Source organism: Mytilus edulis, chromosome 9 (genome assembly GCF_963676685.1).
Source record: "Mytilus edulis chromosome 9, xbMytEdul2.2, whole genome shotgun sequence".
NCBI lineage: Eukaryota > Metazoa > Mollusca > Bivalvia > Mytilida > Mytilidae > Mytilus > Mytilus edulis.
This window is the reverse complement of record NC_092352.1, coordinates 71988582-72103262: the sequence shown is the minus strand read 5'-3', so window position 1 is coordinate 72103262 and position 114681 is coordinate 71988582. Positions and strand designations below refer to the sequence as shown.

The 114681-nt window shown below is 31.5% G+C and overlaps 4 protein-coding genes and 1 long non-coding RNA gene across 6 annotated transcripts; all 5 read left to right on the top strand.

Moving 5' to 3' along the window:
* Positions 1–2633: 2633 nt before the first annotated feature.
* Positions 2634–12717, top strand: LOC139488976 (uncharacterized). The gene is made up of 11 exons (XM_071274973.1): positions 2634–2701; positions 2865–2999; positions 3911–4020; positions 4496–4616; positions 6170–6310; positions 7578–7775; positions 8321–8476; positions 9127–9231; positions 9748–9798; positions 11118–11196; positions 12502–12717. The coding sequence occupies exons 1-11, from the start codon at positions 2635–2637 to the stop codon at positions 12680–12682; spliced, it is 1344 nt and encodes a 447-aa protein (XP_071131074.1). The 5' UTR covers position 2634; the 3' UTR covers positions 12683–12717.
* An 18979-nt stretch (positions 12718–31696) lies between these two features.
* On the top strand, positions 31697–50873 carry LOC139488974 (uncharacterized). Of its 2 annotated transcripts, XM_071274969.1 has the most exons (11): positions 31723–31870; positions 33548–33604; positions 34131–34346; positions 35746–35888; positions 40136–40310; positions 40699–40809; positions 46454–46639; positions 47198–47332; positions 48524–48574; positions 49192–49270; positions 50542–50873. In XM_071274969.1, the coding sequence occupies exons 1-11, from the start codon at positions 31741–31743 to the stop codon at positions 50720–50722; spliced, it is 1464 nt and encodes a 487-aa protein (XP_071131070.1). In that variant the 5' UTR covers positions 31723–31740; the 3' UTR covers positions 50723–50873. The 2 variants fall into 2 exon arrangements, with proteins under 2 accessions (XP_071131071.1, XP_071131070.1); XM_071274970.1 differs by lacking the exon at positions 33548–33604 and having other exon boundaries at positions 31697–31870.
* A 10396-nt stretch (positions 50874–61269) lies between these two features.
* LOC139488982 (uncharacterized) lies at positions 61270–63251 on the top strand. Its single transcript, XR_011656127.1, has 3 exons — positions 61270–61393; positions 62293–62420; positions 63131–63251. It is a non-coding gene; the product is annotated as an uncharacterized lncRNA (long non-coding RNA).
* Positions 63252–69697: 6446 nt separating this feature from the next.
* Positions 69698–90757, top strand: LOC139488971 (uncharacterized). Its single transcript, XM_071274962.1, has 11 exons — positions 69698–69851; positions 72273–72341; positions 72916–73131; positions 74387–74529; positions 76089–76266; positions 80227–80337; positions 83644–83835; positions 85023–85157; positions 88226–88279; positions 89183–89261; positions 90105–90757. Exons 1-11 carry the CDS (start codon positions 69722–69724, stop codon positions 90592–90594), a joined length of 1797 nt encoding a protein of 598 aa, XP_071131063.1. The 5' UTR covers positions 69698–69721; the 3' UTR covers positions 90595–90757.
* Positions 90758–94156: 3399 nt separating this feature from the next.
* LOC139488970 (uncharacterized) lies at positions 94157–108335 on the top strand. The gene is made up of 10 exons (XM_071274961.1): positions 94157–94257; positions 94396–94530; positions 95136–95245; positions 95641–95761; positions 99073–99207; positions 99805–100002; positions 100140–100295; positions 105187–105351; positions 106231–106303; positions 107175–108335. The coding sequence occupies exons 1-10, from the start codon at positions 94194–94196 to the stop codon at positions 108226–108228; spliced, it is 2211 nt and encodes a 736-aa protein (XP_071131062.1). The 5' UTR covers positions 94157–94193; the 3' UTR covers positions 108229–108335.
* Positions 108336–114681: the final 6346 nt, after the last annotated feature.

The window sequence follows — 114681 nt, the reverse complement described above, 5'->3', positions numbered from 1 at the left end:
TCACAGGTTATTTATTTTTACCCATCTATTAATCGATTGACATTTAAAAATAGTTTGAACTTCAACTTTGTTACCAATCTGCTTACGCTGACCTCTGCATTGTTTTGTTGTTTTTGCTGTTATGTTGTCATATACTAATAGTTTTTTTCTCAGTAGAATTAGTTCTTATAAAAATCATCCACATGTTATACACAAACTAATTGAGTATATAAGGTCACAGTACCCAAATTTAATTGAGTACCAAAGTTGCTCCTATTTAGAAAATGGAGCTGCAGAAATCTGCCAAGTTTCCTGAGAGAAAAAAAACTTTTTTTTATTTGACGTTTAATATTTTTATATGTATTTCTTACAGCATAACATATTTTGATATACACAAAACGTTCACAGTACGATCTGCTAAACTTAGGAAGCGACGAAAAAACAATATACGGAATTGTAGGTAGTGACTTTAAAACTCTAAAAATGAGCAAATACAAAAAATATGCTACATTTTTTAACAACAACAAAGCATTTACTATTTTCAAGTGGTCTGATTTATTTTAGATAAATCAAACAGAGCATCAGTTTTTCGTAATTTTGTACATGAATATAAGCTTGTACACAAATTGAATACTGTCTAACACAGAGTCATGGATCGTTAAGAATTCGATTTTACCCCATTTTTAGCTCACCTGGCCCGAAGGGCCAAGTGAGCTTTTCTCACCACTTGGCGTCCGTCGTCCGGCGTCGTCGTCCGGCGTCGTCCGTCGTCGTCCGTCGTCGTCGTCGTTAACAATTTACATTTTGAACTTCTTCTAGAGAACCACTGAATGGAATGGAACCAAACATGGCATGAATGTTCCTTATGTGGTGCTGACCGAGTGTTGTTACTTTGTAGCCGATCCATCATCAAAGATGGCCCCCAGCAGGGGACTTAGTTTAACATAGGACCCTATGGGAAATGCATACAAATGACTTCTTTTAGAGAACCACTGAATGGAATAAAACCAAACATAGCATGAATGTTCCTTATGGGGTGCTGACCAAGTGTTGTTACTTTGTAGCCGATCCATCATCCAAGATGGCCGTCAGCGGGGGACTTAGTTTAACATAGGACCCTATGGGAAATGCATACAAATGACTTCTTTTTGAGAACCACTGAATGGAATGAAACCAAACATGGCATGAATGTTCCTTATGAGGTGCTGACCAAGTGTTGTTACTTTGTTGCTGATCCATCATCCAAGATGGCCACCAGCCGGGGACTTAGTTTAACATAGGACCCTATGGGAAATTCATACAAATGACTTCTTTTAGAGAACCACTGAATGGAATAAAACCAAACATAGCATGAATGTTCCTTATGGGGTGCTGACCAAGTGTTGTTACTTTGTAGCTGATCCATCATCCAAGATGGCCGCCAGCGGGGGACTTAGTTTAACATAGGACCCTATGGGAAATGCATACAAATGACTTCTTCTAGAGAACCACTAAATGGAATTAAACCAAACATAGCATGAATGTTCCTTATGGAGTGCTGACCAAGTGTTGTTACTTTGTAGCTGATCCATTATCCAAGATGGCCGCCAGCGGGGGACTTAGTTTAACATAGGACCCTATTGGAAATGCATAAAAATCACTTCTTCTAGTGAACCACTGAATGGAATGAAACCAAACATGGCATGAATGTTCCTTATGTGGTGCTGACCAAGTGTTGTTACTTTGTAGCCGATCCATCATCCAAGATGGCCGCCAGCGTGGGACTTAGTTTAACATAGGACCCTATGGGAAATGCATACAAATGACTTCTTTTAGAGAACCACTGAATGGAATGAAATCAAACATGGCATTAATGTTCCTAATGTGGTGCTGACCACGTGTTGTTACTTTGTAGCCGATCCATTATCCAAGATTGCCGCCAGCGGGGGACTTAGTTTAACATAGGACCCTATGGGAAATGCATACAAATGACTTCTTTAAGAGAACCACTGAATGGAATAAAAACCAAACATTGCATGAATGTTCCTTATGAGGTGCTGACCAAGTGTTGTTACTTTGTAGCCGATCCATCATCCAAGATGGCCGCCAGCAGGGGACTTAGTTTAACATAGGACCCTATGGGAAATGCATACAAATGATATTCTAGGTTTAGATAGATATACAGCAAGGTTTAATCCTCATTTTTTCTACAATGGTTGTACAAAGTCAGGAATTTGACAGTTGTTTTCAATTCGCGTGATGTGTTTGAGCTTTTGATATTTCCATTTGATTAGGAACTTTCCTTTTTCAATTTTCCTCAGGATTAAGTATTTTTGTGATTTTACTTTCTTCATTATTGGGTCTGCTTGTTTTTAATGACGCTCAAATACATCAATCACCCCAAAAAGTGGAGAGAAAACAAGGTGTATCATATGTTCACCGCAAAAAAACACTATAAAATAACAAAAGAATACAAACAAAAACACACAAAAAATAAACAACACATGCTCCATATAGCTAGAACTTGCACATGCTTACAATGTTTTATCAGTAGAGTATTTTTCATTTCGCTAAGAATTATATGTCTATTGTATGAATGCAAATCAATTTAAACGTATAAAATTCAAATTATTGTTTCCGCATTCAAATTGATCATTTATAAATACAGATATCAAAATGGTGGGAAATATAGTGTTAGTCTTCATCAATTATTCGTTTTTGGCTGCTTGTTTGATTTCTGGAGGTATGCGTATAGTTCAGCATCATTTTCAGTGTATTCTAATGCTGCATTTTGTAAATCAGATCATTGAGAACCACTTCCTTTTTTTGAAATTACTGTTAATCATACAAAATTGAGAACTAGAATGGATGTTTTTAAACAGGTTTTTTTAACATTTATATTGTAGATTACCTTACATGGATCGAGAGCGCCTCCAGATGCATTCTTGCAGATCAACAGGAGATTCTAACAGAGAATGTTTCATACGATACATCATGGATAGGAGGCTATCATTTAACAACTCCGTGGGTGTCGTATCTAGGTATTTAATATCAAAATCATTAGATATACCAATATCGTTATCATGTATTATTGTTCTTATGTTCCAACTTTAACACAATGCATAAATTGTATCCCGATGTACTATTACTCATTCTGTGATCATCTGAAATATATTTTAACATGTTCAATGAATAATGAGAGTAGAGGATTCTCTTATGATCTTTACCAAATATACCCTTAATAACACAGTATTTACAAACAATAAATTCAAAGAAGTGGGTCCGGTAAGGGCCGGTTTTGGCCTCAAATTTCAAGTTCATCTGACGAAAGATTTTGGACACTTTTTAAACACTTAAATGTCTATTTCAATGGATTCAATTTTTTTTTGTGAAAGATTTTAACTGATTCACTCATTACAAACGCTCTGATTCAAGCTTAAATATGAAAAATCTATCAAATATGCCAAAAACTGTCACTTTTCATATGGTTTTTGTCAAAAATGAAAGTGGCCGCATCCGTGTTCATCTTTGACCTTTATATATGTTATGTATTATCATAAAACACAACTTACATTCCAATATCAAGAATGAACACGATTGCGTCTACTTTCATTTACGACGGAAACCGTCTAAAAATTAACTAAAATGCTGAAATTGTGAAGATTTCAGTAATTTAGCCTGACTTAATGATGCAAGGACCCGATAAATGTGCATTGTAATGCCAAAATAAGCCCATATTTATGTAGCAAGGGCATAATACCTTCCAAAAAATAACTAAAAAGTTACATTTAAACAATTTTGTAAAACTACCATATTTTGGGGCCAAAAAGGAATCTTACTGAACCTACTCCTTTAAATTAGACGGACGGGAACACATCAATACAAGTATATAGTACGTTGTATATTTGTTTTTTTGAAACGTCTATGCATTAAAAAAGTTCTTGAATTATAGGTTGTTTCTTCAAAATCAAGAAATTAAATGACGTTTCTGAGCTTCATCCAAAGAGTTCTCCGGCAGAATGTCGTTTCGACTGTCAAGCATACAATTATTTCGCATTAGAGGTAATCAGCATGTTTTTATATCGACTAGTTCTATCACAATATTTATTCAATAATATCGAATAAAAAAAAAAGATGAAACAAAGTCATGTGTGTTTTCAAATGACAAATTGGGAATGATTTTATAAATATTACCGATGTCTTGGCTTAAGAAGGAACAGTTAAAACCCTTCTGGGCATGAACTGTTCCCAAGTATATATTTGTGTTAGTGTTGCCCGGTAAGAAGTAAATGTTGTTCTATACAATGTAAATAACTCATGTATTTAAAGTCTAGATACAAAATCCTGAATACAGTTGATAAACTCAAACCAAATGTAAATCGTAAAATATCATTTGTCTCCATCTCCACTTATTTGCAAGACCTTGAACACAGAGTACAATTTGTTATGGTATTTAAACCATCACCTTTTGTCAATTAAAGATAAATTCTAATGACTTATTTATTACAACAAAATGATAAAAATGCAGATTTTGTAGGATGAGCATTGCCGATGCCTTAACTCAAGAAATAGTCTACAAACGACTGATCCACAAAATTGCAGATCTGGAAAAACTAAAAAATACTTTCAAGTCTATAAATCTACAAAAATAAAGAAAGGTAAATTATGCTTATAATCATATTAATTGAGAGCGTTTGTATCACACAGCAATGGCACATTATTAAGATGTTGCTAACCCTATTTTCTCAATATAACAAGTTTCTGCGCAATATTGCAAGTAGCAAATAGAATAAAACAAATCTTATTAGTATAATACAAATTTTTATTGGGAATATCCTGTATAGATTTATACTGAGCAGAGGAGCAGCGAATTTAAAACATTTAAATTTGTCAATCACACGGCGTACTGCATATAAAAAAAGCAAAATCACAAAAATACTAAACTCCGAGGAAAATATAAAACGGACACTCCCTACTCAAATGACAAAATCAAAAGTTCAAACACATCGAACGAATGGACAACAACTGTTCTATTCGTGAGTTTGGTATAGGCTTTTTCTTGAGTAGAACATGGTGGAATTTTATAGCTAGATAAACCTCTAACTTGTTTGAAAGTCGCACAAAATTCAACCAAACTGCCGACAATGTGTGAACAAACCAAAAACGACCCAACCGGTCACTAACGTTTTCAAAACATTTTAAATCAAAAAGTTAAAAAGATGATTATAAATTGACAACTCCAAGTCTTTTATGCTAAAAGCAATGCACTATTGAAAAAGTGAAATAACAAAAATTCCAAAATCCATGTAACACTTATAACGGAAAGTACCTTATCAAATACTAAAATCGAAAGTTCAAACACATAAAAAAAAACTGTCAGTGTCTTATGTTTGGTACAGACATTTCCTTATGTAGATCATTATGGTTCAATCCTAGTTTTATTGCTAGCTAAATTTCCCACTTGTATAACATCGCACTACAATATGAAGTACAATAAAAATGCTTATTAATTGAAAGCTAAGTATCAGTATATGTTTAAATATCATTTCACTTGTTTAAAAATTGAAAGAAAAGATTAATGTAATCTGCCAAAAAAGAAACACAACCTTACAACATGTACAACAAACAAAAACTATTTGTGTACTTTGTTTTCAAACTACCCAAGTGAAAATAAGTAATACATGCCTGGAGCTGGCATGTCAGTTAACTGCTAGTAGTCTGTTGTTATTTATGTATTATTGTCATTTTATTTATTTTCTTTTGTTACATCTTTTGATATCAGACTCGGACTTCTCTTGAACTGAATTTTAATGTGCGTATTGTTATTCTTTTACTTTTCTACATTGGCTAGAGGTATAGGGGGAGGGTTGAGATCTCATAAACATGTTTAACCCCGCCGCAATTTTGCGCCTGTCCCAAGTCAGGAGCCTCTGGCCTTTGTTAGTCTTGTATGATTTTAAATTTTAGTTTCTTGTGTATAATTCGGAGTTTAGTATGACGTCCATTATCACTGTACTATTATGCATATTTTAGGGGCCAGCTGAAGGACACCTACGGGTGCGGGAATTCTCGCTACATTGAAGACCCATTGGTTGCCTTCGGCTGTTGTTTGCTCTATGGTCGGGTGGTTGTCGCTTTGACATATTCACCATTTCCTTTCTCAATTTTACTTCAACACAACCTATATCAATGATATTTTTTAAACTTTCAGATTTACAGAAACCAAGACATTTCAATGATCAAAGATTCCTATGTTCCATTATAAAATTTAACGCAAAGGCGAATAAAATATTTCTCAAAGCTGAGCAATGTGACAATAAGTACTTCGTCGTATGTCAAACATCAGAAAAAGGTATGCTAAAGTTTCTGTTATAATTAAGCTATTCTGGTTATTAAATATAACTCCAGTATGTCGTGATGTTATTCTTGCTAAGATACTACAAAGAGATTGTTGCTGCAAGATATACATTGTTGAACAAACATTCAGAACAGATGCGTTCACTATGTGAATATTTCACATTTGTAACGATATTTCACAGAGTAAATAGTGTTGCCTACACAGAAGCTATGTTAAATCTAAATCCTAAACGGTAAAATATCTTGAGCGAAATTGTACTGCTACTAGTCCATGTGACACTACTTCTCAACTTTGTTTACATTACCGACAATAAATAACTTTGCTTTTCTGTATCGATTGTTTGCACATTGACGAATAAATCCCATAATGTTTAAGAAAGTATGGATACTTTTGATATATATGGTGTTTTTAACAAAAGAGGATAAGGATACCAAATTAAAGTTGATTGATTGTTGTTTGCTTAAGTATAGTTATCTATTATGTCTGTTTATTTGTTCACGCATCGTTGTCAATTTATGGAAATTTGATGCGACTGTCATACAAGTAAGAGGTTTAGCTAGTTTTAAAACCAGGTTAAATTCACCATTTCCTACATAAGAACATGTCTGTATCAAGTTATGAATATGACAGTTGTTATCCATTCGTGTAATGTGTTTGAACTTTGGATTTAGCAATTTGATTAGGGACTTTCCGTTTTATATTTTCCTCGGAGTTTAGTATGTTTGTGATTTTCCTTTTTTCTTAAGATTGGTCAATGGGCTGAATTTTGAAATTTTTTACTGTCCTTACCAGCATATGTTCGACAGAATTATACATCTTTTATGTTAACAGGTCACCTATAAATCACACAGATAGTTGGTGTAAAGATTTTTAATGTGTTTACATCGTGGCCCTGAACCTACAAAATAATCAAGTTTATGACATCATTCCGAAGTGACCTTGTTATATATTTATAAATTCGATACTGGAAAAAGGATCCACGTTTCAAATTCATCCTTAAGTTCAGAGATGATCATATTTCTACTTCAAATTAAACACTTATTTTTACTGATTCAGAGTAAAAAACTTTAAGTTTACTGATATATATTTTTAACAAATGAACTTATGCCTTCTTTAACATTTTGAATTCTTGTTTGACGTTCTATATCGCAAACCTTTGGATTTCAACAAACGCCATTTCCCTAAATAAGAGGAGATTCTGAAATTTTATAATTGTACTGTAATTTGAGGCTTTTAAAAAAGATGATATTTTTCTTTTCAGAATTCAGTGTGATAGACGACAGAAACTATACATTTGCAGAGGCACAGCAAAAATGTAAAATGATTGACTATTACTCTGTAAAAGATGACCCAAGTCTTAAAAATTTTACTATTGAAGAAAAAACATTTTGGACAAATATTCGCAGATTTTCTACGCAAAGATGGGTTGATAACACCACCGACATTGATGCGCTGAAAGGTATAGAGAATATATCACTTTAATCGTGTTTAATCTGATTTAGAAAGAAGTGCCACTAGCTTTCTATTGTTTTGTTAAAACATATCCTCATTATCAATAATTGTTTATATCGAAAATATTCGATTTAAGCAACGTATTATTAACGCAGTAGTACGCGAAAGAAATCAAACGACACATATACTGAAATAAATTGACACAACACTAGTAGAATTAAAACATCAAAACATTTAATGACTATTCCAAAAATAAAATTGACAAGACAAATTTTTAAAGGGGTATTTCAAAATTGATTTACCATAAAATTATTTGCGAATGCTGAGAGAATGCTTAGAAAGTTTACTGTATTTGCCAAGGTTTTATGTAAAAATATCTTTTTCCAAATAAAAAATTTCCATTCAGGGAAACACTTTTTTTCAATTCTAGTTATATAATTTTAAACAAATAAGTATCGGTTATATAAATATAGCTTTCTTTAAGATATTGTCCGTATGTATCAATCAATGATGACTACATGCAAATATATTATCCTGTTATTTCTACATCAGATACTATGAAAAGCCTTAGATATCAGAGATGTTTATCCGCATCACAGAAGATTGGATACCCACCTGCTGTAAGACCAATACCTTGTAACAACATTATACCGTTCCGATGTTCTCCTGAGGATAGACGTGTAAACACAGCTGACTCATTGAATTCGGGTAAGAATACAACTACTTGCGATCTCGCAACATGCAATAGTCCCATTTTCGTGTGTTTGTGGTTATACAATAAGAGTTGATATTATATATCACTATCGTTTTTGATGGAATCACTTGCCCACTATAAACGCATTTGAATTGTTATAATTGGTATGTCATACTCGTATGTATGTGCCTTCATTGAATTGAATGTAACTGTGCTCTGTCGGAAAACATACCTTGTGTCATGCGAGTATGATCAATTTCCAGTTTCAAGTAATAAGATAAAATCGTAAACAAGATGTCGCCCAGATATAAACTGTTGCTTTTTCTATATTAGCATAGGCAACATTTTTGCGAAAGTCAAAAGTATTTTGTTTTTATTTCAAATTAGGTCTGCTCTAGAGGGACCATTAAAACAAAACATGATAAATAATGTTCATAACACAGTTTGTTTCTCCATATCCAGCAAAACATGATAAATAATGTTCATAACACAGTTTGTTTCTCCATATCCAGAAAAAATATAACTTTTAAAAATTTGTAGCTGATCGATGCATACCATGACGATATCAATGCACCCAGTCTGATTATATTTATAGTAAAAATAATTTCTCGTATATATTCTTTTATTTTTCAATTGATGTATGATATCTGAACATCGAATGCAGCATCAAATAGTTCTAATACTACAGACATCAACACAAATTGGCATAAATGGGATAATGAGTATATTGATAGAACAAGGATAACTGACGTTTTCGTCACCATCATTGGTAAGACTATATGAGCAACAAATATTACCGCTATTGTACTGTAGGGGATCCCTTATGAACGAACGCGCATGAAAGCCATTCACTTGGGAATTTTACCAGAAGCATTAACATCATACTGTTTGCGATTTGAATTTTACACTAATACATTTCAATTGTATTGTGTTTATGATATCTATTGGATATTTCAAAGGCAAAAAGATATCTTGGTGAAATATTTCAAAATTCTTCTTTTTTCTTCTTCTTAAAATTAAGTTTTATTAACGTATTTACATTTTTTAATAGAAACATCAAATACCGGTACCTTATCCCGGCCACGTTAACATTAGAATAAACATTTAATATGGTTAATTTTGTTAGTACACAGACCTTCATTAATCCGGATATAATTCATGTCTTCGCCTGAATGATTTATAAATAAACATAACCATCTTCTTATTATGATTATAAGAAACGAGTTCAACTTCCATTGTCGCATCTGTGGTAAAAACAATTCTAGATATAAATCTTTATTTGTAGGTAGAGATAATATCTCAAAAAACACAGAGCAGACAACAGAGGATTCAAAAGGTATTTTAAATATAGGTGTAAAACCACCATTGATTTTCCTCTATTAGTCTTTGTTAAATTTGCACTTTTCAAAAAAATGTGCAGAATTTATCTTTGTTTCAAATAAAGAAATACTTGGCATGAGTAAAGTTTTATCCTGTCCAGGGGTTGAAGTCATAAAACTTTACTCAGTGCTCGGAGCACAAAAATCATGCTCGAAACACAAAATCCAGTATTTTGATTGGTTGATTCTTGAGTCTGAGTACAAAAATCGTGCTCGAAAGTTTTATGACCGCAAGGCCAGTACAATAGAAAAAAATTCACATAACATTTCATTGCATATAAGAAAATAAGCATCATTGGAAGTTAACCAATCAAATGTCTCCCCTTAATTTATCTGTATGCAAGGTTTAGTCACCATGTAACCTCAAGATTACAAAATTTTCTATAGAAATCCCAAATAAAAAATAATGGTGTTTTGAAATACCCAAGACATATGTTTATGACACAGAAATAGTTTTACTGAAAATGTAGGATTAATTACCTACAACTGTCAAATTCATGGGAATATTTTTTTAGACCTACTTTCGTATACAACCGGATGTGACGTACCATGATTTGGTGGTATTACACCTATAAATTAATTCTGATAGTTGTGTCAATTCAATATATTTGAATCATAGATAACAGAACTATCGTCTTATTGTGATCATAAGAGACGAGTACAACTTACATTTTACTGATTCATTCTATAATTATCGCATCTGTGGTAAAAGAATTTCTAGATATACATCTTTATTTGAAAGTACAGATAATGTCTCAAAAAATACAGAGCAGACAACAGAGGATTCAAAAGGTATACATCAATATATATCCATATATATCTTCTTATTATGATTATAAGAGACGAGTACAATCGGATCCATACGATTATATCTATAACAGTATGTAAGTACATTATATATATTTGAACTAATGACATCTCATTTACACGTTTTGGCAACTTAATTTAATCAAATTTCCCAAATTCGTCTTTTTTCTATTTTAATTCGACGATTTTCGGTTTTGGTTGATTGATTAATTCATTTTGTGGTGGCTTGACGTCCAGTGTGTCTGTTTTGAAACTGCAAACTATATAAACAAACCATCTGAGACGTAGCGTATTGAATATACATTAATTCTGGTAGTTGTGTCGATTCAATATATTTGTATCATATTGATCCAATTATAAATTTGAAAGAAAACCCCTTCATCTTTTTTATTGTTAAATACCTACAGATATAGCTATTCAATGTATATGATAAATCAACGACATAGAGAATACTTTCTATCTCATTCAGATAGTATGTATGCTGGAACAGCAGTGGCACTGACAATATTGCCGATATCAGTGATAGTTATAGTTGTGTATATCAGAAGGTAAGAACGCCGTTGTTGCTTTCAATGTTTTAAAAATAAGTTGGCTGTTTTGTTCAGTTGTATTGTTTGTTAATAGTTCATTTTGGTTATGCATCTAACTTAGTTTTTTTTAAAAAGGCGATGATAAATGTAGATTAAAAAAAAATTACACTAGTTAGATACATTTGTATTTCAATGTTTTTTTCGTTGCAAATATAGAAAAACGTGCACTTTACATCATTATGTTGAGTTTTTTTTTACTTCAGTTAATTACATTTTACGATGTGGCAATATAATTCAATTGAACCAGATAAAGGGCAATGGCTACAAAATGTTCGAGATATAAAAAAAAACCAATGGAAAGATTTTTTTTTTTACATTAATCATTAATAAAAGTGTTATAATGAAATAATAATTCGCTTGTAGCAGCTAACTTGGTTAAATTTTGTCAAAATAAGGTTAACAAAAATGATGACGATTAATCACTTGCAAGTTTGAATAATTCGATTACCGAATGTTCTTGGAATATACATGTAAGTTAAAAGTTTGTAATAACATACACAAATATACTATGCAGTTCAATATAACTTATCTTGCGACAAAGAAAAGTGCACGTATTTGAACTTCATGTTAAACTTGCTAACTTATTGAAATGCATGACCACTTAATCTGTTCCAAGGATAATTTCTAATTTCAAATTAGATTTTAATACAGTTTGAATGTACGTACTTTCAAAATCTGAAACTAGATGAACCAGTTATAAACAGCATGAAGCATTGTATACATTGATCAATATAAACTTTTAAAATGAATAAAAAGAGAGGCGAAAGATGCATACGAGACATTCAAAAACATTAAACCGGAATAAAAACTGACAACGTCATGGATAAAAGGAAAAACGACCAACAAACAAGGAACAGGACACAAAACACAACATAGAAAACTAAAGATCAAACAACACAAATCCCAAGAAAACTCGGAGGATCTCAATTGATATGGGTGGGTGAGCAGACCCTGTTACAACCATGGAGCCCGTGGTGTTGCTAATGTAGTACGTATACACTCCCGCTGATAAGTTAATTAGGTATATGTTATTGGAGAAAAGAACGTGATTGAAACATATCCGTCGCCATCTGTAACATGTGTAAAAGGGATATTTAATAATAGTCAACCAACTCGTGGTGACAATTTATGAAAGGATGAATAATAAACAATTGAAAATATAAAACATCTGTTTAAAATATTGGAAGCGAACTTTTGAAGTTGCAGTTTTTTCTTTTATATTTTTTATGACTCTATACATCAAATAAAAAGTTTAAATTGTAGACACAGAATTAAAGTTGTAGTCACGGAACCTGCAGCTATTGGCAACTCTGATAATGAATATGAAAATGTGCTAGAAAATGTCAATACAGACTATCATACGTTAAATCTGGACCTTGTTGGAGAGACAAATGATTATTCTACCCTTCAACCAAATGTTCCAGATTATATTGAAATTCGCTGACAATCGATAAAGAAGAAATAACATCTTATAAAAAAGAATAGTCAATAAATTGTGTTTTTTGTTGTTGTTTTTTTTTAATTCAGTACAATCAACAATGTGAAAAAATCTCTCAACAAGTGATGTCGATATTTTAAAGCCGGCATAATTTCATCCATGTCCATGTCACCAGATTAAATCCATTAGTTTGATTTTATTTACTTCTTTCATTATCTAAAATATTTAGTTTTCATTTACTAGTAGCAGTTTGATTTGATGATGTCCCATACAAGGATAAAAAGACAGGATTGAGGTAACATAACCGTGGTCATACAATGCAAATATTGCCTATAAATAAGGCAACAGTAGTATACCGTTGTTCAAAACTCGCAAATCAATGGAAAAAAACAAAATCGGGGTAACAAACTAAAACTGAGGGAAACGCATTAAATATAAGAAGAGAACAACGACACAACATTAAAATGTAACACAGAAACAGACTAAGCATTAGACAAAATCCGAAAAGAAAAACAAATATAACATCAAAACCAAATACATGAATTTGGGATAGAAAAGTAACGGTCTACTTTTGGTGTTTTCTGCCCTTTGGTCTAATTGTTGCCCCTTTGATACAAATGTACCTTCCCCATTTCAGTTATCAGTTTTATCTACTGGTGATATTCCATGCCAATTGCTACTTGTGTATGTGATTCTAAAAATTGTTATAGTTTGACTTTTTTATGTTTTCAAATATAAATGATTTTCTCATCAAGGCAGCATCTGATTAATTCTTTTTTTAAATATACTGTTAGTACGACACAGGTATGAAAACCACATTTCAGAGATATGGGGCGAAACACAAATGTGATAACTATTTGTTTTCTGTACATTATGTATATATTTTGAATTCAAACATTTTTATTGGATTACATTATACATGAGAGAAAGCGAAAGATACTAAAGGGACAGTCAAACTCATAACTCGAGAATAAACTGACAATGCCAAAACTAAAACTGAAAACATAATAAAAAACATCGGTAATATGTGTCATTTATATTCAACTGAACTTGAAATTAAAGATACTACCGACACAGAGAAATCTGCTTCATATTTAGAACTTTTTCTCAAAATGACTACTTCTGGTAGGTTAAATACCAAAATTTATGACAAACGCGATGATTATAATTTCCTTTAGTCAATTTTCCATTTCTGCGTAGCAACATCCCAGCGGCGACAGCATATGAAGTATATGTGTCTCAATTGATACGTTACTCTAGAGCTAGCTCAAAGGACGTTGATTTTTTTTAACGAGGAATACTCATTTCTCAAAAGTTGCTAAGACAGGGCTATGAATCAATCAAATTAAGATCATCACTCAAGAAATTTTACGGTCGCCGTCATGAGCTGATTGGTCATTATGACAAAAGAGTGTCAGAAATCATATCTGATATTCTTCCTCAGTCATAATTACCTTCCATCACTACCGAACTGAACAAAGAAATAACACGACGGGTGCCGTATACGGTGCAGGAAATGCTTACCCTTCCGGAGCACCTGATTTCACTCCCGGTTTTTAGTGGAGTTCGTGTTGTTTCTTATATTATTTATAACTGTTGATGTAAATGTCCTTTGGTTTTATGAGTCTTTGTTTACTCCTGTTGTTTTGATTTGTGTGATAGTTTTGTTTTGTATCGAATTGTGAGGACCTGCATTGTCTAGGTTTTAAAATTATATATGGTTTCCCATGGTTAATGGAAACGTCACAGATTGCAATTAAAAACGTTTTGATTTATATAAACACACACCTGAAATCATGATATTCTAAGAGGAAACTACAAAAGTCTCTTGTAGAGAGTTGACTCATTGGCAATCATACCACATCTTCTTTTTATTAAAAGTTGTGGATCATGGATTCTCTATATGACCACAATAAAAAAAGATAATATGTAATAACATGTTTTTAACGAGAAAAACTTATGTACATAACAACTTTCAGCTATTTGTCATTTCCTCAGATAACAATTATATTAAAATAAAAAATGGCACAGTAAGAATAAAACAAGGAATGTTAATTTCGTATGAGAAATTTTCAAGATCCGTGTATATTTTACAACATGATGACACTTTGATAACTGTCGGTGAAATCTGGATAACTTTAGGTAATTTAACAATCTAATAATAAAATTGAGAATGGAAATGGGGAATGTGTCAAAGAGACAACAACCCGACCAAATAAAAAAACAACAGCAGAGGGTCACCAATAGGTCTTCAATGTAGCGAGAAATTCCCGCACCCGGCGGCGTCCCTCAGCTGGCCCCTAAACAAATATATACTAGTCCAGTGATAATGAACGACATACTAATTTCCAAATTGTACACAAGAAACTAAAATTAAAATAATACAAGACTAACAAAGGCCATCCTGACTTGGGACAGGCGCAAAAATGCGGCGGGGTTAAACATGTTTGTGATATCTCAACCCTCCCCCTATACCTCTAACCAATGTAGAAAAGTAAGTCTATCAAATCTGAATACTCATGTTCCTGTTCATAGAGGGAAATTCGTAAGTTTATCATGGTACAATTGTATTTCTCTAATTTTTGTGCTTTTTTACGTTTCTTGGGCGGTTTGAGAAAACTATTTCTCTTCACTAGTGAAATATTGGTCTCGGCAAATGATTAGTTGAAAATTGATTATGACGTCTACGTTTCTTGATTTCTTCTCAAATTTCATATTTTGACTGCATGAAAAAAGCGATTATGATGTCGCATATAAAGAACACAACTTTCTGAAAAACTTTTAAAAGAAGGGAAAAATCATTACAGAAACAGATTCTTATACTATAACTCGTGTATAACGTTATTACTGTACTCTCAAAGTTAAATTTAAATGATATAAAAAGCTCGGCAAGCCTTGCGCTTGAAATAATAAGATTTACCTGTCTCGAGTGGAGAAATATCGAAACATACTTGTTGCAGTGTAGGAATCTATACATCTGAAGTACGCCTCCAAGTGCGAGATTTTCTCGCTGTATTGAAGACCCATTGGTGGCCTTCAGCTGTTGTTATAATGTCTCTTTGACATATTTCCCATTTCCATTTTCAGTTTTATTTCTATATTAAAAAAAATTGAATACATTTATGAATAAAAAAAAGTTATTACATTATGATGCAATCCGACAGGGGAAATAGAACAATTCTTTTCCATACTTCTATTACCTTAAACGTTTCTTTGACAGAACCATAGCGTGTTTTCTTACAAAAACAAACAAAACACACATTTTTTGGTGATTTAATACTTGAAAATATAACATACAATTAAAGTATACATGCAGTTTAAACGAAAACAATGAAATTGAAGGATCATGCAAGAGGTAAACACAATTAACATGTGAAGTACAAAAAAAGTATTCAGATGACTACTACATTTAGTAGTACATATCTTATGAACTATTTAGAGGAAAATTCCTATAGAAAATATACACTATAATTTAACACAGAAAACACAAACTTAAGACGTTTTTTTATTAGGTTTCAACTGAATATTATTGCTTTCTAAGTGGATAATTCCCTCTCAATTTTCTTTTTAATTAAGTACCTTAAGATATTAAAAAACGAAAAGGTCACGTATAGTCACAAATGCTTTGTCTTAGAATTGAAAAGAGCATGGAACTATCTCTACTCAGGCATTGAATTAAAAGTTTCCATTCAGACCAAACGTATCTGAGAAATTTATGTTATTAACTTCCGTAAAGCAACACAAACGCCATCGATTTTTATAAATTGGAAACTTAAAAAGAAATTGTTTGACATAGAAAAGCATAATAAAATCTTACTATTCTTTGTGAGCAAAAAATATACAAATGTTAGTCTATACAAATTAGTGCGTTTAGTGTGCTGATTGTTAAATTGTAAATTTAAAGTTTTTCTACAAATAGTTACCTTTAGTACTTGAATAATTGTTGTTTTGCTCGGTAGCCTTAAGTCTTCACGAACTTTAAGAGCGGATGTTAAATTAAAAAAAAACACATTGAGTATATATTTCCGTGTATTTTTTTTCAATTTTTAAATCCATATCGAATGCAAAATATTTTGAAACTATGTTTTTTTCACGTATTTTTTTCTGTTTTAAATATGTATTCAGTAACAGGTTAAGAAGATTACTAAAAACCCTCACATATGTTGTCATCAGCTAGATACGAAAATGACATAAATATGTCTCAATGCAATAACAAATGAAGTAGAAATTGGTTGCCGAAAAGTATATGTGTATGCAGGCACATTGGCAATAATCAAACATTGGAATTGTTTGTTTGTTGGCGTTAAACGCGTTAAACGTAATCAATGCACAGCACCCTTTGCGATATCATGACGTCTATTTTGGTCTGATGTATTCCTAGAAAATATACAATCGAACTCCCGTAGACATGATTGTTATCGTTTTAAGAGATGAATTGAGTCAAAGATACCCTTCTTATTAGTATCACTCAGTATGTAAGTGAATACCAATCATAGGATTTAGGATAATGTCCTCTTAGACATATCATTACCTTGAGAGACTTAAAATCATAATCAGAGTGTCATCCATAAATATTATTGATGTTATATCATACAACATGTATATAATATAGAAAGATGTGGTATGAGTGCCAGTGAGACAACTCACCATCCAAGTCATAATTTATAAAAGTAAACCATTATAATTCAAGGTTCGGTCTTCAACACGGAGTCCTCGCTCACAACGAACAGCAAGCTATAAAGGACCCAAAAAGGACTAGTGTAATAAAGAAAAGGTTAAAAAGATTAAAAAAAGTACAAAATTGAGGACCAAAATTCCTAATACGTACAGCTAGGGTAATCTATTCCTGAGGTAGAAAAACCTTAGTATTCAAAATATTCGAAGTCAATTCATAATTCGGAACATATCAATGATATTTCTTGTCAACACCGCGGAATAAAACTCCACACGCATACAGTGTAACTATCATATCAGGAACCATGCGAATACGTATGGACACCGTGTGATATTTCTTGTGTAAACAATAATACATAGTTACAGTCGTATCAACTAGTATGGGTGTCTATCATCTGTCGCGATTGAATCAATCATTGAGGTACCAACTGTCATCCATTTATCCATGACACCGTATCTACTGGCATTTACAGAACTACAGTGGTTGTAATAACTGTCACAGATATACTCATGACCGCTGTATTAAGCATGGTAAGAATCAAATACTGTGAAAGTACTATAATTCGTGGGTATCAATTTTCGTGGTTTGAGCAAAATTTATATGTTCGTGTTTTTTTTTTTTAATTCGTGGATTTTTGTTTTCTACAATAAATATATTGAAAAATTGAAGCCATTATAAATGAAGATATTTAAAATTGTCTGGATTGACGGAAACTTAAAAGTAAACCTTTATATTGTTGACCACTGTAAATCGTAGTGATCACAATAATTAACCTGAGATAGAGTAATCAACAGATTAAAGACTATCTAAAGTGTTAATAAGGCCATAAACATGTCACCTAAAGAAAACAGTTACTTAAACAAATGCTATAAACTTCCTTTGAATTGTAAAATTAATTCTTATAAAAAGCAAGCCCAGCATGAAATTATTATTTCCCATACATACGAGAATTATTAGGATATAGATGAACACTTTACCATAGTGTATCATTACCGGAAATCAAACATTCATGGATCAAAATTAATTTTTTATGAAAATTAAAAGATCAAAAGTTGTACAGTTTAGGTTTTTAAAGATTTAAAAATTATGTATAATCTTGCCTGCAGTTGAAGTTCATAGTGCATTTGCCCTGTGACTACTCTTACAGTTGTCTCAGATTTTGAATATTCTATATATTCTCTGAATCAAATCGCCAGGTAGTCAAACCTTAATATGACGATCTTCCCATGACTTGATTCGAACAATGACTAATTTTTTTTCGTTGGACACTTAAATTCGTGGATAAAGTCATCCACGAAAACCACGAAAATTAGTTCCCCACAGTAATAAGCCGTAACTTTTTTATCAAACGTCGGTTAAATCAATGTATGTTCCCATGAACGTAACATCCGTTTCTATGCACATATCAATACTGTCGTATCAACTGTTGCATGTATGCACAACCTTCTCACGTGTTATCCATGCATTAATAATTGGTATACCATTTTTTCATGCATTTACCCATAACTGCCTTTAAAACTGTTATGCATATATCGGTAACTGTCTCATTAATTGTCAACACGTACACTCTTACTCTCCACAAACTCCTGAATATCCTCCATTACCGCATACCATCTGTTTTGTATATAATAAAATTAACGGTACCAATTTTCCAGCACCAGATGTGCATTTCGACAATACATGTCTCTTCAGTGATGCTCGTGGCCAAAATATTTGAAATCCAAAGCTGATATAAAAGATAAAGAGCTATAATCCAAAAGGTTCAAAAAGTATAGCCAAATCCTTGACAGGAATCAGAACTTTGCATGAGGGGATACATTCCTTCATTTTAAATAATTTCTAACATTTTGTAACAGCAAATTTTAATAGCACAAAAAAATTCGTATTTTCATGCCAGTACCGAGGTACTGGCTACTAGGCTAGTGATACCCTCGGGGACTAACAGTCCACCAGCAGAGGCATCGACCCAGTGATATTAATAAAATTAATGGTACCAATTTTCCTGCACCAGATGCGTATTTCGACAATACATGTCTCTTCAGTGATGCTCGTGGCCAAAATATTTGAAATCCAAAGCTTATATAAAAGATGAAGAGCTATAATCCAAAAGGTTAAAAAAGTATAGCCAAATCCTTTACAGGAATCAGAGCTTTGCATGAGGGAGATACATTCCTTCATTTTTAATAATTTATAACATTTTGTAACAGCAAATTTTAATAACACAAAAAAATCCGTATTTTCATGCCAGTACCGAGGTTTGTAGTAGTTGTAGTAATAAAATTAACGGTACAATATAATCAATGCGCCAAAAAATAGAGATATTATACAAATATAGCCTTTGTATGAGGTCGATACAAGGATATATTGACCTGAAAGAAGTATATTGACTGAGGACGAAGTCCGAGGTCGATATACTTCTTTGGGTCGATATATCCTGTATTGACCTCATACAAAGGCTATATTTGTTATATTATTAATTTCCGACCATGTTTGTATCAAAATCATCATTTAGGTTTGTTGAAAATTTATATATATTACATTGTCTCTTGACAATAACAACATATTAGTTGTTATTTCATTTACTTTTTTTTGGACATCTTGTGTATTTGAAGATTTTTTTTCGTCAAATAATCGATCACAGATATCATTTGTTTCAAAACGTTAAACAATATCCTGAAATTCATTATATGACGTCACAAAGTATATCGGTTATTAGATATTCTAAAAATAACCGTGCAATATGCTTTTTGCCGGTCAATATGCCTTTTGCTATCCGCCGTTTTCTCTCTACCTTCGAAAATATAGTTTAACATGTGACTATCCGTAAACGAATCAAATTTGTTAAAATATACGAATTAATAATATTCAAGTATAATATGTCATTAAACGATATATGTTTACTGATATCGGACAATTTCAAGCAAGTGGCTGAGATGAACCGTGTACTGATTTAAAGAGAAAGAAACCATAAACAATAAAGTTGTTAAAACTGTAGAGCTATGAAACAATGGTCAACTAAAGTTGTAACGTAATCCGTGAAATTTCCATATGGATGATTTCATCTTCACCACTTGGAATTCTGGGTTCAATATATAGTTTCCTTGTGAACAACAACATTCCATCATATAAATCACAGTAGGAATCGCCAGCCTTTGAATTTTGCACCAACTGGTAGATACAAATGTATATTCACCGTGTGTACATGATGCAGACGCTGCAGGAGTGTTGCTACATAAAACTGTAAAGATGGAAATCTCACAATGAGAATCTTAAATTATATCTTTTTTTTTTTACTTTCAAATGACGCTCAATTTATGGTGTCCATATTATAATTTACTCGATACAATGTGCTTAAGATGTAATATGTAACGCTGTATCATCTTTCTAAGTGTAGCATACTTGAAACTTGGTGTTCTGACAACATGAATAATATGATAATATAAAAGGTTTGGTACCAGTTTTAAGTAAAAAATGATTTCGTTATAAAAATTTACGCCACTTCTTAGAATACTAATATAATCTGTCAGATATAACTAACAACCAATTACTCAGTATGTTGTAGCTGCTGGCGACATATCAAACACGAAAACGAATCATGAGTAATAGGACAATACAACATAATAATAATAATAATCAACAGTATTACTATGTTAATGTCGTGATTGAGTTATTGAAACTTAATACATGTATGTGTTTACAAAAAGGAACAGACAAAATAAGTGTGTTTGTATAATTGATGACAATTGTTTCCCTTTATTTGCTATTGTTTAATTTTCACTTCAATTCCTATGATAAGAATACATATTATAGTTATACTGCCTTTCGAATAAAGTAAGGTTGTAATTAGTTATCAAAGGTACCAGGATTATAGTTTAGTACGCCAGACGCGCGTTTCGTATACATAAAACTAATCAGTGACGCGTGTATCAAAATATTTATAAAGCCAAACAAGTACAAGGTTGAAGAGCATTCAGGATCCAAAAGTCCTGTAAACCTGTGTAAAAATTGTTTATTAAGAATAACACATGATAAATTGAAATTGTTCTAGCTGTAAAAAAGAAGATGTGATACAATTGCTGATGTGAAAACTCTTCTCAAGAGAAATATGACACGGAAGTTGCTATAGGTTGCCGTAAATCATTCGGTTATGAGCGATTTTGTGTTTTCGGCCTAAATGTTTTTTCTTTCCGATTTCGCGTTTCGGTTTTGCTTTTTTGCGTGTTTGCCCTATAGAAACAGTTGAAGTCCCTCGAAAGAGGAAAAGAAGACTAACGCGATAAATATCATTTTGATTTCGTGGTTGCAAGATGTTGTACACCTATCGTCGTGCGAGTCTTTAAGTGTTTCAGAAACATATGCCAAACTAGGATTTTGTAGCATTTGCATTGCATTCTAAAAAATAACAATAAAGAACAAATCGGTAATTAATAAGAGTTTCTCTGTTGGCTTCAAGGGCAAGGGTGAACTTATTATTCAAATTAGATTTGAGTTAACAGACAGTACGCTGTTTGTCTTACAGGACCATATCTTCATGTATTTCTATATCACAAAAAACGAATACATTTATGAATAAATAAGTGCATATAATGATACAGTACTACTGGAAAAATAAAACAATTAGCTTCAAGACTTATATACTTCAGACGTTTATTTAATAGTCCCATTACGTATTTCCTTCCAAAATAATTGGCAGTTCAAAATGCTCCTAAATCCACAAGGAATATTTTCAACTTTTTTGCTGTTTTTTTTTTTAAACTTTTTCTGATTGAAAGCATTCAAGTGTCACATACACATGGAACATTAATATTTTTTAAAAGAAAGCAATGAAATGGTGAGACAGGAATACTTAATAAATTTTTTTCTGTAGTGTTAACTCATCTCATACAAGGTGTAAATACAATTCGAACAATACGAAAGATATCATGTACTCAGATGTCTACTATCTCAATTAGTGTATCTTTGGGGCCTATAAAAGCTTTGAGGAAAATCCCTATAAAAATTTAAAAGTACATTATTACTGGATGCACAATGCACATGTTTCAACCAGTTCTGTTCTGTTTTTGTTTAATTGATTAATTGTCGAGTGATTGAATAAACTTTTTTTAATAAAAAAACGTTAAGGTTTTTTTAGTAGATAATTTCTATCAATTGCTTTTTATTAAGTGCCTTCAAAGCACTAAAGATGGTCGCGAAACGATAGGAACACAAAAATATTACAAAATCTTACTATTCTCTGAAATGAAAAGTATTTCTATTTAAGTGCTTGAATAATTGTTGTTTTGTTCTTTATCTCACATCTTGGTGAACACCCTTCCCAATCTCTTTCAGAGAGGATGTTACACTGAAAATGACACATTTTGTTTATATATTTCCGTGTAATTATTTTATCATTCTAGCATCCATATTGCATTCATGATATTATACAAATATGTATCTTGATGTATATGTTCTTTTTGGATTTATATATTCAATAAAAGGTATGGTAGGTTCCTAAGATAATATGCTAGTAAACATAATAGCTCAAACTGCTAGATTTCAGGCACAAAGGCTAATATGTTTACATATATCAATACCATAAAATATTGAGTGACAATAGGATGCCGGAAAGTATGTGTGCAAACATGTACAAACACAAACAAATAGAATTTGAAATTGTATTACTATGAATAATCATACATTTATCTTATATAAAATGGATGTTTTATGATTAAAGTTTTTCATGGAAAGTGCAACCTGTTGATCTAAATTTGTTGTACCTTAGTCTTGTATATTTGACCTTATATGATTTGAAACAAACAATCTTATTCCATTTGATAGATATGTCACCGATCGATTTGTTTATCATAAGTTCCCAGCTGTTAATCCCGTAGCACTTCATTTATTAGGTGCTTATGCTACTGATGTACGTTCGGATATTCATTTTACAATCCTATTTTAACTTTCAGTAGTGAATGAATAGCAATTTTATAGTCCAAGTGTTACCAGCGTCAATTTTCTGATTGACGGTTCAATAATGATGTTAATCTCATGTGTTTGACATTCAAATTCTAAATTAACGGCGGTCACTTTGAGTTCTGTTCTACATATTTTGTTGAAAAAAAAAGAAACAAATCAAGTTAAGCGTAGAAGAGGGTATATAGAAAACTAAAATAGACAAAAATTCCATGTTTACAATTTTGTCTGATAACTTTTTGTCCTGATATCAAACATATGGAACCTTCCGCGATTTGTATTTTAATATGGCAGCTGTGGACAAGTGAATTGTAGATTTGAAAAGAAAAAAAATGTATGAAGATTGCAGTATAATTCATGTAATTACTTTTTATTGCATTATTGCGAAACTGAATAAATTACATAACTTTTTATCCTACAGACGTAGCTGATATTGTTACAATACATTCTTTTTCAAAAACAGGGACTACATTCAAGGTCACAAATGAGCAGAGCGTTTGGAATCCGCAGTTTGATTGTGGAACAGGTTACGAAATTGCTGGTAAAAATGCCTTTAGCAACTGTCAACCGGAAACGTGCAAGAAGATAAATCTAGATATAGATGATAAAAGAATTAAGATCAACGACACATATTGGTTAAATGGATATATGTTGACGTCACCAATCATGGACTATCTTGGTAATGTTCGATACATTCGTTAAAATTAGCATACATAATATTTCAAAACGTATATGACCTATAGATGTTAAACATGTTTTTAACTTCAAATCATTTTCCATTGACGTTACTTTTTTAATGCCCTCACAATAGGAAATTGTAACCAATGAATAACTGAGATCAAACGAACCACACATTGATTAATTTTTTTTTATACAATGGGTGCAGAAAGGGACAAATTGACGAAAAGTTAGAGAAACATATATAATGGTGTTGATTTGACAGTGCATGTAGATTGTTGCATGGAAAATGCAATCATTTTAAAAAAATTACAATATTAGATATAGAATTTGAAAAGTTCCGAGTGATTTGGACTTGGTTATTCTTGAGAGAATTAAGATCGTGTGACGACCTTTAGACTTATATTTTTTATATGCTGCTGTGCTGTTGTGCTGTAGAATTTTATCATACAATTTTCATTTATTAAGTTGTATACAAATGTTAAACAGTACATTATATCATTTATAGTTATGATATTCCATAACATTGTGTATGTAATTGGCAGTTTTTGTCATCTTCCTTTTTGTGTTATGTTCTGTGATGTAATAATGATCATTTACTTTCAATATAATATTCACTTTCTTCTTATTAAAACTTAAATATACATTATCTTTAATTCATTTCGTCTATTTCGTGTAATTATCTATTTTGCTAAAAAATATATCACAAAAATACTGATCTCTGAGGAAAATTCAAAACGGAAAATCCCTAATCAAATGTCAAAATCAAAAGCTAAAACACATCAAACGAAAGGGTAAGAACTGTCATATTCCCGACTTTGAACAGGGTTTTTCTAAAATAGAATATGGGGGAAATTAAATGGTTTTAACTTTACATACAAACTATTTTACAGGTTGTTTCGAAATGAGGTCAACTGATATTGCAACAAACAGAACTACAATTCCTAATAATGACGTTCTTATGTGTTCTCGCTTCTGTAAAGGACGTGGATTCAACACGGACACTGTTATTCTATTAAAGGTATGCATAGTTTTTAACCATTATAGGGTAGTACTATAATTATTGTTATAAAAACCTGATTACTATTTCTATGACTAAAGTTACCAAGTAAATAGAAGTATACCAGCATGCTCTGAACATGATTATTGTGACAAACAGTATGCATTTGGAAATCATGATTAGCAAGGCATGAACCCTTAACCCAAAGGCATAAATCATAGAACCAGAAATATCTTTCACACAAAAAACAGATTTATTATTTGATTGATATAACAAAACTGCTCCAAGATAGACGATGTAAATACATTTTAAAACTTTTCGTTGGGGGACATTCACCTTAATATAACCATGAACGACAATATACGCCAACTCATAGCAAATCCTTAGTTAGAAGTTGACATTAACATTATGTAGCGACGCAACGCCAAACGTTTTACCTTATTACCTATTTGAAAACCTTAGTTGAAATTTGTTTATTCACATGATACACATCAAAAGATTAAGACTACTTGAAAAAAATATTCGGATCCCGTTGTCACAAACAAATATTAGACAGAGTATGAAATGTTTGTCTGTTTGGTCCCCATAGAAACAGAAACAAATGGAGTATTAAAATAATAAATAGCAGGACATTCACACAAAGGTTGTTCGGAAATAAAAGCCTATCTGCTATAAAGACATATCCTGCGACATAAATGGATCTACCATGTGATTTTTACGTGATGGTTAGACTAGAATGATAAATGTTGTTCTGCTTTTTTAAGTTGTAAACTCTGTCCTACCTTTTTCAAACGTTATCCTATCTCCCAAATGTTATTGTTCATTAAGAAAGACGCATGCTATTGCTTGCCATATAGGACCTTGATTGCACAGACAAAACGGAGTGACAGCAGTATGAATGAGAACCTGAATCTCAGATGTTCAGAGCAATGTCAAGGAGACAAAGCAGATCAATGTGGTGGCAGCAATTACTTGTCTGTGTATAACATTATAGAAAACAAAATCAAAGGTAATATGTTCAATCCCTATTCAATCTGACAGTACTTGTAACATTAAATGTTATGTGTAATAGGAACCTGACTGATCGGTGAATGATTGCTGATCGAGTATCGATGACCCACCTCATTGCTTAACGATACAAATATTTCTTCTTTTATATCAGAAATAATGAATGTCTGTTTGGTCTTCATAGAAACAGAAACAAAATGAAGTAATAAAATCATTAATAGCAGGACATTCAAACAATGTTGTTCGGAAATAAAAGTGTATCTGCTATACAGACATATCCTGTGACATATTTCTCTTTTCTGTTAATTCTTAAAAAGTGTTGAATGCTTCATATCAAAAAGTCGAGCTTCTGTACTTGAAAGATTGATATTTTACAGTTAAGAGAACATCTGGTTCTAAAATGTTTTCATCATTCCTTGTACTATTACTTATAGTACTATCATTCCAATCGTTATTATTTTTTAAAACATTCAAAAGGAGTCTGAATGCATATTTGTTAAATAAAGTGTAAAGAGATATAGAACATCTAAACTATATATTTTTTTTCACAAAGGTCAAGAGCTTTCATGTGTATGTGAAAATCTACAAAATCTAACTCATTCGATTGAGTTGTGTCAAACTTGTCCAGTTGATCTACTGTTCCTGTGTCATAACTCGTCGTTAAGCAAAGGTAGGTTTTACTGTACAATTTATAAGTAGCATTCAAAGCATGGATCTTACATTTAGATAGATATATATATATATATATATTGTAACATGTGAAATAAGAACGATCAAAGTAATTGTATTTCCTATGCTATTTAATAGACATATTACGAAAATGTATATACTCGACGCTGAAATTGACAAATTAAAATTATCGATTAAAACAGGTAAAATTCAATTTGAGTGGTGTTAATCAGGTATCCTACACCATTATTGGTTCCTTTAAAAATATACAAAATTTTAAGTAACCATTTCCTGATATCATTGCTTGAAATTATATAATGGAAAAATATAAGTGTTTGTTGGGGATGGGGACGATGTTTTTATTTTAGTATTAGCTTCTAGATTTGAACAAAAGCAATTAATTAGCAAATTTGATTTTTTACTTTATTGATTACGATATCCATCTGTTACTACATTACTCTACCTCGTCCTGAAATAATATGAAACATTTGTCACTAGAGCTAAACAAACAACATTCAATCAAATTCTGCAAAACTCGAACAAAGCTCTTAAGTCTAGTATTTGTATGCCCCCAGAGAAGAGGGGCATTATGTCTGTCTGTCTGTCTGTTTGTCTGTCTGTCCCGATTCAGGTTTAAGTTTTTAGACAAGGTAGTTTTTGATGAAATTGAAGTCCAATCAACATGAAACTTAGTTCAAATATTCCCTATGATAAGATATTTCTAATTTGAATGTCATGTTAGATTTTTTCAACTCCATTTTCACGGTCCACTGAACATAGAACAATGATAGTGTGAGTGGGGCTACCATGCACTATGTAGACATTCTTGTTTTACGGATGTCTCCATGATGGGCTTCCACTGACTTGGAAAGTTTTGAAGCGCCCTATAGCATGTTCCACATATATCTGACACCCGAACGATAATTGCCTTATTCAATTTTTTACATTATTCCCTCGATCTTGTTCTACACGTAACTACAAGAAATGGCGCCAATAGAGGAAACGAACAGAGATCGACACGCGGTATTTTTTTTTTTTTTTTGCCTTAATTGCCAATGTCAAGGCATTTCTTTTCTCTAAATCAAACTGTAGAGCATCATCCTGTTGTCATAGGAAACTACTGTGTGTTAACCTGATATGATTCATTTTGTAATCAATGACCTGCATAGGGATTATCAGATAATGCACGTACATATTAAACCATTTCTAACATCTAGTGATGCACTAAAGTAATGAGTTTATTATTCAAAACGGTCATACATTTCTCCTTGCCTGTATGTCTACCAGCCCACAAGTTGACTTTTATAATATAGTATGATAAGTCGATTCTACATTGAGTACACAACCCGGTATACCCTCGCCTCCTATGAGTGTTCCAAAATATAAAAAGGAAGAACTATTATGGATTGCATTATTTTTATTCTTCACGGAATAATAATTATGAAATATTTGTTCAAAAAGGAATATTTATAATGAAATTATCTATCATGATAAAGATTTCGAAGGGACGTTTCTTATAAGAATTAATAAATATACGCAAACATCAGTACTATGTAGTTTAAACACACGATTTAATTGATACCGGTTATCAACGTCGAGTATATACCTTTTCGTAACATGTCTGATAACTATGTTACAATAATGAATGGTATAGGCACGTTACATTTGTATATGAATCAAAAACTAAAGCAAGTTATATTTGTCTTACTCGACGTATTTATGATAAATTATAATTAGGTCTTCCGAGGAAGCTACTAGTATGTAAAAACAGAAACCGGCTGTGTCGATAGATTAAACGTCGTTTGCTGTGCATGCATCGCAAAAATGTTAATCCGTATTCAGTCAAAACGTCAAAACATATTATGAACGTAGACTATTGGTTATACTACTAATTAAACGCCTTAAATGGTCTCTAAAGTTTTAAACTGGCGTATCATGTCAGTGGTATGTAGTATCAATTGCAGTAGTTTTTCATCATACAAATATAAATTAGAGTATTCGGTGTAATCCTGAAATTGAAAAGAAGACCACAGCTGATGAGTTACGCCTTTTTTAACTGCTTTTTATAGTTCGTTATTATGTTGTACTGTTACACCACTGTCCAGGCTAAGTGGGATCCGCTAACATGTTTAACCCTGCCACAATATGTATGTATGTGTCTGTCCCAAGTCAGGAGCCTGTAATTCAGTGGTTGTCATTTATTCATCTGTTACATATTTGTTTTTCGTTCATTTCCTGTACATTGTTGTACATAAATAAAACCGTTATTTTTCTCGTTTGAACTGTTTTACATTGTCATTTCGGAGCCTCTTAAAGCTGACTATGTGGTATCGGTTACTCATTGTTGAAGGCCGTACGGTGACCTATAGTTGTTAGTTTCTGTCATTTGGTCTCTTGTGGAGAGCTGTCTCATTGGCAACCATACCACATCTTCTTTTTTATATTGACAACACCATGGCTTAAAAGAAAGAGGCAAGCAGACAAACAACAGTTCAGAAGACACAATATAAAGACATCTTATTACTTAGCAACTCGAACCCCATCAAAAACGGGGGATACCAGGTGATTCGGAAGGGTACGCAGATCATACTCCACATGTGGCACCTGTCGTGTTACTTGTGTTATTACAAACCCGATAAATACTCTTATTCAACAGGTCACAATTTTGAGAAAAGGGAACGGGATTGTATTTTGAATCTCTTTTACTTTACTATCAAAAATAAAAGTGCATACTTTACTGGTGAATGTTATATTTTACAGAAGATGGCAAACGAATAGGAACGAATTGTTCTCAGATCCCTATCACATGGCGTCAGGAACTACGAACCTGCTTAAAATCGGGTGCCTCCTTCAAAATATTAAAAAGGTCTGGCGAAAGTTGTTATATACATCCGGTAGCAGTCAACATAAGTGACTTTCGATACAGCTTTGTTAAGTTGTCTTTTGTCTGGAACACAAGTAAGTAGTATTAAAAGTAAATATCAATAGATTAATGCAAGTTATACAACACTGTTTGAAGCATCGTGTATTTAATTATTATAAATAATATCACGGATTCCATCAAAGACATCAACTAAGTTATAATTACAATGCAAATAAATAATTGTTTAGAAAAATATATATAAATAACCTTTAAAACATAAATGGGTAAACGCATAACTACCAATAAATCTCCATTTTTTCATTTATTTCAAACTCTTAATGAATTCAATCAAAGCCAACAAGTTATTTTTACAATATCATATTTCATAAATATGAATACCTTACTGAGCGAAAATTCTATACAAATTGATTACATGTATTATTATTACGAGTCGTTATTAATCCAAATAGTATGTAACTATTCTGTAGTTTATAGATGAACCTTTTCAGATTAGATATAACCATGAGATTGAACACTTGACATGTTCGATACGTCTTTATTTTTAATTTAAAAAAGAATGATGTTGTTCCCGTTCATTTTCTTTATGCAAAAAAAAAATCACTATGCAAGTCATGTTTATATTTTAACCCTGTTTCAATAGTCGCAGTAGTTTAAAGTTAGTATAGTGTAGTTACCGTTTCATATTTGCAATGAGATTGTTTAACGTCAAGTGGCAAATATTTCATGAATTTTCAGGAAAGAACAAATTAACAATAGACACAATAGGTACTTTATTTTTTGTTGTTATTTCATTACGACTAATTTGTATAGGTTATCATCTTCACCAGAGCAGTTAATAATTTTGCTTATGCGGCTCACTGTATGGTGATTTTTATTCATATTGATTTATAATTTGTGTTTGAAATTTCATCAGCGGATGTAAAGAATACTAATATGCCTGGAATAATAACTTTCACTTAATATCATTAACATCAATATAAAAATGTGTGTCGTCTTAATCGCTTTATTCAGGACCTGAATCAAAATATGACTACAAATGTCTGGGACTGCGTTTAGAAGAGAAAAAGAAGTTTAAGCTTCTTCCTATTAACTGCACCGAAAAGCGAAAGGCCCTATGTCACAAAGTGTCAGATGAAGGTAAGTGTCTCATATGCAGTCTCTTTATTGTTCAAACTGAATCATACGACCCTCTGTTTAAAGGGAATTAATACATATAGATTATAACATGGCATTTTTCATATCAGACCCCTTATCAGCCCTAGGTCATGATATCAGCCCGAGAGCTGACATGCTCGAGGAATAATTTTAACCATGGGCTGATATCATCGATATTTCTTAGCTTATTTTGACAAAATTTATCTATACTGGCTGCTTATAGCGAATTAATATTTTACTATATTTCTTACATGAATGGTTGAACATAAAAAGCATAATCTAATTTGTGTCTGTATCTCTAAGCTAGTGACCCTTTATGTTTATGGGACCTTCCGGTTTTGGAACTTTCTTCTGAATTTGTAATTTTACTTTTTCGTAGGCAAACAAGAAGGAAGATATTTAATGCACATTGTGACTACAGGAAAAAAGTTGGATTTCAGTATTAGTAGATCTTATTTTGTTGAACATGTTTATTGTTTAAAATTGCTTTTATTTTGAAATTAATAACCAGATACTATGGAGTTCCATATATGTTATTTTGGGGGTAGTAACTTTAAATCATATGGTCGGATTTGTCTTATAGATTTTGACCTGCTTATTAGTTTTTGCCTTTACTGTTTTGTATTTGAAATATGAGCCAGCAGTGGTATTTAACTCGTATGTTCCATGTTAATGCACTTACCAAAATTAAAATAAAAACAAAAATTTCATACTAGATGCAAAAAGGATCATTCACCAAATATTGAGTCTAGCTCAGAAGTTTCATCTTTAAACAAATTTACGTCGAAGTAATGGCAATAGCTGATCTAACCCTGTGTGCCAGGTGATCTCAAAAAGGAAATCCATAATTTATCAATGAATTATTGACTATGAAGGAATAAATGTAAAACAATAATAAGGCGGGGACAGTTGAATCCGGATATCATGTGGGGCTTTTACAAGAAACGACATGATGCACTTTAATTTTACAATTAAGTGAAAACCAAGTCTGGTTCATATACATATATAGTAATTTCCTGTCTGATCAGATGTCGTAAAAGTACATGTTTATAAATCTTTCATTTAATCACTACTTAAACATGTGTACAAGTGTAAATAAAATTAGATTGTTGAATTGTGTCATACACATGTATATATTAGGAAATTTGTTTTCTCAAACATATCCGTCTGCATGTAAGTTTTTAAAGTTTTTTTAATGTGTATTTCTTAAACGTCGTGCGGTGTCAATTTCACTGTAAAAGAAAACAAAATAAACATGGCAACATGTTAGCATGTTAACTGATGAATTGTGGTAAAACAACTGTTTTAATGCATTCACAACATGTGTAAAACTATTTTTCCATTCATAAGGCTACTGCATTTTCTTAGCTTGAAAGAAATAATTTAACAAAAATACCGAATACTAAAATCAAAAGCTGAAACAAATCAAACGAATAGAATGAACTGTCATATTCCTGAATTGGTATATACATGTCCTTATGTCAAAATGGGGAATAAAACCTGGTTTTATAGCTAGCTAAACTTGTATGACGGTCATATACAATTGCATTTTATTGACAACAATGTGTGAACTAAATGAAAGTATGAAAATCTAATGCGAAAGTATGATCAGGCCATGCCTTTTAAATTGTTTGTTTGTTGGTGCCTTACGCGACTTTCATCATTCTTACCTATATATTTCCGTCGGATTTTTACTGAAACTGGAATCCGGTTGTATCCGGAGAAATATATCGACCGTCATCAACAAAAAACTGGCATTCCTTGTAAACAGATTTCCGGTTTTTAGAATTCTAAAATCAAAATATATCATATTTTCCAAATATCATCCTTCATATACTGAAAACTCTGAAATTATTTAGTGCATTTCTTATTGTCATTTTGTCATGGACTTTTTATAATGGTCTTCGCCAAAACCTTTGACAAAATCCCTCAGAAAAGATTACTCTACAAATTAAATCATAACGGTATCCAAAATGAAACTTTAAACTGGGTATCTGCCTTCTCAAGTGACTGAACACAAACAGTTGTCCTGGATGGAGTCATCTGACCTGCCTCCAGTCACCTCATGTGTCCCTCAAGGCACAGTTCTGGGCTTAGTTTTATTCATGGTATACATTAATGACCTACAAAGATACCTATCATACAGTAAACTCAGATTGTTTGCCGAAGACAGGATCGTTTACAATACCATCAAATCTCAAATTAAAGGGAATGTGATGCACTACAGTTAGATTTAAATGCAGCTGCTAGGTGGGAGCAAGACTGGTTGATGGCTTTGCATCCAGACAAATGCACAGTCCTTACAGTCTCACAAAAGAAAAACCCATTTAAACATGACTATATCTTCCATAATCACAAACTTGAACTAGTCTCTTCATTTACATATCTTGGCATACCACTACAAGCAAACCAAAAATAGTCAAAACTTTCAGACAACATCATAGCTAATGTCAACAAATATTTGGGCATCTTTAAAAGAAACGTAAAAGCATCATGTCAGAATTACTAAACTCAGTCATATCTGACACTAGTCCGTCATAAACTGAAATATTCATGTTCAATATGGGACCCTTACACAGTTGAACAAACCTCTAAAATCAAGATGGTACTGACTACTGAGCTGATGATACATTCGGGGACTGATAGTCCACCAGCAGAGATATCGACCCAGTGATGTAAAATGTTGAAAACAACACGTTTAATAATTACATGCGTCCGAAGCGCTTTTAACCTGTTAGCTTTATCAATAACGGTAACGTTAGTTTGACAGTCTTGACTATTTGTTTTTACGGGAGTCATATTTTGTTATCCCACCATACATAACAAAATGTATTTTTTTTGTTTATCTAGATTCAACAGAAGATCTAAACGGTCTATGGACTCAACATTCAAATCCTTATACAACAGGTATTCCTACTGATGCATGTTATGTAATTTGGTCTTTATTTTGTGTAGCTGTAGTATACGAATTTTACCCTTTTATTGATATTTTAATGATAAGGTGATTCATAATGTACAAATCAAAAAGTGCAATAAATTGTTGAAAGGACCAGTTCTGTTACAGATTACCTCCCGTCATCGTAGGCTAAAAGAAATCAGTGACTCTTGATTAAATAGTAATAGGGAACGCAATAATACACATGATACATAAGTCGCATTTCGCGTAATCATGAACAAGGAAAAGAGTAAGAATCTGTTGCTTCTGGTTTGATACATAACCGTCAACATTGGTCATACAAAAACTTATAACATGTACACTACTCCTAGCAAAACACATACTAGTGTTAGGAACAAACTTGAAGTTGAATTTGCATGTGCAAAATTGCTGCTGGACGATTGCCTTCGTGTGAATTTGTGTTAAAGATTATACAGAAGATGACAATATTTGATGATAGTTACATATATGTATTATCATTTGTTATTTACCTTTCAGTTTTTAATGTGAGTGAATTCCATCATACATGGGATAGGGCTTCCGATAACTGTGTAGATGGCTGGACATTGTCTGGAAAGAGGATGTTCAATTCCTGTCGTTCAGATTCATGTCAGACTATCAATGCTAATAAAATGCTGCCTAATATAAAAATGAAACATCCTTTTCTTTGGATAGATGGCTATGTTGTACGATCACCTGTCATGGAATATTACGGTAAAATATATTTATCAATAGTTTGATTTTCTTACTTATTTTTATTTCTTGTCAATTATTATATTTGATATGGGCATATCTATAATATGAACGGTACGGATTATTCCTCCAGATGCGCATTTCGTTAGTGACAGCCAATGTTTTTTCTTATTAAATACCCTAATGTATTAAACAATTTGACCTTAATTGTTTGAAAAGATAATAACACCAAACCGTACCAGTAGTCATGTATTGAATTTAACTCAGTAATAATGAAATACATTATATGTTTACATGTTTTATCATTCAAAATCACAGCCGTATCAACTCTGCTAGAAGAATGAAATTCACAAATATGTTAATAGTTAATGCAGAAAGGGATACATGTACGCGATATCGGAAACGCAATTCCCCCCAAAACTTGATTATATAATTAATTATCACAGGTGCATGTTCCTGTTTGCGATTTGATATCGAAAAACCATAAATGGATGATATAGAAGAAAGCCAATGATTGTATTCTATATATAATGTACTCTTGTTTACCACTTGGTTAAATGTTTGATTGATCATCGACAAGAGTCAAGGCCAGTCAAGACACCCTTCCCAAAACAAAGAGAGAGGGAGCAAAACACAACATCAATCAAAATTCAAAGATTTATTGATTTGATTGATTGCGGTTAAAAATAGTATGACAATTTGTACATTACAAATAATTTTCCCCAGGATTATCAATAACAAGTTTGTTATCTGCATAATAATAGGACTTGAACATATATACATGCAAAGGAATATGGTCACTTAGACCTCTCATGTGCAGCAGTAATGTATATGCCTGGAAAGGGAATTGGTTTGGCAATAAAGATTTTACCGCTACGTTTGTTTTACAGTACTCAATCTATCATATACTGTGGATTCATTTATTTTCGTGGATACCAATTTTCGTGGATTGCTAAAAACTTGTCTTTTCGTGGATATTTGATTTCATGGTTTTGCCAAAGTCTGCACACATCCTAATACAAAATTAGTTATTCGTTGAACATTTAAATTCGTGGTTCATCTGTATCCACGGAAACCACGAAAATTGGTATCCAACGAATAATAATGAATTCACAGTAGTCATGGAATCTTCACTATGCACCTTTGTAAATAATGAAAGCCGGTTAACGACAAAATCATCCACTCTTTATCTATTTCACCATCTTAGGATAAAATGAAAAGACCGTGCTTCCAAAGAATAAGGATCCATATGTTCACTACTATTACATCGGTTTAATAACATTTCGTTTGCAAGTAAGTTTAAATAGAACTAATTGTACATAGAATATCTCAACTATTATTCATTTTATTATTTACATATCTTTTTTTTTTCATTTTTTTTTCTTTTTTTTTCTGAATTGTGTTAGTTTGTTTTTCATAGAGTGTTTGGATTTAACCGACTTGCAAAATACAGTGGATGCATTACAAAAAATGAAGACTCTGAATCATAACGATGTTGAAAAATGTTCCCTATTTTGTAAACAAGATGAATACCTACAAGACAGAGACTACATTTTACTACAGGTATTTTTTTTAATAATTACGGTGTTTAATTGAAACATATGTTTGCAAAACTTATCTAAAGTTATCAATTGCATAAAATTATGCCAATATGTTTAAATAAATAGGAATTGTTCATAATGTTGCCATTAACAAAGAAATTTTGCCTTAATTACATTTATAAATTTATAGTCAGTAATAGGCTTTAAACATTGTCTTCTCTCTTTCTGTTTGTTAAAAGAGAAAAAAGATACTATAGGGATGTACATGTATAAACTCATTAGTTAAAAACAAATTCTAATGCAATTTGGATGTAACAATGTTTTTCATTGGCTAAAAGTTGCCGTCAAATCCACAGTTGACCAGGCGTAGCTAAGGAGGGACCCGCCTTTTTGAATTGATTGAATCAACAAATGTTCGATTACTACTACATTATCGAAAATAAAACAACACCAACCTCGAATTCGCCGTTTTTATGTAATTTTATCCCAATTTGAAGCGTACAGGTAACGTAATAACCTCCAGTTAGTAAGTTTTCATTTGTATGACGTCAAATTTACCCATGACGTCTTTGTGCCAAAATCGTTCATGAAGTTTCGCGGATTTTTTTCTATTTGTCAAATTTAGACATTTTTTCAAGTTTTATCGTATTTTTTTCTTTTTGTAATGCATTAGAATCGGAATTACAGTACTGTAGTTGAAGAGTTGCCACCGTCAATTTTGATTTGACGGTCGCAAATCTCAGTTTTACTGTCTCCGCTACAATTGACGGTGGCAACTCTTCAACTACAGTACTGTTATTCCTTAAATGACAAGCTACGACAAAAAAGGAAAAACTTATACTTACATTACAGTACACAAAACATAATAACTATGCAATGAAACAATCAAGATGAATGATGTTGGAATAAATATAATAAACCAAATCTTAGGATTATCACCTGCATAAATTATAGGTATATTGATCCAATATTCAGCCGTTTATAGTATGGATCACATAGACTTAGAAACGTATAAAGGACAGAGATTTCAAAAAGAAAATATCTTAGATATTTAATGATTCACAAAACCAACTGAAAAATTCCAATATTTACACCCAAATTCCAATATTTACACCACAATTCTAACCACACTAAAAGCTGTTTTAAATCCTTTATTAAAGGTGAAGGAATAGGAATTCTTAGAAATACCTCTGATCCTGACAATTTAAATGAAAGAATAAACTTATTTACAGAAAAATTATTACAAAGAGGTTACAAAATCGCTTTTGTAAATTAAATATTAAGAAATATTTCCCATACAGAAAGATTAAACAAAGAAACAAACAAAGAAACAAGCATAAACAAAAACACAGATAACTATAATCTATCTTTCATAACACAATACCACGCTAATGCGGAAAATTTACAAACCGTTATAAGAAAACATTGGTATTTAATTCAAGACAACCCACAGTTCAAAGATCTCTTTCATAAAAAAACCTACAATAGCATTCAAAAGAAACAGGAACATTGGGGAAATCGTCAAGAAACACTTGAAATAAATCAATGTCTCCCAATAGAAATTAATTAGACAGTTACACTAAAATCAAAGGACGATGCGCTGACAATGAAAAATGCATATTGAAACGTATCTAAAGCTAAATCTAATAACCTAAACCAGTGATCCATACGTTGATAAAACGAACAATAATAAATAAAAGGTACAATAATAAATAAAATGTACAAAATAATAAACAAATAAACATTTAGAGAATAAAAAACAAAACGGACGACCTCTGAAGAGAGTTACCTGGAATATAATTCCGAAAGAACTCGAAACATTGTACACGTAGCACGTAATCAATGTAAGGTCGGAAATGTGATCCATACTATAAACGGGTGGATATTGGATTAATATACCTACATGTATAATTTATGCAGGTATAACGTCAATGAAATTGAAAAATAAGAATAAATCAGGCCGAATTACCTGTCAATTTCATAAACATGTTGCAAAGTTGTTTTGAAAATAGAAACGTTGCATTTGGTTTCAGTTACAAATGTTACAAATTAAACTAAATTAAAGCATAAACTAGAAAACGACTAGACCAATAATAAATACATTGAACTGTATTCAATTTAAAACGTCATTGAAAGTAAACTCATGCACAAACGGCATTTGTAACTTAACGTGTTGTTTGGTCACTTGTTGAATATTTTCCTTTATTCTTATACCTGGTATAACAACCATAAAAAAAGCTTTTTGTCTAAAACATTATACAAATTCTAAAGAGGTCAATTGAAAATCATCTCTCGAAAAAAAAAAATGCATGGTCAATTGTATATACATGATATACTCTACAATAGAACTGTGCAAAAACGATATAGACTATTGGAATGACAGTTAACTGATCGTGATAAAATGTTGTTTGTCGTTTCGTTTATATCCTTTATAGAATTGTATGGTCAAGTAAGTGTCTTGAACAAATGCTTTTTGATTTCGTTGTCATGTTTTTATTACGGAACGACTGAGTTGAATATCATCAATTATAACGAGTATAAACTGCATTTATAAAATGTAAAAATATAAAAAGAGAGCATAATTTCCCTTTATGGAAATTAATCATTACGGTCGTTTTGTCCAATATCAGTAAAACGTATTATTATCTTGAATAAAATATTTTGTTGCGATTACGTTAATTGACTGTTCTATTGTTTAATAGCGTACTTGTTCGCAGGTTAGTTTGTGTGATGGAAGGATCTTTCGTTTCTAAAAGATATTTGAATTCATGAACGGAAAATTTAGATATGTTATGTTATAAATCATGTCTTTAACGAAGCACTGAGTACTTGTCTGGAGTTACCTGATGGAAAAATCCAGTAACATCTGTGCTAGTAAATGAAATTAAAAACTTAAACTATCTGACAATTCCAAAAAACCGAAAAACCACCAGCAGTATACAAAGCACAACAACAACAAAAACACTTGAGACTCTGTAACACAAATCCCACCTAAAATACAGAGATGGTCTTATGTGCTCTCGAAATGTAATCATACATCCTGCTTCACAAGCGACACCAGCTATGGTACTTAAATAATAGATGATGATAAGTTATATCATGTGTTAAGCCTTCGCACAATTATTCTAACGGATTGGAAACTTATTTGTGTCGAACTCATAAGTCATCTCCAAATTTATCAACCATCTGAACATGCTGAAGTAAACATTTTCGAACCCTGAAACTTGATCAAATGCGAAATTTTGAAACTGAAACATGTTTTAACTATAAAGTATAGACATGACTGTAAAAATAACCCAGGCAATTAAAAAGTACAAAAAAATATCTAAAAAGCACGTAATCCTGCAGCAAGTACAACGTGAACCCCTTTGAAACAAAACTAATGGTGATCGCATGTGATCGATAAGAGTGTGTGTTGTTTCTCTTATTAACTTATCGGTCATTTGACATTTTTTTTTAAGTTTTCGATAAGTATATCCTTTAACTCCTGCGAGTACCGAAGCTACAAAGATGATGATTCTTGCGAGGTATACAAGCAGCGAAACTCACAATTGTAAGGAGTAAATCTGTTCATACAGTTTGCCATTTGTATATATGCACAAGTATTGCTTACATTAAGATATAATGTAAATGCTTTACGATTTGTCAGAGGGTATGTTGATGCATCTCTTTTTGTCTTTGACAAGGTTCTGTGTTAATCAATCGGCTTTATATAAGTACAAATCAATATCTGCAAGTTGTATCAATTAGAAAGTCCAGAACGTGATTGTATAGGTTGATATCAGAATATTTAATCACTCACACCAACAGTAGATAAATATAGATTCCCCAACTGCAACAAGTGAGACAGTTATCTTGAGAGTTGAGAAATATCGTAATACACGAGTTGCAAAGGTGAGATCTGTTTCTCTTATGATTTTTATCCTTCCTTTTCAAAGATTTGAGAAAAGTTGTGTACTTTTGATGTGACGTCATCAGACATGGTCGCCTTTTTTCATGACGTCACACTAAGAAAATTCAAAAAAAAATATAGCACTGTTTCACACGTCTTGTTGCCGATGCAATGTGAAAATTTATAGTGAGTGATGTTACAACAGTGGAAATCTGTGAAACAGATATTTTATTACGGTCATCCAAATTATAATTGAATATCGTTTTGATTTGGAGTACAGTGTTATATGACTCGTGAGTGTTTGATATGTATGTCAAAACATGGAAATATATCTCTTGTTTATATATTAACTGTGTTCTTAATTTGTTATTAAATAGAATGACACTTGCTATTGCGTGCGGTATACAACACTAGCGCAAATGAATACACAAGTCAAAACACAACAGGTTTCTACCAAACGCTGCGATACACGTTGTGATGGAGACAAATTTGACAGATGTGGTGGCAGAAAAAACCGGTTTTCAGCGTATAAACTGATAGGACTACCGATCAGTAAGGTTTTTTGAATATATAAACTATCTTCATTAATCATGTTAATAGCATTGTTATTCTTCATATTGAAATTCGTTGACTTTATATGAAAATGTTTCAATTACAGTTGATTTCTTTTTTATACAACAGTACAATCAACATGATCAAATTAAAGCGTTTAATTTGAAAAGCCAACGTAGTCTTAAGTTGTAATATATTTGTGTGTTTGCATAGTTAAGCGGGACATGATATTGCATATTGCAAAAAATAAAATTCATGCTGAGGTTGTGTATCCAGGCATCCAAATGTTTGCGACTTCAATTTGACGGTTCTATTAATGCTAATGCTGCACGAACATTAAAAAAAAATGAAAAAAAATAACATGAAGTAACAAACATTAATTTTATAGGTGATGAAATTGGAGGAAACTGTTTCTTTACAGTCGGCACTGGTCGAAACAGAAACCGTATTAGTTGTAAAGAACGATTATCGTTAAAGTGTGAAGCGGTCATGACATCAGGTAAAAATTGTATAGCATTTGTTTTTACTTGACAAGATTTAACAATATTAAGGTGTCTAAATTAAAAATGATAGAATGTGTTCATACTTTGAGAAAACGTAGTATTTATTGATGTATGTTCGAAAATATAATAAAAATGATAGGTCACCGCGCATTTTTTTCAAGCTACAGGTTGTGACAAAATGACACATTTTGTATGGATTATACAGGAAAAAACATCATTCTGTGATAAGAAGCTAAACTAAATGATAGAATTGTAAAATAAAACACGAGAAGATAGCTTTTAGTAAATGCTTTCATAATATCAAAAGAAAGAAGAGGGTCACCTTGCGTTTTTTCCGGCTGAAATACAAAATAGCAAAATTCCATGAAGATTCCTTCAGAAAATGCACTAATTCAGAGTTACCTCCCCTCAAAATACCAATTTAAAAACATTTGATAATCAAGCCAAAATAATTTACACTTGTAAAAATATTAATATTTAAACAATGTAAGTTATAATGTTATAAATTCGTTCTATTAAATGCAAATTGATATTAGTTATCTGCGTTCCTGCCTCAGATTTTGCTACAGTAATTGATAATCTGGACCTTAGATTCTCTGTTTTTTACAATCCAAGATGGCGAAAGACACCCATACCACCTTAAGTAAGATTGTGAGAATACATATATACATTATTTCGATTATTTTGGGTACAACTTACATCACAACACCTTTGTTCTACCATTGGTGATCTGAGCCGAATCATCCCTACCAGATCACCCCAGCTAGAGTTTCTTTGTTTTGCATGCTTTCCTTCGTGTTGAAACATTTTACGGGAATACCTTGTCCACAATAAAACTGACAATTATTTATTGAGTATAAACACACCTTCACAATTTGTGTAGAAAAACTCCATTGTCTATGCTTGGATTCGAACCCTTGACATTAGAAATCAACCCACGACACATACCCCTACACCAGGACCAATGGATACCAACTCTCAGTCATTTTACATATTTAAAGGGAGCACGATACTTTCATAGGTGGGGCGAGTTAGCAGATCTTTATTCAGTCGGATTTTCACCCTTTTATAAATAAGGCGATTTATCAGACTGATTGTTCAATCGGATTTTACCCTTTTTTATAGTGGGGCGAGTTGGTAAACAAGAATGGGTCTATCTTTTAGAAAGAGGCGATTTAGTGTTCCCGGGTAATAAATGGTATATATTTTATAGTAATACATAAAGAATATTAAAATGGTTGTGAGGGTTTTTAAACTCGATATTATTAATTGTAAATGTGTTTTCGTCTAATTGTAAACAGCTGGGATGTAAAACAGTTATCCCATTCGGACCGGTCATCAGGGTGATCTTACACTGACACAACGCGTCCTCATGGAATAACTATTACATATTATCGCTGCAAATCAGCATTGTTTACGTATCATCATTATATATAATTAATTTGTTTTCTATATAGTTCATTCTTAAAACTGCTTGTGTCAAGAATTAACTGTTTGCTCTAGTGATATACATTTAAATATATGTACCTCCGTTTTCACGTTCAAAACAGGGCTAGGTCTTAATATAACAGAAAATTACATATTTTAGTTGAAATTCTTTTTAGTTCATGAATGAAGTTTGATGAACCGAGAATAATTAGACCACAAAAAGTGAGGTTATAAGTTTTAATTGTCATATATTTTGGGGACAATACACATTAACGTGTAGTGTTTTTATTAACTATGCAGTGAAATATTCCTGTAAGTGAAACACTTATTTCGATCTTTTAGAAATAAACCTATACCTTCGCCATTATTATCACTTAAATTTTGTTACTGGTACCTTTTTTGTTACCAAGTACCAAATCAGGAATAAGACAAAATTCTTGCAATGTGTTCTGGGTTTTGATTTTGCCATTTGAAAAGGGACATTCAATTTTAAATTTTCCTAGGATTTTTGTGGTTTTACTTTTTGATTGTTGTAAAGCAAAACCTGTCCTTTCACCACGAAAGTTATCTACTGTATGCTAATTTGACTCGTGATGATGAAAATATGAAGTGCCCCTATCTATCTTACCATGTACGTATTAAGTAACAGTCTTTATTGTTCTGAAAGCCTCTGAATTATCGGAGTTAGTTTAGTACAGTTCCGTATTCAGGACTTTGTATTCAACTTCATTGACTCTATATTTACGTTTGCTCTCATTCCTGTTGATTAAAAAAAATATCGATTCGAAAGTTTTGATGCCGCGTTTCACTACATAAGACACATCGGGGACGAGACTGTATCAGTTGTTTTTCGTTTTTTGTTTTGCTATGTCAAAATGAGTCTGTTTTAATGGCCTCCTTGGTATGTTTAGTATGAAAAAGGAATACATTTTTGTTCTTTTTCATTGCAATCGGACACGAATGAACTGTACTTTAACAATATATATTTACAAAATCTTTGTTTCCTTGGTGTATAAACAATCATACACAATCATGGTACTGTATCTACAATATGAATTAACTCATTGATATAATATTCCGAAGTTTGATTTCGCAAAATGCTACATTGTACTTTAATATACAGAACACCAGTGTTTCTGTATGAGACTTACAAAATTTTGATTGAGTTTATTTGTACTATACCTTTTAAACTCATATGAACGACATTGCCAAAAATGACACAGTTTTAAATGCAAGTTTTGTCTATTATAAAAAAAAAAACCCGCTATGAATAAAGAAATTCTTACTCCAGCAGAAATGTTCAGAATAATGATATTTACCTACTGTCTAAAGGTATCAATAAAGGCAACGTTGGTATATTGGTGTTAAAATGTCATAAATAGATTGAGAGAAAACAAATCTGGGTTACAAACTAAAACCGAGAGAAACACATCAACTATAACATATATAAGAGGAAACAAAGAAACAAGAGGAAAACTAAAGAGCAACAAAAACAAACGTCATCATACCTCACTTGGTACACGTCAGTTAATTTTAAATAAAATGGTGGGTTGATTCGGGTGGAATGGCTTTTCAAACCTGCCGCTTAATGAATATGCCAAAACAAATATCGCTGAAATGACAACACTACGTGACAGAAACACAGCACAAGCTCACACAAGAACATTCATCACAGAGAGACGCACTCACACATAACATAAAAGTCGACACAACATAAAAACTGCAGAACAAGAACTGAATGTGAAAAATGGGACGCGCTTCCGTTACTAACATGCAATCTAGAACTTTAAAAAATCATTTTAAATCTACTGGCCCAAAGCATTTTTATATAATTGATGTTATGGGAAAGCAATTTTATATAATACAGAGTTTCCGCTGGCGGTCGCCATTTTCGCCATTTGCGAAAAAATAATAATTGTGGCGATAAAAATTCGTCATTTGCGAAAGAATTTGGCGAAAGAAATATATAGAACGATTTATTTTCCTCCATCTTGTTTATTTACTTTTTTCGAATTTCTCGGACTTAACCTTATCAGACAATACTCGGATTTCACCTTGACCTCATTAAGATTTGGACAGAAAATCAATAATCAGCTGATTGCATTTTATAGCTATCGACAACAAAGGACTAATTAATAAAGGTGTTGATTGAATTGATTGACAAAATGATATGGTTAAATGGCTTCCGCTAAATGTCACATACAGAATTTATTTACCACTTTGCAACGCACGTGTTTGAAGAACTCTTTTGACGTCTCCTCTCCTTTTAAAGATAGTTTATAAAAGAAAGCAGTTGTTGTGACGAAAAATGTTCAAAAGCAAGAAAAATTTAAAACTTTAATTATCCTTTGACTTTAATATAGGTAATTGATCATGGAGACCACTTTAAAGTCGTTTGAGTGACACACGTGTTTCAAGCATAGTTTTAGGTCTCAATTTTTTCATTTACGATGGTCAAGAAAAGAAAACTGTGGTTATGAAGAAATCTAGGTAAAAGGTTGGGAACAACCCCTCGAATGAGAGTAGCTCTTAAATTTTATGACCACATAAAATGAGGGATCAATTTCATGTGATAAAAGCTTTTCTTTTGTTGTAAAAACCACTTCTTAGTACAAAAAGCCACATCAGTATTTTTCTTTTAAAGAAACTTTCCCTACGAACTATACTGGTATTATATATTCAAAACATGGCCAGTAATTTTGTTATATTCCAGGACTTATATCTTCTTTATTATTAAAAGTAAAGTGGCCCCCTCATTTAGAAAAGTTGTTTAAAATACTTGCAATGAATATAGTTATGTTACGTGGCAAAAAAAAATTAATAAAGTGGCGAAAAATATATTGTTTTGGCGAAAGAGGTGGCGAAAAAAAATAATTGACCCAGGGGAAACCCTGATAATATATAATTATTTGGACTACAAACAATAAGACATGACACATTATCCAACCGATACCATAACATGCATAACATAACATAAAAACTTAATACATGAATGTTGGATGTACAAAATACCGAGACAAATAGCAGAACTGCCAGACCACTTCTTATAGGATTTCTTAAAAGTCAAATATTTCTTTTTTGTTTTTTAATTTTAAAAACTCTAACATGTCTAATAAAAAGAAAAAAGCTTCAATGCGGAAAAATTAAGACAAGAGCCACACATACGTTATGCTAGCTTAAATAGTTATCAAAGGTATCAGGCTTATAATTTAATACGCCAGGCATGCGTTTCGTCTACATAAGACACATCAGTGACGCTTACATTAAAACAGAATCTTAAACATAAAAACATTCAATCTGATGTACAAAAGTTGTCGTTTGTTTATGTAATTTAGACGTGTTTCTCGTTTCTCGTTTTTTATATAGATTAGACCGTTGGTTTTCCCGTTTGAATGGTTTTACACTAGTAATTTTGGTGCCCTTTATAGTTTGTTGTTCGGTGTGAGCTAAGGCTCCGTGTTGAAGGCCGTACATTGACCTCTAATGGTTACTTTTTTTTAAATTGTTATTTGGATGGAGATTTGTCTCATTTGCACTCACACCACATCTTCCTATATCTATATAAAGCCAAACAAGTACAAAGTTGAGGAGCATTGATGACCCAAAATTCAAAAAAACTTATGCCAAATACGGCTAAGTGGCAGATGAGTCCTTGTTTGCATAATGTTTTTTACCAATTATGTTGGTCTTTTCTTCTTCTCTCCTAACAACTATAATAGATACATAGAAAAATCAACTTGCAAAAACAATCAGCAAGACCGAATTTTCAAAAACAGGATAAAAGTAGTAAATTTTCGAACTTTAAGGAAAAAACAAACAAAGTATCTTATCAAATACAATGACATAGGAAAATTAAATTCTAAAGAACATAAAGAAATGGATGGATTTAACCTGGTTTCTTTACAAACATATTTCGTAAACTCATGACTGATGTGATTGAAGTAATTGGCCTTTAAAGAAGATTTTGTTGTTTTGAATATAGTTCATTTGTACAGACTATATTATATGGTGTCCATAGAAAATGTAGAATATATATCATAGTTGTTTGAAAAACCTGAATCATTTACATTATCTACTTTGCTTCAAAATAATAACTTTAAATGTTCATCAAAACAAGGTTTGCGTCCATGGTATTGACTTACAGAAATATTTTGCTTAAGTAAACGTGTACTTGCATTTTCATTCTTATGATGTTATTGTTACTTACAACAGACGGAAACAGGAAAATTGATGTTAAATGTGTCGAGATTAAGATGAATTGGTACGATGCAAGAAAAACATGCAACATGTTTAAAAAATATATTCAACTTTTGAACAGCAAGTGTGATAATAACAAAGAAATTGCAGATAAACTATGGCACAATAGATTCGTTAAGGAGAGGATCGTTTGGAACGCAGGTGCGTTTTTTTTTCTTTCTTCATACTTCAAATAGATGTGTTATACGATAATACTATTATAAGCGTTCCTTCTTTTTTTTTAAGCACCCTGATAGATGATGTAAAAACGTGTTCTTGTAATCATTCACGCAAAGAATATGGATACGAATGGCATTTTTGATCTTAAGATGTTTCAAAGAATGTCTTTAGCTGCATTAAATTTTAATTTGTAACTAGTTTTTATTGATGTGCAGATAGATGGTTTTACAGTCATTTTAATATTGTTAGATTACCTTATGGAATATTCTGAGTGTTTTGCTTATCATGTCTAAAAAGTAAAATCCCCAAAAAACTGAACTCCCAGGCAAATTCCAAACGGAAAGTGAAAAGGCAAAATCAAATGATAAAATACATCCAACGAATGGACAACAACTATCATATTTATATATATAAAGTATAGTCTAATGATATATACATGCATGATATCAGATCGGAAGAAATTCATTGAACAATGGCTACTTGATATTGTTTTCTTTCTTTTATGTCCCAATATGAACTCGCATTGTTCGTCTCATTAAGATATTCCAACTGATAGATTTAAGACAAATGGATACAGTTGTCTAGCAATAAAGCTCACAGAAGATTCTAATTACATTCTAACAGCTCAGAAATGTGACAAAGAGTATCATTCTTTATGTCAGAAAGACGTCTGGGGTAAGTAACTCGACTTAATCTTGATTTTTCTCTTTTTTTCCCGTAATAAAAGAAAACGCGTTTTGTTAGGAAAATAGAGATTATTTCAACAAAATACAAGTGAATCTAAGGTTATAATATTTTGACCTTCGCGACATATGATGCATGTGTATCATGAGTCGCCAATGTTCGTTTGGGAAGTAATGCAGAATCAACATTTCCGACTTAACAATTTATCGGTATTTGAAAGAATATACATCCAGCGACGTAGATACCATTGACAACAGAAATATTAGCGTCCACAAAGGAAAATTTAATAATGCCTCACAAGAAATCGTATATTATGTAAAGTCTTACTGTGTGAAAATGAAATAATATTTACTTTTTTATTAACATTATTTTTGTTCTTTTTAGTATTTCTTTGATTGCAACTGATAATGTAATTTGTCCAACAATTTTTTTTAATGTTTTTGTTTAGAATGCATGAAGAATAATCATGATAATTGTTTATGTAAACACATGTGTTCCATTTGTTCCGTTAAATATTTTGAATCCTCAACTTTAATGTATGTAGTAATAATACAATATTGACCGTTAATCCTCACTTTTGTTTACATCATTTGATTACATATTGTTTTAAAAGCTGTTTTTGACAGTCTGATGCAATCCTTGTTATTTTTTTGTACTTATCTTTAATAAAAAAAAGTACAAATGTTAAATTTTGGGTAAAACTAGATATATATTTTCCTTTAAAATTGTCATTAGAATGTATCATTTTAAACAGTCACAGACCTGTTATCATTGTCAACTGATTAACCTCTGTTATTTATTTACTCTTAACTTTAAACAGTCTTTTAAAAGGTTACTTTATAAAAACAGAAAGCCAAAAAGAAACAGTCAAAACCCAGACTAACAGACTCTGAATCTTAAGTTCAAACTATTTATTTAAAAAAGCATAGATATTTTTGTTGCAAAACACAATTTGCTTTTTAAAATCATGGTGAATAAAAAGAGCAGTACCGTGGTCAATTTAACACATTTGTTTGACGATGCACATGCTTTATGTTAATTAAGCCATTAAAGAATATGGCACACTATAAGGACGTTTTCAATAAAGTTATCTTCGAGGTTTGGATATTACTCATATTTGAAAAAAAATAAAATATTGGCGGATAATCATGATAAAATACATATAAAAACAACTATTTGTAGATACAGTTGTTATACCAAAGACCAACGAACAAGAAACAGAGGAATTGAAAGGTAAATAGCTATTTATATAAATTTTAAATATTATTTGATGAGTAATACTGCTGCCTACAATCGGTGTTTTACGATTATAGTCATAATGATTATATATTCAAATGAAATTTTCACATTTAAAACATAAAACAATGCTTCTATAAATATTTCAAGGCTAAACAGTGCATGTTAAAAGAGGCCCCATACAAGCTTGTGCATATTATATCTAGGTAAATGATAAATTCTTAGCTTAAATAATCTAAGGTCTTAGATCTTAGGTGCTCCGGTAGGGTAAGCAGATCCTGCTCCACATGTGGCACCCGTCGCGTTGATCTTGTTATAACCTAGGTCTGCTTATAAGATAGACGATATTAATTGAAAGTTAATTTGCTAGTAGTGTCGGTTGAACCACATTGATACCATGTATTGTATCTGTATCATACTGAACTAATTAGAAATTTAAAAAACAACACTGACCATTTTATGTTGAATATCTATTTAAAAAATACTAAATTCCGAAAACAAGTACAGCTTATAGGATATAAACAATTGTATCAATTTATAAGTAGAGGATGTCTCCAATAATAATGTTTGATAATTAATGTATAAAGCAATAATCTGTGTAATACCTTATTTAGTTAGTATGTTTGTTGGAATAGCAGTGGCATTGACAGTTTTTCTTATACTATTGATAGTTCTAGTTGTCTGTATCAGAAGGTAAGACTGTTATTCCTGCTTCTAGCATTCTTAAAATATTTTGACTGTTTAGCTCCGTTCGATAATTTTTTGCCACAAAGAAAAGTGCACGTATTTTCAATTTGTTAACAATATTGGAGATATCGAAGTAGAAGATGTATTTAACCCGATTTGATAGCTGGAACCAATTTCTGAGAACAAGGATCTACATATTCATACAAGAGATAAAAAAAGTTGTGCATTAACGCAATCGCAGTGAACGTATATTGTAGTAAACTAACGAAACGTATCAGATGCTGTTAACGTGCGGTTTAATTGATAGTTTATTGCTTTGTATGCTTCCAACTGTCAAAAATTTAAATAGAATAAATAATTTATCATGAAACAAATACAATAAGATCAAAATGCTCATCATTTGCTCTTTACGAGGCGTTCGATAATATAATATTTTAATTTATATACGCTAAGTATACTAAAAATTATCAATGAAATTTGTATGGATGTGAATTAATCCTTTTAACTTATTCATGCGTAGAGTTTACAACACATTGGGTGAAACGATTGCAACAAGTTATAAAATTGCTTCCGTTTAGAAAAAAAGTGAAATTTCATAAAAGTATATTTTCCATTGCATGGTTGATAAATAAAGATACAAAGGTTACTCTTTAAAAAGCTAAACTATTACTATTAATGATTATTCGTCAAAGTTTAAAAGACAGAATTTTAAATATGAGATAGAAAAGTTACCCAATAAGAATTAGAATTATAATGATTTTTACTAACAAACACTGTTGAATCTACACAACCAAGAATTCACTCACGGTTGTTTTTTTGTACATTTCTACCCTCGTATTTATCAGTACTGTTTGACAAGACAGCAAACTTGTAATGATATACTTTATGTTTCCTCAGTACTGTTTATTATTATACAAAAACGGTATATTTACTATTTCTATAAATTCAGTACTGATTTTGATAGTACTGTTTCAGTAAAGGATTTGTCTTCTAAACAATTACTACAGGGACTTAAACCTTCTTTAATCTACCATACATTTTCGGGTCAGTGTCCACAATAAGTAAATGCTTACTAAAATTTACATTTAATCATTTTAGAGTAAAAGTATACTTTTCATAATGATGAAATGTCTGTGATTTATAGATTCGGAAATTTGCATTTTTGATTTCAATGTTGGTCTAAAAAAACAAGGACATTTTCATGTTTACGGTACGAAAACTCTCACATCTTCTTTATTAAAAGACTGTTTGATATTCTTAGTGTTTATTTTTTGTAGACACAGATTTAAAGTTGTAGTCACGGAACCTCCAGCGATTAGCAACTCTGATGATGAATATGAAAATGTGCAAGAAAATGTCAATACAGACTATCATACGTTAAATCTGGAACTTGTTGGAGAGACAAATGATTATTCTACTCTTCAACCAAATGTTCCAGATTATATTGAAATACGTTGACAACGAGAAAGAAGAAATAACATCTGATAAAAAAGAATAGACAATAAAGAGGGATGTTTAACTCAAACTTAATATGTTGTCTATATACAGATTATAATATAAAAATTAAACATGCAAAGACAAGTCAGAAAATAGAATGACACATATTCAAGAAGTTTGATATTTTGAATTGTTTTCTTTATTTTTGTTTGTTTCAATACAGTCAACAATAGGAAAAAATCTCTTAAAAAGTGATGTCGATATTTTGATATGATGATGTCCAATACGAGGATAAAAAGACAGGATTGAGGTTACATAAACTCATACAATGCAAATATTGCCTATAAATAAAGGCAACAGTAGTATACCGCTGTTCAAAACTCGTAAATCTATGGACAAAAAACAAAATTGGGGTAACAAACTAAAACTAAGGGAAACGCATTAAATATAAGAAAAGAACACCGACACAACATTAAAATGTAACACAGAAACGGACTAAGCATTAGAAAAAATCCTATGAGAATAACAAATATAACATCAAAACCAAATACATGAATTTGGGATAGAAAAGTAACGGTCTACTTTTGGTGGCCTTCGGCTGTTTTCTGCCCTTTGGTCAAGTTGTTGCCTCGTTGATACCTTTCCCATTTTAGTTTTCAGTTTTATCTACTGGTCATATTCCATGTCAATTGCTACTTGTGTATGTGATTCTAAAAATAGTTATAGTTTGACATTTTTATGTTTTCAAATATAAATGATTTTCTCATCAAGGCAGCATCTGATTAATTCTTTTTTAAATGGACTGTAGTACGACACCGGTATGAAAACCACGTTTCAGAGATATAGGACGAAACACAAATGTGATAACTATTTTTCTTTTGTACATTATTTATATATTTTGAATTAAAACATTTGTATTGGGTTACATTATATATTATATAAAGCGAAAGATACTAAAGGGACAGTCAAAATCATAAGTCGAGAATAAACTTACAACGCCAAAACAAAACCCGAAAAACAAAACGAAAAAAACATCGGTAATATGCATGTGTCATTTATATCCAAGTGAACTTGAAATTAAAGATACTACCGACACAGATAAACTGCTTCATATTTAGACTTAATACCAAAATTTATGACAAACGCGATGATTTTAATTTTCCTATAGTCAACTTTCGATTTCTGTGTAGCAACATCCCAACGGCACTAGTGGAGTTTGTGTTGTTTCTTAATTAATATTTATAACTGTTGATGTAAATGTCCTTTGGTTTTATGAGTCTTTGTTTACTGCTTGGTTTTGATTGTTATTGTTTTATCTTTAATTTGTGTGATAGTTTTGATTCGTATCGAATTGTGAGGACCTGCATTGTCTAGGTTTTAAAATTATATATGGTTTCCCATGGTTAATGGAAACGTCACAATTTGCAATTAAAAACATTTTGATTTATATTAACACACACCTGAAATCATAACATTCTAAGAGGAAACTAAAAAAGTCTCTTGTAGAGAGTTGACTCATTGGCAATCATACCACATCTTCTTTTAATTAAAAGTTGTGGATCATGGATTCTCTATATGACCACAGTAAAAAAATTAAACATGTAATAACATGTTTTTAACGAGAAAAAATTATGTACACAACAACTTTCAGCTATTTGTCATTTCCTCAGATAACAATTATATTATAATAGAAAACGGCACAGTAAGAATAAAACAAAGAATGTTAATATCGTATGAGAAATTTTCAAGATCAGTGTATATTTTACAAAATGATGACACTTATATAACTGTCAGTGAAATCTGGATAACTTTAGGTAATTTAACAATCTAAGTCTATCAAATCTGAATACCGATGTTCCTGTTCATAGGGGGAATTTCGTAAGTTTATCATGCTTTTTAGCTCACCTTTCCTAAAAGGAAATGTGAGCTTTTGCCATCACTTGGCGTCCGTCGTCGTCCGTCCGTTGTCGTCGTCCGTCCGTTCGTCCGTCGTCGTCGTCCGTCCGTCCGTCCGTCCGTCGTCGTCGTCGTCGTAAACTATTTCAAAGATCTTCTTCTCTGAAACTACTTAACCAATTCAAACGAAACTTCATCTGATTGATTCCTAGGGTATCTATAATAAAGTTTGTGTTTTAATTCCCATTTCATCAAAAAACATGGCCGCCATGGCTAAAATAGATTATAGGGGTAAAATGCAGTTGTTAGCTTATAACTCAAAAACCAAAGCATTTAGAGCAAATCTGACATGGGGGTAAAATTGTTTATCAGGTCAAGATCTATCTGCCCTGAAATTTTCAAATGAATCGGACAACCTGTTGTTAGGTTGCTGCCCCTGAATTGGTAATTTTAAGGAAATTTTGCTGTTTTTGGTTATTATCTTGAATATTATTATAGATAGAGATAAACTGTAAACAACAAAAATGTTCAGCAAAGTAAGATTTACAAATAATTTTTGCATGACCGAAATGGTCAGTTGACCCCTTTAGAAGTTATGGCCCTTTATAGTCAATTTTTAACCATTTTCCGTAAATCTTAGTTATCTTTTACAAAAATCTTCTCCTCTTGAAGCACTGGGCTAAATTGAACCAAACTTAGCAACAATCATCATTGGGGTATCTAGTTTAAAAATTGTGTTCGGTGACCCGGCAAACCAACCAAGATGGACACCATGGCTAAAAATAGAACATAGGGGTAAAATCAGTTTTTTGGCTTATAACTCAAAAACCAAAACATTTAGAGCAAATCTGACATGGGGGTAAAATTGTTAATCAGGTCAAGATCTATCTGCCCTGAAATTTTCAGATGAATCGGACAACCCGTTGTTGGGTTGCCGCCCCTGAATTGGTAATTTTAAGGAAATTTTGTTGTTTTTGGTTATTATCTTGAATATTATTATAGATGTAGATAAACTGTAAACAGCAATAATGTAATGCTTGGGGTATACAATGTTTTTTATACTTTCATCATAAATTATATTATGAACATGAGACAAACGAGACATTTCAGTGTGTCCACTCTTGTTTTTTGCTTTTGAAGAAGATATGACAGAATCGAAGAACCATTTATATTAATTGAAAACCCAAAATAATCATTGATGGAAGATTTAAGCAAAAAAAAAAATTAAGGTGAGCGATTCAGGCTCTTGAGAGCCTCTTGTTTACGTTTCTTGAGCGGTGTGAGAAAAATATTTCTCCTCACTAGTGAAATATTTGTTCTCGGCAAATGATTAGTTGAAATTTGATTATGACGTCTAAGTTCTTTTGATTTCTTCTCAAATTTCATATTTTGACTGCACGAAAAAAGCGATCATGACGTCGCATATAAAGAACACAACTTTCTGAAAAACTTTTAAAAGAAGGGAAAAAATCATTACAGAAACAGATTCTTATACTATAACTCAAGTATAACGATATTACTCTACTCTCAATAGTTAAATTCAAATGATATAGAAAGCTCGACAAGCCTGGCGCTTGAAATAATAAGATTTAACTGCCTCGAGTGGAGAAATATCGTAACACACTTGTTGCAGTGTAGGAATCTATACATCTGAAGTACGCCTCCAGGTGCGGGATTTTCTCGCTGTATTGAAGACCCTTTGGTGGTCTTCGGCTGTTGTTGTGCATATCTCTTTGACATATTTCCCATTTTCAGTTTTATTTCTATATTAAAAAAAAAACTTGATTACATTTTTTAATAAAAAAAAGTTATTTCATTATGATGCAATCCGACAGGGAAAAATACAACAATTCTCTTCCACACATCTATTACCTTTAACCTTTTTTTGACAGAACCATAGCGTGTTTTCTTACAAAAGCATTAGGAATAACACATGCTCCTGAATTCACAAGGAAGATTCTAAACTGTTGTTTAAAACAAACACACACTTTTAGTGATTTAATACTTGTAAATATCACATACAATTAAAGTATACATGCAGTTTAAACGAAAACAATGAAATTGAAGGCTCATGCAAGAGGTAAACACAATTAACATGTGAAGTACAAAAAAAGTATTCAGATGACCACTACATTCATTAGTATATAACTTATGAACTATTTAGAGGAAAATTTCTATAGAAAAATACACTATAATTTAACACAGAAAACACAAACTTAAGACAATTTTTTTATTAGGTTTAAACTGAATATTTTTGTTTTCTAAGTGGATAATTCCCTCTCAATTTTCTTTTTAATTAAGTACCTTAAGATATTAAAAAAAAGAATAGGTCACGTATAGTCACAAATGGTTTGTCTTAGAATTGAAAAGAGCATGGAACTATCTCTACTCGAGGCATCGAATTAAATGTTTCCATTCAGACCAAATGTACATGTAGCTGCGAAATTTATGTTATAAACTTCCGTAAAGCCACACAAACGCCATCGATTTTTATAAATAGGAAACTGAAAAAGAAATTGTTTGACATATAAAAGCATTATAAAATCTTACTATTCTTTGGGAGTAAAAAATATACAAACGTTAGTCTATACAAATTAGTGCGTTTGGTGTGCTGATTGTTAAATTGTAAATTTAAAGTTTTTCTACAAATAGTTATCTTTAAGTACTTGAATAATTGTTGTTCTGCTCGGTAGCCTCAAGTCTTCACGAACTTTAAGAGCGGATGTTAAATTAAAAAAAAACACATTGTGTATATATTTCCGTGTATTTTTTTTTTCTTTTAATTTTTAAATCCATATCGAATGCAAAATATTTTGAAACTATGTTTTTTCACGTATTTTTTCTGTTTTAAATATGTATTCAGTAACAGGTTAAGAAGATTACTAAAAACCCTCACATATGTTGTCATCAGCTAGATACGAAAATGACATAAATATGTCTCATTGCAATGACACATGAAGTAGAAATTGGTGGCCGAAAAGTATATGTGCATGCAGGCACATTGGCAATAACCAAACATTGGAATTGTTTGTTTGTTGGCGTTAAACGCGTTAAACGTAATCAGTGCACAGCACCCTTTGAGATATCAGGACGTCTATTTTGGTCTGATGTTAGTAACTACATTTCCAAGAAAATATACAATCGAACTCCCGTAGACATGATTGTTATCGTTTTAAGAGATGAATGGAGTCAAAGATATCCTTCTTATTACTATCACTCAGTATGTAAGTGAATACCAATCATAGGATTTAGGATAATGTCCTCTTAGACATATAAATACCTTGAGAGACTTAAAATCATAATCAGAGTTTCATCCATAAATATTATTGATGTTATATCATACAAAATGTATATAGATATAGAAAGATGTGGTATGAGTGCCAATGAGACAACTCACCATCCAAGTCATAATTTATAAAAGTAAACCATTATAATTCAAGGTTCGGTCTTCAACACGGAGTCTTCGCTCACAACGAACAGCAAGCTATAAAGGACCACAAAAGGACTAGTGTAATAAAGAAAAGGTTAAAAAGGTCAAATAAAGTACAAAATTGAGGACCAAAATTCCTAATACGTACAGCTAGGGTAATCTATTCCTGAGGTAGAAAAACCTTAGTATTCAAAATATTGGAAGTCAAATCATTATTCGGAACATATCAATGATATTTCTTGTCAACACCGCGGAATAAAAACTCCACACGCATACAGTGTAACTATGATATCAGGAACCATGCGAATACGTATTGACACCATGTGATATTTCATGTGTATTATTAGTTACATAGTGTGTCAGTGACCTAACATGATATTTACTGACCACGTATATATCATATGAGGTCACTAACACACAGTGACTATTTAACGAGTTTATCTTACCGACTATCTTTATTTGTTGAATTAAGACTAGAGTTGTCTCATTGGCTATCATAACACATCTCCTTATTCTATATTAAAGTGTTCAAGTGTTTAATTTTAAGAACCTTCTTCAATTGGTCTGCATTTTTGTTTGTTTTTTTGTTTTTTTGTCACAGAACTGGTTTTTTTTCTTTCTTATAATGCAAACAATAACTATTTATTATCAACAACCTTGATATAACAATATTAAACAGAACATTAATACTCTTAAATAGTCAAACAGTGCCAAAGTAGTAAATCCACTACTAACCGTGTATTAAATTAAGTCCCGCCTCCCTACTAACCTAATATTGAAAATTTACGGTCTTCACGAGGTCCCTTTTAACGAATCATATTCCAAGAAATGTATAGGAGGTAAGATAAATAGACAATAATAGTGCATTGACTTGATATATCAACGATATAAGGATGAGGCTTAGAAACGGGGAAATGCGAGGCTGTGCCGAGCATTTTCCCCGTTTCGGGCCGAATCCTTATATCGTTGATATGTCAAGTCAATGCACTATTATTGTCTTTATACTGCAATCTAAAAAAACATTTTCAATTGTTGTTTATTGTGTTAATGTTATTTATTTGATTTAAATATTGGGAAAAATCCCCCTTTAAAAAGGCCTCATATCACACAGACGGAGAAATATAACACGATGAAATGTACATCATTACCGCTATCAATGATGAACGAATTCGTTGCAGACTAAAATATCAACAATAAGCATAAAACATAATGATTTATAGGTTGCAAACAAAAAAATATTAATAAGTGAAATATTTTTTCCCAAAAATTGCAAAAGAAACAAGTTTGAGTCGTTAAACGCATCGTTGTTTACATTGGAAACAAGAACAGGTTGAAGAGGTGGTATGAATAATTAAATATAATTTCGACAATTTCTATTTAAATATTCATGAGGAAAAGTGATATCAGGTCAGTGACTATATATGGCATAGAAAAATACAGTCAACGCATTTTGACTGCTCAAATAGAACGAGTGCAGTATAAACAATAATACATAGTTACAGTCGTATCAACTAGTACGGTTGTCTATCATCTGTCGCAATTGAATCAATCATTGAGGTACCAACCGTCATCCATTTATCCATGAAACCGTATCTTCTGGCATTTACAGTACTACAGCGGTTGTAATAACTGTCACAGATATACTCATGACCGCGTAACGTAATCTGTGAAATTTTCATATGGATGATTTCATCTTCACCACTTGGAATTCTGGGTTCAATATATACATGATATAGTTTCCTTGTGAACAACAACATTCCATCAAAGAAATCACGGTAAGAATCGACAGCCTTTGAATTTTGCACCAACTGGTAGATATAAATGTATATTCACCGTGTGCACATGATGCAGACGCTGCAAGAATGTTGCTACATAAAACTGTAAAGATGGAAATTTTACAATGAAAATTTCAAATTGTATCTCTTTTGGCGGAAAGTTTTACTTTCAAATGACTCTCAATTTATGGTGTCCATATTATAATTTACTCGATACAATGCTTAAGATGTAATATGGAACGCTGTATCATCTTTCTAAATGTACATGTAGCATACTTGAAACTTGGTGTTTTGACAACATGAATAATATAATAATATAAAAGTTTTGGTACCAGTTTTAAGTAAAAAATGATTGCGTTATAAAAATTTACGCCACTTCCTAGAATACTAATATAATCTGTCAGATATAACTAACATTCAATTACACAGATTGTTGTAGCTGCTGGGGACATATCAAACACGAAAACGAATCATGGGTAGCAGTACAATACAACATAATAATAATAATAATCAGCAGTATTACTATGTTAAATTCGTGATTGAGGTATTGAAACTTAATACATGTATGTGTTTACAAAAAGGAACAGACAAAATAAGTGTGTTTGTTTAATTGCTGACAATTGTTTCCCTTTATTTGCTATTGTTTACTTTTCACTTCAATTCCTATGATAAGAATACATATTATAGTTATACTGCCTTTCGAATAAAGTAAGGTTGTAATTAGTTATCAAAAGTACCAGGATTATAGTTTAGTACGCCAGATGCGCGTTTCGTATACATAAAACTGATCAGTGACGCGTGAAATTACTCCGAGATAGACGCTGTAAATAAATTTTCCAAGTTTTTGTTTGGAGACTGCCACCTAAATATAATCGTGAACGACAATATACGCCAACACATAGCAAATTCTTATTTAGAAGTTGACCTTAACATTATGAAACGACGCAACACCAAACATTTTTCCTTATTGTCCATTTGGAAAACTTAATTGCAATGATACACTTCAATAGATTAAGACTTCTTGAAAAAATATTTGAATTCCGTTGACACAAAAAATATAAAACAGAGTATAAAATTATGTCTGTTTGGTCCTCATAAAAACAGAAACAAAATGAAGTAATACAATCATAAACAGCAAGACATTCAAACAATAGTCGAAAGAGGAAAAGATGCTAACGAGTCATATCATTTCATGTAGCAAAAAGAAGACATACGAGATGTATATCATTTTGATTTCGTGGTTGCAAGATGTTGTACACCTAAAGTCATGCGATTCTTTAAGTGTTTCAGAAACATATGCCAAACTAGCATTTTGTAGCATTTGCCGTGTATTCTAAAGAATAACAATAAAGAACAAATCGGAAATTAATAAGAGTTGCTCTGTTGGCTTCAAGGGCAAGGGTGAACTTATTATTTAAATTAGATTTGAGTTAACAGACAGTACACTGTTTGTCTTACAGGACCATATCTTCATGTATTTCTATATCACAAAAAACGAATACATTTATGAATAAATAAGAGCATATAGTGATACAGTACTACTGGAACAATAGAACAATTAGCTTCCAGACTTATATACTTCAGACGTTTATTTAATAGTTCCATTACGTATTTCCTTCCCAAATAATTGGCAGTTCAAAATGCTCCTAAATCCACAAGGAATAATTTCAACTTTTTTGTTGGTTTTTTTTTTTTAAACTTTTTCTGATTGAAAACATTCAAGTGTCACATACACATGGAACATTAATATTTTTTAAAAGAAAGCAATGAAATAGTGAGACAGAATACTTAATAATTTTTTTTTTTGTAGTGTTAACTAATCTCATACAAGGTGTAAATACAATTCGAACAATACGAAAGATATCATGTACTCAGATGTCTACTATCTCAATTAGTGTATCTTTGGGGCCTATAAAAGCTTTGAGGAAAATCCCTATAAAAATTTAAAGGTACATTATTACTGGATGCACAATGCACATGTTTCAACCAGTTTTGTTCTGTTTTTGTTTAATTGATTAATTGAGTGATTGAATAAACTTTTTTAATAAAAAAACGTTAGGTTTTTTTTAGTAGATAATTTCTATCAATTGCTTTTTATTAAGTGCCTTCAAAGCACTAAAGATGGTCGCGAAACGATAGGAACACAAAAATATTACAAAATCTTACTATTCTCTGAAATGAAAAGTATTTCTATTTAAGTGCTTGAATAATTGTTTTGTTCTTTATCTCACATCTTGGTGAACACCCTTCCCAATCTCTTTCAGAGAGGATGTTACACTGAAAATGACACATTTTGTTTATATATTTCCGTGTAATTATTTTATCATTCTAGCATCCATATTGCATTCGTGATATTATACAAATATGTATCTTGATGTATATGTTCTTTTTGGATTTATATATTCAATAAAAGGTATGGTAGGTTCCTAAGATAATATGCTAGTAAACATAATAGCTCAAACTGCTAGATTTCAGGCACAAAGGCTAATATGTTTACATATATCAATACCATAAAATATTGAGTGACAATAGGATGCCGGAAAGTATGTGTGGAAACATGTACAAACACAAACAAATAGAATTTGAAATTGTATTACTATGAATAATCATACATTTATCTTATATAAAATGGATGTTTTATGATTAAAGTTTTTCATGGAAAGTGCAACCTGTTGATCTAAATTTGTTGTACCTTAGTCTTGTATATTTGACCTTATATGATTTGAAACAAACAATCTTATTTCATTTGATAGATATGTCACCGATCGATTTGTTTATCATAAGTTCCCAGCTGTTAATCCCGTAGCACTTCATTTATTAGGTACTTATGCTACTGATGTACGTTCGGATATTCATTTTACAATCCTATTTTAACTTTCAGTAGTGAATGAATAGCAATTGTATAGTCCAAGTGTTATCAGAGTCAATTTTCTGATTGACAGTTCAATAATGATGTTAATCTCATATGTTTGACATTCGAATTCTAAATTAACGGCGGTCACTTTTCAGGTAGAGTTCTGTTCTACATATTTTGTTGCAAAAAAGAAACAAATCAAGTTAAGCGTAGAAGAGGGTATATAAAAAACTAAAATAATAAAAATTACATGTATACAGTTTTGTCTGATAACATTTTGTCCTAATATCAAACATATGAAACCTTCCAACAGGAGGATATTCCGCTACCTGTATTTCAATATGGCAGCTGTGGACAAGTGAATTGTAGATTTGAAATGAAAAAAAATTGTATAAAGATTGCAGTATAATTCATGTAGTTACTTATCAACAGTCGTTGTTATTGCGAAAATGAATAAATTACATAACTTTTTATCCTACATACGTAGGTGATATTGTCACAATACATAATTTTTCAAACAGGGACTACATTCAAGGTCACAAATGAGCAGAGCGTTTGGAATCCGCAGTTTGATTGTGGAACAGGTTACGAAATGGCTGGTAAAAATGCCTTTAGCAACTGTCAACCGGAAACGTGCAAGAAGATAAATCTAGATATAGATGACCAAAGAATTAAGATCAACTACACATATTGGTTAAATGGATATATGTTGACGTCACCAATCATGGAATATCTTGGTAATGTTCGATACATTCGTTAAGATTAGCATACATAATGTTTCAAAACGTATATGACCTAAAGATGTTAAACATGTTTTTAACTTCAAATCATTTTCCATTGACGTTACTTTTTCAATGCCCTCACAATAGGAAATTGTAACCAATGAATAACTGAGATCAAACGAACCACACATTGATTAATTTTTTTTTATACAATGGGTGCAGAAAGGGACAAATTGACGAAAAATTAGAGAAACATATACATATTATATATATATAATAGTGTTGATTTGACAGTGCATGTAGATTGTTGCATGGAAAATGCAATCATTTTAGAAATACAATATTAGATATAAAATTTGAAAAGTTCCGAGTGATTTGGACTTGGTTATTCTTAAGAGAATTAAGATCGTGTGACTACCTTTAGACTTATGCTTTTTATATGCTGCTGTGCTGTTGTGCTGTAGAGTCGTATCATACAATTTTCATTTATTAAATTGTATACAAATGTTAAACAGTACATTGTATCATTTATAGTTATGATATTACATAACATTGTGTATGTAATTGGCAGTTTTTTCATCTTCCCTTTTGTGTTATGTTCTGTGATTTAATAATGATCAGTTCAATATGATATTCAACTTTCTTCTTATTAAAACTTAAATCTACATTATCTTAAATTCATTTCGTCTATTTCGTGTAATTATCTATTTTGCTAAATTATATATCACAAAAATACTGATCTCTGAGGAAAATTTAAAACGGAAAGTCCCTGATCAAATGGCAAAATCAAAAGCTAAAACACATCAACCGAAAGGGTAACAACTGTCATATTCCCGATTTCGAACAGCGTTTTTCTAATGCAGAATATGGGGGAAATTAAATAATTTTAACTTTACATACAAACTGTTTTACAGGTTGTTTCAAAATGAGGTCAACTGAAATTGGAGCATACAGGACTACTATTCCTAATAATGACGTTCTCATGTGTTCTCTCTTCTGTAAAGGACATGGATTCAACACGGACTCTGTTATTATATTAAAGGTGTGCACAGTTTTTATCCATTATAGTGTAGTACTATAATTTTTGTTAATAAAACATGGTTACTATTTATATGATACCAGTAACCAAGTGAATATAAGTTAGTATATCGTCATGCACTGAACATGATAATTTTGCTGAGAATAACAAACAGTAATAATTTGGTAATCATGAATAGCAATAGATGAACCCTAAACCCACAGGCCTAAATCATAGAAATTCATAAAAATTCTTCCATGAAAAAAAAGAGTTAATATTTGTTTGATATAACAAAATTACTCCGAGATAGAAGGTGTTGGTATGTTTTCAAAATTTTTGTAAAGAGACTGCCACCTATATATCATCATGCATGACAATATACGTCAACACAAGTCCTTTTTCAGTAGTTGACATTAACATTATGCAACGAAGCAAGGCCATAAAATCAAATGTTAGATCCCTTAATAATTCCGACGTGCAATTTAGTAGCAAGCTTCATAGGGTACGATACATTTAATGTAACTAATAAGTAGAAATTGTTATACAAAGTCCATACAGGCATATAACGAATCTAGAATTATACAATATTGTAACTTCATTACTACCAGTTCATGAAAGCCGTAGCACACGTTTGACTAGAAATCCTTTGTTAATGCCGACCACACTTGATCCTTTGATATATATGTTCCGCTTTATACGTAATAAAAATTTATCAAATGTCAATGTTTATTAAGGAAGACGCATGCTCTTGCTTGCCAAGTAGTAACTTGATTGAAATGACAAAACGGATTGACAGCAGAATGCATCAAAATCACAATGTCGGATGTTTAGTACAATGTCCCGGAGACAACACAGATCAATGTGGTGACAGCAATTACTTTTCTGTGTATAACATAACAGAGAACGAAACTAAAGGTAAAACGTGCATTTCACATAAAAGCAACATTAGTTTGGTCTTGACATGATCTAGGGAATTCATTTCTATTAGTAATTGTATTTTCACAGATGTGATTTGATTTAGAGTTTTTATGTTTTAACGCCTCTTTTAACCACCGCTTTTGGGCCATTTCGTGGGGCCAGTTTTTATTGGTGGAGGAAGCTGGAGTACACATAGAAAATCACCGACCTTGGATAGGAAAACTGACAACTAGTCAATTAAGATTGAAGTCGAGTGCACCCGCATGAGCGGCGTTGGAACTCACACACTCAGTGTTGACAGGCAAATGAATACAGTAGTAACTACATAGACCACTCGGCCACCGACATCCATTTGTAACAGATGTGTAATTGTGCTTTAAAGATTAGAATCCGCCAGCGATGACTGGGCCTGATTAGACCGCGCGCGCACTCTACTTATGTTTGAAAGTTTGCTATTGTAATTATTCTCATGGCTATGAAGGTAGAGTCATGTTATACCTCCATCTTTAATTGCAGGATTCCAGTACAAAATCGGTCAATTTATTTGTCCAAATCGGCAAATATGGAGACATATTTGTATTTATTGGTGATACTGCTTATTTATATAAAGAAAACCTAGTGATTTATCGCATTACCAAAAGGTTTAAAAAGATACCAAATATTAGTGTTTTTCAGAATTTTCTTTTCAACTTACCCTTTAAGGTAATATAATTCTTTAGTACAAATATACCGGACTCATTTTTTTTTACATGTAGCAAGAAAACAAGTTTGGTAAAACCATTTTTATTTTCATTTTACTGAAACATATTATTTCAAAATTCTATCTCATAGATTTATGTTTATCAAAAAATGTGTTTCATCATGGACAATCTAAGCAATTTTGGCATTTTTTTAAGGCTCGTAGCTTGAAAATAGCAAGGGGATCCATACTTTTAATTATAGTTAAAAAAAAAAGCGTAGTAAAATCTTTATTTTGACAAAGTATAAGAAAATTCTATCTGAGGAAATACATACCGATGAACTATCTTAATCGTGATATTCTTGCTACTGGAAAAACTTTGTGACAGAGACATTGGCTTTTCTTATGTGAGTTCATTGAATTCAAAAATGAAAATGAGTTCAAGGACACAACCAATTTTATGATCTTGGACTTCTGCCCATCACCAAATCCGTTAAGAAACAGCTTAAGGTATCAAATAAAAAAAGTACTAAGTGTTTTAATTACTTGCGATGTGTCGATAAAATGTCAATCGAAGGTGATATTAAAACAATGTTGTCCCCTACAGTATGCATAATGTCTAACAATATCTACATGATAATATAAGGTAATTACAATCATATAACTCGCCTAGGGGCTTATGACTTCAAGTTTTTTATGACCTCAACATTGATATCATAATCAAAAGTCCCCGTTTTACATTTTAATCTTTGTCTGTACTTTATTTTTGAACATAGGGGTCTGAAGGTAAGGAGACATATGAAAAGTGAGCATGCAATACTTAAAGGAGCCATGTTTGAACTTATTAAATTTAAAAGTGTATAGAACCATATATTATTCAAGTCACTGAGAAGTAATATATTTTATCTATCATATCAAACTATCTGCATAGTACTTAAAATGTTCTGTACCAAATAAGGAATATGGCAGTTGTTACATGTATCTGATAGTTCGTCTTTCTGTATGATGCATTGTCTTTTGTTTTTTGTTGCACTTCAATGTTAAATTGTTTGCCTCCTATAATTGATGTGTTTCCCTCGATTTTAGATTGTAGCCCAGATTTGGTTTCTCTCAATCGATTTATGACTTTTGAACAGCGGTATAATACTGCAAACACCCCGACAGTTCCACCTCCGATCTGCATACTACTCTACACAATCGATGGAGTAAAAAAAATAGTTCCGGAACGGAAACGATCCCTGTACGGAGTTTGATAATACTGTTGCACTTATTATCGAACTATGAAACCGAAAGTAACATTATCTTTTGTATTTACACATAAAAAATACATTCAAACTAGGTAATTTATGAATTTCTTGATTTAGCTACTTTTTGACACCGGGAGTGATGTTTTATATTACCATTATTGGTTTATATTCTCCTCATTCTTTTTTCAAAGTTCAGAAAAAGGGAGGTGTTTAAAAAGACATTTTGACACTGAGGCCAATACTTGAATTCTAAGTTTAATAGATGTATTATATTTGAATAGAGAGACCCTCATTTGTTCTTACATTTATCTAATGAGATATTGGAGATATTGGAGATCTGAATTATGATTTATTCTACAAAAAGGTCGAGAGCATTCATGTTTTTGTGAAAATCTACAAAATAAAGCAATTGAGGAGTGTAAAACTTGTCCAGAGGATCTACAGTTCCTATGTCATAACATATCAGACAAAGGTAATGTATACTGTGCAATTTAATAGATGTATCTTACTTTCCGATATGTTCCTATTCCTTATATGTGAAATATGAACGATACAAATTATTTTTTCCCGATGATTTCAAATAATTATGTTATGTTAGAGAATAAAAGAGTAACGTAAAACAACAGCGAAGTATTTATTTTCTATAGGCTTCTGTTTGTACTGTTAGAAGCCCAGGAAATCCAATATCGACCAAAAAAAATTTTCAACAATCCATGAACTATGATACCCATGAAATACATTAATCCAAAGTACAAGTTGGGTTTGCAATACATCAATTCTTGTTCCAATGTCTCATGTCAAAAGCAGGCGATCAAAAACGCACTATACCTTCGTTACGTCCAGCCACTTCAAAAGTGCATGTTGATAAATGTCTGTTTTACAAGTCATTTCAATTGCCATTTAATAGTAGTCTATGCAATACCATGTGCTGAAAATCCATAAGATTAACTGTCTGAATTAGTTGATACAGTTTGGTTTTGTCAATATTTACATAAAGTTTTTTTTAAGTATGTTCGTTAATGATTCTTGAACAATAAAATACAGTTTTGAAATTGTTATGACAAATTACTTTTAGAATTTCCTATGAAAAATAGGTTTGCGTCATGGTAGGAAAAGTTTGTTACTAAACGGTACTTGTTGTTTGATTTTCTTTTGTACTATACTTTAGAAAATAAGCATGCACAACCTACTGTTGAATGTTATATTTTATAGGGAAAGACAAACGAATAGAAATCAATTGTTCTCAGATCCTTTTAACATTGCGTCAGGAACTAACGACCTGATTAAAATCAGGTGCCTCCTTTAAAATATCAGCACGGTCTGGTAGTAGTTGTGATATAGACACGTTAGCAGTCAACCATAATGATTTTCAATACAGCTTTGTTAAGTTATTGTTTGTGTGGCACACAAGTAAGTAGTATTAAAAAGTAACTGTTAATAATGCAAGTTAAAAACACTCTTTCAATCATCGTTTATTCGTATTACGTAATTAATATTATTGATATCACGGGTCTCATCAAATCTTCAATTAAGTTATGATAACCACGCAAATAAATAAATTGTTTTGGAAAACTAATTGAATATTCTTGTATCATACAAGTGCGTAAACGCATTCATACTATAACATCAAATGATCATCTCTATTTTGCCATTGATCCCAAAATTCATTATGAAATTCAATCAAAGCCAACAAGTTATTATACAATACTGCATTTCATAAATATAAATATCTTACTGAGCGTACATTTTATATCAGATGTGTACATATATTACAACGAATCTTTAATAATCCAAAAACTATTCAGTCGTTTTTAGGTGGAGCTTTAAATTTTGTGCTTAAATATAATTATGATATTGAATAATTGACATGTTCGTTACATATGTTATATCTTACACGTTATTTTAAAAATGATGTTGTTCCCGTTCATTTTTTTAATTCATAATTCAAATAAAATATAATTATGTCAATCATGCTAATATTATAACCCTGTCGCAATAGTCTCAGTAGTTTAACGTTGGTCAGATGTAGTTATCGTTTCTAATTTGTAATGAGATTGATAATTACTTGACGTCTGGTGGCAAATATTTTAATAATTTTCAGAAAAGAACAAATTAATAATAGACACAATAGGTAGGTTAGGTTTTTTTTTTTTATTTCATTACGACTAATTTTGTATAGGTTATCATTTTCGCCCGAGCAGTTAATAATTTTGCTTATGCGGCTCACTGCATGCTGATTTTTATACATATTGTTTTATAAATTTGTGTTTGAAATTTCATCAGCGGATGTAAAGAATACTAATATGCATTGAATAATAACTTTCACTTATCATTAACATCAATATAAGTATTGTCGTCTTTATCGCTTTATTAAGGACGTGCATCAAAATATGACTACAAATGCCTGAGACTTCGTTTAGAAGAGAACAAGAATTTTAAGCTTCTTCCTATTAACTGTACCGAAAAGCGAAAGACCTTATGTCAAAAGATGTCTGGGGAAGGTTAGTATCACATATGTAGTATCTATATTGAGAAAACTGAAGCATACGACCCTCTGTCAAAAGGGAATTAATACATATAGATTATATGGCATTTTTCATATCAGACTCCTTATCAGGCCTAGGCTCGAGAGCTGACATGCTCGAGGGATAATCTTGACCATGGGCTCATATCATCGATATTTCTTAGTTTATTTTGACAAAATTGATCCGTACTGGTTGCTTATAGCGAATTATTATTTTACTACCTCTCTTACATGAATGATTGAACATAAAAAAAAATCTTAATTTAATTCGTGTCTGTATCTCTAAGCTAGTGACCCTTTATGGGACCTTCCGTTTTGGAATTTTCTTTTGAATTTGTAATTTTACTTTTTGCGTAGGCAAACAAGAAGGAAGAAATTCGACAGGTTTTTCTTTCATAATCGTTTAACTATAATTGTCAATCATACTAGGCTTATTAACAAATACGGCATATGCGCATTGTCACTACAGGAAAAAGGTTGGATTTCAGTATTAGTAGATCTTACTTTTTTTAACAGTTTTATTGTTTAAAATTGCTTTTATTTTGAAATTAATAAATTATTAACCAGATACTATGGAATTCCATACATGTTATTATGGTGGTAGTAACTTTAAATCTTATGGTCTGATTTGTCTTAAAGATTTTGACCTGCTTACTAATTTTTAACTTTTACTGTTTTTAATTGGAAATGTTAGCTAGAAATGGTATTTAACTAGTATGTTTCATTTTTAGCCATGGCGCCCATGTAAATTCACTTTCCAAAATAAAAATAAAAACACAAATTGCATACTAGATGCAAAAAGGATCATTCATCAAAATTTGAGTCTAGTTCAGTAGTTTCATATTTAATAAAATTGAGAATGGAAATGGGGAATGTGTCAAAGAGACAACAACCTGACCATAGAACAGACTAACAGCAGAAGGTCACCAACAGGTCTTCAATGCAGCGAGAAAATTCCGCACCCGGAGGCGTCCTTCAGCTGGGCCCTTAACAAATATATATATATTAGTTCAGTGATAATGAACTCCATTCTAAACTCCAAATTTTACACAAGAGACTGAAATTTAAAATAATACAAGACTAAAAAAGGCCAGAGGCTCCTGTTTTGAACACATTTACGTCGAACGGGGGCGCCAAGTTGATCTAACCCTGTGTGCCAGGTGATCTTAAAAGAGAAATCCATAATTTATCAATGAATTTTTTACTATGAAAGAATAAATGTACCTGCTTACTAATTTTTAACTTTTACTGTTTTTAATTGGAAATGTTAGCTAGAAATGGTATTTAACTAGTATGTTTCATTTTTAGCCATGGCGCCCATGTAAATTCACTTTCCAAAATAAAAATAAAAACACAAATTGCATACTAGATGCAAAAAGGATCATTCATCAAAATTTGAGTCTAGTTCAGTAGTTTCATATTTAATAAAATTGAGAATGGAAATGGGGAATGTGTCAAAGAGACAACAACCTGACCATAGAACAGACTAACAGCAGAAGGTCACCAACAGGTCTTCAATGCAGCGAGAAAATTCCGCACCCGGAGGCGTCCTTCAGCTGGGCCCTTAACAAATATATATATATTAGTTCAGTGATAATGAACTCCATTCTAAACTCCAAATTTTACACAAGAGACTGAAATTTAAAATAATACAAGACTAAAAAAGGCCAGAGGCTCCTGTTTTGAACACATTTACGTCGAACACGGGCGCCAAGTTGATCTAACCCTGTGTGCCAGGTGATCTTAAAAGAGAAATCCATAATTTATCAATGAATTTTTTACTATGAAAGAATAAATGTAAAACAATAATAGGGCGGGGACAGTTCAATCCGGATATCATGTAGGGCTTTTACAAGAAACGACATGATGCACTTTAATTTTACAATTAAGAGAAAACCAAGTCTGGTTCATATACATATATAGTTATTTCCTTCCTGATCAGATGTCGTAAAAGTACATGTTTATAAATCTTTCATTTAATCACTACTCAAACATGTGTATAAGTCTAAATGAAATTAGATTGATGAATTGTGTCATACACATATATGTATTAGGAAATTTGTGTTCTCAAACATATCCGTCTGCATGTAAGTTTTTTAAGTTTTAATGTGTATTTCTTAAATGTGTGGTGTCAGTTTCACTGTAAAAGAAAATAGAATAAACACAAGTCATGTCTTCTTTGACTATTAATGACGTTAAAATACTAAATCCCTGTGATGTGTTTTAGTCGATTTTAGTCTCTGATGCATGATTTTTTATTATTAATTGGTTTTGGCTTTTAACTAACTGTCAGTAACTGCGAGTACTCTCAAATCGTATTTTCTTGTTAATTCGACCTGTTGATACTGTTCATAATGCTTTTTGTTATTTTTTATTTATATGGATCTTGTCTGTACACCAGCTTTGATTATTTGTAATATCTTCAATTTTTCACTTATTCTTACAACATTTGTATAAACTTCAAGATTATAAAAAAACCGGTTTTTTTCTAAAGTGAACATTGATTGGTTAAATATTTCTCAGTCATGTTCTGTGTTAGGATTTGTTTGTTAGCTTTTTGGTCATGAATGTTTGTCTCTAATATTTAATTAACTGTGCATTTGTATTCAGATATCGCAGATCAAATTTATTCGTTCATTGTTTAATCATACGTTTTTTTATTGAGTTAAGTCTGCCAATTGATATTTTATCGTATGTTTTTCTTTGTTGTGATGTTATGCTATTGTTTCAGAAAAAGGGAGAAGGTTTGGATCCATTAAAACGTTTAATCCCGCTGCAAATGTTTGCACCTGTCCTAAGTCAGGAATCTGATGTACAGTAGTTGTCGTTTGTTTATGTAATATATACGTGTTTCTCGTTTCTCGTTTTGTTTATATAGATTAGACCGTTGGTTTTCCAGTTTGAATGGTTTTACACTAGTAATTTTGGGGCCCTTTATAGCTTGTTGTTCGGTGTGAGCCAAGGCTCCGTGTTGAAGGCTGTACTTTAACCTATAATGGTTTACTTTTTAAATTGTTATTTGTATGGAGAGTTGTCTCATTGGCACTCACACCACATCTTCCTATATCTATGACAACATGTTAGCATGTTAACTGATGCATTGTGGTAAAACAACTGTTATTTTAGATAAAGCATTCACAACATGTGTATAACTATTTTTTTCATACATAATGCTACTGCATTGTCTTATAGCTTAAAAACATATGAAACTTCAAAAAATTATACATATTTTTTTTATAACTAAAGGGCTAGTTTTTATCATGAAACTTATGTATATATGAAAATTCAACAATTTGTCCAAATTAAGGAGATGTTTACTTTTTCAAATTGTTTGCTTCCAGCAAACAATTCGCCGACATGATTTCCGTATGCAGCGTGACCTTTCTCATAAAAATCCTGTGTCCGCGATACGCAAGTGCGAATTGAAAACCAAACGTAAACATCACTCAAACATGAAGATAAACTATATCTTATTGTACCTGTTATACACGTACTTACCTGAATATTCATGATTCTTTGTTGATTGTTTACGAACGGGTGACAATCGTTAAACTTCTGCTTCAAAACACGACCCTTAATTAGCTACCATATTTTCACAACAACACTGACCAATTGAAATATTTGTTGACGATTATACAAAATTTATGCAAAAAAAATATGTTAAAATCGCGACTAAGTTTATGATATATGTATGCATAAGTTCAAGAATTGGATTAATATTATTTCCACCAGCCAATCGTTTCAAATGACTTTAAAATAAATAAAACAAAATACCGAATACTAAAATCAAAAGCTCAAACAAAGCAAACAAAACCAACGAATAAAATAGAACTGTCATTTTCCTGATTTGGTACATACATGTCCTTCTGTCGAAAATTGTGGATTTAACCTGGTTTTATAGCTAGCTAAAATTATCACTTGTATGACTGTCAAATGAAATTGCATTCTATTGACAACAATGTGTGAACTAAATAACTCTTAACTAAATGAAAGTATGAACATATAATGAGAAAGTATGATAAGGCCATGCTTTTTAGTTTGTTTGTTTGCTTCATGGTGCCTTACGCGACTTTCATCATCTTTAACTTTATATTTCCATACTATTCCTAGCACTTACAAAAAATAGTTAGGACAACAAACCTTGAAACTGAAGTTGCATGTGCAAAATTGCTGGACGATTTCTTACGTGTGAATTTGAGATGGACATTATGTTATACTGAAAATGGAAATATATGCTGAATATTTCATGTATTTTTTTCTAATCTTCCGGTTGATGATGCTAGTGAAGCCACATATACATGGGACATAGCTGCCAATACATGTTTATAAAATCATAGTTACATTATATGTGAGCGTTAGCGCACTGGTATCCAAATTATATTAACCTGTTAGCTTTATCAATAACAGTAACATTAGTTTAATAGTCTTGACTATTTGTTTTTTGCAAGTTATATTTGTTAAAATTTTATCCCACCATACATAACAACAAGATTGTTTTGTTTATCTAGATTCAACAGAAGATCTAAACGGTATTTGGACTGAACATACTACATTACAATCAACTCCTTATATAACAGGTATTCCTACCTACTTGTGCATTTTATTTAATTATAATATAGGTCTTTACTTTGTGTAACTGCTGCTGTAACTGAATTGTATCTTTTTATTGTTATTTTAATCAGTATGCGATTCATAATGTATTTTATACATTAAACTATATGAAATTAGTTTATATCATGCAATTAAAAAATGCAATTAATTATCCTTAAATTGTTAACTCTCGTCATCTTTGGCTAATAGATATCAGTAACTCTTGATGAAATAGTAACAGCCATAGGGAACGCAACAATTCACTTGATACATAAGTCACACTTCGCGTAATCATGAACCTGGATAAGTTTAAGGAATTGTGGCTACTATTTTGATACACAACAGTCAACATTGGTCATATAAAAAATTATAACAAGCACACTGCTCATAGCAAAACAAGTACTTTCTGTATGGCAAAAAAAGTTGAATTTGAATGTGCAAAATTGATGCTGGACGATTGCTTTCGTGTTAGTTTGTGATGACGATTATACAGGAGATGAAAATATATGATGAAATTTCCATATGTTTTTTTTTTATTTGTTACATGTACTTGTCTTTCAGTTTTTAATGTGAGTGAAGTCAATCATACATGGGATAGAGCTTCGGATAACTGTGTAGATGGCTGGACATTGTCTGGAAAGGACATATTCAATTCGTGTCGTTCAGAGACATGTCAGACTATCAATGCAAATACAATGCTGCCTAATGTAAAAGAGAAACCTCCTTTTCTTTGGGTTGATGGTTATGCAGTACGGTCCCCTGTCATGGAATACTACGGTAAAATAATTGATTTTTAATAGTTTGACTATTAACACTCATTGTTTTTGTTTCGAAATTATAATTATTAAAAAGAACATATGTAGAGTTAGTATAATACAAATTGTACTGCACCAGATACGCATTTTCACCTTAATATTTCTTACGCAATGCGCAGGGATAAAGTATTTTAATGTCCTAAAACTGAAACAAACGTAGAAGGCTAATGAAAAAAATCCAACAAAAGTGAAGCAAAACCCGGATGAAGAACTGATCTTTATGATGAAATACAATATGTTATTCAGCATGATTTCAAAATTGTATGCTAGTAACAGCAATATTTTTCTTGTCAATTACGAAATTTGCGTTTTCGATTACACTGTTTGCGATTAAAGTATATAATCTAAATGTGTTATAATAAGAGATACCTATACTGATCATGACTGTATTGACATGATTGGTTGACTTGAATTTATTTTAGCTCGTAAGTTTAATTAGGCATCTATTCCTACAGACATGTTTACACATAGATATATATGTTAACCTATATGGTTAATGCACGAGTGTGAGTCGGTAAGTTGTCGTTTATTTTTACCTTATAAAATGTAAAATGAATATATATTGCTTTGCGTTGCGCAGATCAATTGTAATACAATACCTCACTATTAGCTCAGTCGTATGTTCTTGCGTTTTATCTAAAAATAGATATATATGATCAAATAATTATTCTTTTGCAATGCAATTAAATAAAGCTACGATGAAACAATATTATTCGTTGGACAAAGTCAGGGTACGAAACTGTTAAGTCAATTACAATTGTCAAGAAAATATTATGGAATAACCGTTAAACAAATGATATCAACTATGTTCATTATGTCGTAAATTCATTTCCTTCCCTTTTCATGAATGTAACCTTCTGAATTAGACTATTTACCGGGTTTGTAAAAATATGACCAACACAACAGGAGCATGTGGAGCAGAATCTGCTCAGATTTCGTTGCACCTGAGACTTCCGTTTTTGGAGTCTTTAGTTTTCTATGTTGTGTCTTGTGTACTATTATTTTTCTGCTTAACTTTTTCTTTTTTTAGCAACGTCGTTGTCAATTTTTTTCCTCTCTTCCCCTCTGGTATCTTTCGCCCCTCTTTTATCAAATACATTTTTATCCAGAATTTTTACAAACATTCATTTTGCAATCAGTCATTCATTTAACGGTTAATCTGTTAGTAGTTTATTTTTTATTGACTTTTTAATTATGTTATATTTTTCTTCTTCTAGAGTGTTTGAATTTTACGAACGTCAACAGTACAGCAAATGTATTAACACATAGAAAAAAGATGATGCATAATGGAGTCGAAAAGTGTTCTCTCTTTTGTCAACAAGATGGAAACTTAGAAAACAAAGACTTTATTTTACTGCAGGTATAAAGAACACTTTAACTTGTTTAAATATATTTGGTGAAATGAAATGATGCATATACTCATGTATCTTAAACACATATAAAAAAGAAGATGTGGTATGATTGTAACTATGATAACACTTCTTTAGATCCAAATGAAACAAACATTTAAAACTATAGGCTATCTAACTGTCATTAATAATGAATAATGAATACACCCATAGCACATATTCAGCTATAAAATTAACCGAAACGAAAAATGTAAAACAATTCAAACGAGAAAGATAAGATCATGACTTATGAACAAAACAATAACTAAAAAACAAATATGATATCGAGCAACAAACAACAATTACTGAATTTCAAGATCCTTCGGACATGCATTTATAGTTTTTTTTTAATATCTGTGTCATTTCGTCTGATGTGGAAAGCTGTGTCATTGACAATCATACCACACCTTCTTTTTATATACATCCACATCACTGAATATTATGGTGATAAACATGTGTAAGGCATGCAATGTATTTTTGTCCATCTGAAGAGTTAAGCCTTTTTCATCTGATTTTTATGTTTCGTTCTTTTGTGGTACTGTTATGCTACAGTCCAATGTTTGGGGAGGAATGGTTTCCCGCTTACATGTTTAACCCCGCCCCATTATGTATTGATGTGCCTGTCCCAAGTCAGGAGCCTGTACATCAGTGGTTATCGTTTGTTTATGTGTTACATATTTGTTTTTCGTTCATTCTTAATACATAAATAAGGCCGTTAGTTTTCTCTTTTGAATTGATTTACATTGTGATTTCGAGGCCGTTTATAGCTGACTATGCAGTATGGGCTTTTCATATTGTTAAAGGCCGTAAGGTGACCTATAATTGTTAATTTCTGTGTCATTTTGGTGTCTTGTTGACAGTTGTCTCATTAGATATTCATACCACATCTTCTTTTATTTTATAAACCCTATCCTAACATGGGACAGTGGAGTAACAAAACATAAATGGAACAAACTATAAAAATCAGTTGAAAGGGCTAGAATCATCAGATCGATACAAAGCAAAAAGACATTTAACATCTGAGGTCTTCTTATGAATCAAAATTACAAACTTAAAGTAGCTTTTATATAACCTGTAAATGAATTATTTATTTTTTTAGGTTCGAACAAGTACGTTGTTAAGTTCACATATAATATTTTGTACAAAAGGTAAACTAGGAGTAGACTTCTTTCGCGTCTAAATGTTTGCTAAGCACAAAAGCTTCTTTCAAACGAGGATTTTAAAAACCAAAGTGGGCAAAAGATACCAGATAGACAGTCAAATCCATAGATCGAAAACAACATTCAAAACTATATAAAGTTAACATTTTGATACACGTAGTGTAGCTGGTGTCATGCTTATATATGTATTCGATAATATGGGCGCAGAAGCCATCTGTGACAAAGATAATTTATATCGCTAATCAAATTTATGATGAATTAAAATTGCAACCGGATACCAATCAAAATTTTAATGGCTTAAAACGACTTAAAAGTAAGTAAAATATCTCTTCTCTTGTTTTCTTAACTATAGTTATATTTAATATAAATAGAATGAAACCTGCTATTGCTTACCAAAGGAAACGGAAAAATCTTGGAGCAGCAAATTAGACGTTTTACAAAAAATATCTACCAAAGACTGCGATATACGATGTGATGATGACAAATTGGACAGATGTGGTGGCAAAACATATTTGTTTTCGGCTTATAAACTGATAGGAATGCAGATGAGTAAGTTTGAATCATTTTAAGGAAAAATATGTAAACAAAAACATATCAATTGCAAATCTTGAATTCATTAATTAGTATGGCGTTCATTATCACTGGACTAGTATATATTTGTTTAGGGGCCAGCTGAAGGACGCCTTCGGGTGCGGGAATTTCTCGCTACATTGAAGACCTGTTGGTGACCCTCTGCTGTTGTTTTTTATTTGGTCGGGTTGTTGTCTCTTTGACACATTCCCCATTTCCATTCTCAATTTTGTTGATTGTCTTTAAACGGGTTTCGTTAGATGTATTTCTCTCTCATGATAAGTTAAGCCTTTTGCAACTGAATTTTATAGTTCGTTCTGATGTTAAACTGTCGCACCACTGTTCTAGGTTAGGGGAAGTGTTGGGATCCCGATGACATGTTGAATCCCAACGCATTCTGTATATATGTGCCTAGTCAAATGCAGGAACCTGCAATTCAGTGGTTGTCGTTTGTTGATGTGTTTCGTATATGCTTTTTGGTTGTTTTTTAGCTAACCTGGCCCAAAGGGCCAAGTGAGCTTTTCTCATCACTTTGCGTCCGTCGTCCGTCGTCGTTCGTCGCCGTCGTCGTTAACTTTTTACATTTTGAACTTTTTCTAAAGAACCACTGAATGGAATGAAACCAAACATGACATCAATGTTCCTCATGAGGTGTTGTTACTTTGTACCGATCCTATGAGAAATGCATACAAATGACTTCTTTTAGAGAAACACTGAATTGAATGAAACCAAAAATGGCATGAATGTTTCTTATAAGGTGCTGACAAAGTGTTGTTACTTTGTAGCCGATCTATCATTCAAGATGGCCGCCAGCGGGGGACTTAGTTTAACATAGGACCCTATGGGAAATGCATACAAATAACTTCCTTTAGAGAATCACTGAAAGGAAATAAACCAAACATATCATGAATGTTCCTTATGAGGTGCTGACCAAGTGTTGTTACTTTGTAGCCGATCCATCTTCCAAGATGGCCGCCAGCGGGGAACTTAGTTTACCATAGGACCCTAAGGGAAATATACAAATGTCTTCTTTTAGAGAACCACTGAATGGAATGAAACCAAAACTGGCATGAATGTTCCTTATGAGGTGCTGACCAAGTGTTGTTACTTTATAGCCGATCCATCATCCAAGATGGCCGCCATCTGGGGACTTAGTTTAACATAGGGCCCTATGGGAAATATATACATATGTCTTCTTTTAGAGAACCACTGAATGGAATGAAACCAAACATGACATGAATGTTCCTTATGAGGTGCTGACCTAATGTTGTTACTTTGTAGCCTATTAACATCCAAGATGGCCGCCATCAGGGGGACTTAGTTTAAACTAGGACCATATGGGAAATGCATACAAATGTCTTCTTTTAGTGAACCACTGAATGGAATGAAACCAAACATGACAGGAATGGATGCTGACCAAGTGTTGTTACTTTGTTGTCATTGCAACATCCAAGATGGCTGCCAGTGGGAGAACTTAGTTTTACATAGGACCCTATGGGAAATGCATACAAAAGTCTTCTTCTAAAGAACCACTGAATTGAATGAAATCAAACATAGCATGAATGTTCCTTTCCTTATGAGGTGCTGGCCAAATGTTGTTACTTTTAGCAAAATTTTATATTTTTATATGATTTCAAAAACCGAAGTAGAATCAGTTGAGCGATACAGGCTCTTGAGAGCCTCTAGTTTTGTGTACTTAAAGTAGGCCGTTGGTTTCTCGTATGATTGTTTTACATTTGTCATGTTGGGCCTTTATAGCTGACTTTGTGGTATTGGTTTTACTAATTGATGAATGCAGTTCGGTGAGTTGTAGTTGTTACTGTTTGAGTCATTTGGTCTCTTGTGGAAAGTTGTCTCATTGACAATCATACCACACCATCAGAATAAATGAACTTCGCATGTTACAATTTGACAAGCCAACTCAATCAAATTAATTTTGTAATATATTTTTCATCTTCATATTAACACGCTCTTCGATTTTTGTTAAGTACATGTTTTTTGGATTCATTATGTTTATAGTACAGTGTGAGTTTGTAGAAACCAGAGATATATTGTAAAAAAAACATTAAGATACACTCGATGGGGTTTTTTTTTGTATTGATTTTTATAATAGTAATTTTGGCAAACATCCTGTTTCTTTTAAAAAATGAAAAGATTCATCTTCTTCCGTAATTCCATGTCATTACCAATACCAACGAAAATGTCTCGCTTAGAAAGTAAAATTATGCTTATTTTAAAACCGAAGTAATCAAAGACATTTATACATTGTAGTAGGCAACATGAGTTGTAAAAAATGAAACATTCAATCGATTTGTAGAGTTCTATATATAGGCGAGATAATTCAACGAAATGGTATAGTCTAAGTGTATTCTTTCTTTTTCTTTTAAATGTGGAAAGTCTTTTCCTATACATGTATGAACAAGCTGACAATACGACGCAGAATTAATTCACAAAAAGGTCATATTAAAGGTTGCATGAATACGGATTTGATAATGCATAGATATATAAATGAGAAGAATTGTTGACCAGTAAATAATTCAATCATTTTCAGATTTTGTTCATGTTTTTTAAACTTATTTTTGACAAAATTGAACCAAAATTACCGAATCATTATTTTCTATTTCTTTTTTTTTACTTTGGATTCATTATAATTTATGGGGTATCAATTTTTGTTGGATTTATGGACAATTGATTCAACAGTAAATATAACAACACAATTTTTTTTCTAGATCATAGCTAATGCCCGTTTATTTGTCTTAAACAAAGGATAGTGGTTATACATATATATATATATTTTTTTTAATTTGGGGATGAACATTTGAATACCTCTTTATAAATTTTGTGTTCAACAACAAGGTTCCTAAAACCGACAGCTCGCATTTATCTAGCATTCTATTCTTTTGTTTGTTTATTTGTTTATTTGTTTTTGATTTTGTATTTTCTAGGGGGTGAATTCTTACGTTTTAAAGGTATGGTTAATAGGAGTCGTGTTAGAACTAAACTTCATTACACATTAGACTTTCCTGCTGTGCCGTAAATGATATATATTAAATGGTTCATTCAAATAGTACTCAATATATACCGTTCCATGTCATGATTTTCTTTAAAGATGGTAGTAAAAAAAATCAAGGGTTAGAACAATGAAGTTGTTGCCGTGTCTTCAAAGTTTTAATGTGAGCATTGTAATATAATCGACTGCATCTTAATGTATCATAGATAAACATGAAAGTATCTCAGTGAGGACCGTCTTGTCCAAATCGTGCGTGTTCTTTGCATATTGATCGTCACTTGTCAATTGAGTTTTCTTTATTTTACGATTGATAGTTACACCTCTCATTTTTTGTAATTGTGTTGTGTTTATCGTAAATTATATTTCATCATGCTTGGTATACCGATGAAAGAGTGAACTGTAAATCTGCACCATTTACTGAAATTGTTTGAGTTAAAATTGATAACAAAAATACAATCCTGCCTTTATAAATCCTATGATTACCAAATTTCAAAATTTCAAACTAGGTGGTTATAAATCGTCTTTTTTGTAGCGATTTGTTCCAATAGTATTTGTCAAGCATTCATTACTAATAAAAAGATGAAATAATTAAATACCTTCCCTCATGTGTTTTCCACAGACATTGCTACTTAATAAAATGGATTCAAGTTGTAAATGTGTTCATTGAATGTCAATGATAGCACTTTTAATGATTTATCCAGAAGGTTCACACACATTTTTTGTTATACAAAAGGTGACTGGTAATGTTGGGCCCGTTTCCCAAATGTTTGTTAGAAAGTGATCACAAAAAAAGCAATCTACAATATAATAAAAATGTAACAATTGCATTATCAAGTTATTTCATTCTAAAATGTGTTTCCAAAAGAAGAGAAAAACGTTTGAACAAAAATATAAATATAAAACTAATTGTGACAAACTACAAATTACAGGTACAGAAATCGGAAGAAATTGTTTCTCTACGTCTGGCAGAAATACACAAGTTGAACCCACTAATTGTAAAGAAGCATTAAAGTTTAAGTGTGAAGAAGTGAAAAAAACAGGTATGTTTATGATCATATTGCTTTTTTTCTTAATTGAAATCTTGAAAGTCGAATTATGATCTTATCAAAACAAAATAGATTAAAAAATGCAGATTCTATGCCTCTCTTTGTCTCTATCTTTAACAGAAAAAAAAACACGAGGAGCATGCAAACCATCTGTACTATTGACATCTTCGTGATAGTCTGGCTTGACAAGGAAATTGGTTATATTATTTCGATTCAACAATAAACTGGAATAATGTTATAGACTTCAGATTGTAGAGACACGAAACACAATATACCAAACGACATTTAAGTTAGTTTTCGTGTTAATTCGAAGAATGTGATATTTGAACATCTTTCAAAACGGTTAGTATTTCATTACAATATTTTACCTTACTCGTTGAAGGGAACATATAAGATAATGACAACATTATGCAAATGCTATGATATACATAATAAAATCCTGTCCTAAGTCAGGAATATTCGTTTAAATGTCTTTGAGCTTAAGATTTGTTTCCACGGAGTTTGGTTTATGTGTTATTTTACTTTTTGTACATTTATACATTTAATCGATTTATTTGACTTATTGATTTGTTCTATCCGTATTCGATTTGCATATTTTAATGACTTTTTTGTCGAATTATATGCATCACATCAGGCAGTTTCAAAATTCTTTACTTGACAATTCATACACAAAAAAATGAGAAATGACACATGAAAACATTAAAATACGGATATCTGACTTATATATATATATATATATATATTTTATTATTTATAATTTAAAATTGTATCCCATATTTTAATTATGGGATAATCCTTTTTTTTTTTGGCTATATATGTTATAACTACGCTGATGTTACAGTTTTAAATAATTATCCATAATAAATGATTCCTCTCTTTTGTCAAGTAATACAGTATTTTACTTAAATTATATTACAAATTTAGAATAAGAATCAAATATTAATTCATCCAAATCTTTTTTAATTTCGTACTGTTCACATGTAGGAGTTGGTACTGTTTTATAATTTGATATCATCAAAGAAATGCAAAATATAGAGATATATTCACAATGTGTATGTAAAGACTGTATTGGCATGCAACAAATATTCGAAATGTGCCTATAACACCAAGACGATTTTATACTTTTTGTCCAAACACAATTGTAACTAACTGTATTGCTATTATCGGGATTTTGAAATATATATTATAGTATTTATTGCTTGTGTTTTTAGTTGTGTGTTTAAATTGTAAAAATGGGGGTTCGGAACTATTCTACTGCGCATAACTTCACGCATCAATTACCATGCACACGGCAAGTTTGTGTCGTAAATTCACTATTATTTTTTTTAATATATTGATTGATTAAAAATGTTATTTTTTTGTATTTTTGTCACTAAGCGTTGTCGTTATTATGTGTATCTGTGAAAAACTAAAAATGACATTCCATCCAATTTAAACCATTTTCCCGCCGACATTTTCGGTTTTAATTTCAAACTATCTGTTCTCCTTTTCGGTGACCTATATTTTTTATTAGCTATTTCTTTGGGGCTATATTTCAACTTTTTATATTACAGTTTTGGACGAAGTGTCACTTTTTTTTATATATATTCCGATAAAAATATGCCAACACCTCTCTTTCCCCTATCATTTCATTGAAAAATGGTCCCTTTTACATATCTGTTTAAAAGTAATGTTTTGAGCTTGAATGGTCCGGGACCCCTATCTATGTTTGACCAATTTGATTCACTCTCTTTTAGGATTAAAATGACAAAAAATATGGCAGTTCTGACAAAACTTTGAATAGGTCCGAGCCACCTTAAGTGTGGACTTTATTATATTACTGTTGACATATCACGGCTGTACATTGAATCGGCATTCGATTTAATAGAAAACAGAGAACTGTAGTATTATAAATTGGCAACATTAAAACAAAGAATTAAAAGAAAACGAATATTAAACCTTACCTAAAATTATTTAAAAGCATTCGTTCGGGGTCTGGGTTGTACCAACTTTCGACTTTCAACATTTGTTTAACAATAACTTGTTACGATGACGGCTATAACACAATCGTTTTAAACTTAGTTGAATAAACATTGATATATATCACGCCAGCCATTTAAAATGCACACAAGTTTTACAGTCAAAATACAGTAGAAGTTGAAGAGCATTTATATTTATACATTGTTTCAGTTTGATGATATATTTCATTTATCAGTAATTTTGTGTTGTGACTTGTTATACGTTGTTCAATATTTTATCATATCAAATTGAAGTTTTAGGTTCTTAGTACTCTTTGTTTATCTATCAAGTTTGATCGTCAATGATAAGTCTATTGTTGACGAACGCGACTTTCAATCCTGTGATCTATGTTAAGATTATTTGGTATACTAGTATATGATGAAATAGAAAATAAAAAAATAATATACGTTACAAGAGACATCTGACTTATTTCTATAGAGTTGAGATAAAACAAAACAATATTAAATGAAGTTAAACAATTAGCCACAACTGTAAAAGAACCGATATGATGGCCAAAAAAGAGTACTGCATGAGGTCTATTCTTTAATTCAGAATTGCTTCCACCTTGAACCAAATATCAATATGTGGTACTCTCGGGGACAAACAGTCTGAATAAGTAGTAGCGACTCTCTGGTAGCAAACACGTTAAATGTCATAAGTTGACTGCACTCAATTGGCATTTCGACAATTGTTATTTTTTCAGTGATACCCCTGGACAATATTCTTTTCAATCGAAAACCTTATGAAAGATTTTTAAAGCTCTTAAGGATGTTCGCTGCTCAGTTTCAAAATAAATAACTTTTCATAAAACTAGTATGTATTGATAGGGAATAAATTGAGGAATCAAAAAAGCCAAAAAAATATAGGGGTCAATGTGGTTGTTTTGGAGATATTAGCCATTGGAATTTTGGCGGGAAAATGTTCTCTCTTGATTTTTCATAGCTTTATCATTGACCAGTTAAAGTTCTCAAATACTATTAAAAAATAAATAAAATTTTATAAGACTTTTACAAAGGATTAATAATTATACATGTAAAAGATTTATAAAAAGAAAAATGGGGGTTCATGGGGAAATTTTTTAAGGCATTCAAATGGATAAAATCAGAGGATTCCGAAAATCTGACAAAAATTCCAAAACATGACAAGCAGACATCCTTAAAACCAAAAAGGACTTAAAGTAAATTAAAACCTGCAACTTTAAATATACGGTCGTTTGAAACGAAATAGTTTCGATTGATAGTCGATCATTGATGATCATATATTTTCATTATAATAACTAATTTTTATTTGTTTAACTTGCAGATGGAAACAGGAGTATTAAGATCAAATGTTACGACTTCATGTTTAATTGGTATGATGCAAGACGAACGTGTAATCAATCTGGAAGATATATTAAACGTTTGAACAACAAGTGTGATGATACTAACAAAGATTTTAAGGCTGGTAAACTGTGGCACAATACGTTTATTAAAGAGAGAATTATTTGGAATACAAGTATGATATAATATTTTCATATTAATATTTTGACGACGAAAAGTATATGCGCCTATTGAATTGTAAAATTAAAATGATTAATCAAACATGCATTCCATACAAAATTTGAAAGAAATTAAATATGCTTAAATGTAAATAACAAGCTGCAGTGCGTACTTATTTACACTTGTTGTAAATAATAGCTCGATTTTAACATGTTTAAGCAACCATAAACTATAGTTGGCAGATACCCATTATTATTTGTAAATGCCTAAGATTCATTTGAATACTTTTAACTCGTTATCAACAATAAAAATGCTTGCATTCTTGTTGGCATTCAAAAAATTTACAATCATTATATTTTTCAATAAAGATTATACGAAGTCTTTCAAATAGTTTGAGTTATTTTGCTTATTTTGTTATAATTCTGCTATGCTGATAGTTTGCTGAAAGTCCATCCTGTAACCTTATCTAAGATGCATTAAATTATGCTTTATAAAAGTACCTACCATGTACCTAAAATGTATTTAACAGTGGTTGATGTTCTAAAAATAGACACAAAGACATCAAGCGAAGTGTCAAAGCAGAACTATATTATAACAAATTTATCTCATATCGGCCTGGAAGACGTAACATGTCTTACTATTATATCTTAAAAATCGCCTCTTATCACTAACTTCACTTTATTTACATTAAAAAAAAGGAAACATGGTACGATTGCAAATGAGACAATTGTCCATTTAATATCGTATTCATTGGATTTGATTAAAAGCCACCACATGAAACTTCAACATTGAGGAGAAAAACATACCATATAGTCGTCTAGAAAAGCCTCGACAGAAACAGTATGAATAATTAAATTGAAAAAAATAACGTCGTAACGTGTAACAAAAATATTTTGCGAACAAACAAATATGACAGACAGATAGTAGTTTCGTGATTGTGCATAATAATTTTAGTAGGGATAGTGTATCAAATTTGGAAGTAAAAAAATAAGGTTACTTGCATATGACAACAGTATCATGAGTATAGACATACATTTTTTTTCTTCTTTTTTCTTAATTAAAGCATATAGTTTACATAGTTTTTATCATGATTTTAAACTGCATGAATTCAATATGAATCCTGCTACCGGATTGTTTTCATTCCTTAACCAATGTTTAGTGCTTACATGTATGTGTTTTCAAACATATTGTGTTTGCATTTAGGATTTGTAAATGACATGGAAAGGAACCAGGGATTCAGTTGTTTAGCAATGAAGCTAGCTAAAAATTCCGAGTACATTCTAACAGCTCAAAGTTGTAACAATAAATACTATTCTCTTTGTCAAAAAGATGTTTCAGGTATGTTACTCATATATCAGTATATATATATACTATATCATCGTATTATACTATATGTTTTTTTTTAGCTCACCTGGCCAAAAGGGGAAAGTGAGCTTTTCTAATCACTTGGCGTCCGTCGTAGTCAGTCGTCCGTCGTAGTCCGTCGTCCGTTGTCGTCCGTCGTCGTTAACTTTTACAAAAATCTTTTTCCTCTGAAACTACTGGGCCAAGTTTAACCAACTGGGCTAAAATCATCATTGGGGTATCTTGTTTCAAAATTATGTCCGGTGACCCGCTAAACCAACCAAAATGGCCGCCCTGGCTTAAAATAGAACATAGGGGTAAAATGTATATTTTGGCTTATAACTCTAAAACCAAAGTATTTAGAGCTAATCTGACATTAGTTAAATTGTTAATCAAGTCAACATCTATCGGCCCTGAAATTTTCAGATGAATCGGATAATCGTTTGTTGGGTTGCTGCCCCTGAATTGGTAATTTTAAGGATTTTTTTCCGTTTTCAGTTATTATCTTGAATATAATAATAGATAGAGATAAACTGTAAACAGCAATAATATTCAGCAAAGTAAGATCTACAAATAAGTCAAGTGATTAAAATAGTCAGCTAACCCCTTAAGGAGTATTTGCTCTTTATAGTAATTTTTTACCAATTGTTCGTAAATTTTTTTAATCTATTAAAAAAATCTTCCCCTCTAAAACTACTTGACCAAATTTAAGCAAACTTATCCACAACCATTATTAGGGTATTTAGTTTTAAAAATATGTGCGGTAGCCCAGCCAACCAACCAAGATGGGCGCCATAGCTTTAAGTAGAACATAGGGGTAAAATCTAGATTTTGGCTTCTAACTCTGAAACCAAAGCATTTAAAGCAAATCTTTCCAGGAATTAAATTGTTTATCAAGTAAATATCTATCTGCCTTGAAATTTTCAGATGAATTGGACAACTGGTTGTTGGGTTGCTGCCCCCCAATTGGTAATTTTTAGGGAAATTTTGCCGTTTTTGGTTATTATCTTGAATACTGTAATTATAGATAGAGATAAACTGTAAACAGCAATAATGTTCAGCACAGTAAGATCTACAATTAAGTCAACATGACCAAAATGGTCAGTTGACCCCTTAAGGCGTTATTTCCCTTTATTGTCAATTTGTAACACTTTTCATTAATTTGTTAATTTGGTAAATTTTGGTAAGTTTTTACAAAATATTTTCCTCTGTAACTAAAGGGCCAAGTTCATTACAGATAGAGAAAATTGTAAGTAGCAAGACGGATTAGTAAAGTATTATCTACAAACACATCACCATCTCCAAAACACAATTTTGTCATGAATCCATCTGTTTCCTTTGTTTAATATGCACATAGACCAAGGTGAGCGACACAGGCTCTTAAGAGCCTCTAGTTTAAATTAATGCCGGGTACTACTAATGATTTAGATGAAAATAAATTAATACAATTGTAAAGGAGAAGCAGAAGATAAATCAGGTACATTCAATCTAATAAATCGGGAAAAAACTGATTTCACTGTGAAAAAGTTAAACAAAGATCGAACTATAGAATCTGATGTCCTAATCTGTGTAAATTTAAAAAAAATACACAACATATGAAAATAATTGTCAGTATTGATGACAAGTTTTGTAGGGGTAAAACAAGTTACTCGATTAGTGTCTTACTGAATGTCTAAAATATAACTCTAAATCAAACATGTTGATGTATTATTTTTCTTTACATAGACCTTGTTGAATTCGAAAATTCTAGCTATAACTACAAAACACCGAAACGCTGTATGTCAACCATGAAAAAAGTATATTCAAATAATTTTATAAATCAGCTTTGTAAAACAAAATCATATAAGATCTTACTATCAGATATGCAATGCAGCTATGTATTAAGCAGTTATATTTCGAAACAAAATGGAAAATCAGTGTAGTAAAATTTGGCTCATTAGGAAAGATATAAAGTTACTTTGGAAGAAATAGACCCATAAAAAGTACAAATTATCATTTTACAAACATTTTTACTTTGCAAACGATATACATGTATAAGTACACATAGGTCATATCTAAATGTACGAGCTATAAAAAAAATATCAATAAAACTAATATCTGTTATTTTGTTTGCAATAAGATTATTAATGATATTTTTTTTAGTGTAAACGGTTTTATTATTGATATCGCATTTTTCTTTTTGTAATAAGGTCAGAATATAGACGGTACACAAACATTCACATCTGTATCCCGCATAGACTAATTAACTTTAAGTTTGTTTCAAGTTCTGGGACTTGTCAAACGATAAGATACTCAAACGTAAACAAACAAATTACGAGATTAAAGAAAAGTTCATAAAAAACAACTGTCCTATTCCTGACTTGGTACAACATTTTCTCATGTTAAGGATGGTAGATTAAACCTAGTTTTATATATATCTCATCTATATATGTAAAACATATTACAATTCATAAGTCGATGACATACTGATTATATCCACCTGGGAAAAAACGAAAAATGACCGAAAGTCAAAAACCAGTCTGCAAAACCAAAGACTGCACAAGACGAACCAAACAAAACAAAGCTGCTTCTATATGTGCTCAAGAGGAATTTGCAGGTTATGATCCAACTCTGCTCGTGTGAAGATTGGATGAATAGGTTCTAAATTTGTTTAAAAGAAATGAATCTAAATGTCTCGAATTTTCGAATCAGATGTTCAAACTGTGTACTGCAACAGAACTAAGCAGTTTGGGTTCAAGTTTACCACTTGTGAAGGTTACGTTGCTTTGAGGTTATAGTTAAGTTTGATGTTAAAGTGTATCAAACTCTTGATTATTGAGTTACTCTAATGATGTAACATTTAATTATTTCATAAAGGCTCTAAGTTTTATAAAAGGATAGGAACTGACAGTAGCCAATACTTAGTTTTGGGGGAATTACAGAGCTAGATAAGCTCCTATTTGCAACACTCTCCATTCACTGCTTTACTGCATTATGTTTTCTAATTTGTTTTGTAAAATAACTTCCAGATGATAAAATGATAAAATGAATCTAAGAAAACTTTTTTTATTTTGTAAACATAGATAGTATCCCGCAGAACAAGGAACAGGAAACAGAGGATACACAAACTGCAGAAGGTAAACTTGATATAGATTACTGTATAAATGTTCTGATAAAAAGTGCAGTTTAATATCGGCGAAATTTTCTTTGTGTAACTATTATTTTAACATGATTCTTCTTCGTAGCTTGGAACTGTATATATTTGGCTTACAAAGCTTCTGAGATGACAGGTTCTAATTTGAATTTAATTCTGATAGTTGTGTAATGTTTAATTACATTGGCATCATATAGAAATAAGGAGATGTGAAATGATTGCGAATGAGACAACTATCCATCCATGTTCAACTGAAGTTTAAGCATGTGTCTCGAAGTAGTTATAGACAACCACAGGCAATTGAACAGCTTTCACAGTAAAACCAGCTATAAAAGGCTCCGACATGAAAAACATGAAAAAAATTAATTAAGAAAATAAACAGGATAATTTATAACAAAAATATGACAGACAAAAAAACAAAAAATGACCTACAGTCTCCTAACTGAGGAAGGAAAGAAACATAAACATGATAAAGAGTGGTGCAGGTTTTAAAATGTGTGTAAGCGCTCAATCCTCTATGACCATAGACAGTAGTATACAACAAAAGATAAGAACAAACTATACAAATCATTTGAAAATGGCGTAAGTCATCAGATCCATACAAAGCACAAAATATCAGAATAAAACGAGGAACTGACTTGGCAAGATATTTATCCATCCATTATCCCTATAAAACAAAATAGACACAATTTACAGATCTGAGCTCCAGAGTACTTGAGGATATTAACACTAGTTTAAAGACAATATATTTATTCATCTAAGACCATATGATTCCTTCCTACAGATCCAATAAAAGTAACAAGAATTTTGAAAAAAAAACCACGCACACGGGTATTCCCTTTAATTTTTAACACATAAACTAGAAATTATTTTATTTCATATTTAGTTAGTATGTATGTTGGAATAGCAGTGGCACTCACCATATTGCTAATATTGGCGATAGTTCTAGCTGTCTATATTAGAAGGTATGTTCGTTGTTGTCGCTTCAATATTCATGAACATAATCAAACAAATTAGTTTTTTTGATAATTCAGTATATGGTTATTCATGTTTAAAACATTCAATAAAAATCATTCATGCTTTTTTTTTTATCAAAGTCAGGTATTTGTCCAAATATGAACTTGCCAAACCTGCATTGCATAATGATTAAGTGTAAACTTCAATTTTACACCAAATAGAAAAAAAACTATCCGAAATCGTTAAGGTAACATGATATCTCAAATATTTTGTTTCTTGGGTTTCTCATTATCTATAAGCGAATGCTATTGAAAACACATTAGAAAGCAGCGATGGTAAATAAAATTATCAATTAAGATCTTCGAGACACATGCTTCACTTTCTAGTATCTATAAATAAATCGACTGTCTTCCATTAAGATATGAGAATGATTCAGCAAAATGTTAAAGCGATAGAAATATAATTCAATTTTTATATTAGTCATCATGCTTAGTAGGAATTCCAAAGTGTTACTACACGAAGTAAAAGTCTAAAACATGTCACCATATAAGGGCACTTGATTGAGTAGATTGAATTTAGGTACCTTTTTATCCGAATGCTGCTATAATTCAACTGATGCTTGTTAGACCCCCATTTAACGTTAGACACCATCGTTTATATTGTATAAAAATGAAGTTTTCAAGAGTTGATGATCAGCAAACCAAATAACATTTTTCAATGATAAAAATAAACAGGAATCAAATAAAAACAAAATAAGCCAAAAAAAACGGCAAATTACAATACAAAAGTCATTACTATTTCTGTAACGAAACGGACATTGTTGATTATTTACTCCTGTCTTTATTTTGTAGACGAAAACGGTATAAGCACAAAGATCTATCTGCTGCACCTGATGTGTATTATTCAACAGTGACAGGCGACCAGATACATGAAAACCAATCTCAAACACTAGATGGCGCGAACGCGGATACAAGTGATGCAAATATTATGCTTTCGGAAAATAAAATCAACAGATACACTGGTAATGATCAGCAGGAAATCAACCAACAGGGAGCAATGTATGAACAAGCAGGGTTGCAAGATAGCAATGAATATGATGTGTCAAGTACGTGCCGGAAGTACAGTCCGAAGGTCGAGGAGGATGTCTGCTATTATGATCACAATCGGGATGCTGATACGATGTATGATGCGACAGATACAAAAGGATTGATTCAGAGAAATGAGATGAATCAAATATATGACCATACCAGAGAAATTAATGATGATTATGATGTGTCCCACGCCTATCGACAGCAAGACAAGACTATTAATGAATCGGTGTATTCCCAATCAGATTTCTGATTGCGTGACATCATTTTTGAACCTGAAAGTGACATTCACAGAATCAAACTATAACAGGTTTATGACGTGCATGATATAAATATTTTTTTGTTTATTCTTAGCTTTTAAGAAAGTTGTGTTTCATCGTTTATTTTTTTTTTTGCCATTAAAATTTTAAGTAACATTTCAGTGTTATTTATAAATAATATATACTATGATCACAAGATAATTGAAAAAAAACTGTTGGATTAAACCTGTTTTTATAGCTTGTTAGTCCTCTCACTTGTAAGACAGTCGCATTTAATTGCATTATATTAATAACAATGTTAGTGCAAAACATATATAAACGTCAAAAAGTAGGGTTCAGCAATCAATGTTGGGGTATAATCTTAGCATTATAAAAGCAAATATCTGTTCAAAAAGATAAATTGCAGCGAAAATCGATCGTGTATTGAACATGTTGAATGCAGTTCCATTCTTCTCTGTTATTAATTCTATGACTATGACTTCATGTATGTACATTCAACTTAGAGCAACACTATTGTATCATAGTTACAATCATAATAATTTAATAAGAAATATCCGAAATAAAGATTGAACGCGAGACATCACCTGTAACGCATGTATCAACCGCAGTATCAGTTAAGGATAATTCCTGAAAATTGAAATAATACAATCGAAAAGAAATGTGATGACAACTCAGACATAACAAAGTGTACAAAAGTTTGTGATGGATATAAATGAAACCTTCAATCGGATTGTTTATTTTTTCATCTAGAATCATTCCAGCTATCTGATTGGTCGAGGGCTAGATGAAGGGTGGATATGGCTATATTTTTTTGTAAATTATTTTCTCATATAGAATTCAATGAAATAGAATAGAAAATAGTGCGGAAATAGAAAAAAATTAACCGAGAATAGTTCTGTATATCATAAAACAGCAATAGTTCATGTAGTTACATCAAAAAGAAGAAAGGGAGAACTAAATTCATTTGAGTATTTTAAAAGTGGCGTCAACATTCTTTGGCATGCATAATCTAAAATTTTTACAGAAAGCATCACTGATATTGTGGCAAAACGGAGGCAATGTGAAGGTCCACTGGAGTTTTTTTGAATAAAAAAAGGCCGGTTTAATTAACAAATGACATACATAATTAATTAAATATGCATATCTTAATACACTTATTGAAGGATGTTTTTTTGAAATCTCTGTATAAAAGTGATTTTACGTCGATATTTAAGGTTCATCAAAAATGTTGATATTCGCACTTGTAATGCCCTCTGAGAAAAAATTCTGTAGTATAGACAGATAATAGACAGATAAGGGAAACACTTTAAAAATATCATTTGAAAATGAGGAAATACTTAACCTCATTTGTTGATTGTAATTAATTTCACACTAAACATACAATAAATAACTAAACTTCGACATCCTTCCTTTGTACATATAATTTTGAATTTTCTAAAATTGTGAATAGGTTTGAAACATTATTGTAAAATTAGGTGGAAATAAGTACTTGACAAAGGTCAATTTATTTGAAGTTGAATTACTTCCGTCTTTTATATAAGTACGTATAATCGTTATAGTATCAATGTAACTTATGATGTTTATAATAACATCCAATTTAAAAGCAAATGAAATATACGGTGTCGTGATTTGAGAGATATTTCAATTGTGTTCATTATAACGATAACCATTAATAATTTGCTAACAAAAGTCTACCGAAGAACACCATAATATATTTCTAGAATGTTTAGCAATGCAGATCCTTAATTGTGAGTTTCCCTAATTCATAAAAAAATCCCGGCAATATGTTGTATATTTTAAACATGAGTTCGTCCTGATGTCAATGCCATAGAATAAACTTCACTTCATGATTAGTTGGACGATCAAAACAATATTAAATATACCGATGCGTTTATATTTTCGTACAGATTTTCCATTGTTTGTCCTAAAATGAAATAACGTCTCATCATTGGACTTGTATCTATATGAACGGGATAAACTTGTCAACCGATTAGTGAACGATCATTAAAGTACTACATTGAATTATATTCCAGAATGTTGCATAGTCAAAATGAACAAAACAAAAACATCACCATAACTTCATGTATAATAAATACGCCAAGCTAAATAATAGTCACCAGGCATTATGAGAAACATATATCTTGGAAAAGGGGTGGGTAGGGGTCTACGGATATGTTATATGTACATGCTTAATTTAGGAAGCCAATTATGTTACTCATAGTGAATTTTTATTTGTGAATATTTTGATTTCATGTAGAAGAAACATAAGATATGTGTTCAAGTTATCTCTAAACCTTTGGCTTCGAAATAGTTGGGTGTTGGCATTCCTGATGAAGACTGAGCTAGAAATATTTCGGGGAGAAAAAACATTTATAACGAAGTAACATAGTCCTACAGACAGTTATATTGTTTATATGTCGGACTTGTCTACTCTAAAAAGAGGGTTGTTTACCTAACCTAATAACCACTTCACGGTTAAGCAAGCATTCAAACTATACAAAGATATTGCCTTTACCTACATCGCAAAGAAATCGAAGGTAACAATCGTCTAACATTTCGAAATATTTGAAATTTCGATGGTTTTAAGATTATCTGCTGACCACAAGTTGGTTTTTTTATGTTCATGCTGTAATGTTTTCATATACCACACGGTTTTTGTAGTTCATTTAACATATCAATAAACTCATCATAGGTACCAGGACTAAATTTTGTATATACGCCAGACGCGCTTTTCGTCTACAAAAGACTCATCATTGACGCTCGAATCCAAAAAAGTAATTCACATGTTATGCACAAATAACTTCAAAACATAAGGTCACAGTACATGAATTGCACTGATTCAACAAAGAAAGTTGCGTAAAACTTAAAAGTTTCCTAAGAGACTAAATCGTCTTTTGTTTGACATTATGAACGACTTTTATCATACAATACTCTAACATACACAAATTATACACATAAATATATGAGACTATCATCAGAAACATTAAAATCTACGGAAACGTCCGAAAAGTGTCATATTTTGAAATTTCGCAATAAGAACATGCTACAGCAATTCATTACTGAAAAAAAATGAATAACTAGCCTGCACTTATTTTTTGTGATTCAATTTGAATTGAAATTAAGTTAGTGGGGCTATATAGTAAATAAGGATACATTTACAAAATAAACACATAATTGAAACTTTTGTCTTGGAAAATTGTGCAATTCGGGAACCATCACGTAACTTGTAGACACATTTTTGTACATTGTCCTTCGAACTCAATTTCATGTCAACGTTTTGGATAAAAGTGGTGGGAACAATTTGCAAAGTGTTAGTCGAAGCATAACTGCAAAACAAATATACACTTACTTCAGGAGAAAATAAAGATAGAATGCAAACAAAAGAATGAATGAATGAATGAAGACACAACATTGAACACAAATGCTCCATATAGCCAGAACTTTCGCATGTTTACAATGTTTTATCTGTAAAGTCTTTATGTTCCTTTTAGAATAATATATCTATTGTATAGTTTCAAATCATTTAAAACGTATACAATTCAAATTATTGTTTCCGCATTTAAATTGATAATTCATAAATACAGATATCAAAATGGTTGGAAATATATTGTTAGTCTACATTTATTATTCATTTTTGGCTGGTTTGATGTCTGGAGGTAGGCTTTTAGTTTTTTGTATCATGTACAGTACATTCAAAAAAGTAATAGTAGTAGTTCAGATAATTAATAATCACTCCATAAATGAACACTACTGCTATCCATATGATATTGGTAAACTAAACATATGTATTGTAGATACACTTACATGGATTAACAGCGCATCAAGATGTACTCTTGCGAATCAACAAGAAATCCAAACAATGGATGTTCAATACCCGGAATCATGGATAGGAGGCTATTACCTTACAACTCCATGGGTGGCATACCTAGGTATGTAGCATAACAAAGATAACCTGCTATTTTCTACCATAGTATCTACATATATATGCATTTATCTTCAATAAAATGGACGAGAATGCTGCAAAATTGTTGGATTATTTATATTCGATTTTGATCAATAATTTTGTGTCTTTTGTCTCATATATACCAAGCCGTCGTAATTATTTAGACTAGAATCGCCCCTGATGTGATATGCTGTATTTTTTAAAAAGAAGGGCCTAACCCAGGGCAGCAGGGGCCGTTTCAGTCATTTATAAGGGGACATACTACCCACAGGAGTTTGAAATCCTTGCAGTAAAGGTGAATAAATATGCTAAGTTCGACTATCACAGTAGAGCTTAAGGGTTCAACCTCTAAAATCTGAGCCAGAATCCCCCTCCTCCTGGATACGCCACCGACCAGAGGCTTAATCTATACAAACCTGGCGTCAAATTGTGTACTATAGAAGACTAAATAATATCACATTACCCCCAAACATCAATTACTGCTACATTACATTACAGTAATCCAAATACAATTAAATTGTTCTCATATATATTATTCACATTGTAGATGTATTCTGAAATTTATTAGAATAATATTTATCGTGATTTTAGGTTGTTTCTACAATGTCACCAGTTTCATTGATGACTCTGTTCGATATCCAAATATCTCTTCAGCAGCCTGTCTCTTAAAGTGTGATGCATTTGAATATTTTACATTAGAGGTAATCATTAAATTTTGATATGCTTAAAGCGCATTAATTCTGTCAAATTTCACTTTGATTTATTCCGAAAGCAGACCCCTGCAATACACAGACCCTTCCAAAGAATCTGAATTTTCCTACAATATATTACGGTTTGGTATTAATCAAAATGAACACGAAGTATTATATATTACAATTCAAGTCCAATCACTGGACAAAAAAGAGTAAACGGTAATGCACGTTTATGTGTGTTCGTTATCATAAAATCACAGCGAGGATTTCAACAAGATGTTAAGGATTGCAAATAGAAGCAAATGGTCATGTCAAGTGAAATGTCATTGCACGTTGATATTTGATATCAAATGGTTTTTTTTTTAAATTGACACAAAATAATGCGCATAGTACGTTTTTTGCAGATTGAACATTGCAGATGCTTAAACTCAAAGAAGAATCTACACACAACTGATCCAGAAGATTGCAAATCTGGAAAAAGAAATAAATACTTTGATGTATACAAAACTATTAATATAACGAAAGGTAATAATAATAAACGGCTGATTGTGAAACTCTTAGGTTAGATTATCCAATCGGTAGATAGATCCATGAAGATATATTTTGTAAGCACATCGATAAAAGTATGATATCGAACGAAAGCCTTGATCATTAAGTTTAGTTAAAACATGGTTGTGACATCATTCTTTTGTTGTATTCGTTCTTTATTTCAGTGATTGGACTATCATTTACTTGTAAAAAAAACCATTATGTTACCTTTAGCTGTCCAATATTTTTGAAGAATAACCTTCCTCTTTCTTAAAAAAATTTGACAGCTGAAGGTAGCATAACTAGTTCTTACAGGTACATAATAGTCCAATCACTGAAAAAAAACTATCAATTTCGCCAAGTATTTTCATCATGTGAAAAGAAAAAATACAACCAAATAACAAATGACAATTACAAAAAAAACATTTTATTAAATTCACCTTCAAATAGAATAATTATGTCACTCGTCAAAACAGTTTCTTGAGAAAAAAAAATCACTTTCAAATTGATTTTAACACTACCAAAATATTTATTCTAGTCCGTCTTTGGTTATCAAAATTGACCTATGATGTAGCCCATATTCTTCCTAACATCAGTTTTCATCTACAATTTAAAAAAAAAACACTAAAATAATGTTTTTTTACGTTTGATAGATCACGCCGCAATATACTGACCATAAAGAACATAAACCTCACCCTGTGTAAAAGTGAAAATCTAGAACTTGTCTCATATACTACGGGACTACAATAGTTGTTATATTTTTTTTCAGGATTTTGCGTTGATTTACAAGTTTTTTTTATGTCTTATGTAATTGCTTGAATATGAATATAATGCAACATTTCGCTCATGAACGACGATGGATATGGGAACTTAAGCAGAATTAAGGAAACTGCATGCTATCTGTTAAACAAATCAACCGTGTGTTCGATTCGCACTTTTTTCGTAGTGGTCGTTGTATGTTATAGAGAGGTTTTTTTTTGGCAAAAGGAAATCGAGAAACAAAAATATGTTCCGTTATATTAAAAATAAATAACACAAGGGACATCAATACACAAATAAACGGAAGAAAATGGTGACACGGCCTTCCAGGAAAATAATCGATAAAAAAGATGGATTATCAGATGGGTAAACAATCCCATTCTCTTGAAAATTCCGATGAACAACAAAAGAATGGAACATTATTGCACGTTGTTATCTCTTCATTTGTTCCTATAAATTATATATTTGGAACAAAATCGACTGCGGTGCACTCAATGTGGTTCAACGTGAACCTGTCTTCACATGTGTTTTTTTTTTCATTCAACTAGTAAGAAATGCAAACCCGAGAATAAACTAGATAAGAAGGACAAAAGATACCAAAGGGACAGTCAAACTTATAAATCTAAAACAAACTGACAACGCCATGGCTAAAAATGAAAAAGACAAACAAACAACAGCACACACGACACAACATAGAAAACTAAAGAATAAACAACACGAACCCCACCAAAAAACTAGGGGTGATCTCAGGTACTCCGGAAGGGTAAGCAGATCCTGCTCCACATGCGGCACCCGTCGTGTTGCTTATGTGATAACAAATCCGGTAAATGGTCTAATTCGGTAGGTCACATTCATGAAAGGGAAGGGGATTGTAGTTACGATGTAAGGAACATATCCGATATCATTTGTGAAACGGTTATTCCATAACGGTCAACCAACTCGTGATGACGTCCGTACAATTTACGAAGGGATGATTTCAACTTCACCATATGGAACTCTTGGTTTAATAGCTTCCTTGTGAGCAGCAACCCTCTATCAAGAAAATCATGATAGGAAATGCAAGCACGGGAATATCGTATCAACTGGGAGATATATACCCCGTATGCAGGTGCTGCTGGAATGTTGCTACTTAGAAATGGAAAGTTCACAATTGGAAAGCTGAAATCATCTCTTTTGTCGTAAAGTTTTGTTTTTAACCGACCCTCATTGTCAATTTCTAGATGTAAGTCAAGATATGAGGCCGACGTAACTGTATCTGTAGTATCCTTTATCTCTAGCTCGATTGGATAGATGCCTTCCACATAGTCACCAAATTTTGAATTATTTAGTGAAAGAACATCATCTATATAGCGAAAAGTAGAGTTAAAGGATATTGCTAACTTCGTATCTTTCTTCCTATATATCCTCTATGTGCCTATGTAATCCACACTTAAATCGAATATATATAAATACACATTTGATTTGAACATGTTGAATCAAAAGTTTGAAACAACACAATCACTTATCACCACTTTCTTCGTTTTATGCATTAGAAATATACTTTCAACGTCTTTATCTATTTTGAAACACAAAAAGCATGTAAAGGTATTCACGGAACATATTTATAGTAGTCCTTTTGCTCGCAAAAATCATGATACGCATACCTTCAGCTGTACATTTTTTTTTCTTCTATTGTTTAAGTTGAACAACTGTTTCAAAGGGGAAACATGTAGAATACATTTTAATATAAAGAAAGTTTATTCACAAAACAATTTTCACCTTGTTTTATTTGATTGCATTTTTTACCTTTTTGACGAGTTTAACAATGTTTTAAGTAAGATATATGCCTCTAACAGTCCATGTTGTAAAATATTGAACAGGACCTGGGCCTGCGGCCTCAGACCTGTCCAATCTTTTACAGGATGGACTGTTATCGGCTTATATCCTTTACATCCTAGATTTTGAAATATCACTGAAGTTAATTTAAAACACAAATAAATCAACTCACAGATTAAACTTAACTTTATTATAAGGTATTGTCACAATTACAATTAAAATTATTCTGCAACAAAATATTTCATGCAAATACTGAACTCAAACTCAGAGTGTTGATATAATCTCTCTGAATCGTACTAGAAAAGAAGCTCTCATCTAAATAAAAACAGATCATTGATTGAAAAAAAACAAAAAACTAACGACTTTGATCAATGCTCATATACATGTAACATTTAAAAGAAAGCAAACCTTTTTATAGCAAAAGTTTCATTAAGGCTGCAATTTTAATTGTTTTAGCTGAAAACTATTTTTCTATTACTAAAAATAACTATAAACAATTAGTGCTCAAGATGTGGAATAAGAAAAAGTCTCAAACCAAACGTACTTCCTGGTATTTGATTTAAAAAAAACAGCCTTTTTGTATGCAAAGCGCATAATTATCTTGGTTGATGATTGGTGTTATTTAACACTTCTAGTGCATGCTAAGCTATATCGTGAAGAGCAATCATGAGCGTAAAGACGTGTGAGGGAATACAAATAATAATACTATTACAGTATCATGGTTGTTCTTTTAGATAATCCAAGAGGTTTTAATAACCAGGAACTGCAATGTACAATTATACAACTCGACAAAAGGACGAAAAATATATTTCTAAAGGGTGCACCGTGTAATACAAAGCATTCGATCTTATGTGAAACATCAGAAAAAGGTACGTAAAATAACATTGCTACACTTTAATAAAACTTGCATACATTGAATGTTTTGAAAAAAAACCCCAAAAGAAATGGACTGTTTCTTACTGAAAACATCACACTTTCCTACAAAATATATAAGGGAGATTCTAATATTATTTATGGTATAATAAACATTCACAGATGGAATAGATATGCTTAAATTGACGCCATTAATGTCTCAAATTTAAGTTTTAAAGTAAGCGTAAAAGTCTCATTTTCGTATATTTCTACATCTTGACGAACGCAACAGAAAATGCAAAAGATCATCATGTTAATAAACTTCAATCACAGTTTTAGGATTCGTATGACCTATTCCAAGTAAAACTACTAGTATACCGATTACATATATCATCTTATCTAACGGTTTCTTAATGTTTTGCTACATTTACTATAATTTACAATTTATTTATATTTGCAATTATTTGTCATATTGTATTTATAAAATCATCTAAATTTCAGCATAAACCGTTTTTTGTTTTCCAGTACTGATAAGTTTTAATAGTAAAATGATAAATGACAACAGTGTTGTAATATTATAAAAAAAAAAGGCAGTTTTTTTATGTTTTCTTCAGAATTTAGTGTCATTGATGACAATGATTATACGTTTGATGCAGCACAAAAGAAGTGTTCTATTTTGGACTACTACCCGGTCAAAAACAACCCTAGTCTTCGGAATATCCTTTCAGAAGGAAACTCATATTGGACAAACGTTTTAAGATTTTCAATGGAACTATGGGTAGATAATCTAACTGACATCGATGCCTTAAAAGGTAAATATTCTCAATAATATCAATTATATTGAATCATATCGTTTACCTTATATTTGTCTTATAATGTCAGTATTTACCATGATTAATGAATGATGGATGTGTTTGAAACTTTTTAGAAATATTTCACTTTCTTTTAGATATCACGAAAAAAATGAGAAATCAAAGATGTTTATCAGCTTCACAGGAAGTTGGATATCCTCCTGCTGTAAGACAATCGCCTTGTAACAATCGTTTACCAATCAGATGTTCTCCTGCATACACACCTGCAATTACAGCTGATACATTGAACACTAGTAAGAACATATTTGCATGTGTTACTGTAATAGACAAAACGCACGTCTAGCGTACACAATTTAAGTATGGTATATATAGTGAGTTCATTGATACATGCAACATGTGCAGTTAAGGCGAAGTGTACGTAATTAAACTACACAATGGATTTTTTTTTTAATTTTACATGTAGATTCTGCTTGTAAAAATAAATCGGAAAAGAAGGTCATTTTAATTAATTTGATATCAATAGAAGAAAAATTGTTACATGTTTATTTGTTTATTTGTTTATAATTTTGTTGTGAGGCGTTTTTTCTTTCTGTTGATATTATAAATTATTATTATTTTATTATTATACAATATTTATATAGCGCATTATATAATTTGAAAAATTACCCTAAGCGCTTAACATGAATAAACAAAAAATAAGATACATAAGGTAAAAGCAAAATATACAATCACATAAATACAATTTCTGAGCAGTGGCGTGTAAAATGAAAACATTGATTGTCGGTTAAATAGAATAATATAAAAGAATGTACAACCCACACAAAAAATTTCAAAAATTTAAAATTAATCAAAATGAAAGAAAAGTAAAAAAAGTTTCAAAAAATAAAAATGAGTTAAGAAAAATTTAAAATTTCCTCTGTATAAATTTAAAATAATGATTATCATTAAACCACAGTGACTTAAGTATTAAAAATTATTAAGTAAAAGTTCACATTACAATCAACTGGTAAAACAAATTGTTCATAAATTTCAAAATTATAAACACGAAATGCCTTCTCCTACACGTCTAAAACAAAAAAAAACAGTGTTTTTACGTCAGGCTGCACACAGAACAACGTTTAGAATGTTGTGATTTCTAATTGGAGTTATTTAGATAATTTCTATGAGGTTTAAGACAGCACAGGCGTGCTTGTTAGATTCGTTATAGACCTCAGAAAGTAGTTTCTCTTTCGTGTGTCCTTTCTTGGAGTAAGGGAGATAACTTGCGTGACTTACGACGAACGTTTTTAATCCCGTATTCCGCTAGAGGCGTGCAATGACGCACACTTCGACTTAAATACAACGTATGATATTTTTCACACGGAAAATGACGGTTTGTTCCCTGTTTATTATGGTCTTAATATAATTTTTTAAATTCTTATAATTTGGTAGAACCGTAGATAGGTTTTGAACATTGATAAACTACTGTTAAATTAATCAAATACTCACTGGGGTAAAGCTGATGACCGTAACTGCATTCACGGTCATCCCAAGATGTCGGATGAAAAATTAGGTCAGTTTCTGTATTGTCTGTTAAAGTGTTTCTATATCATTTTCTTTACAAATCATACATTGAAACGATGTAAATTTATAAAAGAATCACTCGGAAATCACTAATTACTTCCGAGAAATGTGCATGAAACGGGAAATTCGATTTGAAAAAATCGCCAAGATGACCGTAAATCACAATCGAGATGACCGTAACAGAATCAGAGATTCATAACAAGGCTGACCGTAACTGCTTTTAAGATGACCGTAATTTGTAAATGATGACCGTAACTTTCAAAGGATGACCCTCAATTCTAAGAAATATCCGTATTTATATAACTATCTTTTTATATCAAATGATTAATCGTGTTGGTATACACATATAAATATGAGAGTTTTATCCTATAGGTAGAAGAAAATAAGACGTGCTTCAAATGCAAAGATTACCATATGTATCTTTTTTACAGTAGAGGGTTTAATTTTTAAAATGAATTTGACAAAAGACATTCAAATGAACAGGAAGGGAAAAAATGCTACAAAAGCGCGATAAAATGACACCTTACAAGCATAATAAAAAAAATGCGGTGCACAGCCTTCAACTGCTCGACAAAAGATTTTTTGTTTGTTTCTGGGATTCCTTTAAAAGACATATAATAAATACACATTTTTAAAAATGCCAAAAATTTGCATGTACACCCATTGATATTATATCGTCTTTCATTTTGTCATGCAAATAAAATAACAGAAACATTTTGAAAATATCATTCGAATAAACTAGTGAAGGTGAGCTCCAGCAAAGTAGATCCTTAAAATAGTATTGTACGAAAAGCGTATCACAAGGCGGAACGTTGTCAATTTGTATATATACAGAAATGTTATTCATACAGTCAGGATTCTACTTCTTCAAAATTATCTCCCCATTACGCCAGTTCATGCTCACAATCGTAGAAATGGAAGCCATTGTAGGGATGACGCTCTGCCAATTTTGCTCTTGAAAACTGATAAATTTATCCACATAGCACCATTACGATCGATCGTTATATGTCAGTTATATTTTAAAAGACAAATGTATCTACTAGCTAATGAGCATTTAGTTAATGATCTTGTCTGCATTGATTCAACTTAAAAATATTGTCTGTTCGGATGTCAGATGGAATTTTTGAAAATTCTTAAGCATTTAAAAAAAATTCTAATTAAATATTTCGTGGAAGGGCAGACTAAACATTTTCAGTAGTTGAAGATTATAAACCCTAGTTATCACACACAAGAAAATCATATTTTTTCGAAGATATCCATTTTCATCATTCAAATTAAAAGACTGTCGTCAAGTACTTTTAGAAAAAATAGCTATTCGAACACACCTACTCTGGGTTTTTTTATTCTTTAGATAGGTATCTCACTTGACCCATATATTTCATCTTTTCATACTGTCATTTGTTTACGTTATAAAGTCAACCTGTAGCTTTGATATATAATAATGTAGAATCTGAAGCGAGATGCTATATAAAATACTCTTGCTTTGTACGTTTTAAAGACAAAATATACACCCCAAACATGCCCTAACATAAAAAGGTGCACTCGATTTTTCTCGTTTCGATACAATCGTTACCTGTTTTGGGGAATTTTTTCTTGATTCACATAATAGAAGGACAGACACGAAAATTTCTGAACTAAAAGATTGATATGTTCTCCGTCCGTGATAAAAAAAATCGGAGGTTATGTATTTTCTACATCCAAATTATAGATACTATATATAAAAAAGAAGATGTGGTATTATTGCCAATGAGACAACTATCCAGAAAAGACCAAAATGACACAAACATTAACAACTATAGGTAACCGTAAGGCCTTCAACAATGAGCAAAGTCCATACTGCATAGTCAGCTATAAAAGGCCCCGATAAGAACCATGTCGTCGACTTGATATCTTATTGTTTTGCATTACTATGTAATAGATACATTGAAAACTTATGCAAATGGTGTTTTTGAAATAAGAAAATTGTCGTTTTATTTGTTTCTATTAACTTTTTAAAATTTTGTTACTATATCAAACATTACAGTTAACATTTATCGCTTTCTCGATAAACACAGAGCTTCGATTCTTTTGTTCTATTTCAAAAGTGTTTCCGCCTGCATATATCAAGACAAATTAAGATTTTAATCTGCTTCCTCTGGAACCATACACATGGGCTCGATTACCAAATATTCGTATGTATTATTAATGTTTTTAATGCTCCATTTATTGGCATTATGTTTTTCTGGTCTGTGCGTACGTTCTTCCGTTCGTCTGTTTGTTTGTCCGTCTGTCCAGCTTCAAGTTAAATAAAATTGAAACTTAGTACACATTTTCCCCTATGGTATGATCTTTTTAATTCTAATGCCAAATTACAGTTTTATCCCATTTTCATAGTCCACTAAACATAGAAAATGATAGTGTAGATAAGGCATCCGTGTACTAGGGACACATTCATGTTTCTTCAATTTTTCGTCGTATCGCTGTCAATTTGTGTTAAAATTTTAACGTCGATATCAATAAATATTTCATTGTTTACGAGAAAAATGCAATTTACGGTCATCCTTTACAAGTTACGGTCATCTTTTTACCAATCACGGTCATCCTTGTTTTATGTTACGGTCATCTTGAAAATATTTTGATTATGATTTACGGTCATCTTAACGATTTTTTCAAATCGATTTTCCCGTTTCATGCACATTTCTCGGAAGTAATTAGTGATTTTCGAGTGATTCTTTTATAAATTTACATCGTTTCAATGTATGATTTGTAAAGAAAATGATATAGAAACACTTTAACAGACAATACAGAAACTGACCTAATTTTTCATCCGACATCTTGGGATGACCGTGAATGCAGTTACGGTCATCAGCTTTACCCCAGTGAATACTTGAAACTTAAAGTCATATGAAACGAGTAAGTGGTGAAAACTAATGTTATATCCAATTCTTGAACCAATGCATGTATATATCATAAACTTAGAACGCTGTGCACGATGTTATCATTTTTTGTCCAAGTACTAATCGTCATTTTTTTTCTCTCCCTCTGTTATGATTTAACAAATATGGCTGCTCATTAAATGCTATGTTTTGAAGCCGAAGTATACCGATTGTTACCTTGTAGTAAACAAATTACAAAAAGCATGGGTATTGGGCACGTTTTTAACATGTACAATCAGATAATTCTTTATTTTAATGACAGATCCATGCGTATTACGATCACCGGATTTTTACGAAGAGGGTTACGCTCAGGTCACTATGCATACGGAAAGTATTTCGGCGAACTGCTTCCTGGAAGCAAGCTATTAAAACTAAGTAAACTTTTTCTAAATGTGGACAAATTAAAGAACTTTCCGTAGAAAAAGTATATGTACATAAGTTGGATAATGAAAACTATCCATTTAGTAATAAAAAAAAATATGCATATTTTTTTTTTTTTTAGTTTGAGGTTTCATATGACTTTAACAAAAGTGGTATTTTCTGCTCTATCAAGGGCTATATTTTTCAAATGACAAAACAAATCCGAGTTGGAACTGTATTCAGTTGCCCGGATCTCTAATAAATATAACAATATTTCAAAACTTAGAAGTTATCTGTAAGACATTAGTGCTGCCTTTTTATTTGAAAATGTAAGTAATAATTGCAGGGACATCTCGACACACGACTACGACTCTAAGTGCATCACAACTTACTGAGGCAGCATCGAATAGTTCTAATTCTACAGACAGCAATGAAAATGGGTACGAACCGTTCGAGGAGTACGAGGAAATTGACAGAACAAGGATAACTGACGTCTTTATCATAATCATTGGTGAGACTGTTTGAAAATCAATGTTTACTCTCCTTGCAGTGCAGTTCATTTGTATATTACACATTTACATATACATATAAATGTACCTATATTTGAAAATGCCCAACAAAATGTCTAACAAATTTCAATGTTCAACAAGCTTGCATTTTTTGTCGACCATGGATTATGGCTGCATTGTTTACATATAGTCTGAAAAAGATCTGTTCAAACTCTGGTTGTGATGATTTAGTTTTCGAAAAATCAAAGAAAATCTGTGTTACATTTTTTATTTAGAATTGACAATATTTTCAAACATCAATCCATATGATAATATCGATCATCTCGTAAAACGTTTATAGAAATTGAAATAACGTTTATTTGTTAACCAATTGAAAAATCCAGACAAGTTTTGAATTTTTGTTCTGCTTTTATATAAAAAAAAAAAGTTTGCAGTTATAATAACTAAGGTCCATGTACGTAAATGTTTATGAACCACGGAAATTTACAATAAAAAATAAGCATGACGCGAACTAATATTTTTAGACTTTGAAATTTTGATGTGGTCTGTATGTTATCATCATTTCACTGTCACTGTTACTGTCACTGCAGTAGCCGATATACAGAAAAGCAATTCATTTATGAGGTTTTCTTTTTATGAGATATTATCAAAAAGGGGGAACAAATATTGAATGAACAATAGTTCATTGTAAGCAAAGTTTGTAAACGGTTCGAATTCTTCATAAGTGCATTTCACTGTATGTATTCTTAAATGTAATAAATTGTTTTCATGTATTATGCATTGATAAACAGTTTACTGCATTTTAAACCACTGCTTGATTAACTTACGCGTATTTTTTTGGAATTAAGATAAAGAGAACAACATAAAATTTTGCATTGCAGGTATCACAGCATTTCTGTCTATTCTTATTATATCAACAGCTATATTTGTATTGTATTTACACAGACAAAAGAGGTATGTGTGTAATTAGTTTCTCCTATAAAGTATTGTTTTCACATGTCTTATTTTGCCCTTTCAAAATCAAAATGCTTTTTTTTTAAATTTTGTTCAATTCTAAAAAATCAAGTTTTATTTGCCTAAAAGCAGGACGAAAGATACCAGAGTGCCAATCAAACTCATAGATTGAAAATAAAATGAAAACTGGGGGTTCTCTCATGTGCTCCGGAAGGGTAAGCATATCCTGTTCTACATGTGGCACTCGTTGTGTGGCTTGTGTTATTACAAATCCGGTAAATAGTCTAATTCGGTAGGTCACATTCGTAAATGTTGCTTTAATCTTGCTTTATGTAAATAAAAATACAAAACGATATGGCTTAAGGAGCGTTTTACTAGCTAGAGGATGACTGACATTGTCTTATATTTTAAACAAATATATTTAAATTCCAATTTCATGTGAAAGAAAAAAAGTTAGGCGCAATTTTTTGGAATTTTGGGTCCTCAATGCTCTTCAACTTTGTACTTTTTTTGGCTTTATAACGTTTTTGATCTGAGCGTCACTGGTGAGTTTTATGCAGGCGAAACGCGCGTCTGGCGTATTAAATTATAATCCTTGTACCTTTGATAACTAATTAGACGATATAATTTCAAGATAACGTATGAAAAAAATTTAGACGTCTACAATTCTGCTATTTTTAAAATCAAGATGGCAGAGAACTCTCTGTTTACCTTGGTAGTCTATTTTTATTTCAACTGTGGTGAGTCTTAGATAATCTTTGCAATTTCCACAGACATTTTTAAATAGCTTGTACCTTCCAATTGTGTCTACTTGCTATCTGAGGCTATAAATATATTCATTTAACATTTTATATACATTTGTTTTCCGTAGGAAACAGTACAGTTTAGAAATACAAGATCAAAATGCGATAAAGACAAGAAGAGATTTATATTTTGCAACAGAAGACATTTGCAACGATTACCTTGGTTTGCAATGGATTCCAAGTGAAAGCGACATGAAGAGGTTATCCATGCCAACATTAAAAACTGACAATTCGGCATATACAGCTCTCAGTTCAGTGGGAAAGGATACCTCAACAAACAACGTCAACTCTGAAATCGCTACAAATTTAACACTGAAATCAAACGAACATGGTTCATCAAAACAAAATGTAAACGGTGAAAATCCTGGAAACATTGGTCTGCATACTATTAGACCGGTTTCATCAACAAATGGCGTAAGCATAAAATATGCTACATCTACAACAACGACATCAGACAGTCTAGGTTCTTCAACAGGCAAAGCGAACAATAAAAATGCTATATACACAGCAGTGAAATTAATCAGACATATACCATCTCACAAAGTAGACATTGATCCTGGCATTGAAACAAAAAGTGAGTACCATCATTTAGACTTTACTTTGAAATCCGACGAGAAGGTTTTCATTGACGGAAATGACGATAATAGGACAAAGCAGAAGGAAAACGATATGATATATGAAGATCCATGGGAGGAGGAAACCTCAAAGTTTCAAAGAGCATTCTCTCAAATTAGGCAGGGTATGGTTCACAGAGGAAGAAGTATACGGAAATCAATATTGAAAAGACAATCACGGATACGTGGAAATGATGCATACACTGTAACGGAATTAAGTGTGGATAATTTTGTATATGATTCGCCCAAAGCTGAAAATGCAAAAGAAGATATAGAAGAAAATATAATTGAAGGGGGAAACATGCACAACAAAAACGAAGCAATGGATGGTGCTAGTCAATGCCCACTACGAATCAAAGTTGATCGACAATCGAAATGTGCTAAACCAGACACACGACGGTCTTCAGTGAAACTGACATTCCAAAGGATGTTTTCATTGAAAACTTTTAAAACGCCAGCATCCTTTGAACAATCTAACAAATCAAATAGCACGGATGACTGTGTGTAAACAAATACCATATGTTTAAAAAAAAAATCAAGAACTGATTTTATCATTTAAAGAATAGTCATGTAAGCGAATTTTGTTGATGTTCATTGTCTTACTTTTCCGGTATATTTGTTGCTCACCACAGTTATTTAACTTGCAAAATGTAGTCATGTTTACAAAAACAACCTTATAACAACGCTTCATTTAACGTGTAAAAGATGTTTTCAATTTCAATATATCAATTTAAAACAGCGGTTAATCATATAATGTATTATAGTTTGTATTAAATATTTTCTCTAATCATAAGTTAATTATGTCTAACAGCTTGAATAAAAATTAAAAAAAAATCGCCTGTATCCATACTATAACTTGTATATATATGTAGAATTAATCAAATAAATACGATTTCAACTATATACGTACATTTTACATTTTTAGCCATGGCGTTGTCAGTTTGTTTTAGATTTATGAGTTTGACTGTCCCTTTGGTATCTTTCGTCCCTCTTTTAATATCAGCATGTATCACACATTTGAACTGAATAGTTTTGAAGTATCTTAATCTGCTTTATGGTATTCATTTTTAAAGCACAGTTTGAAAACAAGCTTTGTCAATGAATAGTTTTGATCGACAGTTGCTGTAAAGTCTAAGTTAGCATTTTAGGGGTACTAATTTATATCTTCAACAATGTGTCTGTCTTTAGTTAGGAGCCTGTAGTTTAGAAGATGTCTTTGGTTCATGACACATCTGATTGTCGTAAATTATTTTGTTATACATTAGGCCTTTAGTTTTCTCAGTTTCATGTCGTAGCTTTTTACAGATGTCAAAAGTTTATGGTTTTTTTCATTGTTAAAAATAGTACCAGTTGCCTATTACTAAATGTGTCCATATCTACTTTTTTCAACTTTGATTAATAGTTTTCTCATTGTCAATCATTCCACATCTAATTATTTTCATTTAAATGTTGTTGTTTTTTTATTATCTATTAATTTTCTTCGATGTGTATTCCAAAACATGTTAATTTGTATTGCACAATACTGTCGTTGATTAGATACATGTATGTTGTGTCATATCTTTTTAAGTGCAGTTGCCTTTATGAAAATGTATTGGAGTTTAAATGCATATTGGAGAGTGTAAATGTTTTTGTTGAATTTCAGAAATTCTCTGATAATATTTGTAGAAAAACTTTGTTAGTCTTGTATGATTTTTAATTTTAGTTTCTTGTGTATAATTCGGAGTTTAGTATGACGTCCATTATCACTGAACTAGTATACATATTTTTAAGGGGCCTGCTGAAGGACACCTCCGGGTGCGGAAGTTTCTCGCTAAATTGAAGACCTATTGGTGGCTTTCTGCTGTTGTCGACTCTATGGTCGGGTTGTTGTCGCTTTGGCACATTCCCAATTTCCTTTCTCAATTTTATAATTCTTTAATTTTTTATTTTTTAACCATTTGAGCGTCTCACAGTAACGCATAATTATATTTGTCGGTGTATGCAGTTTAGTTATTTCCTACACTCTTTCTTATCGTGTATTCTTGCACGTACTGTTTTTTTAATTTCTATAACATGTATAACCAAGACAAATGTATCAGGTCGGCAGCTGAAAAAGAGGACTGAGTCAATAAGAAAACAAAACGAGCAATGAGCGGACATCAACCTAAGGTTATCAATGGGCCTTTAACACAACAAAAATATGATACGAGAGGAACCTTCAGCTGGCAATCAAACAATAATGTACTGTAACAATAGTTCAGCGAAAACGGATGTCACACTACACTTCGAAATAAATGAATCAAAATTAAACAAAACACACAAGTATAACACAAGACATAGGTTCCTGACTTGGGAAAGGCACAAAAAATAAGCGGGGTTAAGCATAATGTGTGAGATCTCAACCATCGCCCTTTACTGCTAGCCAATAATGAATGAACAAGCACACATCAAAACGCTCAGTAAATATTTTGTTGTAAAACATTTGAGTCTAGTTTTGGAAAATGTAACAGAAGAAACTAAACAAATTGAAAATTGTGAACATTAATTAACAAAGGACTACTAGCAGTTACTGATATGCCAGATTCAGACCTTATTTATTCTGTTTGCAATATTATGTATTCATCATATAAAAATCAAGTACCATCCCTCCTTTTAGGGGTTAAGTAGCTTACCATCATTTAATATACGATATAAAAACAACAAACAACAGACTTCAAAACATGACAAAACTATAGTATGAAAAACACGATCCCTATCAAGATTTAGAGGATCTTAGGTTTTCCGGAATGGTAAGAAAATAAAACCTCATTGAGCACTTGAACTTTCAAATATGAATTCATGGTTTAATAGATTCCGTATCAGCAACAACCTACAGGGTAATATTGTATCAATTTGGTGATGTATACTCCATATGCAGACACTGCTAGAATATTGTTACAAAGAAATGGAAAGTTCTAATGAGAAGATGAAATCATCCTTTTGGTCGTATAGCCTTGATTGCAATCAAAACACAGTATCAATTTCTACATGTAATTCAACAAATGAAGCAGACTTATTTGTGTGTATATATATAACTCGTCTAAACATCAACCAAACAATGTTAGATCTGTTAATTTGCTTTCGCAAATTTTTGGTTCTTCCCTCGCCGGGATTCGAACCCATGCTACTGTGATATCGTGACACCAAATCGCCTGCACTGCAGCCGTCCCGCTAGATCACACGACCACCTGGGCTCTCAATAAAAGAGCTTTCGCTGGCCGTGTGTTACCTTTCCTCGTCAGTTTTAATCTAGTGGCGTACTACAGTACATGATATATAAGGCATGAAGATGTTATTGTTACACAGCTAAATTATCTATAGTAAAGGTTCCTACAAATTAATGTAATATACAGTTACAGAAAATAATTATATTTATAAGTACGTCTGAGTCAGTGACAACTCTACAACAGATGTATCCATCGGATCGCCATCAATGATGGTGATACATGGCTGTGTACATAATGTATATACAACTCGTCTAAACATCAACCCAACAATGTTAGATCTGTAAATTTGCCTTCGCAAATTTTTGGTTCTTCCCTATAATGTATTCAGTATTTTAATTTGATGGGATATATACGTTATACATAGTCACCAAACTTTTTTTTAAATAATATATAAACATCATCTATATAGCGGAACGTGACGTCTACTTTAAAGTGATAGATAAATTGCGAATTGAAATCCGAAATATGTCAAAGATACAACAACCCTACCGAAGAACAGATAACAGCCGAATGAGTCTTCAATGCAGCTAGAAAATCCCACATTCAGAATATTAATATGAGTACTATTTCAGTGAAAATGAAACGATATATATCTATTTAGGCTATACCACGTACTATATGTATTTTTATTCATATTAAGGCTATCAATATTCACAATGATACAATCACTTAAAACCTCTTCTTCACTGATGTTCGTTTTGGCATTATGTGACATATAAATACACATCCACGTCTATTCAAACAAAAAACTGTGATGTCTTATGTTGGGCTAGTTCAAACAGCACCTACATTTAAAAACAAAAGAAAAACCTCAGTTCCTGAATGGATATATGTAGCCCTTTTGTATGGATCCCCGCAAAATTAAAAATACCAAAAATTTCAGTAATTTTCTGTCCTCGACTCTAGTCGTCTTACCATGTAAAATACAGGGACAGTGTATTGCATTTCAATATTTTCAGAGCTTACTTCAATCGCATGAACATCATTTAAAATTATTGAATAAAAAAGTAAGGTGAATCATTTATTTTTCTCAATATTTCCGAATATTATTAACTGTATTGTTTATCTGAACAAGAAATTTCAAAATGCCAATTCATCTGATGTTGTGTACAGAATGACAAAAGGTCTTTCCAAAATCAATCTACATAATCCAAAACTAGTTTATAAATATGGCAAATTCATGTACTACACGTGAAAAATAAAAATATGGGAGTCAATTGATGTTTGTTTTCTCTTTTATAATATAGTCAAAATATTGCTGATTCGTGTGCTTGATATTTAAAAAGAGGTTGTTTGTAAAGCAGTTAATAAAGAAAAATAAGAGAAAGTTAACCATAATAATACACAGCATCTTTAATTCTGATGGTAGGTTTTGGCGCGTCTGGCGTACTAAATTATAATCCTGTTACCTTTGATAACTATTGGTTTCCAACATAAGGTGTACAATATGAAAAGGTTTCATTTTCAGATGTTGAATATACATAAAGTTTTGATATCCCCAACCACAAAAAAATACGACAAAGGCACACTTCAACTAAAACAACAAAAAACACAGACATGATTGTTTGAAGTGCACAAGTCACAATATGTGATATACGGCAATTCAATTCAACTTGAACACAACGAACTAAAATGATGAAATCACAAAATTACACAGAGTTATAATTGCATTAACATATGATGACAACATTTCATTAACTTCAAATTCTTTACGTAAATGGGAAACACTTAATATTTTATTGTTCTTACAATTGTATTTACTAATTTAAATGACAACTTCCGGTTTTCTACAATCAAAATAAAACTGGTCGATTTTCCCCTCATAATATGAATATTTTATAAATTTGTAATACAATGTATAATTAACATGTTCATGCGTATCCGTATTAGTCTATCAATATTATTTTTTCATTCACTATTGTTCTTTTTAACATTTTTTTAAATGTTTCCGTATTTTTTAAAACAACGGGAAATGATTTTCAATTCAAAATGGCTGGAGAGGTATGGTCAAAAACGTTTCTGATTTTGATGTTGGTTATAGAAACAGGTCTGTAAACTCTTTTTTGATTACGAATGTGAAGAAAAACGCGTATACAGGAAACAAAATTCCAAGTCGCTTTTTTTTTCTTTTTCAATTCTCAAGATATGTGAAAAAGCAAAAAGAATATCTTATAAACCCCGGTAGAATTGCCAAACATTGTCCCAAAACATAAATTTTACTATATCACTTCATGTTTAAAGTAGTAGTTTTGTAATTAAAAGTAAATTAAGGTTTCATAAGAAATTTTAATATAATATACTATGCAGTTTTAAAACGTTCTTGAACATACAAGTACAGCGTATGATAAAACCCTAAGCTAGCATAGAATATAGTCAAGGCGTTACGGCTTTAATATTGCTATAATTATAACAAAGTTTTGATCGAACAATCTTACTATACTACAGGTAGTAAACTTTATCATTATTGTATTGTATTTATTAGGTATTAATACTGTTTTATTGTAATAATTACTATCTTAATGGACGGACAGGATTCAGAATAATCCAGCTGAAAGGTTGAAGTGAAGGAACAAACCATTAATTGTCTCATTCATATTTGTCTTATAAGGTTTTGTTTATAGGACAAAACAAATATGTTGAAGATCTACATAAAAAAACAGTGAACTATAAAATCATTGTATATACTCTGCAACCGTTATTGTCGAGTATAGATTAAATTTGGAAAACTGCATTGTATTCTGTACATAGATTATCGAAATGAAGTTTATCATATAAACTTCCGGTGTTATTAGAAGGATTTATATGACGTGTACATATTACACTTTCAAAATCATTTTACTATTTGTGACTAAATATGAGGCTATAAAGATAAATAACTCACTTTTGACTTTAAGTATAAGTATGATATTTAGAAAATCGTTGCCTTAATTCTTACACAGGTATAGGTACAAACGCAGTTTATGTATTAATCAAAATAACAACAATAATGACAAGGAACTAAAAAAACTATAAATAAAAGTTATAAACTATACCTAAATAGGATACATGTACTACAATTATACATGCATGAACATTTGATGAGAATATCAAAATTTGGAAGATATAAATCAAGAAAGGACATACAACAGCATTGGGCCATTCCAGTTAATTTCTGACAGGTGGGGATGGATGGGGAGATTTTTTTTCATACCTATCAGAATAAAACATCATGAAAAACTACCTATCAGATCTATAAATTGAGACCTATCAGATGTAGAGTTTCTGTTCATATTGGGTGGATGGGCTTTCATGGGAAAAATTGACCTATCAGAATTTTTTATTGCAAGGATTGTACCCATCAGAATTTTAAATACAATACCAGATAATGCATGATAAGAAACTGTTTTCATTCCAAAGCACCCCTAAGATCTGAAAAAGGTATTTTTTGTAACCCCTAAGATGTAATTATTTTTAATTATTTACTGCTGCAAGACCCTCAGAAATTTTTGCGTATAAGTGTACGTGTCAGATGAAAAAACCCAAAATTTCACCCCTAAGATGTATAAATTTTACACCCCTCAGAAAGGACCATCTACCCCCCTTTAGCAGATATTAACTGGAATGGCCCATTGTGTTAGCAGTAGACGAAACTGTCTTTCTCACATTTGACAGAAAACTAAGGAATATCAAACATATCAATAACCACAATGAAGAACTTACAGTTCTTTGACTATTTT

What these genes read in the sequence shown, in the direction of transcription:
- LOC139488976 (XM_071274973.1), top strand. Translation starts at nt 2,635, where the DNA reads ATGGTGGGAAATATAGTGTTAGTCTTCATCAATTATTCGTTTTTGGCT. An exon ending in ATGTCAAACATCAGAAAAAG is followed by an intron (nt 6,311 to 7,577) that starts GTATGCTAAAGT and finishes TTTTCTTTTCAG; the next exon opens with AATTCAGTGTGATAGACGAC. An exon ending in AGCTGACTCATTGAATTCGG is followed by an intron (nt 8,477 to 9,126) that starts GTAAGAATACAA and finishes CATCGAATGCAG; the next exon opens with CATCAAATAGTTCTAATACT.
- LOC139488974 (XM_071274969.1), top strand. Translation starts at nt 31,741, where the DNA reads ATGTTTATAAATCTTTCATTTAATCACTACTTAAACATGTGTACAAGT. An exon ending in ACTGATAGGACTACCGATCA is followed by an intron (nt 40,311 to 40,698) that starts GTAAGGTTTTTT and finishes TTAATTTTATAG; the next exon opens with GTGATGAAATTGGAGGAAAC. An exon ending in AGAAACAGAGGAATTGAAAG is followed by an intron (nt 48,575 to 49,191) that starts GTAAATAGCTAT and finishes TACCTTATTTAG; the next exon opens with TTAGTATGTTTGTTGGAATA.
- LOC139488971 (XM_071274962.1), top strand. Translation starts at nt 69,722, where the DNA reads ATGTTTATAAATCTTTCATTTAATCACTACTCAAACATGTGTATAAGT. An exon ending in TCAAACATATCCGTCTGCAT is followed by an intron (nt 69,852 to 72,272) that starts GTAAGTTTTTTA and finishes TTGTTTATCTAG; the next exon opens with ATTCAACAGAAGATCTAAAC. An exon ending in CTAGCTGTCTATATTAGAAG is followed by an intron (nt 89,262 to 90,104) that starts GTATGTTCGTTG and finishes TTTATTTTGTAG; the next exon opens with ACGAAAACGGTATAAGCACA.
- LOC139488970 (XM_071274961.1), top strand. Translation starts at nt 94,194, where the DNA reads ATGGTTGGAAATATATTGTTAGTCTACATTTATTATTCATTTTTGGCT. An exon ending in GGCTGGTTTGATGTCTGGAG is followed by an intron (nt 94,258 to 94,395) that starts GTAGGCTTTTAG and finishes TATGTATTGTAG; the next exon opens with ATACACTTACATGGATTAAC. An exon ending in CGTCTTTATCATAATCATTG is followed by an intron (nt 105,352 to 106,230) that starts GTGAGACTGTTT and finishes TTTGCATTGCAG; the next exon opens with GTATCACAGCATTTCTGTCT.